This window comes from Alosa pseudoharengus, unplaced genomic scaffold, assembly GCF_046254945.1.
Source record: "Alosa pseudoharengus isolate Yale_2024_CS ecotype anadromous, Long Island Sound unplaced genomic scaffold, YU_APseudo_1.1 YU_APseudo_1.1_scf_20, whole genome shotgun sequence".
In the NCBI taxonomy this organism is placed as follows: Eukaryota; Metazoa; Chordata; class Actinopteri; order Clupeiformes; family Clupeidae; genus Alosa; species Alosa pseudoharengus.
Window position 1 is genome coordinate 22,186,309 of NW_027468664.1, and position 144,179 is coordinate 22,330,487.

The window sequence follows — 144,179 nt, forward strand, 5'->3', positions numbered from 1 at the left end:
TGAGAACCACTGTTTTAGACCAGGGCAGTGCTATAATGAGCAGTTCAAATTGCTCCAGCGTTAGGTGCTGTTACTACAGTTGAATGTTTGATTCAATGATATAACCATTTTAAGTCTAACTCGTTGGTATTTATGGTCACACTGTATTGGTGCTCTGTAGACCAAGGTTGAAGAGGGAAATGGAGAGGTGCACAAGGCCTACCTGGTGTCAAATATTGTGTGGCTTGCTGTGAGACCCTTTGAAGCACCCCCAATCTCTGAACTGCACAATGTTTTAAGTCTAGATTAAACATATTTCTACAGAGCCTGCTTTCCCTTACATGTAATGGAAGGCCATTCCACAAGTAGGAAAGGCAATTGCTCTCTGAACAACAGATTTTTCATGAAATGAATTGAATGTTTATAGACCAGCATCAAAAGAGTGTGGCAGTACAGCACCCTCAGTTCACATATTAAGTCAGCCCTTGCTTGTAGAGTGTGCACTATGCAGGGTTAAAAAAGTATTAAAATTAGCACCCACAACTGGCCAAATGCAGGTAAAAATCTGCATTGGCCAGTAAAATCAGATAGCCAACCTCAATGTAAACTTTGCGCACTTCAGATTTTGTCTACATTACATAGTTAGCCTCCTTTGTGCAATTCTTTTAAAGACCCTGTCCCAATGACGCTAAACATTGCATATTGCTCATTGCCAGAACTATTGTCCATTTGTGTCCTACTTAACACCCTTGTAGTCAATCCATATGAATTTGCCTGGGTATATGCCCATTTTAAACTACAATGGTACACCTACATGGGCCCATTGTGCTGACTACATGTATTGAGTAAGGGATAATGACATAATTCCGGTCATTATCCAAAAAATAAGTCCTGAAAGGGCGAACTGGACTCCAACACAAAACGGATTTCAGCCTTCATTATTTAAAGAATATTTCACCATAAAGGGCTGGAAAATCCTATTCAAGTCAATGGACCTTCATATAATTATTTCCTGTAAGGAGTCCAAATCACTCTGCCCATATACTCCATGCTTGGATTTCCAAAAAGAACATGTAACGTACTGACCCATTCAATGAAAGCCCCAATGTGCCCCACATATGACCTACGCATTTAGGCCAATTTTTTTTTCTATCTGAGGCTCAACCAAGCAGAAATGAATCAAAGTGTTTGCCCATGTCCGACTTGGGTGGTAAATTCAAATTGGCCTCATAAGTGTTGCCCATTCTGAGCCTATGCATTTCACATTAATTACCCGTTTAGGACCTATATGGATTGCCCACGTGGGTTTGTTCAGGTTTGCCCATATCCAACCCGAGTGGCTAACCCTAATGGGCCCCATATGTGTTGCCCAGTCTGAACCCAATTGTTGATTTCCCATTAATGACCCACATGGCACCAACATGGGAAGCCCACATGGGTTTATCCCAGTTTGCCAATGTCTAACCCAAACATTAAATAGAAATGGGCCCCATATGTGTTGCCCATTCTGAGCCCATATATTGGTTTCACATTAGTTACCCATTTGAGACCCATATGGATTGCCCACGTGGGTTTATCCAGGTTTGCCCATATCCAACCGAAGTGGTTAACCCAAATGGGATCGATCCATATGTGTTGCCCATTCTAAGACCATATATTGGTTTCACATTAATTACCCATGTAGGGCCCAAATGAACTGCCCACGTGATATTGTCTAGGTTTGCCCATATCCAACCTGAGTGGCTAACCCTAAAGGGCCCCATATGTGTTTCCCAGTCTGAACCCAATTGTTGATTTCCCATTAATGACCCACATGACACCAACATAGGGAGCCCACATGGGTTTATCCCAGTTTGCCCATGTCTAACCCAAACATTAAATACAACTGGGCCCCATTTGTGTTGCCCATTCTGAGACCATATATTAGGTTCACATGAATGACCCATCTAGGACCCATATTTATTGCCCACGTGGGTTTGTCCAGGTTTGCCAATATCCAACCCGAGTGGCTAACCCTAATGGGCCCCATATGTGTTGCCCAGCCTGAACGCAATTGTTGATTTCCCATTAATAATCCACACAGCACCGACGTGGGAAGCCCACAAGGGTTTATCCAGGTTTGCCCAATTCTAACCCAAACATTAAATACAACTGGGCCCCATTTGTGTTGCCCATTCTGAGACCATATATTAGGTTCACATGAATGACCCATCTAGGACCCATCTTTATTGCCCACGTGGGTTTGTCCAGGTTTGCCCATATCCAACCCCAGTGGCTAATCCTAATGGGCCCCATATGTGTTGCCCATTATAAGCCCATATATTGGTTTCACATTAATTACCCATGTAGGGCCCAAATGAACTGCCCAAGTGATATTGTCCAGGTTTGCCCATATCCAACCCGGGTGGCTAACCCTAATGGGCCCCATATGTGTTTCCCAGTCTGAACCCAATTGTTGATTTCCCATTAATGACCCACATGACACCAACATAGGGAGCCCACATGGGTTTATCCCAGTTTGCCCATGCCTAACCCAAACATTAAGTACAACTGGGCCCCATTTGTGTTGCCCATTCTGAGACCATATATTGGTTTCACATTAATGACCCATCTAGGACCCATATAGATTGCCCACGTGGGTTTCTCCAGGTTGGCCCATATCCAACCCGAGTGGTTTACCCAAATGGGATCCATATGTGTTGCCCATTCTAAGACCATATATTGGTTTCACATTAATTACCCATGTAGGGCCCAAATGAACTGCCCACGTGATATTGTCTAGGTTTGCCCATATCCAACCCGGGTGGCTAACCCTAATGGGCCCCATATGTGTTTCCCAGTCTGAACCCAATTGTTGATTTCCCATTAATGACCCACATAACACCAACATAGGGAGCCCACATGGGTTTATCCCAGTTTGCCCATGCCTAACCCAAACATTAAGTACAACTGGGCCCCATTTGTGTTGCCCATTCTGAGACCATATATTGGTTTCACATTAATTACCCATCTAGGACCCATATAAAATGCCCACGTGGGTTTCTCCAGGTTGGCCCATATCCAACCCGAGTGGTTTACCCTAATGGGCTTCATATGTGTTGCCCATTCTGATCCCATATATTGGTTTCACATTAATTACCCATTTGGGACCCAAATGGATTGCCCACATGGGTTTTTCCAGGTTTGCCCATATCCAACCCGAGTGGTTAACCCTAATGGGCTCCATATGTGTTGCCCAGCCTGAACCCAATTGTTGATTTCCCATTAAGGACCCACATGGCACCAACATGGGGAGCCCACATGGGTTTATCCCGGTTTGCCCATATTTAACCCAAACATTAAATACCAATGGGGCCCATATGTGTTGCCCATTCTGATCCCATATATTGGTTTCACATTAATTACCCATTTGGGACCCAAATGGATTGCCCACATGGGTTTTTCCAGGTTTGCCCATATCCAACCCGAGTGGTTAACCCTAATGGGCTCCATATGTGTTGCCCAGCCTGAACCCAATTGTTGATTTCCCATTAAGGACCCACATGGCACCAACATGGGGAGCCCACATGGGTTTATCACGGTTTGCCCATATTTAACCCAAACATTAAATACCAATGGGGCCCATATGTGTTGCCCATTCTGAGCCCATATATGGGATTCCCATTACAGACCATAGTAGGACTCATATTGGGAGCCCACATGGGTTAGACCAGGTTTGACAATGTCTAACCCAAGTGGTAATCCCTCCTGGGACCCAGTTGTGTTGCCTATGCCGAGCCCATATAAATGCTTTCCCACTATTTACCCAACCAGGACCTACATGGATAGCCCACATGGGTTAGCCCACATGGGCCCTTCTTGGCTAACCCATATGGGCCCCTTGAAAAATGCCCACCTCTAGCCCATGCCCACCTGGTACCCATGTAGCCCATGTAGAACCCATGTGGGCCCCAGATATACATGTTGGCTGGGGAGTGAGGGTGTGTTTGTGTGTGTGTGTGAATGTATAGAAGCACACATACAGTCCATCTGATCAATGATCAACATTTGTTCTGTGTGTTCAGATGCCTTATGTTAACAAAGTCAAGCCTCAGGATTGTCAGAATAAATTAACAATATTTTTGAGAGAAAAAGATTGTAAATCGGGCAAATTTGACCATCAAACCAAACACAACAATATCACACACAGTAAAGACCTATATGAGGGGTGTGGACTGTGCACTTACTTCTAGTGCCCACTTTTCGATGGTTAGTATTGTCCCAAAAGGAACTCGTATGTTAAAACATTTACTGGAAGTGAAGTAAATAAAGTGAAGTGAAGCAAGTAGTTAATTTGCAAAAATGCATTTTGGCCTCTAGCTGTTGATGTGTTTGGAATTGCTGTAAAACTTACTAGTGGTGTCTGGTAATACTGTGGGAGGACCTTAGGTATGGAAGAATATTAGACTCAAATGTTTTGTATGTGTGTGTCACGTTTTGTACACGATTATTTGTAACTGTAAAAATGATCTGTACAAGTAATTGTCAATATTACAAATATGCCCTACACTTACAAATCTATTCTACGGGTACGGATCGGTTTTACAGCTACAAATTATCCTACAGTTAAAAATATTTTACCATTACAAATATATTCTACAATTACAAATCAATATTGTACGCACAAAAAGCTGTCCTGCAGTTACAATTTTTTGCAGGTGCACAGACTTTTGCACCACCTTAGGGATGAGAAGCGTCTCATATGTATTGTGTGTGTTTGTATCAGGCTTTGTAACTGTAAAACCGATTTGTGATTTAACAAAAAAGTAACATGAACGATTTTAAGTATACTCATGTGTCCTATAAATATATTCCACAGGTACTAAACCTTCCACAGTTGCTGTCTTTCAATTACGAAGCTATTCTGCCATTACGAATCTCTGGAGTCTAATATTCTTCCATACTTAGGCCGACACAGGCCAACTTGTGACATCAACGTAATTGATTCGGCCCCCATATTGGATTTAATCAAAAACACTAAAGTTTTCACAGGTCACACATTTTATCAGATCTTCACCAAAATTGGCGCAGACCATCTTCAGACCAGGCCGTATCAGTGTATTACTTTCTGGAGCCATTGACAAAAGCATTCACCCGTAACAGCCAATCAAATTTGCCGGCAAATCCACCAAACAGGAAGTGACCTTATATCTTAGCCAATCTTGGGTTATTTGACATAAAAACTTGCTGTGACTGCTTACAGCTATATGTCTGATGTAACAACATGTAACACCACCCCCCCACCCCCCGAAACACACGTTTGGCCCCCTGAAAGCCAAAAAATGCAGTTTTTGCTAAATAACTATACCTATTGTGGTATGTTGGTCCAAAGGGCCTGCATGAATCAGCCCATAACCACACATTTGTTATGTTGCAGCCCCTAGTAACAAAATTAAATGAAAATACATGCTGCTTTAATCGCCATTATCTTTGGTTGAGATTTCATTTAATTTGTATGATTACCCTGACAGCCTCTAAGCACATGCCAAGTGGCCATATTTTGTACCGCTATGTGGTACGTCTAGTTTTCCATTTCCTTTCACCTCTGGTCTCTGATATCAAGTTATTTTCCTTTTTGACTCACTCGAGATTTTCAAACAGATAAGTAGCATGAGGGTTTTAACCTTTAAACACTGTTCGTTGCTACCCCCCTTAATTTACTGTTCGCGGTCAAATTTGACCGGACAGTTTTAACTGCTCTTAAATACCAATACCATGACAAAAAGTATTAATTAATAGAACATTTATTGTAAACAGAACCTTATTAGAACATTAACATCTACAACATGTGTGTTTGTGTGTGTGGGTGTGTGTGTTTCTGTATGTGTGTGAATGTGTGCGAACACTCACTGGTGGTTCACATGCACAAGTGGCAACATGACAACATGAACTGACCACATGAACTGTGTGTGTGTGTGTGTGTGTGTGTGTGGGTGTCTGTTTGTGTGTGTGTGGGGGGGATGTTTCCGTGTGTGTGTGCATGCATGTGTGTGTGAACATTGGTGACTCACATGCACATGGCAACATGAACTGACAACATGAACTGTGTGTGTGTGTGTGTGAGTGTCTGTCTGTGTGTGTGTGTGTGTGGGTGGGTGTGTTTCTGTATGTGCGTGAATGCATATGTGTGCGAACATTGGTGGTTCACACACACAAGTGGCAACATGACAACATGAACTGACAACATGTACTGAGTGTGTGACTGGGTGTACTGTACATGTGTGTTTGCTCTATGTGTGTCTGTGTGTGTGTGTGTGTGTGTGGGTGTGGATGTGTGTGCTTCTGTGTGTGCATGCATGCATGTGTGTGGGAACATTGGTGGTAAGTTGTACTGTAGGAGTGTTTGTAAGGAGATGTCTTTTATCTCCTGGATGAAAATGATACTCTTTCCTCTTTCAAAATTCAAAGAAAGTAGTCACAATAAATTATGTGTTCAAAAGCCTTTTGTGAAGGATATCATAAGATCTTGAGGCAATCTGATGAAAAATGCCATACAGTATTTATGGTACAGGGAATGTGTAAATCGTTCATTTTTGACCGGAACAGTGTTAGAAAGTTAAAAATCATTACAGCATGGTACATTCACTAGTACATTCATCAGGTTTTGAGAAAAACAAAACAGAAACTGTGTGCATTTTCATAAAATGTGTTAATGTGTAAGAAACGTAATCTATATGAGGGGGTTTTAAAATTTTCAACACAGTCCTTTGTCATTATTCTTCATTTAGGTGAGTTTAAAGCTTTTTAAATTTAAAGAAGACTGCCTTGGATCAATCTGTTTGCATCAAGTTGGCAATAATTCACCAAAGCACCTTCAGATTACAAAGTGGGTTCACCCTTTTGAGGAACGCCGAAGCCCTCCTGCTCTGTGTCCTAGCCATAGGCTATAGTACCATGAAAGCTATCGCTAGAACAGATGACTCTAAGAATATAAGTCACTCCACCTATATTACAAAAAGTAATAATATGCTTATTTTTGTATCAATAAAATATAAGTCTATTTATAACTCCTATTCCACATGTGTGTTCCTACACTGGCCCCTGGCCTTGTGACACAACTGTATTACATCACCTAAAACAGGCTTCCTGAGATGACAGTTGGCACATGTTAAACCAACCATATATGCACTCATACTATGAGAAATTTACAATAAATAAATGAATAAATAATTTATTATACATTTGTATTATTATTATTTAATTAGTAATACATATAATGTTTTTTATCTTTATCTAACCATTTACCAATCCATTTAAATTCTTAGTGTAACAAAAGATAGAGTTAAAGATAGGATAAGATAAAATAAAGTATACTTTATTGTCCCCCAGGGGGGAAAATTCATCTTGGGCTCCAGTCACTGCATCGCAAACTTGCAACATACCATATAAAATATACACAGATTAGTGGATACATGGATAAATTATCTTACCTGAACAAATTACTCCAGCATACCCATACCCAGGCTCGTTCTGTGTTTTTGTCCATGGACATTGCTTCAGTGTGGACTCTGATCCTTCACAGTGATAAACGGCATCCCATCTCCCCCTTGAACTTCCAAAGTGAAGACCCTGAAGAGCCTCTAAAGCATTGCCGCAGCCCAACTCTCGGCACACCACTGAAGCTTTATGCAAGTCCCACTCATTTGGATACAATCCATTCCACTCTGGAGTTCCTTCTCTATTCACATAATTAATCTCAACGTATCCAGAGCAGCGACGGCCAGCATTCACCAACCTCACATCTCAGAAAGAAACAAAAAAGAAAATTTCAAATCATGCTCATTTACTTATATTATATCTATAGTGACATTTCAAGTAACCATTTTCTTTGCTCTGTATTTCATTATGAGTAAACTTATGTGATGTACTATTGTGCAGGCTTTCTCAAAACTTTCTGTAAAAAAAACATATCCTACCTTGTTGGTTAGTCAGAGCCACAGAGGCCAAGAGAATGATCCACAGGCAGCCCTCCATCTTCATCTCCCCCAGCAAGTAGCTCTGAGTTTGGGGCTCAGCAGACAGCCCAACCCTCACCTCTGCTCTCCCAGACTCACTGACACAGCCGTGCTCTCCTCTCCTCACCTAGACCCTATGCCTATTCCTGAGCCGCCAATCACACTCGATGTGACCATATTAGCAGAGCGATAGGAAATCATCAAAAACATTTCGGTGGCAAATCAGAAGGCGCTGTTTAGACTGCGCTCCATATATGTCAAACTGGTAGTGAGCACACACAGAGAGAGAGAGAGAGAGAGAGAGAGAGAGAGAGAGAGAGCGTCTCTACAGTCAGCCCACCCCCTGTGCACGCTCATCATTGAAGTCACACAGACGCATCCTTGTGGTCAGGAAGTCACTGCACCTACCAAAGATTTGTGCTTGTTGGAGGGGGGGTGCAGGTGGCATACGGTGTGTAAACAGGAGCTGTTGCTCCTGTCAAAGCAAAACAGTCTCAGTCAATAACCGTAAACATGATCAACATAAGCTTGAGAATAGTTTTGAAAAAAATATAGATGTATATTTTACCATGGGGAATAATGTAAAAGAATGTGTGCATCCTCATTTACAGTAATCTTCTTTCCAAAGTGTGTTTGGTGATAATGATAGCAATAATAAACTCTTAAGACTCATATCAATCTTTAGTGGTTACTAAGGAGAGGTCACAATGTTTCCCTGCAAGTGGAGTTTGAGAGCCAAAGCCAAAAGCTTAATGTTGTGTGCAGTCTTTTTATGTAAAATAATTCTAAATAAGTCAGTGAAAAAAGAAGTCTCAAATCTCCACTCTTGCAATTGACCTAATCCATTTTAAATTCAATTAAAATAAATTCAAGTATCAGAATGTGTGGACTTTTAAAAATGCTGAATGCAATGCTGAATGAGGGACAGAGGCCTGTTATTTCCCTTGCAATGTCATGCATCATACACTAGAGGCACAAATTGATTACAGTAAAAAAGAGCCTATAGATGTATGCATGGAGATTACCAGCTGTGTGAAAATGTATACATATAAATAAGTCCATAGATGTGATTTTATCTCATATTTTGTATTACATTAATAACACTGATAACCTTGTTTGCAGAACACACAAGTTACTATTAGCAGTGATGATGTGCAGCTCTTCAGTAGCATGTTCATATAATTTGTATACATTCCTCAGACCTACACAGTCCAAACTTGTATCTCTTAATAGTGAAATAGATAGCAATATGTACTGCTAGAAATTCCATTTAATGCAAATTACTATCTGTTTACTATTTGCATAAATTATGCAATGTAAGACTGAGCTAAAGCTTGGACAACTTAATGACTTACAAGCTCACTGACTTCGTTTTTTAAATATACCAGCACTTTTGTTATCTTTCACTGAATACAAAATTAACCCCAATGTGATTGGGATACCCAAATAATTACAATAAGCAGCACAACTAACTGGACATGTGTGACAGATAGCCTAGCCTAATACCTGTTTCAAATCAGGGCTCTGAACAGGGAGGAGCCTGGGTTGATGCTTGATTTGAACAGGGTTAACCCGGGTTGTCTGTCTTTGGTCAAGGGTTGGGTCGGAAGAGGGTCAGATTCAGACCAGGGTCAATTCAGATGTGAATGGTACAATCGGGTTTGTTAACAACTGGGGCAGAATAATTAATCTCACTGGCTGCAAATGGTTAGCCTGGGTGTTCCATGCTGCCTTGCGCGCGATTTGATTCACGCTGCTAAGGCAGCCTGGACACTACCGCCCTAATTTTTGCCTGAGATAGGGAACCAATCACAGAACAGGGGGAAAGCAAGACGATGATGAGCTATGCACAGACGCATTTGATAGACATCCGTGGCACCCAATAAACGGATCTGGGCATTTTTTTCAAATATGAGAAAATGAACGTTTGGTTCCCAGACCACGTCTCATTGAGAAGTGGTGGCGCTAGCCAGGCTAACAAATGGTGCCCAGTCAGTTCTGATGCCTCTGTCACAGTCACGGGTAAACAATGTGCAATGGAAAGTTTCCTGATAGCCTAGATTGGTGATGAACTAGGATCATGAATATCTAACTAGGCCAGACCCAGCTCTAGGTGTTGCATGAGTACCGACTCAAACCACTAGGGGCTCTTACCCTCCCGTGTTGGAAACCCCAGCAAGACATCATGCTGTGAAATCCTATTAGAACCACCAGGGATAAAGGAGAAGGCATTTGACCCTGTCCAGACAGCTTGTGTGATTTAATATGTTGAGAAAAGTCAGAAGCACATTCTGCTTATTCTAATAATGTAAATGTAAAAAATGACATACAGTACATATCCAGTCAGCATGATGGAAGCCATTAGACACTTTGGCTGGACTCCTGGAGGATATTCAATTGAATTCATAACACTTTATTTCTCCGTGAGGGGCAATTTGCAAAGTCCCATAGAGTAGTATAAACATGACACACAGCTTTAAATATAAATATAAATATAATTATATGTAAATGTATAAATATACTGTAAAGTGCATCTGTGCCTGCAGTATTAAATACATACATATTCAGTGAGCATGATAAAAGTGAAATGAGACACAAAAAACACAGAAGGAATACTCATGAATATCAAAAACCATAGCAGTGAAATAAACCAAAATTATGATGCCATGGCAAACCAGTATGCTAGATAAGGTGGATATGATACCAGTTCAGTAGAGAGGCCAGTAACAGTCACTGGGTGCTGGGTAAGATGGTGGAACCAAAAGGAGTCTGAGTGTGTGAGAGAAGGTGCAGATAACAGTAGCAGGCAGATGGTCAGGGGTAGTTGAGAGGTGCGAAGTTGGACAGCCGTAGCAAAGGTTGCCTACCTCCCCTGTGTTTTGCAGCATGGGCTATAGAGCCGCCGTCCAGTGGGAAGCCACTCAAAAACAGAGAGCAGCACATGCGAGGGGTCATATAGAATCCTGCCAGCTAGCCTGATCATCTGCTGCTCACTGGAAGAAAGGGTTTAGGAAGGCCAATGATCATGGATCTGACTTTAACTGCATTGTGTAAACACTTTTAATTTGAAAGATGATGCTGATAAAATGGAAAGAGCAGGTAAAGGAGAATGTAATGGTGCCCTCAATAAAGGAAAAATAAAACATGTAAGTATGTTCCTACTGACCCCAAAGGGTACTAAGGCCCTAAGAGGTTCTGTCGCTGCTGATATTTCCTGAGGATTTCCTCAGTATTGGAAGCGAATTTCAGGAAGTTATTGAAGATTATGGCCAGATACTCTTCCACTATCTCTACAGCAGGGGAGCCTCATTTGGGGCCTGCACTCCATTTGTTTTGGCTAACCTTGTTAGTCATAAACTTATATCAGCCACTGGGAATTTCTGTCCCAACAGCTTTTTAATGCTTAGCTGCAGTTCATGATCGGACCACAGTTTTACATGTAGCATTAGGGGGGCGCTGTGGAGCTCCTGACAGCAGAGATCACAAGGCCCATGACACGAGTGAGTAGCCGGGGTCACCATGGTGCGTTGTCTGAGGCAGTGATATACTGACAAAAATATGATGCATTTCAATTTAATGTAAAGTAACATAACATGATTGCTTATTTATGGCCCAGTGTCTTACAGATTCATTTGTTGCCCCTGATCAATAGGCACCATGTTTCAGCACCACGGACAGCAACCACTGGCCTTGGCCTGTCCTAAGGTGGTCATTCAGAAACAGTGAATGGAATGGCTATGAATGGAAAACCGTTTACTTTTTCGCTTGACAGTTTATTTGTTTATGCATTCACCAGCATACATGACGTAACAATTGTGGTTACGCCAAAGCAGATGGAGGTGGAGTATTTGACCAATTCCTGGATGTTTACGAAATGATTGCATAGGCCTATTACATATTGGCTTAAATTTCTTTCTCTCATAGTGAACGTCCTCTTCATAGCTCCTCTCCCATAAAAAAAAAGAAAACTTGTCACCTGCCCTCCAGTGTGTGGTTTGTTTGAATGGACTGCAGCCTCTAAATGGCACCAGCCGCTCATCAATCATGACCTCTGGGCTTGAGTTGTACATTAGTGGAGGACGCTCCACCCAATTGTCCAAAACCTCTCTTTTTATGTGAATGTATCTTATTGTATTTAATTTGAACTGAGCCATACACTATTCCACCCAGTCAAAATGTTGCATCATGAGCATGGAAGGGTCTAGGCCTAGATGCCGCTAAACTCAATCTTTTGCCAGACTTGAGGGTTACACAGTACCTATACATGTGCAGCATGTGATTTTTGATTGTGAAAATGTTAGTGGCGTAAAATGTATCTAAAGATGTTGCCTCTAGACAAGCCCTCCTTGTATAAGTGTTCTGAAATTCCAGACATAATTAAATATAGAAAGACTCAGAAATAGAGTAAGTGTGTAAACTGCAGTTTAATTGATGGACACTGTTTATTTATCATCTATTCAGGCTTACATTACAGGTCAAGAAGAATTTTACATTTCTAGGTTTTTGACAACAATTACTCATTTATACAACCAACTAAGGAATGTGTTCAATCTAGTTACACAAAAAAACATATCGCCCATCCAGTGAAATGTTGGCATGGAGATGGGAGGCCATGAGCATTAGATATTTTCTATTATTATCTTGCCATTCTGCCATACCTTTGGAAGTACCAGCTGCCGAACACAAGGAATATTACAGTAAATAAATATAAACAATGTTTTTTTAAGGGTTAGCTGCAGTTCATGATCTGACCACAGTTTTACATGTGGCAATAAGGGGGGCGCTGTGGAGCTCCTGACAGCAGATTTCACCAGGCCCATGACAGGAGTGAGTAGCCAGGGTAACCATGATGCGCTGTCTGAGGCAGTGGTATTCTGACAAAAAAGTGATGCATTTCAATTTAATGTAAAGTGACATAACATGAACTCTTATTTATGGCCCGTGGCCCTCCACTCAGATTAACTTCTGGTCCTTTATAGGGAAGAATTTGGGCACTCCTGATCAATAGGCACCATGGTTCAGCACCGCGGACAGCAACAGCTGGCCTTGGCCTGTCCTAAGGTGGTCATTCAGAAACTGTGAATGGAATGGCTATGAATGGAAAACCAAGGCCTTGAACCGGTTCACGGAACGAAAACGAAAACCAGAAACTTTTGATGTTTTGCTAGGAACAGAAACGAAACCAGAAACATTTACTTTTTTTTATGTTCCGGAACAGAATCGTTTATCCAAAATAATGGTAACCGGTTAACACCGTTATTTTTTTTTTTTTTGACAAGATTTCTGTGCAATACGATTTGGTGAGGTTCACTTCCGGTCGTTTACTCATCAGGAGAAATGTAATAGAGAAGCTTGCCGCCAGCAAGTAGCCTAATAAAGATCGCATGCCAATAGGCTTTTGGATGGATGTAAGAACTACAGTGATGCTTCTGTAATGCTTTGTGGTTTTGTATTATTTGATGACATAGGAGAAACAAATGCACTGATTGGGCCCTGACCAGGTTTGGTCAATTGAAGTTCTCAATGACAGCTATGTAGCCTGCCCCATTTGTCATTTGCACCCATTGAGCTATGTAAGAAGTATAATGGATATGTGCTCAGTTGTTTGCCAATAAACGACATGGTAGACATTTTCCTTAATTCATGTATAATACTGAAACAAATGTAGGCATGTCAGAATTACAGTTATGCCGCTTACATAATGTAGCCTATAGTGCTTTTTTAATGTTTGATGATAGGATAGAGACTTAAGGAAAATTATGTAGACTAACAACAGAATTTTAAAGTCGTAAGTAATGATCAGCCTACTTATTTGTATGTCCCGCAGCTGACATGGAACGTTATTAACCGGTTCAGGATCTTTATTTTTTTGTTCTAACCGGTTCAGGAACATACATTTTAGGGTTGGTCCAAAAACCGGAAATGTTAAAATACTGTTTCTGTTCGGAACGAACCAATTGGGGAAAAACTCAAAGCCCTGTGGAAAACCATTTACTTTTTTACTTGACAGTTTATTCGTTCATGGATCCACCATACATGACGTAACAATTGTGGTTAGTCCAAAGCAAATGGCAGCTGGGAGGTGAAGTATTTGACGGTGCATGGTTGTTGAAATTATTGCATAGGCCGATTACATATTGGCTGAAATAAGTAAAATTATTTCAGGCAAATCAATATATAGCATTTTCTCTGTCACAAACACACATACACATGCACTGTCCCTCCCCACCATAGTGAACTTCCTCTTCATAGCACATCTCTAAGGGCACATGATGGAAACAAATCAAATAAAAAGTTGTCACAGCCTGTGTAGTGAATGTTTAGACGTGCCATCAGACAGGCCCGGAGTGGGTAATCGGGAGAATGGGCCGCTTCACTTTTGGGCCGGTCGAGGGAAAAATATTGACATTTGTCACGTTAATCTATATCTTCTCTTAAACTTGGCTACACACGTTCGCATTCTATGCCTAACACCGCAGCCTCTGCATGGGTTGTTCTCCCCTCCCAAGAAAAGTTATTTAGTTGGGTCCATATAGCCCGTCTTTCCTAAAAAGTTTTCTCAGATAGCCTACCAGCCGGGCCGGCCCTACCGTAGTGATAAGCGTCAGGGAGGATGGATGGTAGAAAGACGCCATGAGGGACTGAAAAGGCCAGGAAAGAAAAGACAAAAAGTATTGGAAGAAAATGCTGCCAAATGTGCCAAACTTCCATTTTTTTTGAAGAGGACAGACATAAGGCAACTGGTAAAGAGAGATAGCTCTACAGCACTATCAAAAAGCAAAAGAGCTTGATCAGCTGGAGACTTCGCTCACTGCCATGCACAACTGAAAGGCTGAGGAAGTCATTTGTTCCTAGGGCCATTGAACTGTTCAATGCCTCACTAAAGGGAAGAGGAGAGATAGACTTCTCTGCTTAGTCTGTCTGCCTCTCCACCCTCTCCATGTTTGAGTACTGACTGCCCACTACTGCTTTACTACTTTTTACTACTGTTTTACTTCTGTTTTACTAATGTACACAGCCTAATGTTTTTCACTACGTTTTTACTGCTACACTGTTTTTCATGCTATATTAGCACACATGATCAATGGCTGCGGTCAGGCTTCTGCTACAATACTGAATTAATGAATGGCTATAACCCTATTACCTCAACCTGTTCTTGCACTGAAATAGTTTTTTATTTTACCTTGTCTACATTATACTTTACTCTCCTATTTGTCCATATTATTTAAGCTGGTCTCTAAACCTTACTCTTGCACTGTTGCACTGTTGGACTAATGTTGGACTACTTTTTGCACCTTCACCATGACACTCACTCTCTTGAGCACCTAGCCATGCACACATAACTAAAGGACTATGGTTGGACTACTTTTGCACCTTCACCATGACACTCACTCCCTTTAGCACCTTACCCGGCCCTGTCACTACAAGCGTCTTATGCTTGATCACCCTCAAGCACATTGGACTTTCTTAATTTAATTTATATAGTGTATTTAGTATTTAGTTTTGTTAGTTTTCTTATCTTTCTTATCTTCTACTGTCTTTATTGTACAGTGGAGTTTAGTTATATGTTTATACTTATACTTATGTTTACCATTTCTACTGTAAGTGCATGTTGTGTGTGATGTCTGTATGCTACTGAGACCCTTGAATTTCCCCATGGGGATCAATAAAGTATCTATCTATCTATCTATCTATCTATCTATAGCCATGATTATAACGGCGTAATTGGGCTAATAACCTACTGGATGTTGTAGCGTTGTCAACCTATTCAAGTAACATATTAAATTAATTAAAATATTAGCCTTTTTGTATCATCCAATATGGCGATTCATAGACTTTGCAAATATTATGCAAATATTGATAACACAACTCAAGCTTGATCTGTGTATAGCCTAGGCATAAAAACAAAAGTAGCCTCTGAGCAGCAGATCAGCCAGTCCCCCGCTGAAAATGATGAGCCCGAAATTAGTTATGACTACAGGGACAAGTAGAAAGGATAATAGAGTTAACCATATGAATTAAAGTTATTTTATGTAAGAAAGAGCAGTAGGCTATATGACAGCAGTAGGCTACATGATCAACGTATATGCCTTGTTTTCTCAGAAGTGGGTGTAGTAAAGGAGCAAATCACCAAACAACAACATGATAGCTGACCCATGCAGAAAAAAACATGTACAGTAGTTCAATATGCCTCTTAGTGGAATTGTGGGATACATTTCAAATGCTTTATTTCTTCCTTCCTGTTTTTGTTAACTTATCAAGCTATCCTTGTGGAATAGTGGAATATTGGTAGCCTATAATAAAAACTACAGGATAAGAGCTGAAATGTTGCCTTATTTATCCAATTTCCACCACCACTAGAAAAGTGGGCCGGTCTTGGCCCTGAAACTCCCGAGCTGAAAAGTGGCCCCACTCCGGCCCTGCCATCAGATCAGCATGTTTTGTTATCCTGCACTCCGGCGTGTGTTTTGTTTGAATGGACAGCAGCCTCTAAATTGCATCAGGCGCTTTTACCATGACCTCTGGACTTTTGGCTGTCTCAGCTGCCGAACACAAGGAATATAAACAGTTCTTTAAGGGTTAGCTGCAGTTCATGATCTGACCACAGTTTTACATGTGGCAAGGGAGGGTGCTGTGGAGCTCCTGACAGCAGAGATCACCAGGCCCATGACAGGAATAAGTAGTCAGGGTCACCATGGTGCGCTGTCTGAGCCTGTTGGTTGTATTCTAACAAAAATTTGATACATTTGAATTTCTGTGTTTTGTCTGAATGGACAGCAGCATCTAAATGCCATTAGGCGCTCATTCACCATGACCTCTAGGCCTGGGTTGTACATTAGTGGAGGACACTCCACCCACCTGTCCAAAACCTCTCTTTTTATTTGAGTATATCTCATTCTATTGAGTATTGCACTAAGACATATAAAGTATACTGTACATGTCCATTCCTCCAGTAATGAAGGAACATTTTTTTATAACATTCAAATCTGTGTATAGTGAAAAGGTAATCCTTCATTTTAGCCTAATCCACATTTGGTGTTTGTAGTCCTGGATCTGTGTATGGGTAAGGAACAAAGTGCTTTGACTGAGCCATACACTATTCCACTCAGTCAACATGTTGCATCATAAACATGAGAGTCTATTTGCAGCAAGCTATTTTGATTGTGAAAAATGTTAGTGGTGTAAGATTTATCTGAAGATTCCCTGTGCACACTTTTTTTTTAAATCCCAGACATAATCAACTATAGAAAGTCTCAGAAATAGAGTAAGTGTGTACACTGCAGCATTATTGAGGAATACTGTTTATTTATCAGGTTTACATCACAGGACCAGAAGCATTTTAAATGTATTTGGCTTTCAAACAATTGCACATTTTGGCCTGTAGGGGGTTCATACAACCAACTAAGGAATTTGTCCAGTCAAGATACACACAGAAAACATGTCATCCAATCACATATTAGCATGGAGATGGGAAGCTTTGAGCATTAGATATTTTCTTGCTCATAAGAGCTTGTTACAACAGTGTTTTAGTAAGGGAAACGGCATTGGCTTACTTCTGCTCTGCTAATCTTGATTTACTTAGGGGTGTCTCAGCTGCCAAATTGACTCACAGTACAAAAACAGTGTAATGGTAGTTAGGAATTTGTTATACACTGATTAACATACAATATATGCATCGATGTTGGCCCCAGCTGTGGCGCAACTGGCTGGGGCACCTGCACCGTACGCCGGCGACCCGGGTTCGATTCCCGCCCCGTGGTCCTTTCCGGATCCCAGCCCTGCTCTCTCTCCCATTCACTTCCTGTCACTCTCCACTGTCCTATAATTAAAGGCATAAAAAGCCCAAAAAAATATACTAAAAAAAAAAAAAAAAATGCATCGATGTTAAATATCAAAGAAAATATCTACAAAGCAGAAAAATGATTCACTGATAATTGTATTCCTCATGCTATTGCTTGCTTACAAGTCTTTGTTATTGAAAGAAATGGTGAAATTATTACCGCTCACAGCAAACAATTTTGAGTTTTTTTAATGTTTTAAGTTTAACACTTTTTTAGCTAAATATAAATGCTATTTGCAAGAAAAAACACAAAAGTACATGGCCTAAAAATCACACAATAAAAAACATAAAAATCAATTTTTGGAATAAAAATGGCATTATAACACTTACAAAATATCCATTGTAAAAATAATCATTTCACATACTTTGTCATAAACTATCAAATATATTTGGCATCTCATCAATAAGCTCAGAACTCCAGTCCACCACAGCTGATGAGAGTCCTCTGCTCTGCTGATCTCTTCATGTGTCACTCCTCAGACTCCGCCCCGACATCACCATAATCAATCCCTAGCAACAACAACAGGCACTCACAACACTGACCAATTAAAACAAAAATGTATACTGATCAATACTGAAATCAAGGAATTTGTGTTCATTTATTTATAGTAATATCTAAGGCATTTAACAAGTATATTTGTCCAATAACATTAGATACAAATTGAGTGACAGAATCAGTTGAAATCTTAAAATGTTAAGTAAACCCAGCAACAACAACAACAACAACAACAACAACACATTTAACTGGACAATGGACTCACCAGTGATGACACCATCATACTCTTGATCTTGGTCTGCTGTCATCATCCCTGCGATACCTGATGGAAATCGAAGGTTGTCTTCATTGGTGATGTCATCATACTCCTGTTCTTTTTCATTGGCATGCTTTGTCTCCTCCACTGCTTAAATTAGACAAACATCCAACAGCCATGCTCATTAAGAAAGACTAGGACAAAATCAGTACATTTTTCATGTGTGTATTTAATCTGTGAATATGGTATGGCATTATAAACTCATAAAATGCTGATACATACGGTCATCTTTAGTCATTTTAGCGGCATTGTCATTAGTGGTGATGTCATCATAATCCTCTAGCCCCTCCCCTCTCAAAGACTCTGCTGACAGAAATCCTCTCATTAAATCATCCAACTCCACCAGCCACTGGCTTTATGTCTTCTCTCGTTTCAGCTGCATGTTATACATGGCATAGGCTAACAGAACAACACTGCCAGCCCCACTGATCCAGCTAAATTGAAGCCACCCTACTTTATTTACTCCATTTTCTCACTCAATAACGGTCAAATATGCCATTATGAAATCACTGCTCTCTCTTTTTGAATTAATGGAAAGTTCTGAGTGATTAGAAACAGTGAAAAGTCCAAGTGGAGCTGTCCAGGGATACCACCACTGTGTAATGCCTCTCATCCAATCAGAATTATTAAATAGTTTGACTGGAACTAATTGTTGTATAACCCTCATTTGAACATTGAATTCTACATAAGTTCTACATGGCATAATGGAATAACAGTAGTCTACCACTGATCCAGAGCCTGCTCTCATGACATGCCTACCTGATATGAGTCCCTCATCACTGTCTCCCACGTCATCATATCCTGTGTTTTCTATGTAGTCTGTGGAAGGATGGTTGTACAATCGTTTAGACTCCAATAAAAAAGTTGCTCAAACAAAGAAATTTAAGATACATGCAATATCCCGATTTTTAAAAATGCTTAGCACCTTTGCAAAAAAAACGCTACCGTGTGCAAATGCAACATGCAACGACATTTGACATTTGACAATGATTGTTATAAATATTTGTGCATTTTGTGTGAATTTGCTCCCCTTTTACTGACGAGCAAACTTACTGCCACGGTCTCTGTTTGATCTCACTCACCAGTCACCTCAGACGACTTCTCCACACTCGTGACGTCATCCACATCATCGTACTCCTCTGTCTTCGTCTCTTTTGAACCAAGCAAAACATATCTTACATGCATGCCAATATAATAGTATGAAATACAATATATGTAATGCAAAACTTCATCAGGGGTCAGCAAGTAACTTTGGCCGCGGGCCACATTCTATGTAAACGCGCTTCGGTGGATGGTCTACACGCACACGGCGAATGGATAAAAAGTTTCCTAACTCGGAAAAAAGCATATAAGTCCATTGATGGTCTACTTGAGTGATAAAATACTCTTAATAATGTTTTATCTTCCTTTTCAATATTGTGAATAGCGTTATGAATGTGTAGCCTACACTAGCCTAATTTGGGCAATGATGGACTGCTCAACACGGAAAAGAACTTATTCTAATTATTACTTTGGATATAGTAGCGTATATATTACTTGTATTCTTAAATACTTGTTTGACCCACCTCCTGACAGACAATGTTTATTATTTGCCTACAATAAATTTTGGTTATGGTTATGGGATTTAGCAGACGCTTTTGTCCAACGCGACATACAAATAGCCTACAAAATAATATAATACTTAAATTTAACAGGGAACAATTTAAAATGTAGGTCAGAATACATTAAGGAGAATAGCAATAATAAACAACAATGTCAATTTAATCAATAGCCTAATGAAATCATATAATATTACCGTGCAGAGTTGAATGTGTTTTAATGGCGCTATAGTTTAACGCATTGATATATTGTGGGTGCTAGGGGCTCGAGATGAGTTCAATAAGATATCAATACGCCTGGCAAGCTACAGCTTGATGAGTGTGATACCCTGGCATGTGTTCACGTAGCCTAACTTAACAGTTCATTAATAAATACGGTTATCCGAATAATTGTCCATAAACTAGCCTACTACATAATTCTATAAAATTAGCTTGGATTTAGCTGAGAGAAAATGCCTTTGTCAAAAAGTTCAAAGAGGACAGTTGACAGCGAAAATAGAGCCTATACAGAGGAAAGGAAAGGAAATGTTTCGTTCATCTTACCAGGTTTCATAAGACCGTGAGTCTGATCTGCAACGAAGTTGTCGCTATTTGCAAGGAATATAATATCAGACGGCACCGTCCACGAGAAGCGGCACCTTCGAGGTGGTCTATCCGCTCAAGATAGACGCACGGAAGCGCAAAAGTGAAGCGCTGGCAGACTGCACAGAGCAACAGAAGGTGTTCTGGTGTTCTGTCTCTTACCTAGTTAAGCACCTGCTGTATGAATCGGATATTTGTAAATAAAAATGAAATAAAATAAAACATATTTGAAAAATCGGACAGATCTAATCCGACGGGCGAAATTATTGGCCATTGCTGGAGGGCTGCTGGCTGCTCCTGTTGTCAACCCCTTTAGACTAGTTAGGGGTAATACATCAAAATAACAACATAGTAGTAGTAGAAGTAATAGCCCTATTACTAGCACTGATCAGAACAACAGTATATTTTTAAAGCCCATCAGAGCACAAACCTGTCAACATATCATCGAGGTTGGTCTCGTTGTCATCAGCAGTGACATCATCATAGTACTCCGTTGGCTCTCTCAGAGAAGCAACTATACAGAAGTAAAGAGAAATCAGTATCCGACATCGACAGGAGCTTGTCAAAAAGAGAGCAACCCCCCTCTCTCCCCCTACCTGAGATGGGTCGCCTTTCATCCTCCTGCACGTCTTCGTACCAGGAATTTTGAGCATCAGATAGGACGCGTGCTGTCAGATGGAAAAAGCTTTGTTATATTCATTGACCTAAACGAATATAGCCATACAGTGTACTGGTTTCCACATTTGTAGGGACATTATAAAACAAAGACCAACACATTAAGTCGTGCAGTCTATTACATTTTTTCATGTAGCCTAGCCTACTTGCAAACACCACGACTGCACACTGTGGTTTAGCAGTTATGATCCTCCCCTTTCCCATACGCTCCTCCGTGTTTTGATGCAGCTGTGTAGCCGTTGTGGTTTACTGCTTCTGATCTTACGACACGAAGCGCTAATGAGTTTCACTCCAACTCTCACTAATGATTCTTATCAGTAGGACAGTAGCACCTGCTCAAAACTCAAAACATTTTTTTTCACAGACCCGAGAACTAATTCAGGCATTCTGCAAATAGTGTGTTTGTTTCCTCAGCGTGTGATATGTTTTTTTTATTTTTTTTTTTTTTATAGTAAGCTACATGCTTGTCTGCATACTTAGCCTCGGTGGAATGAGCATCATAGCTTGTGTGTCTGAGGAGCACGTACACCCAGGCTGATGATCTCTCACCTCTATGACGACCTCTGGAGGAACCGGCTGTGGTCAGTCTGAGGTCCAGCTCCTCATAGACAGCTTCACTCAGTTCCACGTGTTGCCTTTTGTAGAGAGCTGCAGGATAGGAAGAGTAAAGTACCGACTACTCATATTTAATATACAGTCATGAATTAAAGCATTGACTAAAATTAATGTTGTGCATTTGATGGCATTAAGGCTTAATTTACACATGCATAACAAATGCATGCATTATCAAACCGATACAGAATTTGAAATTTATTTCTAGACAAACATATACGGCACAATAAAGCAGAAATCAATTGGAAAAACACTTATTGATGAAACAATGAAGTTGTTGCAGCACCTCTCCTGAGTGCCCTGTTCTGCCCCACCAGCACCGCCAGTGAGCCCAGTAGCAGCAGCAGCAGGAGCCCCAAAGTGGCTGCAGCCGCTGGAGAGACAGGAAGCCCTGCAGGCTCACATGGAGGCCCTGTGGTTCTCCCAGAGGTGACTGGAGGACGGGTGGTGGGAGGTGGAGGCCCTGGAGAGAGCAAAATAAACTCATCTGCATTAAAATGCATAAGGTATTTATATCATAAAGTATGTTATCTCTTATATCATCTGTTTTTAATGTCTTTTAGGAGTCAGTTACAATGTCAAAGTATAATCACTGAAAACGGTTCTGAGGTCATCTGAGGTCATCTTTTGCTCCCTCACTTGTTTTTCTCTGCACCTCATGTACAATATCTTTTGTCTTTGCTGAGGTAGTTACATCATCTGAGTGCTCCCTCACCTGTGCAGGTGACCCAGGCGTCCTCCTTATGGATGCAGTCACTCTGATTCAGAGGGGCGCGGCAGCACTCCCACAGGTGGTGCTCATGGCCGGTGCAGTTCACCTCGTCCAGCCAGATGGGGCCGCCTCCCCTTCCAAATGGGCCCTTCTCTCCACCTTCATCAACGGGCTCCCCACAGTCTAGCTGCCTGCAGACCACCTGGGCGTCCCTCTTGTCCCAGGAGTCGTCACACACCGTCCCCCACTCTCCCTGCAGGAGCACCTCCACCCTCCCTGAGCAGCGAGTGGGACCCCCCACCAGCCTCAGCTCTGGAGACACTGGAAGAGGAGAGAGATTATGAACACACAACACACACAAACACACACACACACTCAAACATGCACAAACACACACACACACACACACACACACACACACACACACTCAAACATGCACGTACACACACATGAGCGCACACACACACACACACACACACTCGTACACACACACAGCATTGATCTCACCTGGACATTCCTTAACTGACTCTTTGTGTATGATATGAACATTTGTTTCAGTTCCTGCGTCTGAAGTAAAAAATAAAATAAAAGTAGTACCCACATACTACACAACTGCTTACCATTTGAATAATAATAATAATATTACATCATAATTTTAGGGGTACCAATACGGACCTTTACACTCTAGATCAGCAACCTTCCTGCAGTCTGTTTTCCATTGAAAAGGTTTGCACTGCTCAAGGTGTGTATCGTGCTTCCTACACTGTGGAGGGCTCAGTTGCTTGGCTTTAGTTGGGGTGGCATCAATGGTCATCGTTAGTCCTCCACAGCCTAACTGACGGCAAATCACAGAGCCTGTGTTTGTGTCCATGCCATTGACACATATGTTTCCCCAGGTGCCATTGTAATAGACCTCTATTACACCTTTGCATGGCCCACGACTGTCTGTGGTTTGGTTCAGCTGAATGAACCCTGTGGACAACAGATATCTCATATGAAAGTAATTCTGTCTATGACAGTACCACAATTCTTACACCACACTGAAAGAGTCAAATGAGAATGGGTAAGGTGCAAGTGTGTGTGGGCACCCTGGGATGGGAGAAGTGCAGCTGGTGGATGTGTGAGGGGTGCTAGTGTGTGTGCAGCACATGGGCATGCTACCCGAAAGGTACACTGTGAACATGTGTAGCGCAGTGAGCAGCCTGAAGGTGTTTGTACCTGAGCACATGACCCGCACATCCTCTTTGTGTGAGCAGTCGTGCCGCCCCCACTCTGCTGGGGGACACTCCCACAGGCTCGTCTCGTCTCCTGTGCAGTTCACCTCGCTCAGCCAGATGGGCAGATCTCCTGGGGGAACGGATGCAGGGACCTCAGCACTGAGAGCTGTGCCACACTGCAGCTGTCTGCACACTACCTGGGCATCCTGCATGTCCCAGGAGTCATCACACACAGTCCCCCACGAGCCGTTGTGGAGAACCTCCAGCCTGCCAGCACAGTCTCCTCCAGATCCTGTCAACCTGACTGGCTGAGGGCCTGATATGGGGAATAGAGATGCATGAAAACACTAGAAAAAGAGTTTTATCTATAGATGTACTGTAGGAACGTAGATTAGATAGATTTTGCAATGTACACACCTGAACAGACGATGGTCCCCTGCTGGCTGGAAGTACAGTTTAGTATCTGTGGAGAGCTGCAGTTTCCCAGATGAGTCTCCCGTCCAGAACAATGGATCCCTGAGACACACCCATCACCATCTGTGGCAGTAGAACCAAAGAACCTAACAGCAGAACCGCAGGCCAGCTGTCTGCACACCACGGAGGCTACAGACTGACTCCAGGAGTCCAGCAGAACTCTCCTCCACCTCTGACTGACGTAAACCTCCACCGCTCCCTCACACCGCCTCTCTCCAGACAAGCGCACCGTCCCAATGTACTGGGAGAGGGAGGAACCTGCAAAACTTCTTCAGTTTAATATACAGTTTATATGCATAGACAGTTTTTATCAACTATAAAGTGCAATAATACATGAATACTTAAAGGCAATCAGTTATCAATCACCAATGCATTTATGCTGAGCAACCTAAACATTTGCCATTCCTAATGTTTTTTCCCCAGAGATGGTCTTCATGTGCTCATCTGAGCAGAATGTATGCTGTCTATGGGGGTCCAAACTTTTCTGTCAGCTAATCAATCATTAATCATACAAGTGCAATTAATTAATGAATAAACTAATTGTCTTTTAATGAGCTCACCTGAGCAGATCACTCCAGCATCCTGTCTATGGGAGCATGCAGCTCGACGCCACGAGGAGATTCCACATCTTAAGAGGCCAGTTTCATTCCCCTCACACACAAACACATCAGGCCAGATGCTTCCACTCCCCTCACCAAACCTCTCTGCTCCGACAACAGCCACAGCACTCCCACACTTCAACTGGTGGCAGAGCACGCTGGAGGCCCTCATATCCCAGGATGCATCACACACTGTGCCCCACTCTCTGAGGTACTTGAGCTCCACTCGGCCTGAACAGGAGTCACTGCCATTGGCCAGTCTGGCATCAGTGTATCCTGGAAAGGGCACAGTGACAAACCGCTTCAATTTATTTTTGTAAACAGAAAAGTCTGTAGCAGCAAAATGATGACAAGCCATGTTGTCCTCACACCACATAAGAAACTGTTGCAAGAGTTAAAATATTTGTAGGTAAATACATACATAATTCTAAAATAAGGGTAATAAGAATGAAACTAATGTCCAAGGACATGATCTCTTACCAGAACATACTAACCCCACATCCTTATCATGTGAGCAGTTGTAGCTGATAGGAGATGTTGGGCAGAGTTGAATCTGAGTCTCGTTGCCTCCACACTGGATCTCCTCTGACCACACCTGGCCCTCTCCCTCTCCAAATGCAGCTGCTCCCAGCACCTCTACAGGAGCCCCACAGCCCAGCTGTCGGCACACAACCTCTGCATCCTGCTGGTTAAATGTGGTACTGCACATTGTTTCCCAGGTGATCCCATGTTCCACCTCCACTCTCCCAGAGCACTTGTGGGAACCATTCACTAGCCTGGGAACTCTGTGTTCTGTGTGGAAATAATTAGAACTTTGTATTGTGAAACCAAAACCTCATGCATCATGCATAATGTGGTTCATTTAAATAATGGAACAGGTATTTACATAATTATACTGCAGCCACTTCTTCACCTTACCTGAACAGGTGACTGCAATATTGTCTTTAGGCTGGCATGTGTGCTCGCCCAATCCCTTATGAGAACAGGACTTCAGTTTGGTCTCCCATCCCACACAGCCAACCTCAGCCATCAAGACTCTCCCTGCTCCCTCTCCAAAGTGGGCATCTGACAGGGAATCTACAGCATCACCACAGCCCAACTCTTTACACACAACTGCTGTATCAAAGTGGTCCCAATAAGCATCACACACTGTGCCCCACTCTCCCTCATGATAAACCTCCACTCTCCCAGAGCAGTGACTGGGCCCATCCACCAACCTCACTGTATCTGTGGGAGTGAGAAAATAGAGATACATCTCAGCTCTTACTGACTCAGTGAAATATCAATAGAAGGAATATTGAACAATAATTGTTCCATTTTGTACCCTTAGATTACCGTTACAAACTAATCCAACATCGTGCTTGTGAGAGCAGTTGTGTGAGGGTGTAGATGTTGGGCAGAGTTGAATCTGAGTCTCGTTGCCTCCACACTGGATCTCCTCTGACCACACCTGGCCCTCTCCCTCTCCAAATGCAGCTGCTCCCAGCACCTCTACAGGAGCCCCACAGCCCAGCTGTCGACACACAACCTCTGCATCCTGCTGGTCAAATGTGGTACTGCATACAGTGTGTCTGGTCTCCTTATGAAGCAGCTCCACTCTCCCAGAGCAGTGAGAACGGCCCACCAGTTGGACTCCTGCAATTCGGCATTTTTTGATGATAAAAATTTAGTCATATTATGATAATGGACAGGTGTAATAAGGCCTGTGATTAACTAAATTATCAATGCTTTCAGTTAGCCCACCTGAGCAGATGACTCCTGCATCCTGGTGATGACTACAGTTTTCTGCACCCCATCTTTGTGCGTTGCAGTTCTTCACTGTTGACTCAGACCCCACACACTCCACATCACTCATCCAAATTCCTCCTGAGCCCTGTTCAAACTGAGCACCTTTGAGAGCTTCTACAGCCTCTCCACAGCCCAGCTCTCTACACACCACTGCAGCATCATGCAGGTCCCATCCGTTATCACACACTGTGCCCCACTGTCCTCTGTGTAGAACTTCAACTCTTCCAGAACAGCGACTGCTGCCATTCACCAACCTCATAGCAGCTAGGGTGGGAAAAAAGAGATGATAATGTATTTGGGAAATATGGCAGTTATCATGAATCCAATAACAATATATTTTATTTGTACCTCCGCAGATCAGTCCTATATCATTCTCATGTGAGCAGTTGTGGTTCATAGGGGATGTTGGGCAGAGGTGAATCTGAGTCTCGTTGCCTCCACACAGGATCTCCTCTGACCACACCTGGCCCTCTCCCTCTCCAAATGCAGCTGCTCCCAGCACCTCTACAGGAGCCCCACAGTCCAGCTGTCGACATACAACCTCTGCATCCTGCAGGTCAAATGTGGCGTTGCATACAGTATAGGTGGTCTCATTTTGGAGTAACTGAACTCTTCCCGAACAGTAACTGGTACCATCAGCCAGTCTAGGCACAAGGTGAGCTGAGTTTGACAGAAAAAAATAAACCATGTGTTATTTACATGAGGCTTCACAGTGGTTTCATACATTCTTTCACAATTGTCCAGTTTAGTTACTGAAAAGTCTGCCTTCAAAAAAATTTTGTCACGGCCCTGCCTGGCTCCTCCTCCTGTCTCTGTTTTGGACCTGTCTCCAACACGTGAGCTGGGCACAGGTGTTCAGAGTTGCACTAACTACTTCCTGGTTTGGGCCTTTAAAAAGTGCTTCAGTGCGACATGAAATGTGGTGTTCATAAGAGACATAATCCATCCAATGCTGTCCACCATTCATTTTCAGTTTTGCAATAGGTTGTTGATATTTGTACTTAACAGCCAATGAAATGCTGCCCCGCCCTTACATACTGTACACTTTGTTAATTGGTTGGAATTGTTAATGGCTTGTTGTAAGCCACTTGGCTTGTTCACCGTTTACAGAGCAGTGAGGACTGTCTACAAACATCAGAATGTTGTTGCTTTTTTGTGACACAAGGGTCACAAAGTGCTTTAGAAGAGCAGGTAGCACCAAACAAGAAAGAAAACTTACAAAATGACATATACAAAGTGAAACAAGATGTGCAAAAACACCAATCTGTTTTGGACTAACACTTTGGATATTCTGAAGGATAAATAAATAAATAATATGATGTTAAAAAATGACTTTGGGCCAAAGTGTTGACCCCAACCAAAATAACACCAATACCAAGTTTCAGTTAGCTTGAAAGTGTCTTTTTTTCAGAGGTGAACTCTTGGCTTACAGTAACTGAATAAGAAAAGGAACAGGCTTACCAATATACTGCATGTGTTTACACAAAAGTATAAATTACAGTTTTTTTCAACTGCTTACACACTAAATCTTTGCTTGTCACACAATTTTTTAAACATGTCCTCTAAACATCATAACCCGACACCAAATCTGCAAAACCATACACTAATTCTCAGTGTTTGACTCAGTTTTCAATTGACTAAAACACATTTTGCAAAACACCACACACAATTTTCTACCTAACACACAAAAATCTACTACAAAACTTGATTTCGTTCTTCAAACACAACCCATCAAAATGCCACACTAAATCACCAGTGCTTCACTCTTTCTCTTCACATGTGCAAACACTCTTTACTTTAATGAACACCATCCAATCATTGCCTTAGTATAGGTCTATGAATAGATATACTCTCTAGGTATAGACCCTTTCAATCTGCTCCTAGAGGATTTCCGGTTGAAATATTCAGAACCAATGCAGATACTTTACAGTTTTTTTCAACTGCTTACACACTAAATCTTTGCTTGTCACACAATTTTCTAAACATGTCCTCCAAACATCATAACCCGACACCAAATCTGCAAAACCATACACTAATTCTCAGTGACTCAGTTTTCAATTGACTAAAACACATTTTGCAAAACACCACACACAGATTTCTACCTAACACACAAAAATCTAACAGGAAGTAACTTGATTTCGTTCTTCAAACACAACCCATCAAAATGCCACACTAAATCACCAGTGCTTCACTCTTTCTCTTCACATGTGCAAACACTCTTTACTTTACTTTACTGAACACCATCCAATCATTGCCTTATAGGTAGTATAGGTCTATGAATAGATATACTCTCTATATAGGTATAGACCCTTTCAATCTGCTCCTAGAGGATTTCCGGTTGAAATATTCAGAACCAATGCAGATACTTTGAAAATTACAGTAATCGGACTTTAGCTTACAGTAATGTTCTACAAAAAGTTGACTTTATGTAAAATTTGTCTTTTTCTCTATTTTTGTCCCCATGTTACAGTACTATTAGCTCAATACATTTGTCTGTGCCTCCAGAAATGCCTTAGGAACGCTTACTGTAGAATTGTTTGTTTCTGCAGTTGAAAGGGTCTATAGGCCTATGAATACATACTGTACACAACCCCCCCCCCCCCCCACACACACACACACACACTTGTTTCAAAACTCCATGTACATCTGGTGGTCACTGTATTCTTCTTTGCTTTTTTTCTTGTTTGCTGTAAAATACTGTATTCACAACAGCAAATTATTTAGGAAAAATCACTATTTTTGGTTTCAATATTGCTTGCATTGTTACTGTGTATTTCAACTTCTCTTTGTTGATACCGTAACTTTCACTCTTGTATGGAAATTAGGGCTGTCAATCGATTAAAACAATTAATCTAATTAATTACATACTCTGTGATTAATTACAGTTTTTTACAATTGTTTACACACGTTTTCAAAACTCTGTGTCTATTTTTCAAAACTCCACACACAAAACCCACAATTGCTCACACAAAATGCAAAATGCCTCAAATCTCCAGCAAAATGACACACTACATTCAAAATGTCAAAAACACATGTTTAAATCAAACATTCGCCTCACATTACAAACACTTTTGTCATAATATGACATTTTGGATACATCATATACACACTGTTGCTCAAAACCTAACGCTCTTCTGTCTTTCATAGGCTTTATGTATTTCCATACAAGAGTGAAAGTTACGGTACAGAGAGAAGTTGAAATACACAGAATTATTGAAATATTTTGCTGTTGCAAATACAGTATTTTACAGCAACAAGAACAAAGCAAAGCAAAATACAATGACCACCAGATGTACATGGAGTTCTGAAAAAGCTGATCTTGCCTAAGACGGAAATGACTGACTACTATCAAATTACTTTGCTTTTTCCAAAGAAAAGTGTGTGTGTGTGTTTACTGTATGTGTGCGGGGGGGGGGGGGGGGGTAACTTGGGGAGACACAAAAATATAGTAAAGACAAGTTTTACTGTACATAAAGTCGACTTTTTGTAGAACATTCCTTTCAAAGTATCTGCATTGGTTCTGAACACTTCAACCGTATTGGATTTCAATCCATACCTAGAGAGTACAGTATGTCTACTCATAGGCCTATACTAAGGCAATGATTGGATGGTGTTCAGTAAAGTAATGAGTGTTTGCACATGTGAAGAGAAAGAGTGAAGCACTGGTGATTTAGTGTGGCATTTTGATGGGTTGTGTTTGAAGAACGAAATCAAGTTACTTCCTGTTAGATTTCTGTGTGTTAGGTAGAAAATTGTGTGTGGTGTTTTGCAAAATGTGTTTTAGTCAATTGAAAACTGAGTCAAACACTGAGAATTAGTGTATGGTTTTGCAGATTTGGTGTCAGGTTATGATGTTTGGAGGACATGTTTAGAAAATTGTGTGACAAGCAAAGATTTAGTGTGTAAGCAGTTGAAAAAAACTGTAATCTAAATTAATTGCATATATATTTTTTGCTGTGAAAGTATTTGAAATATTTAAATTCTAATGAATCATTGAATAATCAGCATTAGTGACATTAAAGTTCAAAAACTCTTTTATTATTATTTTCACTGTTCAAATAATTGCCATAATAATCTATGATATGACCTAATATGCTAAGGAAACAAATTCAAAAGTGCTTCGGGAAGAAGTTTTTTTTTCACATACAAGGCATTTCATTGCAGAGGACTTTATTTTCATCACTTTATTTTTTATCAACACCATCAGGCCATTTTTTAAAAGTAAATGTTCCAATCAATGATCCAGGCAGCACGTTTTCTTCTCTCTCCTTCATATTACAGTCTAAATTTTACTGACTAGAACGGCTCGGGGTCAAAGGTCATATGGAATCGATTAATCTGCACTAATTTTTTTAATCAGTTAATTTTTCTCAAATTAATTAATCGAAATTAATCAGTTATTTTGACAGCCCTAATGGAAATACAAATAGAAAGCCTAAGACAGAAGAGCTTTAGGTTTTGAGCAACAGTGTGTACATGATGTATCCAAAATGTCTTATTATGACAAAAGTGTTTGTAATGTGAGGCTAATGTTTGCTTTAAACATGTGTTTTTGACATTTTGAATGTTGTGTGTCATTTTGCTGGAGATTTGGGGCATTTTGCATTTTGTGTGAGCAGTTGTGGGTTTTGTGTGTGGAGTTTTGAAAAATAGACACAGAGTTTTGAAAACGTGTGTAAACAATTGTAAAAAACTGTATACAATATTAATCATGTTCATCTTCAGTTTGAGTTTGTGAGGTTATGAATATGTCCTCCGTTCCTTGAAGGAAAACACGAGACATTAAAAAATGGGAGGTCACTCTCAGATGATGTGACCATTCTGAACTAATTTCTACGGAGCCCAGGAGGTGTCATTGCAAGATATTTTTGTGTATCGAGAGAATGTGCGCTCATTTTACTAAATCGTGCACACACGTTTTACTAAATTGTGCACTCATTTTACGAAATTGTGCTCTCAATTTAGTAAATTGTGCTCTCAATTTAGTAAATCGTGCGCACTATTTAGTAAATTGTGCTCTCAATTTAGTAAATCGTGCGCACTATTTAGTAAAACATGCACAAAGCTAACTCTGGTGCAATGCATCAAATGTTTACATTTATGTTTTAATTGCACACTGTCCCTTACAAATAAATTGAAATTGAAATTGAAATAGAAAATTGTGCGCACGATTTGCTAAATTTTAGGAGTTTTTTTGGCGGGCTATAAATAGCCGCATCACAAACCAGTCCGACCTCATGTACTGTACATTCTGAAGCAATCAAATAAGTTTCCGACCTCTGACTCACACATTAAGTGACGTGAATGATGCGGAATGATGACTGTTGAATGATGATGTTTTCACTGGGAAAAAGTTTTTTCCGATGCCCATGAACGCTAGGTTCGACTCACCACCAGGATGCATCGAAAACATGATTGGCAGTCATGAACACAAGCCGACAACGGAAGTTGGATAATGACGTGTCCCTAATGTCGGGAGTGCTCATCAAGCCGATGCTACAGAATATAGGAATAGCCCTGATAATAGGACGTGCTAATTGCCATCAGGGTGCGAGATGAGTGTGAGTTGGGGAAAGGCATGAGAGGCGTTTGCAGTCAGGTGTGCTTATCCAGGCCCAGCGATGGGTTGTCATCGAGGATCGAGTACCACACTTATTATTAGGATTATTACTATGGAAACTGGTTGACCTGTCCAGCATTGAAGCGTGTTTGATGTCCAGGCATGTCTGTGTTTAGGCTCCACTTTGATGGTTGCGGGCAGCTTTTGGACTGCAAGACCATGCTGATTTTCTGTGCACCAGATAAATGAATAGCACATAGTGACCACAGATGCGTGCATGCCCACAACAGTCTCCTCACCAGGTGGCAGAGCTGTGGGGAGTGTAAGACACCCTGGTGGTTGATAAATGCCACCATCGCTGTGTTGTCTGCTTTGATTCAGACATGACAACCCAACAGTTGGGGTGCAGAGGTGTTTCAGAGCAAGAAACACTGCGTATATCTCTAGTGTGTTGATGTGGAGGCTCATTCACACACCACTGACACTCCTGTCCTCTTACACGGCCCTCCAGCTGTGGAGGGAGCTGTCTGGGGTCGCTCCTAATCAACAGTTCACCCTGTTCAGGTTCACACCAGTGCTAACTGTCTCTGGGCAATGTCAGGCAATGCCAGTAGGACAGTGCAATCCAACACTGTCTTTTCAATCTGAGCAGCTTGTGACGGCCAGTAAGCCTAGCAGTCTTTGGCATGAGCGCACACTGGCGATCTCTCCCAGGCTATGCAAGCATGAATATCTGCCTTTTGATTACTTGTCTGTTAGGAAGTCAAGGCCCAGCAACCAACTCGCAATTAGTGTAAGGAAACTGTGTTGTCCAGACCAGAGTCCATAACTTAGGTGTGTATGATAGTGTGGTAGTCAAAGTGTATGACCTAATGGTGGATGCAATGCAAGAAGACACCAGCTTACCTCCAAGTACCAGACCAGCACTCAGGATCCTTCCCATACCCATATGCTTCAGCTTCACTCACACTGGCGTCCCTCACACATCCACCAGCCATACTTCTCCCATCCCAGGGGCCCCACACACTAGTGCTACACCCATATCTGGGGCCACTCACACAGGGGCCAACCTATCCTAGGGGTCCCTCATACAGCTCACACATTGGGCACGCTTCCAATGGCCTTACGGCAACCCATCCCACTTCTGACACCATATGTAGCGAAGGGAGAGAACAGTGACCCCATCGGGCCTGGAACCCAGGTCTCCAGAGTACTAGATCTGCAGCTTAGCAGGCAGGCTTATTGGTGTGGCATTCAGAGCACATACTCAACCGTACTGACGCCACTCCATCACAGAGCCAAACACAAAGTAAATCCAAAACGGGGAGAGGTCAAATCCAACAAAGGGTCCAGGGCTGAAACAAAGAGAAACTGGTAGGCCTTCCCCACTATGCCAAACTACATCCTCCATTAAAGCTCCTTATGGCTTTAAATAGCTACCAGGTGAACAAAGCAAACTGGTGTCCCCTTGTGGATGAGGTGTGTTTGTGAAAGTGTACTGTCTACCTGAGTGCACAGACAGCATATCGTAACAGTGTCAGATTGGCTATCACATACTTGGGGTTGAAGTTGAGCCCAGGACCTTCCAGCCTCCGAGTGACCGAAAGAGAGCACTTTGATCATTTCACCCATAAGCCCAGCTGGCTGTGGTGACTGAGAGTGGCCGCCAAGTGGCGCTCTAGGAATGTATGTGAGCACTAGAAGAAGCTAGTTGCCCTGAGCTGGACACTAAGCAATCAATCTGAATGGCAATTGTTTCAAAAGACGCCGTAGTCACACATCTGGCCATCTCCCTCTCTAAATGCAGCTGCTCTCAGCACCTCTACAGGAGCCCCACAGTCCAGCTGTCGACACACAAGAGCCAGCTCAACTTTAAAGCAACCCCAAAGAGTTTTTTGTACCTTAAAATAATGTTTCCAAATTTTTTTGTAAAAAAAAAAGAATACAACTTAAAGTGACAGGAACATTTCCAGTTGTATTGAACACCATAAACAGGAGTCCTTCAGGAGTTCAACACTCCACAGACTCCAAGAGAGGCCGTCCAAGAGTGGGCAGAGGCATCATTGGCTTTGCGGCCCTCTATCAGCTATAACCGCACTTTGTAAGTTGCCAGATAGGGTAGCGGATCTGTAGTTCAGTAGTAATTAAAAAGGTAGATTGGGGGGTTTGGGGGTGATGAAATTGTGTGTATGTATGGGGGGGAGGGTGGTGTGTGTGTATGTGGTGTGTGAGTTTGGGGGGTATGGACATTCACAGTTTTATTTTATTTTGTTTGCGACGTTTCGAGCCGTGCGAACCACAGCACCTCATTTGCGACGATGGACAATGTGTCCTGCATAACAGTTGCCACAAAGGTGCATCGCACACATCATGGTTGGTTTTCATGAACACAAACCTACAACCTAGCACAAGCAGGATACTGACATGTCCCTAGTGTCTGGCTGTGGTGGGCGTGCTCATCTAGCTGATGCTACATAATAGAGCCCTGATAATATGACGTATTTCTATCAGGGTGGCCCACGCATGGTTAGCAGTCATGACCACAAGCTGACAGTCTAGCACAAGCAGCGTACTGACTCTGTGTCTGTCTACAGCAGAAAAAGCCTGACGGCTCGGCCTTAGCGTGCACAAGGCGGACTGCGGAAGCCACACTACCAGCTACACTGACCACTCGTCAGCACCATGCCATCACCTGCCTATCGGGTTACCACTACTCAAATAAAATGCGCCCAAGAGTAGCCTGGATGCTACGAGCCTGTCAGGACTCTGCCTGCTCCTTGTCGTTTGCTCCCATGAAGCATGCCATCTACAGCCAGGCTGTAGAGTTAGTCAGCTGAAGCTCTTGTGACACTGGTAAATCAGTCAGCAAATACCTGCCACTCAGTGGTGCAAGAAGTGGGTATGCGCTATATGCGGCGCATAAGGGCGCAGCACCGTGGGGGCGCCAAAGCGATGGTAAAATAAATAAATAAATAATAATAATAATATATTTGGTATATTCTATATGTAGCCACTGTTTTACGTTTCTACATAATTTCTGCATTTCCTCAATGTTAAATAACATTTTAGAGGACTAACAGGCTAGAGTAGGCGCCCTATCTCATAAGATTCCATCATAGAATTTTGACATAGAAAAGAGAGTGGGGGCGCCGTGAGCGCTGAGTGAGCAGGTAGCCTACGAGTAGTGAGTTTGGATGGATAATGCATGAAAGCTGTAGGGGGCTAAAAATAGAAAAAGAAAGGGAAAATGAGATGGCATGTCAATGGATGCGACAGTAGTTAAATAAGTGGATGGTAAAAAGCAACAGGTAGGATTTAAAGTGTGACATCTGTGCTTGGAGGCAAATGTTTCATGTTCATGTTATTCATGTTACCAGACTAACTAGCGTTTGCTAAGCATATGCCAATTGAAACATAACCAATTCCATTAAGATATCTAGGTGGCTATGCTCATACTGAACTTTTAATGGCAAACTGCAAACAGAAATGTCACGCTAGCAACAACTCATTACATGTTTCCATTTCCTAACAATCCTAATATTAATAGCTTAATATTGTGCTGTCAATGTGGCAAACAAAGGCTAGAGTTGGATCAGCCTTATCCTTTGTGAGCAACAGCTGGCAAAAGGACGTTATTAGAACCTTTTAGACTCTTAAAGTGACAATGCACAATGCACCACACCATTTAACAATACTTCGGTTAAGTTCAAATTGGTAGAATTTCTTAAAAAATAATGATTTACACTAATAGTGTAAATTATTGGCCTTTTGTTTGACTTTACTTGTTTGTGTTTTTTTTTTTTGGGGGGGGTGCAAATTTGTTGTTGCATACCCCTCAAAAAATGGGTAGCTGCGCCCCTGCTGCCACTTCATAGAGTAGAGAGACTTTGTAGACCGTTCTCTTGCAGTCTGAATAGTTTCAATGACTGAGGGCGGTATCCCAGTTCTCAGTGGTCTCGCCTACTCAGGGACCAGGCAGATAGACTGGCCGTGCAGCATTAACCTGAGGCCCATCCAGGTTTGGGTTGATCAGTGTGGGGTGAAAGGTATGATTGAGTGGCCCTCTGTCTTCACGCTGGGATGAGCTCGAGCTGGGATGAGCTCGAGTGGGGGAAAGGCATAGAGGAGCATTTTCGGTCAGTTGTGTGCTAACGTATCCAGGCCCAGTGATAGGTTGTCGTTGAGAATCGAGAACCACGCCTATTATTAGGCAGTCTCTCTCTATGTAAACAGGTTGACTTGTCCAGCACCAAAGTGTCACCTCTGTGTTCAGGTGCCACTCTGACAGTTGCGGGCAGCGTCTGGACCGCACGTCCACAACCAAGTTCTGTGCACTGGGCATGAATTGCACCAGGTGGCTCAGGTGACACGCACACACACGCACACACACACACGCACGTACACACACGCACACACACACACACACACACACACACACACAAACGCATACACAAACACACGTGTAGCACACACACGCACTCATGAATAAGCATACACACTTACAACATAAATAGTTTTGTGTGGCACTATAGTAAACTAACTTTCACCACCCACAGTATTCACTGTATGTAAGGACACATTCACCAAAAGTTCTGTCCACTCGTGTGCCTGTGTCTCAACACACAGATCCATTTCAGTACCATGCCTGTTCACACGTGTTATCCACCCATTATATCTGAAAACAGCCTCTAAATCCACTTTAACTACCTTGTAAATAAACATCACCTAAACTTCAAGTGTACTGAAATTATTTTATTAAAATTCAACACATGCAGTGCGCGCGCGCGCACACACACACACACACACACACACACACACACACACAGACAGAATCAAAGTAAATACAAAAACATGGAGCAGCTAGGCTACATTTATTTTCTGCAGACAGGTCATACAGAGCTGAACGGCGGTCATAGATCTAGTTCCATTTAATTGCATTTCATTCACACTGCAGTTATAATACCAGCCATGTAGTACCATTTCAATATAATAATAATAATGGAGTTAATATTATTTAATAATATTAATATTTAATTAATAGTTAATATTAATTCAATTTTTGTAATTTAATGATTTAATAATGAATATATGAATTAGATTAAATTAGGTGCATGGTTATGCTGCTTACCTGAACAGATGACTCCAGCATCTTCATCATGTCCACAGTTGCTGCTACCCCACCCCCTGTGGCCACAGCTCTTCAGTGTGGACTCTGATCCCTTACAGCTCACATCATCCATCCAGATGGTCCCTGATCCTGCTCCAAAGTGAGCTTCTATCAGAGCCTGTACAGCATCACCACAGTCCAGCTCTCTACACATCACCTCAGCATCAGTCATATCCCACTCATCATCACACACGGTGCCCCACTCTCCTGCATGATACACCTCCACTCTCCCAGAGCATCGACTGCCTCCATTCACCAACCTCACAGTACCTAAAGGAGAGACAGAGACAAAGAGATAAATATGATAAATCAACTCTTATAACGTTAGCGCTAGGGTGGCCAGACTTCAGGCTTTAGGGAGGACAGTCCTGATTTTCAATGCCCTGTCCTGCGTCCTGCGCAACATCAAGTATTTGTCCGTATTTGTCCTCCTTTTTGAGACAGGCTTGAAGAGCGGAGTTCTAGAATCTTTGCTGGGTCGCAGCACAATGTCCAATGCCGTAACATATAAAGTCTAACAAATGATTGGCTAAAAGCGGTGTCAGATAAATATCTGAGCAGATATCATTGGTTAAAGAACACACACAAGGGCGGACTGGCAATCTGTGTGTTCTGGAAAAGTCCAGAACGGCCGTCCATTCCACGGCCGTTGACTGCCTGGCTCAGTGCCTCATCGGCCAAGTAGGGATACGGTCTAGCTCTCCACATAAAATGTGCTGAACAAGAAGTTCACTGGAAACAAAAAACTCTTGGATACAGCCAGGAAAGAACTAGCCTGGCTTAATTGCCTTCCTACGTACTTCCGCTCGATTTTAATCTCCCTCCACCACTCCGTCTGGGATTCCGGCCATTGGCCGCGTTTGCAGCGGTAGATTCGACTCCGTGCCAATCAGCGAGCAGGAGGCGGGAGTTGTGAGAGACGACGTCGAGATTCTGCGCTGTGTTTGAATTGTAGTCCTCGAGGAGTTTGGCAATGGCATAAGTTAATGAAGCAATTCAGTCCGTGCTGGCTACGCTTCCAAATATTCAGGACCTGAACTCCGAACAAAAAGAGTGTTTAACACATTTTATTTCGGGCAAAGATGTCGTGGCCCTACTCTATGGGATTTGGGAAACGTTTGATTTGTATCGCGCAGTAGCCTCGATATTAAATTACAGCATGTGCGGCAGACCCGGTATGAATGAAGCGGCGTGTTTTCAATGATCACATCTAGCTTTGACAATTGTGATGATATTGTATCGCTGAGGCTATTTGCCCCAGTGTTGGGCTTTCTGTGTTCCCGGCGTGTGCGTGTGTGTGTGCGCGAGTGTTTGTGTCTCCCTCTCCCTCCTGTGTCATGGAATGTGTCAATGAGTGCTGATGTGTTTTGATTGGGGGGAGGTGTCCGGGAGGGAATATTTAGGTGTGTGGATAGGTTAGCGATTGCTAAGGGGAGGGAATAGAATAGGGGGTTCTAAGACATCTAAGTTTAGTCAGAGTAGAAGTGGATTACGTGCGACTGAGTTGTGTTGCGTTGTGTTGTTGGCCGATGAGTGTGAATGACGAGTGATTGAGACCGTGATTTATCAGCGATCATTTTGTTGTTTTGTAGTGGACACCTCCTGTTGCCCGTGCACTAGCCTGTACATCTATAGGAAATAAACTACCGGAGTTTTGGAACGATATATCAGCCTCCCCGTCTCCTAACTTCTCATCGGCGTTACAATATGTTATCTTCAACCTTACTGTTGAATAGTTATTTGCTATTCTTCCACTAACTCTTACATTTGTATCGCAAAGCTGGCATGGTCATTTACATCCATCTTGTTCGCTTTGGTGGGGAATGATAATTGTTGTGGGCAATTTCTGAGTGTTGTAGTGTAGCTTACTTCACGATCGAGCTGGCGCATAACATACGTCACGGCCAAACTTTAGCGATTGGGTGAAATCAGATCCAATCGTTTCAAACTTCTACAGAGTCCACGCATCCAGCTTGCAAACGTTCGTCAATAGCCGAGATCCCAGACCCTTGTAGAAGCGAAGCTTACCAAGGGGATGGCAAATTGCCAGGCTAGGAAAGAACAGAAGTATTGCAGATAGATAATCAACTATTTTGGTGAGTACACTAGTCTTATGATTTCACTGATGGGCTACATGAAATATTTATATTTATTGGCTTGAAAACAACAGTTGCTATGTTGTTATTTGTACCAGTCCCTGCAGGTTATACTGTAAACAGGCCCAGGGGCAGTGGGGGCTTGGAAGCCATGATAACAGAGGCGCTGTTGTCTCCTGAGCTGCTACAGAGGGTGAATGTGGAGTTTGCTTAGGTGGACTGCTGCACACTCACTCACTCACTCCAAAAAAAAACATTTTTTTATTATGTATGTTACCTGTTATTTGTTTTTACATTTAAGTCCACACATGTTATGCTTTGTGGCACTCTGCACTTTAAATGATTAATCTCAGTGGTAAGTTTTTGAACACCACAAGGTATTGAATAAATACAAATACTGTGAACAAACACTTTTTGACTTTTCATTAATATTTTTTCCTATTCAGCTACACAAACATCATCTTTAAACCACACAAAATTGTATTGTAAATGAGAGTATACCAGAGTCCTATGTACACCATAGTAATTTATTGATATGCCGCATATGTCCTGCTTTTTGGTGTTATGGAAATGGTCACTCATGGCAGCCATGGTCTACTGGTTAGCACTTCGGACTTGTAACCGGAGCGTTGCCAGTTCGAACCCCGACCAGTAGGAATGGCTGAAGTGCCCTTGAGCAAGGCACCTAACCCCTCACTGCTCCCCGAGCGCCGCTGTTGTTGCAGGCAGCTCACTGCGCCGGGATTAGTGTGTGCTTCACCTCACTGTGTGTTCACTGTGTGCTGAGTGTGTTTCACGGATTTGGATAAATGCAGAGAACAAATTTCCCTCACGGGATCAAAAAAGTATATATACTTATACTATACTTATACCCTAGTTAGCGCGTTAGTGCTAGGCAGTCATACTAACTTGATGTATCTATATCTCTATTCAGAATATGAGCCTGGAATTGGAGAACTGGGATGTGATTATGGGGCGTGTTTCAACCGATACAGGGAAAAATGCCTCTGCCTAAGCAGACCTAACCAATCAGAGCAACAAAATACTTATTGTGAATCCTGTAGGGACAACAGCCAAAACATTGACAAACGCCTTAATCCCTGTTTAGTGTTTTTAAAGTTATTGCGACCTCTTGGACTCTACCTTGTTTCTGATATTGTTTTGACTTTTGTTTGCTTGACAAGAACCTTTCATTAAACAAATCATTAAACACACACACACACACAACAGAAGCACACACACAGTAGCACAAATACTGTACACAGACACACAGGTACCCCCCCTCCCCCCAAACACACACATACACACACATTTAACATTTAGAAATTGACACACAAGCACAGGAATGAACACATACACACACACACACATACACACATACACACACACACACACAAACACACACACACACACACACACACACACACACACACACACACACACACACACACTCACCTAGATACACATACCATAAATTGCAAAGGTAGGGAATAGAGTAGGAGATGGAGACCAATTGACAAGCATGATTTATTATGACCGCCGCACAGTGAAGCAGCAGTCATATAGAGTTATATATAGAGTTTTTTCTACTGGATTTTTTAATTAATTTATTTATTTTCATATTTTTTTTCTTCCGTAATTTTGTGTCAACAATTCCCTGGACACTGAAAGACCGGGGTGCACGAAACTTGGTGGGCATGTAGCCCCACAAGGATGACACGTAACCATTGTTTTTTGATCCGTTTTTGACACCCACACTAGGGTGGTTCACAAAATTTATTTTCACCAAATTTTGCCAGATCACATTTTGTCTTGTTCCAATTGGCATTGTAAGCATCTGCACCAAAAATGGAGTCAATTGCTGCACATTTAGGGGTGGCACACTTTTTCACAATATTGACACACACACAATACATGATGTATTGGCATAAGTCTTCTGTATATGGATAAAAGAATTGCAGATGCTGCATTGAATAGCATTGGACGACATTTGTGGTATCTATCAGAAGAACTCCTCGCCCTGGCATTTCTTGATGCTTGCGTTGATGCTGAAAAAAAGAGACAATGCTGAGAAATCTTGAAAGACGCCCTGGGAAGATGCTCAAAGATTTGATGCCAAGTCTTTCTTCCACAAGAGCAGTACAGCTGCCATCTCTTGCCTCATCACTTGCTGCTCAATCCACTTCTTTGAGGTTCTTACTGAAGGCCAAATGGATGGCAAAAGTAACCCTGATGATGTGAGGTCCATTATCACAGATCAGAAACTGCGTCAAAAAGTTAATTCCTTGAAGGTCATCAACGACAGCGCAGAGAGAGGAGTCATCATACTGCGAATAGTGTTTGAACTGTTCTAATGTTCTTGCTCATTTAGTACTTATTAAGTACAGGGAGAGATTATTAATGACCATACTTATCTTTTATATCGTTCAAGTTTCTGGTTCCTGCAAAAGTTATGCATTCTTAGGTTGAGCAATTGTGAAAAAGTGTGCCACCCTTTACTGGCGTCCTATTGGCTCAATTTTTGGTACAGATGTTCAAAATGTCAATAGGAACAAGGCAAAATGCGATCTGGCAAAATTTGGAAAACTTTTACTTATACCATATTGTGAACCACCTTAACCCACACACACACATAAAGACACACAAACATAGTAGACATGCACAAACATGCATACACACAGGCGACCATGCAAATACTCACATGCACACACACAGGCATGCACACACACACACAAATCAACACAAACACGTATGCGCACCCAAGTCAAACACACCCACAAGCACGCACACATACACACATAAACACACAAACACGCACACATACACACACACACACATGTATAAAAACACACAAATGCAGGCACACGCACACACACACACACACATAAACACACACACACACAGACATACCCCATTACCCCCCCCCACACACACACACACACACACTCACAAGTGAACACGCACACACACACACACACTCACAAGCGAACACACACACATAGAGAGAAGCACACATACACAAAAGCAAACGCACACATGCACACACTCATTTACATACACAAAAGTTGCAAGAGTAGATGAAGGAGTAGGAGATAAAGACAAACTGACAAGAGTGATTCATTTTTTTGGAGAGAATATGTAGGACTGAGTGGCGGTCATATTTTGTACCGCTTTGCGGTACATCTAGTTACAGTAAGTATTTATATCTATAGATAGTGTATATAGTAGTTATATCTATAAATGATTTAAAAACGGAGGTAAATGTGAAGATGAGCACCCACACAAAAGAAAGAATGATACCAAGAGAGAAAAAGAAATCATGATACAGAGGAAAAGATGGTGACTTCAAGAGAGGGTAACAAGCCCATGTCACACAAGGGACCATATGAGCTGATCAAAGGAAACAAACCAATTTGATATCATTTAATTCAAACAGCAACAAAGTAACCAACACAAACAAGACCGAGGCACAACAGCCATGTACCAAAATAAGCGCCCAACTCACTGAATGGTACTGAAACACACCTAAAGCATCACTAATTGGCCACCTACCAAATGGCTATAAAATGGCCTCCTACCACCACGTGCTCCGCAATGGATATGAACAATTGCTGGAGCAACATTCAAATCCGACCCAAGCAAGGTACAACACACAACACAACAGTTCACTTATGGCCTAATACCACACAACACATAGCTGCTGAATTCACTTTACTTGTATAGCAACCACATGTTATTGGGAACAATGCAATTACTCAAATACTGTACACGTCCACACATAAAGCAGCAGAAATTAATATTCTTCATAAAAATAAGCAAGATATGGTATGCTTGCCTAAAATTCTACATCATTATTTAAAAGCTCAGTGTAAACTCCATACTGTAGAGGAACTGCCATTCTCAATAAAAACAACTAACATTCCTAAAGCATTGACATAACTACTGAAAGCTACAATCACAAGTCGCTCTACAAGTTGCTCTACAATATGTAGAATGGGCTGATATACATTAGTACTAAAATGTATGCACATAGGCAAGCACACCACTGTGACAGAATGCTGTTTAGATTTCAGACTTCAAACCTTTCAACATAACTAAGAGACTGACTACATAAATTAAGAAATCTGATCATATTTTGGTGAAAGTATCATTTGATTTTGTGGAATAAATCATATCCTACCTTGTTGGTTGGTTAGAGCCACAGAGGCCAAGAGAATGATCCACAGGCAGCCCTCCATCTTCATCTCCCCCAGCAGAAGCTCTGAGTTTGGGGCTCAGCAGACTGCACAACCCTCACCTCTGCTCTCCCAGACTCACTGACACAGCTGTGCTCTCCTCTCCTCACCTAGACCCTATGCGTATCCCTGAGCCGCCAATCACACTCGATGTGACCATATTAGCAGAGCGATAGGAAATCATCAAAAACATTTCGGTGGCAAATCAGAAGACGCTGTTTAGACTGCGCTCCATATATGTCAAACTGGTAGTGAGCACAGAGAGAGAGAGAGAGGGAGAGAGAGAGATAGAGAGAGCGCGTCTCTACAGTCAGCCCACCCCCTGTGCATGCTCATCATTGAAGTCACACAGACGCATCCTTGTGGTCAGGAAGTCACTGCACCTACCAAAGATTTGTGCTTGTTGGAGGGGGGGGGGGGGGTGCAGGTGGCATACAGTGTGTAAACAGGAGCTGTTGCTCCTGCCAAAGCAAAACAGTGTCAGTCAATAACCGTAAACATGATCAACATGAGCTTGAGAATAGTTTTGAAAAAAATATAGATGTATATTTTACCATGCGGAAGAATGTAAAAGAATGAAGAATGTGTGCATCCTTATTTACACTACTCTTCTTTCCAAAGTGTGTTTGGTAATAATGATAGCAATTCGAAATTTTTTTTAAGAAGTCTTTAGTGGCTGCTCAGGAGAGGTCACAGTTTCTCCCTGCAAGTGGAGAGCCAAAGCCAAAAGCTTCACGATATGTGCGGTCTTGTGTTGTGTAAAATAATTCTAAATGAATAAGTGAAAAAGGAATCAATTGGCCTAATCCATTTTAAATTCAGAATGGACATACACATTATGCAATGCTGAATGAGGAACAGAGGCCTGTTATTTCCCTTGCAATGTCACGTATCATCCACTAGGGGCGCAAATTGATCTAAAAAGAGTCTATACATGGAGCATCACCAGGGTTGTGGCTAGATGGGATACAGCTAACAACGGAAGTCACGTAACAGATAGTGAAATCTCCAGTGAAATCTCCATAGAAATAAACAGTATCAGGACAGGAAGTAACCTAACCCTAATCCTAACCCTAACCCTTAGCTGTATCCCTTCTAGACACCACCCATCACCAGCTGCGTGAAAATGTATACATATAATTAAGTCCATAAGCATACACAGATGTGATTTGATCACATATTTTGTATAACATTAATAACACTGATAACCTTGTTTGTCGAAAAGTTATTAGCAGTGATGATGTGCAGCTCTTCAGTGGCATGTTCTAATAATTTGTATACATTCCTCAGACCTACACTGTCCAAACCTGTATCTCTTAGTATTCTATTTAATGTAAATTACTATCTGTTCACTATTTGCATAAATAAGTGCTGCAATGTGAGACTGAGCTAAAGCTGGACAACTTAATGACTTACAAGCTCACTGACTTGGTCTTTAACTTTGTTATCTTTTACTGAATACAAAAAGAATTCCAATGTGATTGGGATACCCAAATAATTAGTATAAGCACAACTAATTGGACATATGTGACATATAGCCTAGCCTAATACCTGTTTAAATCAGGGCTCCGAACAGGGTGGAGCCTGGGTTGATGCTTGATTTGAAGGGATTAACCCGGGTTGTCTGTTTTGGGTCAAGGGTTGGGTTGGAAGAGGGTCAGCATCATTGGCTGCAAATGGTGCTCAGTCAGTTCTGATGCCTCTGTCACACTCACGGGTAAACAAAGATGCAATGGAATGTTTACGGATAGCCTATACTAGATTGGCGATGAACTAGGATCATGAATATACCATGTCTAACTAGACCAGACCCAGCTCTAGGTGTTGATACTGCTCTCCCATCAGTACCATCTCAAACCACTAGGGGCTCTCATCCTCCCATGTTGGAAACCCCAGCAAGACATCATGCTGTGAAATCCTACTAGAACAACCAAGGATAAAGGAGAAGGCATTTGACCCTGTCCAGACAGCTTGTGTGATTTAATATATTGAGAAAAGTCAGAAGCACATTTTGTTCATTCTAATAATACAAATGTAATGTTGGCATTACTGAGCATATGGAAAAAAGTTTGAAGCAGGTGTCTTGTGCAGTCTTGGGCTCCAAAAGTCAGAAAGCTAAAAGCTTTTCTTCAGTGGACATATACATTGTCATATTTTATATAACATATAAAACATAGCAAGTGCTCATATTTTTGGTCACGTGTTCAGGTTTCTCAGCTCTTGGTGCTCTCCCATCAGTACCCTATCAAACCACTAGGGGCTCTCACCCTCCAGTGTTTGAAACCCTGGCAGGACGTCATGTTGGAATGTGATGTCTTGTGAAATCAGCAAGGAAGAAGGAGAGAGGCATTTGACCCTGCCCAGACTGCTTGTGTGATTTAACATGTTGATAAAAGTCAGAAGCACATTCTGCTTATTCTAATAATGTAAATGTAAATAAATACATATCCAGTCAGCATGATGGAAGCCATTAGTCACTTTGGCTGGAGGATATTCAATTGAATTCATAACACTTTATGTGTCCGTGAGGGGCAATTTGCAAAGTCCCATAGAGTAGTATAAACATGGCACACAGATTTAAATATAAATATAATTATATGTAAATGTATATATATGCTGTAAAAATATAAATATGCTGTAAAGTGCATCCGTGCCTGCAGTATTAAATACATACATATTCAGTGAGCATGATAAAAGTGAAATGAGACACAAAAAACACAGAAGGAATACTCATGAATATCAAAAACCATAGCAGTGAAATATACCAAAATTATGATGCCATGGCAAACCAGTATGCTGAATAAGGTGGATATGATACCAGTTCAGTAGAGAGGCCAGTAACAGTCACTGGGTGCTGGGTAAGATGGTGCAACCAAAAGGAGAGTCTGAGTGTGTGAGAGAAGGTGCAGATAACAGTAGCAGGCAGATGGTCAGGGGTAGTTGAGAGTTGCGGAGTTGGACAGCCGTAACAAAGGTTGCCTACCTCCTCTGTGTTCTGCAGCATGGGCTATAGAGCCGTCGTCCAGTGGGAAGCCACTCAAAGACAGAGAGCAGCACATGCGAGGGGTCATGTAGAATCCTGCCAGCTAGCCTGATCATCTGCTGCTCACAGGAAGAAAGGGTTTAGGAAGGCCAATGATCTTGGAGCTGACCTTACCTGCATTTTGTAAGCACTTTTAATTTGAAAGGCTGATACTGATAGAATGGAAATAGCAGGTAAATGAGAATGTAATGGTGCCCTCAATAAAGGAATAATAAAAGATGTACAGTAAATATGTTCTTACTGACCCACAAAGGGTACTAAGGCCCTAAGAGGTTCTGTCGTTGCTGATATTTCCTGAGGATTTCCTCAGTATTGGAAGCGAATTTCAGAAAGTTATTGAAGATTATGCTCAGATACTCTTCCACTATCCCTACAGCAGGGGATCCTCATTTGGGGCCTGAGCTCCATTTGTTTTGGCCTTAGTCGTTAGTCCTAAACTCATGTCAGCCACTGGGAATTTCTGTCCAAAGCTTTTTAATGCTTAGCTGCAGTTCATGATGTGACCACAGTTTTACATGTAGCAATAGGGGGGCGCTGTGTAGCTGCTGACAGCAGAGATCACCAGGCCCATGACACGAGTGAGTATCTGGGGTCACCATGGTGCGTTGTCTGAGGCAGTGATATATTGACAAAAATATGCTGCATTTCAATTTAATGTAGTAACATAGCATGGTCTTATTTATGGCCCACTGTCCTACAGATTCATTTGTTGCCCCTGATCAAAAGGCACCATGTTTCAGCACCACGGACAGTGACCGATGGCCTTGGTCTGTAAATACGGACCGGGGAAACAAAAAGACGCAAGGATGGCAAAGAAAGAGGAAAGGTCCTGTCTGGAAGATGATTAGCAGATGGTTATTTAACGGATATTAACCACTGTAATTTGTGATAACAACTAAAGTGAGCCAGTGTATCCTAAAACACAGATTTATTTAATGGGAACGTTACAAGCTTTTGATAATATTCAACAATCAAACTCCAGCGAGAATGAGTAAGATAAACTAGTTGTAGGCATGCACAAATCAGTTGCTACCAGCTAGAGAAAAGCCACATTTACCATTGCGACTCTCGAACAGCATGGTGGTATGCTATTTCATCCAGACAGAAAATATCAGCGTGACACTTTCAAGCTCGTTGTAGCTGTTTTATAATGATGTTTGCATGCCATAGACTAGCGTTTCTCAACGGGGCCTGGGGAGCGTTTGTACAACCTAAGGGGGTGCTGGGAATGTTGTGGGAGAGAGTTCACCTTCTCTCACTTCCCATCTTGTCCCCACGTCCCATCTTGTCGAGCAGGGATTCAGCCAATGTGCACATGCAGTCAAAATATCGCAACCGCCTAAACCTGATCAGCTCTGGTGCTCTTAGATTGAAATTGACCTTTCAATGTCCAGACGTCAAGACGCTGGCAGCGAGCCATCAACCACAGGGCTCTCATTCATTTTTTTTTCATAGCCCGTTTTCTGCTCGCTGTTGTTCTGCAGCTGCTCTGAGCGTAGTGTAAGCGGGTGTGTTACGATAATAGTTGCTGTGGATGAGGGCGTGGCCCAGTCCTGTGAGCTGGGGTGTTGGGGTGGATGCAGCAGCACACCTGTGCTGCATTTGTTAATGAGGAATGGGATAAATGGCTAATGTCTTTGTTGAACAAGAGAGAGGGACAGCGGACTGCTGAGTTCAGAACCAACGGCTGCCGTGCTGGGACGTGGGCAATCTTGCCTGGTTGACTAATCATTCGGGGTAAGTGCCATCACTGGCGCCTTAATGCAGGGGCTTACCTGGGCTTCAGCTACAGGGGCCTCGACCAATGAGGGGCTTTCTAATAATAATAATGATAATCAATAATAATAAACGGCCGTGTCTGTATTCGCGGCGTCATTAGCCTACTCTGGAGCTAGCCTAAATAATTGAGCACATCGCACTGCTCTACAATGACATCCATGCAGAGGCCCCTTTGTCTTCTCCAATTATAAAGTGTAACAAAATGTAACAAAACTTAATAAATCCCAATGTTACAGAAGAACGAGCGACCCTTGTTACAGAAGAAGTACCAAGCCTGTTGAGTTACCGCCGGACCGCTGAGCTCATTCTGTGACTTAGGACAAAGGTAAGGGTTATGGTGGTATGGGGCAGCCGTGTCCTACTGGTTAGCGCTTCGAACCTGTAACCGGAGGGTTGCCGGTCCGAACCCCGACCAGTAGGATTAGTGCTTCACCTCACTATGTGTACACTGTGTGCTGTGTGTGTTTCATTAATTCACAGATTGGGATAAAAGAGTATATATACTTATACTTACTGTATACTGTATTCTTTCACACAAACATATGGGTATTTGTGGGCATTTAGGGCATTTGTTTTTGGGAGGTAACCAGGTACGCCATGCTGTTGGAGGTGCAAACAAACACTGTATCTCCATTTAGGTCACATAGGAGCTGGCTCAAGGGTTATACAAGTATTTTGTGTGTTTAGTTGTATAATGAAAGCACAGTTTTGTGTTCACTTCTGGCTCCTTGGCTATCATTTTGGTAACTATAACAGGCTATTTACGTCTTTATAACTAAACATATCAGAGGTGTCAAATGTTGAGATACTCTAGTCTAGATTTTTTAAATGTTAATCACTCCTATTGTAAGGCCTGACTCGCTGCGGCATTCGGGACAGCAACAGACACGCCCACTCCAGTCTTGCACGGCCTCCCCAGAGTTTTGTATTGTTTGTATGAACTCTACTAAGCCGTGTTTGTAGTTATTCATTGAGAGTTACCTGTTTATCTTTTCCAGTTTAAACCTTGCCTGTCTGTTTTGACCACGCCTTTTGGATTACGTTTTGGATTGTTTCGCCTGTCTTTGGATTTCCCTGTGTACTGACCTTGGCTTGCTGTCGGCTACTCTTTGGATTGTGGACTTGTACCTTCGCTAAGTAAACAGAACCAAACTGCACTTGAGTCTGAGACTTTATTTATCATCACAGAATACCTCACCGAAGAAATGACAGACTCAGCAGGAACTCAGCAGGAAGCATCAAGTGCGGACCGAATGTTACAGGAGCTTGTGGATCTGATGCGGGCTAATCTCCGACCACCTGGACCTCCTTCACCTGTAAGTCCAAGCCATCCATCACCCGCAGTGATTGCCTTGCCTGAGAAATATGACGGGAATCCAAATAAATGCAAGGGTTTTTTGATGCAATGTTCTCTGTATCTCACCCATTATCGGGTCCGATTCCCTTCGGAATCCGACAAGATTCATTTTGTAATTTCGCTTTTTTCTGGGAAAGCACTTGAATGGGCCACTGCATTGTGGCACCAGGATCATGACGCTTTGACATCCGAGAGTGGGTTTCATGCCCTCATCAAGGAGGTATTTGATCGCCCCGCAGCTGGCAGAGACGTTGGCAATTTATTATGTGAGCTTCGTCAAGGAGGACGTTCCGCCGCGGATTATGCTGTAGAGTTCAGGACGCTGGCTGCAAGCAGCGGATGGGATGAAGTAGCATTACTGACCATATATCGTCGGGGGTCTGCTTGCAACCCAGAGTTGCAAGCAGAATTAGCCTGTCGTGCTGATGTGCGTAATCTGGATCGCTACATACGAATGTCCATCTCCATTGACAATTTGCTGCGCGAACGAAGGCCTTTTGGAGCATCTGTATTTTCTGCTCTGTCCACTCCTGAGCCTGAGCCTCTCCCTCCTCCGGAGCCGATGCAACTGGGCCGAACACCGTTATCCCGGGAGGAGCGACAACGACGCTTACAGCAGCGTTTATGTTTTGTGATGTCACGAGAGGCTGCGTTCTGGAGGGCCGCTACGTTCCCCTGAGATGGCTGCAGTCACGGACAGCTTTGGCTCCATCTGCTGGGGGAGTTGGAAACTCCACCCCTCAAACACACGATATCCCAACACACCTGAGACCGATCAGGGCCTGATGAGCTGAAGGGGGGAGGGATTTGAGAGACAAGCTCAAGTTGTGCTCTCAGAGGAGCTACAGACGGTCGAAGTGGCACTTTCTACCTGAAGACTGGAATACTTACCTGAAGACTGGAATACTTACCTGAAGACTGGAATACTTACCTGAAGACTGGAATACTTACCACCGGATTGGCCACGGGCTGCAGTGCTGTCTAAAGTAAGGCTGAAGACTAGTTTTCACAAAGAGATTTACCTGAGGGAATCGGGACTATGACTTTTCGTTTGAAGAGACCTTGTTTAAGTTTTGACGGTTGAACGATCAACCTTATCCTTAGTTACCTTTTTGTTAATTCCCCAGAACTTGATTAAAAACCTTCGTTATACCCTAAATTTGTGTCCTTGCACTGCTGAACTGTCCCGCCAAGAGCCGTGTAGCCTCTCATGATATCACATATGGTGGAGAATGCGGGCACAGTTCAAACGTGAATAGTGCATGTCAGAGGAGGACACTGAACATCTGATATCCCAATTTTCTAAATTGGCCGTAGACCTCCCGCCAAACAAAATGGAGGCCATTTTGAAAGCCCTGGTGGCTGGCCAGCAAGCCCAGACGCAAGCGAACGTGGCTCTCTTGGAGGAGCAAAAGAGAGCCAACCTCCTGAAGTCAGAGGAACTGCAATTGCAGAGACAGTTGGCCGTTCGTAATGTCCGCCCAATAAGGGCGAGTGATTTTATAACCAAAATGGGGGCCACAGATGACGTTGAGGCGTACCTGCACGCCTTTGAAGCTACAGCCACGAGGGAAGCGTGGCCCAAGGTACAGTGGGTTGGACTGTTAGCCCCCTTTCTGTCGGGGGAATCGCTGAATGCCGTCCGGGACCTGGCCTCTGACAGGGCGACTGACTACGATGCACTGAAGGCGGAGATCCTCAGCAGAGGTGGACTCACCAAGTTTGGCATGGCCCAGCGGTTCCACAGCTGGACCTTCCAACCAGACCAGCCCCCTCGTGCACAGATGCATGAACTTGTCCGGATCACGAGGAAATGGCTGGACCCGGAGAAGAGTACGACAGCTGCAGTAGTGGAGGCCGTGGTGGTGGACAAATACTTACGGGCCCTGCCTTATGAGGCGAAACGGCTCATTAGTCAACAGGCCTTGACGACAGCGGACCTAACCGTGGAAGCCGTGGAAAGGTACCAAGCCACAGCAGAGATGCTTCTGGCTTCCAGGAAGGAGCCCCAGAGTGCGTCCCCGCCACAGACGGGAGGAGCCCGTCCAAAGAACCCCAAGGGATCCAATCCAGCCACTTCAGGAGCTGTCCAGGCTCCAGGGGGAGCCCGAAACCAGCCGGCACCAGGAAGAAGACACCGGGAGAGTGAAACCCGCCAGTGTTACCGGTGTGGGGAGATGGGACACATCTCCTGGCAGTGTGGGAAACCAGCGGATGAGCCTATGCCCACTGCTGAGTCCTCCAGCTCACCACCCGCCCACCTTTTTGCTTCGCTCGTGGGAGTCGTAGATGGCGCCCAAGAACGACCCCCCACCTGCCCGATGACGGTGAATCACCAGGATGTGGAGGCTCTGCTAGATTCCGGTAGCCGGGTCACCCTGGTGCATAAGGATCTGGTGGATTCATCGTATCTGACCCCAGGGAAAATCCTCCCGGTCTCCTGTGTCCATGGAGACACCAGAGACTACCCCACCACTGAACTCGCGATGACCACCACCAGGGGAACCATCCTCACGACAGCGGGTGTGGTTGATTCCCTACCCGTTCCTGTCCTAATTGGGCGAGACTGCCCAGCCTTTCACCAACTGTGGAGGGAGACTCAGGAGAGGCTGACCCGAGTACCTCGGAAGCGGAGAGGTAAGACGTATCCGGAGAACACGCAAATACAACCCTCAGAACCATTAACTCCAGCCTGTGCTCTTGCAGGGATGGCAGGTGCCCAGGCTGACTCAGAGACTGGTCCAGACACGGAGGAAGAGAACATGGTCCCAGGAAGTGCTCCAATCTCCAGCGAGGAAGACGTCCATGGCACCAAAGAGCTTCCCCCTCTCACAGGCCAGTATGGTACAGCCCAGTTACAGGATCCCACTCTTACAAATGCTTTGAAGAATGTGCAGGTGATAGAGGGAGTGGTGCTAGGGGATAGGACAAGCCCTACCTACCCCCATTTTGCAGTAAACCGGGGGTTAGTGTATCAGGTGGTACAGAAAGATGGTGAGGTGCATGAACAGCTCCTTGTACCACAGCCCCACCGGGCCACCGTACTCAACCTAGCACACACCCACCCGCTAGGGGCCCACCTAGGGGTGGAGAAAACGAAAGAAAGGATCTTGCGACGCTTCTTTTGGCCAGGGGTGCACAAAGAGATAGAGAACTATTGTCGTGGTTGCCCTGAGTGTCAGCGGGTGGCGCCAAAGCCCACATATAGAAACCCGCTCATTCCCTTGCCCATTATCGAGACCCCGTTTGAGAGAATTGGACTGGACATCGTTGGGCCCTTACCGAAGAGTTCCAGGGGACATCAGTACATTCTGGTCATCCTGGACTATGCAACCCGATATCCGGAGGCCATCCCGCTGAGGAAGGCTACGTCCAAACAGATCGCCAAGGAGTTGTTCCTTCTGTCAACTAGTCTGGGGCTCCCGAAGGAGATATTGACAGACCAAGGGAGTCCATTCATGTCCAAAGTTATGAAAGAACTCTGTACTCTGCTGAAAATCAAACAGCTGAGAACGTCGGTCTACCACCCCCAGACAGACGGGCTCGTCGAACGTTTTAACAAAACCCTAAAATCCATGCTGTGGAAGGCGATCGGGGAAGATGGGCGCAACTGGGATCAGCTGCTAACGTACCTACTGTTTGCGGTGAGAGAGGTACCTCAATCGTCTACTGGTTTTTCACCCTTTGAGCTCTTGCTGTCTTACAGACCCCGAGGACTGCTGGACATCGCCAAGGAGGCCTGGGAGGAGCAACTGTGCCGACAGCGGACCCTGATCGAGCATGTCGGGGCCATGAGAGAGAGAATGAAGGCTGTCTATCCCATGATGCGTGAACACATGGAGACTGCACAACGGCAACAACAAGCCTCCTACAATAGATCTGCTCAACCCAGAGAGTTTAAGCCCGGGGACCGAGTGCTGGTCCTGGTGCCAACCGTGGAGTGCAAATTCCTGGCAACCTGGCAGGGGCCATATGAGGTCATTGAACGGGTGGGAGAGGTAAACTACAAGGTGAGGCAACCGGATAAAAGAAAGCCTGAGCAGATTTACCATGTTAACCTGTTGAAGAAGTGGCACGCCAGGGAGGCGTTGTTCAGTTGTCTACCCCCCACAGGGACCAAGGAACCAGGGAGAGAAGAGGTTCAGGTGGGTCCAAGCCCAGGAAGTAAGGAAGATGCTGGAGCTGGGGGTGATCGAAGAGTCCCAAAGTGCCTGGGCAAGTCCCATTGTACTGGTTCCCAAACCAGACGGGTCGGTACGATTTTGCAATGACTATCGGAAATTAAATGAAGTGTCCGAGTTTGATGCATACCCCATGCCTCGGGTGGATGACTTGATAGACTCCTTGGGGCATGCTCGCTTCATAACCACCCTTGACCTCACCAAAGGCTACTGGCAGGTGGCCCTGACCACGGCGTCGAAGGTGAAGACGGCCTTTGCCACACCAGGGGGGCTCTACCAGTATACCCGGCTCCCGTTTGGTCTCCACGGAGCGCCTGCCACGTTCCAGCGTTTGCTGGACCGCGTCCTCACACCCCACGTACGCTGCAGCATACTTGGACGATGTAGTCATCCAAAGTCCCGATTGGGCCAGCCACTTGCCCCGGGTACAGGCTGTGATTGATTCACTCGGGGAAGCAGGGCTCACGGCAAACCCAAAAAAGTGTAGGCTGGCCTTCAGCGAGACGAACTACCTGGGGTACACCATTGGGCGGGGGTTGGTCAAGCCTCAGGAAGCCAAGTTGCGGGCCATACAGGACTGGCCACGGCCCATCACCAAAAAACAGGTGAGGTCATTTTTGGGCCTAGCCGGCTACTACAGACGGTTTATTACGGATTTTGCTACCATTGCTGCACCTCTAACAGAGCTGACAACCAAACGCCACTCACAAATGGTGAGGAGGACTCCCGAGGCGGAGGCGGCCTTCGTCGACCTGAAGCAAGTCCTGTGTTCCAGTCCGATCCTGGTGGCGCCGGACTTCAAGAAGGACTTCATTGTCCAGGCGGACGCTTCGGAGGTGGGTCTGGGTGCTGTACTCGCCCAGGCACATGACGGTGAGGAACATCCCGTTCTCTACCTCAGCAGGAAGCTACTTCCAAGGGAGAAGAACTATTCCACTGTGGAAAAGGAATGCCTCGCTGTGACCTGGGCCCTGGAATCCCTGCGGTTCTACCTCCTGGGACGACGGTTCACGGTGGTGTCAGATCATGCCCCTCTACAGTGGATGGCCAGGAACCGGGAGACTAACAGTAGGATTACCAGATGGTTTTTAAGCTTGCAAGCATTTAACTTTTCTGTTGTTCACAGGGCGGGCAAGCGCCACGGCAATGCGGATGCCCTGTCCCGGCGCGACGCCTTCTTCGCCTCCTTCACCCCGACGAGGACGTCGGTCTCGAGGGGGGGATGTGTGATGTCACGAGAGGCTGCGTTCTGGAGGGCCGCTACGTTCCCCTGAGATGGCTGCAGTCACGGACAGCTTTGGCTCCATCTGCTGGGGGAGTTGGAAACTCCACCCCTCAAACACACGATATCCCAACACACCTGAGACCGATCAGGGCCTGATGAGCTGAAGGGCTTTTTAAGGCCCAGAGACACAGTTGGTGTTAGAGTGGGATTTGAGAGACAAGCTCAAGTTGTGCTCTCAGAGGAGCTACAGAAGGTCGAAGTGGCACTTTCTACCTGAAGACTGGAATACTTACCTGAAGACTGGAATACTTACCTGAAGACTGGAATACTTACCTGAAGACTGGAATACTTACCACCGGATTGGCCACGGGCTGCAGTGCTTGTACTGTGGAGAGGCAGGACATCAACTTCGAAACTGCCCTACACGTCCCAAGAACCCCTCAGCTGTCAGCACAGGGGTAAGAGTGACTGTTTTGCATAATGTATCACATCAGCAGTTAACTCTACCTACTCAACTGTTTTACCTTAACAATGTTGTGTCTGTTCCAGCGTTGATTGATTCAGGGGCAGCTGGTAATTTCATCGATGCCACACTGGCTGCTAATTTAAGAATTCCGTTGCAGTGTGTCAATCCACCGCTTACGGTAAATGCGCTGGATGGACGGCCTATGGGCACTGGACGAGTCACGCACCAGACTGTACCTCTGACGTTGCAGGTTGGTGCTTTTCACCAAGAACAATTGCAACTCCTGGTTATTAATTCTCCCCATGACCAGTTAGTGCTGGGGTATCCCTGGCTACAGCTCCATGACCCTGTTATATCTTGGAGGGATGGTGAATTAAAATCTTGGAGTCCACTATGTTTTGCCTCTTGTCTCGTTATTCCCAGCCGATCTACATCTATTGAAAGTCCTTCTGAGGCTGTGCCTATCGCTGCAACGGTACCATCTGAGTATCACACTTTCTCTGATGTTTTTTCTAAATCTAAAGCAACTGAATTACCACCACATAGGCTATGGGATTGTGCTATCAATTTGTTACCTGGGGCTCCACTACCTCGTAGCCGTGTATACCCTTTGTCTCTTCCAGAAACTGAGGCCATGGAGAAGTATGTGGATGAGGCCTTGAGTCAAGGTTTCATCAGACCGTCTACTTCTCCTGCCGCATCCGGATTCTTCTTTGTTAAGAAGAAAGATGGAGGCCTCCGTCCTTGTATCGACTACAGGGCACTCAACGACGGCACAGTAAAATTCCGCTATCCTCTGCCTTTGATCCCTGCTGCTTTAGAACAAATGCGCAAGGCCACAATTTTTTCTAAACTCTATCTTCGCAGTGCTTATAATCTAATCAGAATTCGTGAGGGCGACGAATGGAAAACGGCTTTTGTTACCACCAGGGGGCACTATGAATACACAGTAATGCCCTATGGGCTTACTAACGCTCCCGCCGTTTTTCAGTCCTTCATGAATGACATTTTTAGAGAGTTTTTGGGACAGTTTTTAGTCGTGTTTATTGATGATTTGTTGATTTATTCCTCTGATCCAGTAGAGCACGTTCAACATGTCCAAAAGGTTCTCCAGCGCCTCAGAGAGCATCAACTGTTTGCGAAGGCCGAGAAATGTGAGTTTCACCAGAGGACCATTGCTTTTCTTGGGTATGTCCTTGGACCAGAAGGGGTGATGATGGATGACCACAAGGTGGCGGCAGTACAGACGTGGTCTGTACCGAGAACGGTGAGGGATCTCCAGAGCTTTCTTGGATTTGCCAATTTTTATAGGCGGTTCATTAGGGGTTTCAGCTCGTTAGCAGCCCCTCTCACGGCTCTCGTCAGGAAAGGAAAGGGGGTTTTGACGTGGAATGAGGGAGCTCAGAGGGCGTTTGACAAATTAAAAACACTGTTTTGTTCGGCTCCCATACTGAAACAACCTGATCCCTCACTCCCATTTACGGTTGAGGTTGATGCTTCTGAGGTTGGGGTGGGCGCTATCCTATCTCAAAGGCATGGCAATCCTGCAAAGCTGTTCCCTTGTGCTTACTTTTCCCATAAGTTGTCTCCCACAGAAAGGAACTATGATGTCGGTGATCGGGAACTACTTGCAGTGAAATTGGCTCTGGAGGAGTGGCAACACTGGCTGGAGGGGGCAGTGCACCCTTTTGTGGTGTTGACGGATCATCGGAACCTGGAATACATCCGTGAGGCTAAGAGACTCAACTCCAGACAAGCAAGATGGGCTTTGTTTTTTACCCGGTTTGATTTTTCTATCACCTTTCGCCCAGGTTCAAAGAACGGGAAGGCGGACGCCCTGTCCAGGCAGTTCAGTCCACCTGTACGCTCGACCCCAGAGCCGATCGTAAAACCATCCTGCATTGTGGCTCCTGTGCGATGGGAGATCGAGGACCAAATACGAGAGGCCCTTCGAAGGGAACCAGCACCACCCGAGACCCCGACTCAAAAGGTATTTGTGCCTGCTACTATGAGACCGCAATTAATACAATGGGTACACTCCTCCCTCAGCTCAGGTCATCCAGGAATCACCCGGACAACTGAGCTGATTTCACGACGATACTGGTGGCGTTCTCTAAAGGATGATGTCCGGGACTATATATTGTCCAGTCCTGTCTGTGCTCAATCTAAAGCTTCACGAGACCTCCGTAAAGGTATGTTGGAGCCTCTCCTGGTATCACATCGTCCTTGGTCTCATATCGGTGTGGACTTTGTAACTGACCTCCATCTGTCCAATGGTTTTACCACCGTCCTGGTGATTGTTGATCGCTTCTCTAAAATGTGCCGGTTAATCCCTTTGCCTGGTTTACCCAGCGCCATGGAAATGGCGGAGTGTCTGTTTAATCATGTTTTCAGGTTTTTGGGGATTCCGGAGGATATTGTCTCCGATCGGGGGCCCCAATTTACTTCCCGAGTATGGAGGGCTTTTTGCCAGCGTCTACAAATCTCCGTCAGTTTGTCGTCGGGTTACCACCCACAATCTAATGGTCAGACGGAAAGACTGAATCAGGAACTGGGGAGGTATCTAAGACAATACAGTCAAAACAATCAGAAGGACTGGTGGCGCTATCTGGGTTGGGCTGAGTATGCTCAAAATTCATTGTGTCATACATCCCTACGTTTAACACCATTTCAGTGCATCTTAGGATACCAGCCGCCACTGTTTCCTTGGGAGGTGTCTTCTTCTGATGTTCCGGCAGTAGGGGACTGGTTCAATCGCTGTGGGAGAGTCTGGGAGTATGCGCATGTGCATCTTCAGAGAGCTATCCAGTCCCAGAAGCGGTTTGCAGACAGACGACGTCGCCCTCATCAGGAGTTCCGGGCTGGACAACGAGTGTGGCTGTCCACGCGAGATATCAGACTCCGTCTCCCCTGTCACAAGCTAAGTCCCAGATATATTGGTCCTTTTAAAATCATTAAACGTATTAACCCGGTCTCTTATCGTCTCCAGCTCCCCAAGAGATATCGGATATCTCCGACCTTCCATGTCTCTCTCCTCAAGCCCGTCCATTACAGTCCCATGAATCCACCGGCAGTGACCCCTGTGAACGCTCCGGCACCTTTGGACATAGGTGGTGAACCGGCGTATGCGGTGAAGACCCTTCTGGATTCTCGGCGGCGGAGGGGCCGTTTACAGTACCTTGTGGACTGGGAGGGGTATGGCCCGGAGGAGCAGTCCTGGATCCCGGCACGGGACGTTCTGTGCCCATCTCTCATTGGAGAGTTCCATCGCACCCATCCAGATTGCCCCGCACCTCGTCAACGTGGTCGTCCGTCAACTAGAGGGTCGTCTGGAGCCGCCCGTAGAGGGGGGGATACTGTAAGGCCTGACTCGCTGCGGCATTCGGGACAGCAACAGACACGCCCACTCCAGTCTTGCACGGCCTCCTTAGAGTTTTGACACCTGTGACTGATATCCAATTAGTAGACTTGCTCTATAAAAGGACTTTGTATCTGTTGCCTCGATGTGAGGTATTGTTTGTATGAACTCTACTAAGCCGTGTTTGTAGTTATTCATTGAGAGTTACCTGTTTAGCCTTTTCCAGTTTAGACCTTGCCTGTCTGTTTTGACAACGCCTTTTGGATTACGTTTTGGATTGTTTCGCCTGTCTTTGGATTTCCCTGTGTACTGACCTTGGCTTGCTGTCGGCTACTCTTTGGATTGTGGACTTGTACCTTCACTAAGTAAACAGAACCAAACTGCACTTGAGTCTGAGACTTTATTTATCATCACACCTATGATGTATTGCTATTGTCTATCCAAAGTAAAGTGCCTGTTTGGAAGTTAACTGATGGTCACATCAACCAAAAGTCCGATATTGTTTGTACCTCCAAGTGGTCTGTGACAAAAGTTTGTGTGAAAGAATAAGTAGAACATCATCTAATGTAAATTCAACATGTATGTTGCTTAAACACAATGCACACTCACTTAAGACCGCTGCTGCTAGCAAAACATAATCATATATCTTTGTTTATTTATTCTTTTTTGTTTCCTATATCATACTGAGACATCATGAATCCATTACACACTGAATGTGCTGCTGTTCCCTTTGAAACCCTTCAAAAAAATAGTTTAAAAATAACATTTTGTCTTTATGGCTCTTTGTCGGCTATTATTTTATGGTGATTTTGCCCAATTCCATTTACTTCTTCAGCATGCACATTCAGGGGAATCTGGGCCGCTTTATGATGCTGAATTGCAAAGCCTTATATGGGATTTCCTGACCAAAGTAGATGGACTCTGGCAAGCACCTGATTTAGAGCAGGTTGGTATTTGCAGAATATAGCTAAAATGAAATATCACCAGAATTCCCCTTTCATTTCTTTTATTCCATCATGAAGTAGTATGGTTGGACCATATATGACTGGACCATACATCTCTGCTTTTTTTTTAACTGATGGACAAACAGCATCTTGGCTAGGTGCTGTCCCTTCTGCTGTGGACATCTGCAGCCTCTTGATAATCCAGAAGGTTTGAGGAATCTGCTTCAGTGTAATAACCAGTGTAAGCCTAGCACTAGTAGTATGCATGGTAAGTCTGTGTCTGATGACATCGATCTACACACACAAACAAACTGGTAATTGAAAGTCATAGAACAGGTTTATACCTTTACCTTGACCCATGTTATTTTATATTTTATAGATTCTTTAGATGGCCCTCCATCAGAAACACCAATTCCCAATGAAACAGCCTTCCTTGACCAAGAACAAGACACGCCGTCTGTCCATAGTCATACTAGAAGTTCTCATACCGTGTATTTGGAAGCTGTAGCTGCCATATCAACCCCTCCTTTGGCTGAAGATAGTCATGAAAATTATAATGATGACAATTATGACAACAATGACGGTGACAGTGACACACACAGTAATCCAACCATAGCACAAATTCAGTGTTCTGTGGGACCTGCACGTGTTACAAATGGAGAGAAGGCTTCAATGGATGAGGACAGGCAGACGATGGAGAGGGAGACGTCTAGCCCCGACAGCCCATGTGAAGAAGCAGGCAGAGTGCAGCAGACAGACCTCTTCTTGCGTCATCTGGCTGATTGCACGAGGGTCTGAGAACAAGTGTCTAAGCATGAGGAAGTATTGCAGAGAAATGCTGTAAATAACGACACAAAGATCCTGTGCTACTTCCGGGTTCCGCCATTGTCCACTCCTCCCCTTGTGTAATGCAAGGTCACTCCGCTAAAACTGTTCGCAAGAAGGCGAGTACAGTTAACATTGTGGAATGGGTCTCCCAAATAATGGACAAGGGCGTCTCTCTTCCGGTTCTGCCCCCTCTGCCTCCTGGTTCCAGTGTTAAGAAGGTTAAGCTCAATCGTACAGGCCACCAAGCGCACAAAAGTAATTCCAAAACAGCGCGTGCACTTAGTGCTGAAGAGAGACAAGAAAGAGGTGAAGGTTACCCGGCACACTAAGAAGATTACAGAACCGTACATGTGCTCAGAGAGCGCAGTCACAAGAATGTGTGTCCAATTGAGTGCTCAGCGTCCTGCCATTCCCCATTCCCCTTATGAAAGGAACCTGATGTCTTTTGTCGAAGACATTTTTTTTTAATGTTTGAAACGCAGACTGTGGAGCTATATTTTCAGATATGTATATTAAAGTATTTGACTTGAAGCAAATATTACCATTGATTAGTGCCATCAATTAGCCTCCCCTACTAATGCATTCACACCTGCTCTGCAGTATGTACTTGCTAAATTCATATTTCTCCTCATTCTTTCTCAAGCATATCTCTGAATTTTATATCATTCATAATAAATCTGTCGTTTTGTCTCTATATTCTGATTGGGGAAAAACAAAAACAACTTATCCATACCAGAACTGTCCCGTTTTGCTCCCATAGAAACTAACTGCGTTGCTCTATCTTGTTAGCAATCAAAGATCTTTGTTAAAGGTGTGGGCAGAGCCTCTCTCTAGGGCTCTGGGTGTGGGTTTTTGAACATTCTAACATAAGATTCCATTCTGCTACAATTGAGTCCCGAAGTGTGACGTAGCGTTTCCATGACGGCAGAATCACTGGATCTAAACAAACTTTCGAAGTGGCATAAATAGCATTGAATGTAGACATGTGGCATCATTTCTAGCTAATAAAAATAAATATATCCATTTAAACGTGGTTTACCTGCTAGGCAGCAGCTTAGCCACATAACACGGATTCCCTGGCAGGTGTAATAGAAAGAAACAAAATTCCAGTGGATATTTCACGTCTTCTCAAAGACTGGCGGCTGTTAAGAGCGACGTTTTTTGCCAAAAAAATAAAGCCAAAACACGTCCGTGAATTTAAGGATTTTAACCGCATGCTGTGAAGTTACATACAAGGATACAAGGATACAAGGAAGTTTATTGTCACATGCATATAGTTACTGGAAGTAAGAAATGCAGTGAAATTAAGTATGGTGTCAGCCTATTTGTGCATTTATGGGGGGGAAAAAAGTGCAGTAGAAGAGGGGTTTAGTAGATTAAGTGGCAAGGGCTGCATAAGAAAGGTGGGGGAGGATTGCGATTGGGGGGGGAGGGGCACCAACAAGGAGCACCCAAGAGCAACAGGGGCAAGGAAAAACTCCCTTACCGAGGAAGAAACCTTGGGCATATCCACGGCTCAAGGGGCTAACCCAACTGCCAAGGGTCTTGGTGTGTGTGTTGGGGGGATGACAAGGGAGATGGGATAGTGTGCTGTGTATGTGGGGAGAGGGCAGTGTGCAATATGTGTGTTGGAGAAGCTTCCTCATGAGACAATGTGCTGTGTATTGGGGGGCGGGGGCAGTGTGCTGTAAGTATGTTGGGGATGTGTGTTGGAGAAGCTTCCTGATGAAATAATGTGCTGTGTATATAGGGGAGAGGGGGGGGGGGGGCAGTGTACTGCAAGTATGATGTATGTGAGTGATGACAGTGAAGATGTGTGTGTGGGCGGGAGGGGAGTGGAGCAGTGACTGTGTGTGTGTGTGTGTAGTGTGTGTGTGGGTAGGTGGGGGCAGTATGCTGTAAGTATGTAGAGGATGTGTGTTGGAGAAGATCCTGAAGACAATGTGCTGTGTATGTGGGGGGGGGGGGGGGTCTCTTTTACGGAGGAAACCCATGCTAAAATAAAACTCTGTAGTCAGGAATTTGATCGTGTTGGTATGAATATATGTTGTAGTATGTGATTCCTAAAGTGTACAAAAAATATACTAACGTCTTAGAAACGTTGTAAAACTATTGAAATAGATTAAGAAAGCCACCGCTATGGTGATTTCTAATGGTAGATTGATTTGTTTAGATCCAGTGAAATTGCTGCCTTGGCAACGCTGCGTCATGGCTTCGGGACTCTATTCAAGGTTCTAAAATTCTATGATTCCTTATATTAGAATTTTATTTCCCAACAGTCCACACCCTTATTATATACAGTATTTATATATATATATATATATATATATATGGGAGCTTCTCCTGGCCTCTGATGATACCAGTAAAGTCAGTCTCCACTACATCCCTGTACACAGAACTACTGACTTCACCCACAACTGCCACGACTGTAGTCTCAGTCACAGGGTACCCATTTCCAGATCCAGGGGATTAGATACATTTGACTATTACACATTGTCCCTGCAGACCAAACTGTTTTTACCTCATTATGACAAATCCGGGACAAAAACAGTTCAAAGTTTTTGAATATTTTTTTTTTTATTATGATTATGTTCTATAAAAATAGAAATGAATGCTGTCCTCATGCCCCCAAAAGCAAGCCGTAGGCGACGGTGGCAAGGAAAAACTCCCAGCTGGAAGAAACCTTGGGAGGACCCAGGCTTTTGGGGGAACCCATCCTCCTTGGGCTGGTGCTGGGACAGCAGATGGATGGAGCGATGTTCGAGAGGAGCTGAAACAGGAAAAGTCAGGTTCTTAACTAGCTTTACAGCACCAATAATGTCATAATAAACGCTCATCGCATTCACTTCATCTTTACACTTGCTACCTTTTAGTTGAGAGAGTTCCCGCTGGGGCTGAAGGATCTGTCTCCACTGCAATCTCTCCCTGGCTGCCATGCCATGTTGTATGATACTCATGGTTGTGTGGTCGGGATACATATCGAGTGAACCTACATGGAGAGAATGCAAGGTACCTTTAAAAGTCTACTTTGTGTAGTGTTTTGTTTTTCAGACAGAAGCCAATCCAATGATTAGCATAGCCATCATGTTAGTCACAGTCTGGCTTCTGGATGGCATTATAGGAACGTAATCTTATCGGTAATGATGTTGCCCCAGGTGATACAAATGTTATATTATTCCCTGTTCAGATGGCTGCTTCAGATGAAACATAAAATGTAGTATAGGCCCTGCATCTTGCTTACCTTGGTTACACTGTACCGACACTTCTCATACAAACCACATTAAAGGAGCTTCGATGACAGCTGTTCTTGTCTCTTTGATGGCAGCCATTACTGTGAAGATGCCCTCCCCTCTCTCCCCCCTTTTTTTTTTCTTTTGTGGTAGTCTTTAGGACCTGCTGCTTGTGCAGCACCTCAACTTTGCGCGGCTTCTTCTCCTTCCTCTATTTCCTTTCCAAAGAGTCCCTCCTTTCCTTTTCCCACTGCTACCAGTACAGGTCTACCCTCATTTGCCGCTTCGTCCCTGCGTCTGCCTTCTAGGGCGAAGACAGTCACAGCGGATTATGTCTTCTTATCCAGGAGCACATTCTGTCATATCTGCTCATTCTATCTGTCATTCTCCTGTTATTTTTGTGCATACTCTCTTCAAATTCACGCTGTCTCTTTAACTTCTTCTCTTCCTCCTTCTGCAGTTGTTCCTTCCTTTTCTCTTCCATACGTGCTCTCGCAATCTCTGCTTTTTTCTCTTCTTTCTCCTGCGCGAGCCTCTTCTGACGCTTTTTCTCCTCTTCCTTTTGTAACTTTTTCTGCTGGAGTTTTTCTTCCTTTGCTTTTTCCCGGAGTTTTTTCTCCAGAGCCCTCTGCCTCTGTTCTTCCTTCTTTTCTTCCTCTTTCAGGTCCTTTTTGTACATGTACAAGCGTTCTCTCAGATCAGCTTTCTCTTCTTTCAGCTGTTGTTTTAGCCTCTTCCAGTCCTTACACATGACATTGTATTGCCCTCTCAGCTCTTCCTTTATCAATCTTTTCAGGTCTGGCGCTAGGAACTTCTTTCTTTGTTGGTAGACTCTCCACCTCACTCCCAGCTGGTCTGTGTTTTTTTTGTAAGATGCCTTTGCATCTTTCTTATGTTCTCTCACCAGTTCCAGTTTCCTCTCTGTGGTCAGTACCATATTCTGTAAATACGTGAGGCGCTGGTCGTCCATGTTCCCAGTGATGTGGGATGGTTTGTGAGCAGTGTGACTGTTGGTGTCACTTTGAGGTAGTTTGGCTGTATCTTCCTCATCATCACTGCTGCTGTCCTCACTGTCACTCTCCTCCCCTTCACTCTCCACATTATTATCCATCGCTGCCTGAAAAACAAACAAAAACATTTAAAAACATGATTGGGTCTTAAATAATAACTTGTCATGACTATGGTTTGGGGGTCAAAGCTACATATACAGATTACACAGGATTCTATGGCTAAACGTAGAGTGGACCATTCTGCCCTCAAACTTTCACTACCTTTCATTTATTGTTGGCTCTTCTGGTAGAAGACAGAACATCTTAATAAGTTGTTCATGCATCTATTTTTTAATATAGCTTATCCTGGTTGGTAGCTTATTGCTTTAAAAATACATTTCATAAACTGAGTAGTCCAGCCAAAGTTGTCACTAGTTAAAATGTAACAAAATCAAAACTCATCAACTTGAACTCACTCTGACTGGTGGTGACTGTGATCCATTCCTGCTGGCCGCAGGTTTAAGAGTGGACGCACAAATCAAGGTGGTGGGTGGTTCATCCGATGGGTCTCTGAAACGTATGTCTGCAACAGACATGAACTTGTGGGGGCATGCACACTTGCCTTGGATAGAGGAGCAGTTTAAGTTAAGAGAGTCAGAGCCTGACTGGCCTCCATGGGACAATGGTGAGCCTTTTGCCAGAGTTTTTTTGGAGGGGGGCAGCTTCTCCTGTCTGCTTTGTGGTGATAACTGGCAGGATGGGACAGTGTTGTTCGACGTGTGACATGTGACCTGTTCACTTGACTGAGTGACATGGTTATGAGGAAGAGGAGCCTTTGATGTGCGCTTCAAACCACTGGACAGAGGTTGAGCAGCAACATCTTTTCCTTTGCTCATCTTGGAATTCTTTTTAGATTTTTGTGCCGAGGAACAGCTGTGTGACGTGCGCTCTGAGCCTCGTTGTAACAGGCGAGCAGCAGCATCGGCCGTCTCCTTGTCCCTCTCCTTCACTCCTGCTTGGCTCTCTTTCTTGTGTTTGTTCTCTTTGTCCTCCATTTCTCCCACCATTCCAGCGCGGGATGCCCTGTGATGACATGGCACAACTGGGAACGGGATGATCACCGGGCATGGATTTGAGCAGTGGGCTGACGGTCCAGGGAATATCTGTGCAAGCTGTAGCTGGACTACTGCTTGGTATCCACATGTCACATTTTGTGTGTTGGTGCCAGCAGCCTCCACGGCAAAAGCCAACCTGGGCTGTGTAGGTGGAGCACGCTGCGTAGGTGGAGCGGGTCGAGGTAGAGCTCTCGTTGTAGGGCACAGCTCCCACACTGGCTCAAGAATAGAACTAGGGGAAGATGAGGATGTACTACCGTTATGTGTTCTAATCTGTTCAGGGAGACAAAAATGAAAATCAGATTTATGTGTGACACTGTTGTCAATAAGTGTTTACTGGCAAAGCCCAAATCCCAAATGCCGCCCCCCCCATCATACTGCAAGACATCATGTCCCTCTGCACACAGAGGCCTCTCTACGTACTTGTTGTTCACTCCTCCGATGCGTTCCCATTGCTCCAAGAAAGCTGGTTTTGAAGATACCGAGAAGACGGTTGTCCGATTGGGTTCTCTCCACCTGCCATGCCACAAACACTTTTAAAACCAGATTCCGCAATGCAATACCCTGGGCCTCTTTTCCATTCGGTTGAATTGTGTTTCATAGGATCAAATTTAGTTCTATTTAATCCATTAATTTTAATGCAGTTTATGTGTATTCTTTATATACACTACTGATCAACCAAAGCATCTACATATCATGTACATCACCCAACACTTTCTACATTGACGTTTTACATACCACAGGTGTCCATCTTGGTTCAGGGCCGCTTCCTTCATCAGGCTGCAAAAATGCATCAGACTGCATTAATTTTCATGTAGCAATAGCAGTAACTTAGTTCTAGAATATTCAGTAGGAATCAACAACGCCATAGACACTTACGGGCTCAGGATGGACTCGTGTGCGAGTCATCTTAAGGTCTGAGGAGGAGAAGAAGTTAAATTCCAGAAATATTCAGAGAGAGAGGAAGATTTCTGTGTCCTCTTCTCACATTTACTTTGGTAAAATGAGCTTATAAAGTAGTTTCAAATGCAAGCTTCTGACATGACATATTGTTGCCTTATGACATCATAATGACACTATGGTAACCTGTGTTAAAATGATCCAGACCACCTGCAAGCAGCTTTTAGTAGTATTAGTGAACTTAGTTAGTACTTAGTAACAACTTTCAAGGTGTAACACAAGGGTCATCAATGTCAGTTTGATGGGTCCTAGAAACATTTCAGGCTTTCTGACTATAAAGTAGTAAAATTCTTCATATCAGGATGTTTCTTTCTGTTGTACAGAAATGAATTTAACATTAATTAGCACCAAGATAGATCTTTGTTTACTGGTATTGTGTGGTGATCTGGTATATTACGGGGGATGATTATGACATGGATATAACACACTGGGCCCTAATTTAAGGCAGAAAGTCCAATGGCTATCAAACAGCAAAGTTGTCATGCATGAGCTATAAAAATCAAATGGTAAATGGGAGTATTGAACTTACTCATGAGTGTTTGGTCTTAAATTTGAACTTGGGAGTATTGAACTTACTCATGAGTGTTTGGTCTTAAATTTGGTGTTTAATTAGCGAATTGATTTTGCCAGTTATTGAATTAGCAATAGCAATAAACAAATAGGCCTAGCCCAAATAATGCCACTGTCAAACTTACCAAATATCACTGTACTTTATCACCCGGAGAGAAGAAATACTCTTTTCTGATTGGCTGGCGGGTGGCCTTTAATTCTGAATAACAGGACACCGTTCCATATCAATGCTTATGAATGGTAACTATAACAACCATAGTAGGACGACGGTTGCAGCGCTCTAGAATCTTTTGGTTGCAGGCTTCCCAACAATGGAATCAACTGTAAACAAGCTAACTGTCCATGCTAAAGTTGTACAACAAGCTGAACTAGTGAGCTGCTTTTTAAACAGAACCGCGTGTTTCCAGTGTTTACAGTGGCAACCGGGTGATAAGCGGGATAACGGCCTTCGAGGTGTGTCCAGTTAATACGGAATTAATGGACTTGGGCGTCGGGGAGTTTTTGCCCCTCGCCCTCGTCCATTAATTCCGTATAACAGGACACCTCGGCGGCCGTTATCCCTTACATATCCTATTCAGTGGTTGTTTTGGTCAGAGACGGTTGATAAAGCGAGACGATTCACAGAAGGGTTCTTCCTGTTCCCCTATGACGTAGGGTTCACTAGCGCCACGCCTTTTTAGGAGACTAGCGAGAGATTCTTTACACTGTGGCCCTATGGAAGAAATCATTTTTTCTCGGATTATGCCCCAGCCCTTAATTATACAGCTCGAGATTGGGCATTTTAATGCATTTTCTGTAATTCACATGTGTTCCTTACATTCTGACATCGACATGGCGTTTTTCAGATGAACAGTTAATGAGATATATTAAGGATCTTTGTTTTGGTGAAGTGAGCAAGGTTCTGCTCCATCACACAGTGCTGGATGATTATGACATCATAATGACATAATGTGTGATAGTGTGTTCAAGTGAAATGGCTGTCTAATAGCATTCATTGCTCTATGCATTTATAATAGGTTGCCAAATGGTAACCTATTCTACATCCATCATGAAGGCCTTCTACACTTTGAGAGTGTTCGCGGTTGAGAGTGTTCATCACCTGGTATGGGAACTCCACAGTAAGAGATTGTAGTACTCTGCAGAGAGTAGTGCGCTCAGCTGAACGTACTATAAGAACTCAACTCCCTGCTCTACAAGATATCTATTCCAGAAGAGTACTCCTAAGAGCCCAAAATATTCTGAAGGACTCTTCTCATCCTAACAATGGATTATTCCTACCGCTGAAATCAAGAAGACGCCTATGTAGTCACAAAGCCAGAACTGAGAGACTCAGAAGAAGTTTTTATCCCCAGGCCATCCGAACTCTGAACTCACACTATACTGACTTTGCACACATTCACTCCTCAGCACTCTCAAACATTTCCCAACCCTGAACTCACACTATACTGACTTTGCACTCATTCACTCCTCAGCACTCATGACCCCCCCCCCCCCCCCCACACACACACACCTACATGACTTTTAGCACTTTTACATCCCTCTCCCTATGCTACAGACCTTTTATTTATTTTCTTATTTCATCACACGTCAAAACACACACACACACACACACACACACACATACACACACACACACACATATCTGACTTTCTCCAACCTTTGCACATCTCCATAGAACTTTTTATTTATTATTTTTTATTTCTCCTCCATCTATCTACCCATGTCCTTGATTGCCTAGCCTTTCTGCCCCACCCCCAACACACACACAAAAAACACACACACTTACATCATCACTGTCATCACCTCACATACATACAGCACACTGCTTGCTACAGTAAGCCTCCTCTACATACTTGCTGCACACTGCCCCCCCCCCCCCCCTAAATACACAGCACATTGTCTTCAGGATCTTCTCCAACACACATCCTCTACATACTTATAGCACACTGCCCCCACCTACCCATACACACACTACACACACAGTCACTGCTCCACTCCCCTCCTGCCCACACACACATTTTAAGTAAGTCCCTTCACCATACTTGCAGTACACTGCCCCCCCCCCCCCCCCTACATACACAGCACATTTTCTCATGACATATTGCACACTGCCCTCTCCCCACATACACAGCACACTATCCCATCTCCCTTGTCATCCCCCCAACACATACAGTACACCAAGACCCCTGGCAGTTGGGTTAGCCCCTTGAGCCGTGGATCTGCCCAAGGTTTCTTTCTTAGTAAGGGAGTTTTTCCTTGCTCCTGTTGCTCTTGGGTGCTCCTTGTTGGTCCCCCCCCCCCCCCCCAATCCCAATCCTCCCCCACCTTTCTTATGCAGCCCTTGCCACTTAATCTACTAAACACCTCTTCTACTGCACTTTTTACCCCCCCCCCCCCATAAATGCACAAATAGGCTGACACCAGACATAATTTCACTGCATTTCTTACATCCAGTAACTATATGCATGTACAAGGATACAAGGAAGTTTATTGTCACATGCATATAGTTACTGGAAGTAAGAAATGCAGTCAATATGCATGTGACAATAAACTTCCTTGTATCCTTGTAAATGGGTCCTATTCTTTATTTGAACTGCCAGAATTACTATACAATCCACTGAATCAGCACACTCCTATCGGAGCACTACGATTTAGCTCTCCATTGGTCCAAAACGATGATTTATATAGTTTTTTTTTTATATGACCTGTTTGCTTTTTTCTGTCAAACTGCTGTAAGTTGATTTGAATGAGACCATCTGCTATAAATAACCATGCAATAATCATTATTTAGTTTAGTTTAGTAAAAATGTGCCTGTTTGGTGACTTGTATCCCAACCAGTGTAAAACATAATCTGAGAATTCAATAATCAGGCATTAAAGACAAAAAAAGCAATGGCTACCCCTAGGCACTGATATCGAGATGGGTGGGTTTCTCTGAGTTGAGTGGCAAAGTATAAAACTACAAGACTTACCAAATATCACTGATGCTCTTGTAGTCTACTTGTGAATAATTATTTTGCTCTGCAATTCTACTGTATCCTATTCAGTGTTTGTTCTGGTGAAGTTAGCTTTCAATGTTGCATGCAAGTTCCTGCTACATCACAACATGATCAATGATTATGACATCATAATGTCAAGGGGTACTTTCCAGCACAACAACCCAGGGAAAGCATTAGGAGCTTGTCCTGTCCTGTGATAACAGTAAAATAGTCTCCATGAACATCCTTGTGCTCATCACTACTGACTTTACAGATCAGAATGGCCGTAACCCCCCCCAGGTGCAGATTTTGCCTGAGTCTCTATATACTGACTTCTGGATCCTGTGAAAATACATTCAAATTAGTTTACTGTACACCTCTAATCTTTATGACACTTTTAGATAAAATAGCTTTGTTATGTAAATAAGTTTAAAAGTTTAAGTTTAAAAAACATAATTCAGGAAAACATAGATGATTTAGAAGATACCTACCTTACACAGAGACAGCGTCGCCCCCCCCCCCCCCCCACACCCGTTGCTATCTGGCACCGACCCTGCACAGAGAAGACAATTGTTCTTATTGTTGCAGACTTACTAATAGAAATATTGAACTTTTAGGCATCTATACTCTTATTTCACAAAGTAAAATTGGTAAATGACACTGTGGTGTCAATATAATCATTTTGTGTTTTTGTGGAAAATGAATCACAGTGAAGTAATGCATCATAAATGCATTTGGAGAAAAAAAACAAACAATGCAAGTTGATGTTTTGTAACCTTGTAAATGTCTTGGTAATGTACTACTTTATGTATTACCTACTAGTGCAAATGTACTACAAATGTACTACACTATGTTTACATAGTATTTTTAATAGTGCAAACTATTACAAATGTACTACTCTAGTACACACCTGCTGATCGTCTCTGCTGCAGCACTGCAGTCATGTGTATTCTCACAGAGGGAGGTTTTTGTATGGCTCTGTATCACTGTGTGAACACAAGATTGCTTGGGATATGTACACTCTGACAGTAGTAATCTCCTGCATCTTCAGTCTGGACTCCACTGATGGTCAGAGTGAAGTCTGTGTATGATCCACTCCCTTGAAATCTAGATGGAGTTCCAGAATGTGGTTTGCTTGCAAATTTAGTCAAAAGTAGGAGCTCCTCCAGGCTTCTGTTGATACCACTGAAGGTAGTCTCTATTTAAACTATACCTGTACACAGCACCACTGACTTTACAGGTCAGAATGGACGTGTCCCCCAGATGCAACTTTCACCACTGGAGTCTATGTGCACTGACCTCTGGACCCTGTGGATTTAATTCAAACTTGGTTCTTATCTTATGACACGCCTGCTTAGATAAAATAGTTTTCTTATCTGAATGAATGATCTTTAAAGAAAATATTTTAAGAAACACAAGATTTGATACATACCATGTAGACAGAGGGGTGTTAGTAAGACAAGAGAACAAATCAGTGTTAGTGGGGAAAATGAACATTCCCTTTTAGTGTTTTTGGATATCCATTCATCTTACTTTGTGCTTTGTTGCTGTGGCCGCATGAGATCCAGTCAGCAACGATTTGTCACTGGATGTGTGGCTGTTTCAAGACACTGTTTTGTGGATTGAGGTTTGGTCCGTGACATTTTACTTTGTTGCTGTGGCCGCTTAAGATGGGAGGGGAGGATAAAATTGGGATGATATGGTGTGTGTGTGGGGGGTGATGAAATGGTGTGTCTGTGTGTGTGTGTCAGGGGTAATGGGGTGTGTGGGGTTGAGGGGTGTACCTGTGTGCGTGTGTGGGGAGGGGGTATATTGTGTGTTTGGCTGGGGCGTGGTGTGTGGTTATGGTGTTTGTTTGGGAGGCTATGGTGTAATGGTAAGTGAGTGTGTGTGTGTGTGGGGGGGGGGTGTAATGGTTTGTGTGTGTTGGTTGAAGGAAGGAGGGGGTAATGCATATGTTATTTATGAGGGGATTCATGGGATGTGTGAGGGAGGGTAGTGTGCCTGTGTGTGTGGGGGGGGGGGGTTTGAGAAATGCAGTGTGTAGGAGGGGGATGTTGAAATGGTGTGTGCGTGCGGGTGAGGTGTTGGTGTGTGTTTGTGGGGGAGGTAAAAAGTCAAAGTCTGCTTTATTGTCAATTTCTTCACATGCCAAGACATACAAAGAGATTGAAATTACGTTTCCCACTATCCCACGGTGGAGACAAGACATATTTTACCAATTAAGTCCACAGACAAACATAACATTCAGTAAACAATAAAAAGTAAATAAGAAAGCACATACAATGAAGAAATAAGAGCAGCAAAATTGAAATTGTGCAATTGTGCATAGACAGTCAATATAATAGTGCAAAAGTCAGGCCAATAAATGGCTGAGGTAGTTCTGTTTGACCTAAGTAAGCAAGTGGCATAGTGGTGCAAGTTATGTAAGAGCAGCAGAAGTGTGTTGTGTTTTCAGGACAACAACAACAAGTTGCAAAGTGTGCAAGTGTACAAGTGGAGTAGTGCAAGTGGAGTAGTGCAAGGCAGCCATTGTGAGTCCAAAGTCCAGGATGTTATGTAGCTGAGGGTGGAGGGGGGAGGGGGGGGGAGAGTTCAGCATCCTAACAGCTTGGTGTATGAAGCTGTTGGTGAGTCTGGTGGTGCGGGAGCGCAGGCTTCTGTACTTCTTCCCAGAGGGCAGTAGATCAAACAAATTGTGAGCGGGGTGACTTGCATCACTCACAATTGTGGTCGCCTTGCGGGTGAGGTGGGAGGTGTAAATGTCCTACAGGGAGGGGAGTGAAGCACCAATAATCCTTCCAGCTGTGTTCACTATGCGCTGCAGGGCTTTCCTGTTGTATTCAGTGCAGGAAATGTGAGTGCACCTTCCAACACAGCACTTCCCCCAACAAAAAGTATCCAAGGGCTACCAAGTTAATAATAAACATTGACAATCCTAGTAGAACGCTCCATTGACAATGTCTAGAATATGGTCAGAAAAATGTACCATGGCCCCAGCCGTGGTGCAACTGGCTGGGGCACCTGCACCGTACGCCGGCGACCCGGGTTCGATTCCCGCCCCGTGGTCCTTTCCGGATCCCATCCTGATTCTCTCTCCCACTCACTTCCTGTCACTCTCCTCTATCCTGTCGCATTAAAGGCATAAAAGCCCAAAAATATATACTTAAAAAAAAAAAAATTACCAAGAAGTTTGAAAATTTGAGTATGGAAAAAGTATGGAATTTTGAAATGGAAAATGTGTAGAAACCCTGTGTTTTACACCATTTACGAGGCTCAATGTATCTCCACACTTCATTGGTAGACTACCGTAGGCCCTGACATTTAAAACGAGACATTGAGAACTTTGAAAAAGCACTGGTAGTTTACTTACAAGACGATTTATACAGACAGTATCTCCACGAAGTTTAGCGTTTGCAGCCATCTTGAATTTAGTCACGATAAGTCGAGCGACGAGTAAGAATGAACAGGTATGATAAGGGATCAGATTCCAAAAATAATTCAGTGGAAATGCATGGATTCCAGTTTCTTCCAGTAGCAGCAGCAAGTAGCAGCAATAGCAGCAATAGCAGGCCTATAGTAGAATGCTATCGATACATAACATAATGTTTGACGACATAAATGAGTCAAATACCAAAAATCGGACCACTTACCTTGTCTGTAGTTAGAGAAATGTGCCTCTGGAGGAGAGTTTTACGAGCAAGTAAAGTATCACGCAGGCCAAAACGTTCAGAAGATTCACAGCTCCAGTGATAGAAATGTTCCCTGGTAGCGGGGAACATAGGACCCGGGGAACATAGGGATGACCCCTCAAGTATCTGTTCAAGTAGCATTGATGAGACAGTCACGTTTTTTCCTACACGGTATTATATGGAGAGAAAACATTGTAATTTTTGAGTATTTGAGTATTTTAATAGTCAGTTGTAAGCAAAGAACTATTCTCAAGTAACTCTTTTGTAAATGGACTAAAGTTCGCTGTAAATATCTACGTTTACCGATTATGCTAACGTTAGCATCTCTATGGGATTTCTCATATATACATTAGCCATAAGCTAACGCATTCGTTTCTATTCTGTAACTTGGAATGGTAGCCTCTTGGAAGGCTAGTGCTCTTAAACAAAACATAGAAGGAAATAACTGATATGTACTCTGTTGGTCTGCTTAATTTTACAGTGAACCCTATGTAAAGGTAACCTGATTCCGCCAGATGGATTTGCTCCGCATATCCATCTGGGAACTTTTCATTGAAGAACTTTTGGGAAGGGGCGGACATACTGGTTAGCTGATTGGATAAACCATCTGTCTATCACCACCTTTGTTGGTTATCGACGGGCCAAATCAACCAATTAGATGAACAAAGTATTCTTCTAATGCCGTTTAACATACAATTAAGTTAGGTAACGTGACAAACGTTAAGATGTTTTAACTTACCATTTATGAACCTAATCAACGACAATTCCCATCAAGTTTTCACGGTAGGCCCTACACTTCTGAAGATAGTATATTCCTCCATTATGAACTGGAATCAGCCGTGGAGGATGTCTGTGTCGTTCATTCCTCCCAGCTGCATGGCTGAGACTCATAGCTTCACAGTTTACCCAGGAAACCTTTCTAATTTGAATAAAACTTGCGCGATAGCTATGCTCATCTCTGTTGATGCCGTCATGTTGTTCGTTGCGTCACACCTCAACCCGCCTCAAAGCCAACGCTGATTGGACGTTCGTTTGGTGAACTGCTCCAAATTTTCTTTAACGGAAAGTATCCAGACTGATCTGCGAGTGAAACCCTGAAGCTCGCGAGATCAGGATGGTCTCACGAGGCTAATGTAAAGGTTTGAAAGGATCTATTTATCTTCTCTAATGTAGCTGGCTAGACCATGTCATTGCCACACACCCAAGTGGGGGCAGAATTGGAAATGTGTCATAGAGTGACAATGCATATTGGTTGATTTGGTTAAAAAGTCACAGGTTAGGTTATTGGTTATTATTGTAATGATGCTATTCATAAATAATTAGCGGTAAAGTAACAACATTTTTTTAAAAAGGATATCGACTAATTATCGTTATCGTCAAAATCACAAAAAATATCTAGATATTATTTTTTGTCCATATCGCCCACCCCTATTGCACAGGTAGTCCAACTCCTCCAGAATAGCACACCAATACGTTCCAATGCCTTCTGTGTCTCCCAGCGCAGTCTCAAAAGGAGATTCCTGGAGACAGGCAGTTGCTCTAAGAGAGCTGGGTAGTGTGGTAGAAGATCCTTTACCCAGCAGCAGGACCAGTATCTGCTCCTTTGTGCAAGGAGAAACAGTAGGAGCCCTGCCAGAGCCCTACAAAATGACCTCCAGCAGGCCGCTGGTGTGAATATCTCTGACCACACTGTCAGAAACAGACTTCATGAGGGTGGCCTGAGGACCCGATGGCCTCTAGAGGGACCTCTGCTCACTGCCCAGCACTGTGTAGCTCAATTGGCATTTGCCATAGAATTCACAATTAACAGGTCCGACTGGCGCCCTGTGCTTTTCACAGATGACAGCAGGTTCACTCTTAGCACATGTAACAGACGTGAAAGGGTCTGGAGATGTTGTGGAGAATGTTCTAATGCCTGCAACATCATTCAGCATGACCAATTTGGTGGTGGGTCAGTGATGGTCTGGGGAGGCATACCCTTGGAGGGACGCACAGACCTCTATGGGCAAGACAACGGCACCCTCACTGCTCTTAGGCATCGGGATGAATCTTCAGACCCATTGTCTGACCCTGTACTGGTGCAGAGGCCCCTGGGTTTCCCCTGGTGCACAACAATGGCCGGCCACATGTGGCGATGTGCAGGCAGTTCCTGGAGGATGAAGGAATTGATACCATTGACTGTCCCCCACACTCCCCTGACTTAAATCCAGTAGAACACCTCTTGGACATTGTGTTTTGGTCCATCCAACACCGGCAGGTTGCACCACAGACTGTCAAGGAGCTCAATGATGGCCGTGTCCACATCTGGGAGCAGACCCCGAGGACCCCATCCGCCGTCTCATTGTCAAGCATGTGGGGTCCATACGAACTACTGAGTACCATTTTGAGTTTGCTGCAATGAAATTTAGGCAAAATGGACTAGCTTGTCGCATCATTTTTTCACTTTTTTCATTGATTTTCGTGGGGGTCTTTGAATTCAGCCCTCTGTAGGTTGATCCATTTTCATTACCAAAAAATAATGTGGCATCCTTTACCCAGTACACATTACCCAGTGCATATCCAGATATAGATATCCAGCATGAGTTTTTTCCCATTGAGATCTGATGTGTTTTCAAAGTGTTCCTTTATTTTTTTTGAGCAGTGTGTATAGCTGCAACTTCATGATTATGTGTACTTTTAGACAAAGCAGCAGTATGTGTTCATTCACCTTGACATTAAATTGATGTATTGAAGGTAAATAGAGTAGACTACGGCTAGATCAGCTAATTTCTTTTTTTAAAATGTGTTCATTCATAAAGGAACAAAGACCGAGTAGGCAATGCCAAGAAACATGTTTAAAGGCTTGGCAGAAAGATTATATTGATGAAAAGGTTTCAAGTCCCCATTTTGCCAGTGTTGCCACAGTTACCTTGAAAAAGTAATCTGATTACTGATTACTGATTACTCCTTTAAAAAGTAACTTAGTTACTTTACTGATTACTTGATTTTAAAAGTAACTAAGTTAGATTACAAGTTACTTTATTAGTTACTTTCAGCAGCTGCCGACAACACCCCCAATAAAAATGATAACGGTTTTGTCAATACTCAATATAGGAAGTGGCAAGTGCATTTTAACAGCAATGTATAGTAGACATCCCAACCTAACCTACTTAGATACTGAAATTCAGATGTTTGTTCAATAATGTCTAAGTACACCAAATAAGGAAGGCCTATTGATAGAAACTGTTATAGTAAAATATGTAGATTTTTTTTCATGTAGCCTTGGCAACTAGCCATCTTGTAGCCTATAGGCCTGAATAATATGCAAATGAAATTACACTTGTTAAACTAACCTCAACAAGTCTTTTGCAATCATTTAACCCGCCGTGAGCAATGCTAAAGTTGCTGTTACAAACAGTGCAGTGTGCAAGATTATCATTATGTTTTAATCTTTTGAGACAATTGGGTACACTTTTGTGTAGTCTGATGTGAAATGGGTCTTAAATCTTCCTTTTTGAGGGGCACTGACGCTGCCATGACGCTTCTGTTCCTAGATACACTGAACTGATTAATTATGTTTGGGAGAAAAGAGATATAAGCACTTACACTGAAAATGGATTGGTTGATTTAGCAAAACAGACCAGGATGCTCTCTGTCTTGGATGCGCTTCAGGCACAAACGCACCCCTCCTCTCTCTCTCCCTCTCCGTTGTGTGCGCATTAAGCTATGCACACGCGATTTGAAGCAAAGATTCTAGAATATTTGATTTGAAGTCCGGTCTGGCTTGCGTGCTCTTGTTCGCTCTAGGTTCCGGGAGATTTTATGTAATTTGCGGGCGTCAGGAAGCCGCTATCAATATGTGGGAGACTCCCAAAACTTCGGGAGACTTGGGATGTCTAGCTAGACAGCACTTTGTCGCCAGCACAGAATGTACAATGTACCTTAATGTTGTCATGTTTAACTGACACAAACTCAAAGTAATCACTGATGAAATGTGCATCTCTCTCTCTCCCTCCATTGTTGTTTACGTTTGTGTCGCTGTGTCGTGAATTGTCCTCATGCTGAAAACGTGAGCATAGCCTCTACATGACATTAATACCCAAGACAAGAAGAAAGCAAAGAATATATCTTTTTATTAAGGAACATGACAAAAATAGTAACGCACAGTAACTTAGATAAGTAACTTTAATCTGATTACTGGTTTGTAAATAGTAGCGCGTTAGATTACTCGTTACTGAAAAAAGTGGTAAAAATATTACTAAGTAACGCGTTACTGGCATCACTGCATTTTGCCTATGCTACAGAGCCATACTCACTCTGCTTCTAGCCAAGAATGAGTGCGACAGAGCTGAACGAGAACGACAGACCAAAGTGAAACAGGTGGGGGGTCTTGGCATGAGAATGAACGAACGAGACAGACTGAAGAGATATTTATTAACCTGGCATGACAGAAAATACAAAGATGGCATGCATTTACCATTAGACAGATATTTAAATGTAAATGCCAATATTGAAATGTAAAATGGAATTGTTAATATAAACCATTATTGTTATTTTTTATCATATCCTCTCCCACTAGTCTCACTAGCCCATTTTTTTTTTTTTTCCATAGAAACAGTTGCTATGCTTTCATGCCCCTCATTGGTGAATTCGATGAGAAAGTTTTAGAAACAATACAGATAACAGCATATGATTGGTTTGGCTCTCGCCTTAGGAAGCTGGGCCATAGGCATTCACAGCAGCACTAGGTCAGTGTGATTCAGCGACGAACGAAAGAACAAACAAGAACTGGAAAGGAGAACCCCAATAGGCTTGGCATCCAGTCTGATTTGGGGGGTGAAAGGCAATTGAGAGAGCTCAGTGTCCTGTCTACTGGGTATTGATAAGACACGCCCCCCCCCCCCCCCCATCTGGAGGACGTGCCCAATGTCCCTGAGGCTCAGCAGACACTCTGACAGGAACTCCTACACAAACACACAGAGAAAACCACATACTAACATATAGGCACATACCCATAAATAAACAGAAAACACCCAGAATGACATGTCAGTGTACGTCATATGCCATGAACTGTTTTTCCATTGCAGTATGCATGACATTGTTTTAAGCAAATTGTCTTATTTCATGTGTGTTTTCTAACGTTCTGTGAGTCTCCCTGGAACTCGTGGTTGCGCAGGGCGATGCAGCGTTTCAGCTCCATCAGCACTTCCACCTTCTGGTCCCTCTTGCTGAAAGGCACTGGATACCCACAATCAGGGCCTGAAGTTAACTTTTTTGGCCACCAGCCACTGTGGCAGGTGAATTTTGAAATCCACCTGCCACAGTGTTTTTTTACCAGCCAAAATTATTTTGTGCCCAAAATAAAGGTGAACGACTCAGAAAATGCATAAGAATGGTTCTTGAACTTGTACAGAATACACATTACAGTACTCAAGTAAAAGTAAAAAAGTACTTTGTTAATAAATTACTCAAGTAGGCCTAACAAGTTACTTTTTTGTAGGCCTTCATTTTTATATTTTTGATGGACCTTTAAAGGGATACAAAAGTATCCTTTATGCCTATTTGCTTTTCTCCTCCTCTGTAGGCTAATCATATAGTCAAACATATTTTAAAAGCCCAATTCAAATATATTTTATTTAATATACTTTGTCATAGCCAGAATAAGCATTACGTGGCTATGGATTGAAAAGCAGTCTTCCAATACATTGCAGCTGATTCTTCTGCTTTGCATTGCTAGAAGTCTGTTTATAACTTAACCATACAGACAATGTAACCTAAAAACAATGGCTATATTATGGGTAGACCTATATTTAGGCTATAATAGCCTAGGCATATCCACTCGGGCAGAGCGACAGAGCAGGCTATCTGTTTTCTTATCCGACCGTCTCATGTCATGTCCTGCAACATTGAGGCTACATAAATGAATGCTAGGCTTTTTCTAACTTGTATGCTCGATTTCCAGTGCATTTGCTTTGCTTGTAAATTAAGTTGTAGGCCTACTTTCCTTGTCCAATGTGCTTGTTGAACGATGCTGGCCAGAAATGAATATAGGTGGAAGTTTCCTTGTCATGTCATACCTCTAGTCTCGTTGGCACTCTGGCAGCCTCACCAGAAGATGCAGCAACTGGCAGGACGTCATTGCGTTAACTGAGTTGTTAGCTATATAGAACATCTACTTCTGTGTAGTAAGCATAGGCCAGCCATTACTTTTATAATCACGGGGAAACGTAGCAATGCTTTCTGAAGCCCTGTTTCTTTTCTACCACGCCGTTGTGTACCGGCGAGAGGTGCTCTTTTCTCCCTTGAGATACTTTCTCCAATAATAAACTTGTTTTCGTAACGAAAGGCAATTCAAAATGTAGCGGAGTAAAGAGTACATTTCCTACGGCAATCCCGACAGTGCATCTCCTTGCTCAGTGTTGTGTTGTCTTATTGGCTACCCGCCAACGTGGCAGGTAGATTGACAGTTTCACCCGCCAATCACAAAAGTTACCCGCATTTGGCGTGTGGGCAGGTGCCAATTTCATGCCCTGCCCACAATGCTCCTGGGGAGGAGAGGGACAGAGGGCTTATGTGTGTGCTTCAGCTCCATCAGCACTGCCACCTTCAGGTCCCTGTCTCTGGAGTTCCTAAGGCTCAGGAGACCCACAAAGGACCTTTTGAGGGAGAGTGTGTGTACTTACCTGAGGAGCAGTGCCGAGGGCTCCTGCCTCCATGTCTCCTCCTGCAGGAGCAGCTGGGTGCAGAAGGGCCACAGTGCAAACAGACTCTGCAGGATGGCGTTAATGTAGCATGTCTGTTCTAGGTTGGACAGCCTGAGAGGAAGGAGATTACACTGTATATGAGACCAGTTAGTGGAGAATGATTGGCGTTAGTTCCATGGTAGCTGGTGTGCTAGTGGAGAATGATTAGCGTTAATTCCATGGTAGCTGGAGTGCTAGTGGAGAATAATTAGTTAACATTATCTTACACTGTACACCCTGAGAAATGCACCAAAGTAACTGAATTTCTTTTTAAAAACAGTCCATCTGGTCATTTAGAGGGTTTTATTTACTGTGTGTTTGCACACACATACAGACCAATCCAAACTTTTTCAAATTTTGCAGGAGCGCAAGCGTGAGCCTCAAATGTGGCAGAGGTTTCTCAGACGCAAGTCTCAACTGTAGGCATGCGATTTTTGGCCGTGCCTATAGAAAAACCAGGCAGGTCCATCAGCTCAGTCAACATTATCTTACACACTCTGTACATATATCCATACTGTAATACTGTAGTTTACATAACATTCACCCATTCAAGTCCTATATTGCATACAGTATTTAGGCACATGCACACACAGCATAAATATCAGCAGTTTAGACTTAATCGTGGTGCTGTCTTCCACAGCAGAGTGCCTGGTGTTGGCTGAAACTCTCTCGATGACCTCTGTTGGTACGATGTTGGTGGCCATGTCCTTTCCGTGACCTTCAGAGGCATCAGCAGCTTGCCCTGAAAAGGGAGGAGGATCCCCAGCAACAGTAGAAAGAGATACTCCACAATCCTTTCTGCTAAGGCATAATGGAGCTCTAAGTTGCCCTCCACAACTAGTCCACTCCCCTCCGTCTCAGAAAGACGGGGTTCCGATTACAGCCTGCTGGGGCCGCTGCAGGCTGGTGAGCTGCTGTTGATGCTTGTGTGGTCCATCACCTGAACCACCATAGGTTTAACTAGTGGGCCAAGGACTCTGTCTGACATCAGGACATTGAGCTTGTCTGCTGTTGTGCCTTCTTCCTCCAGACGAAGACGGACTATCGCCATCTGCTTCCTCAAGGCAGCTGTTCTGCCAGAAGGTATGCTCTCATCCTGCTGTGCAGTTTGTGAAGATGAGATGGGTTTTTCTACAGGTGTCTCAGATGCTTGTAAGGCAGTATCAGTACCACTTATGCTGTCTTCAAATCCTGGACTGCTGATGTAATCTGCTGTCTGCTCGGAGGAAAATGGCTTCCCTGTGGCGTCATCAAGCTCTTTAGGCCTATCAGCAGAGAGATGAGGTTTAATCTAGGGCTGGGACGGTAACCGCATTACCACGGTCACATGACCCCTACCGCGGGTCTGAGCTCGTCACAGTCATCACCATGACGTTTCAACCATGACATATGCACAATTCCGGTTTGAAAACGTAGCAGAATTTCATTATATGATATTCATTGTGATGCTTTATGGGCCTCATGCACATGAAAGATTAATGTTATGTCATGTTGTTCTTTCACATTACAACTTTGTTGATAACATTTCAAATAAGTGCCAGTTAGCGCATTAGCATGGTTATTGTGTAAAGCAGTGTTACTCATTGCGCGGCTCATCAAGCTATAATTGGCGGCTCGCATGGTAAATTTGCTTTTACTCATTTTGAGTAGGCCTAAACTGTTCGCCAAAGGCCATGATCTCTGGCCCCAGCTTGATAAAAACAAAAGTAGGCTCTGATTTAGCCCAGTCTATTGTATGACTTCAACGAGATTTAGTTTCGTTCTGCTTACAGTATCTCACTGTTTGCAATGCCTTTGAATGCAATCCACTGCCCTGCTACCGGCAATGCTACAGCGGACTTTAACTGCCACCTCGTGGCGATGCGTTGTAATACATTTCACGCAGCTGCATTAATCACAGAAAGCGCGAATGAAGTGGACTCTTCTAAATGAGACCCACTGTATGTGGTAACACAGCCAATACATTTGTTTAAATGTGCTTCAAAAACATACAATACTGCACAACAAAAACGCAAACATCTGAATTATACTTCTTTTTTTTTGTCAAACTTGGCAACACAGCGCGCATGCCATGTGGCATTGTTTACAAAACTTGACCGCAGCGCACGTTTGCAGGCAGGCGACGTTAGTTCCACGTGAAACTCAAGATGGACCGGTTTTTAATTAAAAAAAGGGACAGAAACGAGCTCAGAAACCAGACGGACAGACACACAGTGTTGTAACGAACAGTGGAGTGGATGAGGAAAATGAATCTGAGGAAGCAGCAAACAAAAATCAGCACGAAGACACCGGAGAGGGGACGAGTAGACAAACGGCAGGTGTAACGGTACCCAGTAAGAAACGGAAAATACGAAGTAGCGGTCTGCACTCCCGCGGGTCCCGACGCAAAAAGAGTGCGGCGTGGGACAACTTTTGAAAGCTCTTTGCGGGAGCGGGCAGGATGAGAGAGGTGCGTTTGCGGGTGTCAGGGCACATAGACTCAGGAAACAAGGTTAGGATCAATCAAGTCGTTTTAATTTATAAAACAGCAACCAAGGCAGGAGAATTTAAACAAGGTCTTGAAGTGAAGTTAACGCTCAGAAGATCTTGACTTGACAAACAAGGCAGTCCTACATAAAGGCTCCACTCTTGCAAGAGTAAATCGTCCAACAGAAAGAGTCCAATAGAAAATGTCCAACATAAAAGTTCTACAACCTGGGACGTAACAGGAAATTCCAGAAACGAGGAGCTGGGCTTGGAAACAAGGAGCAGTCCGTGCGCTGGAGTAAGTGTCTCCGTTGAAGAGGCCAGACAAAGAGAGCAGAGTGACAGGGGTTTATATGGGCAGTAGGAGATTGGCTACAGGTGCTGGGGAGTGGCAAACGGGAGATTGGATGATTGGGTAATCAGTAGACAGGGGAATTAGATTGGGAGATCGTTGGAGCAGAGTGACGAGGAGGAGAGACTGGTGGAGAACCTGGTGGTGTCGTGACAGCGGGTGCGGGACAAACCGATGATTCACTGCACTCCCGCAAATTAAATATGTGCGTAAAATTAAATATGGAAATGATTAAAGTACTTTAATCAGCTGGATGTTCTGTTAGGCTTTTCATTGTCAAAAATCGAAAGCATGACAGAGGAAGAGGGCACCAGACTAGGCCTACTTCAGTTGTTAGCCTACATTCAGAACCAAGAAACTGACATCTGGAGTCTTTCTCAGGTGTGTGTGCTCCTTTCGTGAGACAGAAAGAAAAACTGAATAGGCTATCCCTCCTGCATGCGGACTTTAGCGGGCGGGAGCGGGACATCATGTTACAGATGCGGGCGGGAGTGGGACTAAAAATGACACATTAATGCGGGAGCAGGACAGAATATTGCGCGCAGACCTCTAATACGAAGCATACCAGATGAGCACAGAAAATTTCAAGACAAGTGGACAGACGAATTCTTATTTGTTCTGCATGGCATGAACCCTCTGTGCTTAATATGCAAACAAACCCGTGCCGGTTTCAAACGAAGCAACTTGGAGCGCCATTTCAAAACGGCGCATCCAAATTTCAATGAAAGTTACCCGTCTGGCAGTGAATTAAGAAAGAAGAAAATAGCACAACTCACTGCTTCACTTTGTGAGCAGCAAAATCTTATCCACCGGACAACCTCCACTGCAGATCGTTTAACAGAGGCGTCTTATGAAATAGCATGGATTTTGGCGTGGGCTAAAAAACCCTTCTCAGACTCAGAAATAGTGAAAGAATGTTTTTTGGCCTCAGCAGAAATACTGTTCACCAACTTTGACAACAAGGACGCCATCATTAAACAAATAAAAGGGTTACAGCTGTCTGATTCAACAATAATGAGGCGAATGGAAGACATCGGAAAGGACATACGTGACCAGTTGTTGGCTGATCTGCGCGCTGCACCTTGTTTTAGCATCGCAGTGGACGAAAGCACAGACGTCACTGACGTTGCTCAGCTGTGCACTTGGGTGAGATTCCCAAAAGAAAACTCTTTTCAAGAGGAAATGTTGTGCTTACTACCACTCCATGTCCAAACAAGAGGTGAGGATATTCTGAATGCACTTTGAGGAAAATCATCTCAGCTGGTCCAAACTTGCAAGTGTGTGTACTGATGGTGCTCCAAACATGCGAGGCAAAGAGAAGGGTCTTGTTGGCCTCATGAAAAAAAGAGAAAATTTCATCAGCTTCCACTGCATCATCCATCAGGAGGCACTGGTATCAAAGCTCAGAAACAGTGAATTCCAAAATGTGATGCAAAGGGTTGTGCATGTGGTCAATTACATTGTTTAAAGAGCACTAAACAGACAGTTTAGACTGTTAATCCAGGACTATGACACAGAGTACAGCGATTTAGTGTTGTCCTGTAGAAGGGTGCTGGAGCGGTTCCTGAGCCTCCTTCCTGAAATCAACAGCTTCTTGGACAGCAAGGGGAAACACCAGTCAGAGCTGAAAGACCCAAACTGGATCATACAGCTGGCCCTCCTTACTGACATTACCTGTCACCTGAACACTCTCAACTTGCAGCTCCAAGGGAGAGACAAGCTTCCAAGTGACATGCTGAGGGCAGTCAGAGCATTCCAAAACAAAATAACTGCTCTGTGGACACCTGACAGAGAACTCATCCACTTCCCTAAACTCAGAGCAACAAGTTTTGGAGGAGCTGAAGGGTGAGTTTGAATCCAGATTCAGTGATGTGACGGAACATAAGGAGATTTTCAATTTTATTGAAAACCCCTTCCATGTGGATGTGTCCTCCCTCACGCCAACCATCACACAGCTCTGCACTGGTGTAAAGTATACTGTTGATGTTATTTCATAGCATTTTTCTCGTGTGCAGTTAGGCGGCCTACTGCTAGATTTTGACAGGAGCTTGTGATATTGCTTTAAAGCAACACTATGGAGTTTTTCAACCTCCAAGACCATTGTGATGGTACATCGACTTACAATAGGTTGAATGACATGTATGCCTTAGCCTGATGGAGTCTGTATTGCTTTTACTGCCACTACGGAACTTCTGGGTGCGGGTAGTAACCCGAGCACAAAAAGAACTACAAAATTCGACTGCTTTACGGCATACCTCACTCCCACCCCACCCCCATTTCCTCAAATTCGGAGGTGAGAGAACTAGCGTTTGTTTGCCGGCAGTCACGCGTGTATGTTGTCATGGCCGAAGCAGTAACAAAACCGAAGAAGACATAGGCTTTGTCGGAGGAGACTAGGAAGAGAAAGGGAGAGTGCCAGAATCAAAGGCCGGACGAGGATCAATATCAGCGTTCGCTCGCTGGCATGAGCTAAAGGAGGAGGGGTGCCCAACTGATGCTGACTTAGTCGTCATGCTGTTGGACTAATAAGTGTAGGCCTATTGATCTCTAGTTTTCATAGTGGATGGAATCCACTATATTGAAATCTCCTGGCTTCTTCTTATAACATTTTCTTTTTACCTTTTCAAGAGTGAATGCGACTCTAACCGCTTAACGTACAGACATGTTGAAATAACCGTTCTGAAGGTCTGGAGTGGGGCAAGATAGTTATTATTTCAGTTTTTTTTTTTAAGTTTATACTTTTTGAAAAATAGGGGATTAAAAATGTTAAAAAGCTCATTTCCCCATAGACTTGAATGGCTGTGATGTCATAATGGCCTAAAGCCAGCTGCGCTTGTTAAGCTCCCAGAGTAGTTCCCGGGCTAATCAGAACACTGGCACAGGTGTCACCTGTGAATCCAACTCACCTATTTCACGCCGCCATTTTGAATATCGATAAGCCGTATACTCACTTCCGGTTAACAATGTCTTATAGAGAAACTAACGTTATCGGACCTATCTACAAGTTTACAAGGAATTTGCGGATATTGATCTATCACAGGTGGCAGATATTGTGGAACATCACACGAAAACTAAGCGATCTAAACTGGATCAGAGATATAAATTGTTCCATGAACAATTTATATATAAATATTAAGGTAAAGTTAGTCAGCTAGCTAGATGGCTAATACCAGATAGCTAGATAGATAATACTAGATAAGACAGCTTGTAAATGCACTTCAATAAAGCAGTGTAACAAAATTATCCTGTAGCCTACTTCTACTAAACCATCAGAATTGGATTGTAGATATGGATTGTTCCATGAACAGTTTATGTTTTGTGAAGGTAATGTTGATGTCAGTTAGCTAGGTGGCTAACGTCAGATCCAAACACAGCTTGTAAATGCACTTCAATAAAGCGGTTTAACGGAATGATCCAGTATTTTATTTTGTAATTATTACGTGCATGTTGTTTTTGTATAGTCTCCAACGTAGTAGGCCTAGATGGTAGTGTTGTTGTGAGATCACTGTGCTACCAATCTCTTGGAAAAAATGAGGAGCCGCACAAACGACGTGTAGTGAACATTGAATCTGTCTGGGGCAAGACACAAGTACACCGAAATAGCTATTGTTTACAACAGTCTTTTTGAAGGGGATGCGTTGTCCAAATAATATTAAAAAGATGCACAACAAATGGCTATGGTTTGTCAACATTTTTAATCCCCTATTTCTCAAAAAGTATAAACTTTTTAAAGAATCTGAAATAATAACTATCTTGCCCCACTCCAGACCTTCAGAACGGTTATTTCAACATGTGTGTAAGTTAAAGGAGAATTCCGGTGTGATATTGACCTAAAGTGTGTTGAAACATGATACAGAGTGTGAACGTTTGCCTCATAGCTCATCTCGGCTTGTCCCCTGCACTCAGAAATCTGGCGCTATAGTTAGCCGATGCTACAAACAGTTTTTCGATGGGGGTGCCTCGGGCATTGGCCTAGCCATGCAAATAAATCACTGTTTTACACCATTTACATGTAGGCTAGCATTCCAAGTTACAGAATAGAAATTAATGTGTTATCTTATGGCTAATGTATATGAGAAATCCCATAGAGATGCTAACTGTTAGCATAATCGGTAACCATAGATATTTAGCGAACTTCAGTCTATTTACAAAAGAGTTACATGAGAATAGTTCTTTGTTTACAACTGACTATTGAAATACTCAAAGGCTAATGTTTTCTCTCCATATAATACCGTGTAGGAAAAAAACCTGACTGTTTCATCAATGCTATTTGAACAGAAGTAGCCGCATAAAATCCCAAGTTGACTACTCTCGCTGCACAAAATAAACATTAGGCGTGCGTGTGACAACGTTGTGACCCACTAGTGATCACGTGACACTTGCTCTGCTGCAGCCAGGGGCTTCTACCGCATACACCTCCTGGGAATGTATGAGTCTTCAATGCATGATTTTGAGTGTTTTTCCCCCATAAGTAATTTAAATACTCGATAATGTCAATTTGCATTGTTAAAACAACAATCACGATATTATCTCAGACGATATATATCGCCAACCCCTACTCAGGGCCCCTGTGCACATGCACACTTGGCACAAGCCCTCTGATATCAAAGGATCAGTTAAAGTTCATTCATTTAATGTATGTAAATGTAATTTCATGGTCTTGTGTCTTAATTATTTGTATGGTCTTGGCCTCTGTTGTCATTGTTACCTTCAGTTTTTTTCCGCCTTTCCATTGTGCTATTTGAAGCACACAACACAATGCATCAGTAATTGTATTAATTGTATTATTTATTGTATTATTTTTATTTAAATTGTCATTTCCTTCCAAATGCACAACTCACTTTTACAAGGAAGCATTCCTCAAAATGCGTTTCACATACAACATATCCCCCCTGCATTAAGTCCTTGTGTGACATGGAGTGTCTGGGGTCACTTCGTCTCATGTTAATGAGCCTTTTCTTACTCCTGAAAATTGAAACCTGGATCAGAATCATAATTTCCCTTATCCACATATTGGTTCTTCACTAGCAGTTTGTTCCTTTTTATTGTTGAACCACCTTTGTGTTACAGACTTCATGGAGTTTATTTACATTATCACACACATACATCCTGAATTCTTTAATTGTAGTTAGTCTAGTTGTAGTATAGTAACCTATCCTATAATTTTTGTTTATTTACTGTTGGCTGTGTCTAAGGAACTAAGAAGAATAGATTCCACCAACAAAAAAAATAACTGGTGGCAAAACACCTAGTTTCAGCAGGCTACTTTTTATTTGAAAATTAATTGTGTGTTGCACTACCTCAGTGCAGTCCTGACTCAATTTTGAGGTGCATAGATACTTCATTCCAGCAGCCTGCCACCCAACTGATGCATTCTCTCAGGAAGTTCTCCTTCACCTGGTTTCCTGCACCGAGTCGTTGCCAGGGGTTTGAATATTCAGTATTGTTGTAGTATAGTATCCTATCATTTCTCATGTTTGTTAATTTACTATTGGTTATTATGTTTTTATTGTTACCCCACCCCTTTTTTTTTTACAGTTCTGATGTTTGTACTGTAGATGTAGTATAAGAGTTTATATGCCCATGTACTTTTTACAATACATATATTAGGATATGAAAATAAAAGTGCCCGCAGGAAAATATAAATAGGCTACAGTAGGCCTACACAGAACTTAACTTTGACAGAAAGTCCTCCTTAAGTTAATGTTTCTGATTCTGCTTTAGCTTCAGGTGCCATCAAACGGGGTCTCTGGTCGTAATCGGTCGCAAGCATGGAGGTATTATATATAACTGGAGAGTGACTAAGTCCCGCCCTCCATACAAATGAATGGTGGCGGCTAGGCTAGTAAATCCGGCCAATTCATAGTCAACGCCATATTGAACACTGGGGTTCGGATCCAGCGCCAGTCGGCTCTGACCATGCGCCAAGTTCCAAAGCTGGAAATGAAGCATGGACCAACGTCGATTTTTATTGGATATTCTGTAAAAAGAGAGTCGTCCTCCAGTAAGAGGGTGGCGACAATGCACATACATTGCTTGCCACGTAACAAGAAGAAGAAAAAGTTGCTCGGGAACGCGCATGGAGTCCGAGTGGAGTCGCTGTCGTGGAAATTATCCACTTCCCGAAACCTCCAATCCAACTAGCACTCTGATGTCAAAGACCCGAAGGAGAACACCAAGACGAGAAATGCTGAAGACTGTTTATCCTTTATTCACCGTATTGCAGTGAGAATACAATCCAAACAGCGTCAGGACTGAACCGTCAGGCAATAGAGTGATGAGTCACAGCTGCCACCCCGATGAGATCTGATCTGAATGTGCCTGAGCTCTTTCTTTTATGCTCTCAGGGGCCTGAGAGGCGTTCCTATCACCAGGAACGTCACCAGGCCCCTTTTAGCCAATCAGAACGTTTTGGGACTTGAGATATTGGTGGAAAACCCTTCCCACTTAAACATTAAAAAATGTGTGTTACTAGGCAGAATACATGTGACCAGGTCCTATGTGTAATCTGTTGCCAGGCAGAGTATGTGTTTGTTTTGGTTCTATGTGTACTTTCACTTTTGGTTCTGCCTCCTTTTCTTGTAAACCCCTCCATTTCTCCTAAGCCCTGTTTGGTTCTACTTTCACTGCCAGTTTCACTCTTAGTCCCCGACAGCTCAGTCTCATGACTTCCAGTAAATGTTGCATAACAGTTGCACAAACAATATCCTTATATAAGATGGAATGTTTCTAATAAACCAGCATGCACACACACACAAGTTATCATGTCTAGATAAAATCACCACATAATCCCCCCTTTGAGGCTAAATCAGCCTCACTATGCAGCATAAGCAATATAACCCTGTATATTGTCATGACACCTCAGGCTATATGCACATGAGCGAGTTACACAGGGGAATAGTATCTACTACTACTACAAACCTTATAGCGTACGCAAAATCTTAAACCTAATATCAGAACTAAAATATATTGCGGCATTAAAAGTGAGTAATATGACATCAGTAAGCAAACCCGGGGCGCCCAGATCAAGTGACAGACAGACCAATTACTCGTTAAGAGCGAGTTGTGAAATCTCCCCATTTATTGAGTAAAACAAATGGCTGGGACCCGAAACGGACATGTCCCCAAAGTGGCCTGAAACCTCATATATTTCAACCAGTCACCTTTTGCACACGAGGTTAAGTAAAACCCCATGCTTCATGGCACTTAATGCATTAGGTGTAGTATTAGGCATTGGTGCGGTCTAATCCGTTACTCATCTATACCCCACTCGGGCGCACAGTTCTTCTGCAAACCTGACATATAAGAGTAAATGATAAGTCAGGAGCCCTGGACGCCCAGGTCACGTGACAGAACGATCAATTCCTTGTTATTAACACATGGCTAGGACCCGAGACGGACTTGTCCCCAAAGCGGCTAATGTGCTAGTCACTTTGAGCATAAAAGAAATTTCATGCAACGGCCATTGGTGCCAAATCGGAGTTACATAACAACTTCGTGATCCTATTCGTCACTCACCCATCCTCCTTCCAGGTATATGGCTCCTTAAGCAAACCCTTATATGGAGTATATAAATGGTGTGTATACGGCCTCTTTCTGGCCTTTATGCATCACCCCCCTCTGTTACTCGCAACGTCATCCCCCTACTCCTCCGGATTCCTCTGGGCATTCACACTAGCGTGAGAACGGGTGAGCGCACCGGCCGCAGGTGTGCTACACCGAGGGGACGGGCCGCCATGCTCTGCCTTAGGTTGCCTCTGCTGGCCAATGGGGTCGTACCCGTCCTTGAGCACTGACCGCGCCACACACCTGCCACACCACTAGGCGGGCCAGGTCCGACGTACGGTAAGTTGGGGCGAAGTGAGCACTTCTAGTAGCAAGCTTTGGTTACATCTATCCAGGTTTGGATGGTCTTGCAGTTGAGGGCTAAACCTCCACAAATCTTAAGTTACCGTCTATGAGTAGCGAAGCACTAACATTAAAGATATAAAATTGAATTAAGATTACTTAAGGCAACTTATTCGTATCAGGTCACAGCCCATAACCCTACTTTCTGACTCTGTCACCTGGGCGTGCAGGCATGTGTCTTGTGAATTACCTGTCAGTGTTGTGTATGTGAGTGTAAGTCAGTGTGTGTGTAGAGATGGGCGACTCGCAGGACCCCACCTCTACTCGTATATGACCGGGGGAGGAAACTCCAGCTCCTGCTCCCGCTCCTGCTCCAGCATTTGAGCGAGGAAGTCGTCTTCCATTATTCGCCCCTCGTTGAACTCGTCTTCCATTATTCGTCCCACACTAGTTTGTACTAAAAGAATCCTCTCACTTTCATCCTCCTCGCCCCAGGACATCATTACATTTTGGACCACCAGTTGTCTAGCAACCACCTTGGAGCAAACCTTTCCACAACATTGATGTTCTCATCTGCACCTGGGACATACGTGCAGCGTATGAGTCTGTCCCAACGATAGCGCACACTCCTCCTTCTTTTGCCAATATCCAGTCCACTGCTATCCTAGTTTCTATTGCCATTTTTGTGGTAGCGTTCAGTCTTCTATCAAACGCGTCGAATGCGGCTATGGTGTCATTCATAAACCGCAGGGCGTTATAATGGATGTAGTTGATCCATCGAACATTCTTGGAGACGCCTGTGCCTGCGGCACTTCGTCCCGTACCTTGAACTGTTCCGGGATGTTGTGGGGCTGGCCAAAGTCGTCTATGTATATCCTGTCGTTCTCGTCAGTGCCTCTTCGGTTTCTCTTCAAGTTCCCTTTTGTGGGTGTCTGCTGGCCACTCCCTGGGCTCGTTGAGTTCGCTGTTGAGTTGCGTTCTGACCAGGGGACTATGTAGGTCTGCTGAGCCAGGATCACCCTGGCACATTTTACTCTCCAGTACTTCGGAAGGGTATTTCGCAGTCCCCACCTCCTTCCGCATGCCCACCATAGGTCTGCTATGGGAATGTCCTGTCCATACGCCCAACTTGTGTCCATTATCGTGGTGTTTAGTTCAACCCCCATTCGTTTCCCATTCTCGCTCCTTTCTTTCAGGCTAAACAGGAAGCCACTAAGTTCATGAACCCACTTCACTGCGCAGCGTCCTTTGAATGCTCCAACGTCCTGCGCACTTCCCGGGACTGTTTTCTCAGTAGGGAGTACCTCGAAGCACTCAAACTCTACATCTTCTGGAATCTCGTAGATCCGGTGGGTTTTCTTTGCTACTCTCCTTCCCATACCTGGATAGTTCTTTCCACATCTCGCCTTATTCTGTTGCGAGGCGTGTGCCGTTTCCTTTTGTTTCGCAGAGTAGGGGCCTATACTGGTCCACCCTCTTCTCGGTGTATCACCTCCTAGTTTCATAAAGCACGAAAAGGGGGAGAACTTGTCTTCTTGGTATTGCTTTCCTGACTCTTGATACGCTGCATCTTTTTCTCCTGTCCCGGGTGCAGGCAGTATTGTCAGTTTTGGCCTTACTGCTGAGCACACATAACAGCCTCCTTCCGGGTTTACTGTCTTTGCTGTGTATTTGGCCCATTGCATCCATGAATTGTCCTCCCAGGCGCTCAGCACGCCGGTTGATCTCTTTCTTCCTTTCTTGGCCTGGGCCTCGCTAGTCTGGTTCTTTGACAGGGTTGCGGGGAGCATGTTCGTACTATTTACATTTTTACTCTCATTTCTGCTTTGAGTCACTGCATTGTCCAGCACCGGGATGTACTCGTTACTCCTCGATGCTTCTGGTTCTGGTGTGTATATCTCATCTCCTGATCCTCCTATGTACAGAATATTGTCCGTGTCTAGGGCACTGTTGTCGAGCAACTCCTCTCCATCTTCTCGCAGAACGTCGTTGGGGGTGATGGTCTGTACTCCTTCAGTCGCTTTCGTCGTCTTCTGGGATGCCCTGGATAGGCCAGTCAAGGGCCTCTTCGAAGCCTCCAATCCAGTGGGCACCGGGGGAACCGTCCCAGTCGTTGAAAACTGCCCTGTGAACCTGTGAACATTGTCGCTGCTGATTATTTCTGGGATCCCAAACCTGGGTATCACTTCCCTTGCTAGGAATCGAATCACCGTTTTCTCGTCCTGCCCTCGGCTCGGACAGGCTTCTACCCATCGTGAGTAGCGACATATTACCACCAGTACGTGTTTGTATGTGTTCACCGTTCGACCCATGTCGATGTAGTCCATTACCAGGTGTTTGAACGGTCCCTCTGGGAGTGGCACGTGTCCCAGGGGCCGTGGTCCTATGCCTATTGTTATGTTGTTTCTGTAATTGTGTGTGGCACAGGTGTGGCAATTTCTTAGCACGTAATTGATGCGATCTTGAAGGTATGGGGCCCAGAACCCTTTGTCAAGTATCTGCCGCCTGACCTCCCCCCTTGCGCAATGATCTACATCATGCGCATCATGGATGAGGAGATCAAGGAGCCAACTTGCAGCATGCGGTGCTGTATTTTGCGCGTCTTTGATAGCGCTAACTGTGAGCATAGGATCCACAATTCTAAGTGTTCGTCCGTCAGGCAAGGTTCGGACCACTGGGGCTTGTATCACTGTGTCGGTTGCAGTGAAATAGCGGTCAATTACGCTCGGCGAGTACCTGGCTTCACAGGGCTTGTCCCAACACGCCCTCTGGCATAGCGCACAACAAACGGGATCTATCTGGTGCTCGTGGCCGTCATCACACCATTGGGAGCACCACATACATGTATTGTAGGGATAGGGGCATTTTGTAGGGCAAGGCATGCTGTGCACCGCCCTGTTGAGCAGTATTTTGTGTGGCTCGTTATCCTGTGGGGATTTAGGGGCTGTATTCGACTTCCTAGCCTCTAACGCCGTTTCCTTTGCTGCCTCATCTGCCTGTGCATTCCCTAGGGCAATGTAGTCCTGTCCCTTACAGTGCGCTTTGCATTTGCATATTGCCAGTGTCTTTGGACGCATCATGGCCGCTAACAACAACTGAATCTGCTCTAGGTGCTGGATCGGGCTCCCATCTGATTTCTTGAACCCTCTCTGTTTCCATTGAGCGCCATGCACATGGCAGACGTTGTGGGCATAGGCGCTGTCTGTGTGTACGGTTGCGTCCTGTCCTTCCGCTAAAGAGCATGCTGCTGTCAGCGCCTTTAATTCAGCTAGTTGCGCTGAACATGGTTGTGTGCAGGGTTCACTCATAACTGTCACAAAGGTTTCTGGACCTTTCATTTGCACTACGCTAAACCCTGCATGCGTCCACAAAGTAAGTGATCCCTTGTCCTAATGGCTCACTCTGCAGGTCTTCCCTCAGCTTGGAGAAGGCGATTGAGTCCGCCACACAGTCATGTGGCTCGCCCTCATAGTCAAGTGGGATGAGATCCGCTGGGTTTCCTGCTGTGTCACATGCCTTTATAGTGACATCTGGGCAGAGTGACAGACTGTAGTACCTCAACTGCCTCTGAGGCGTCACGCAGAATTTCCCTTGTTCCACCAACTGTGCGATTGCGTGACAGGTGTGTATCACTACTGGCCATCCCATGGTGATGTTGGAAGTTTTGACGTATGCCGAATATACTGCTTCAAGACCCTGGAAGCATGGTGGGTAGCCTTGGGCTACCGCGTCCAGCTTTGAGCTGTAGTAGGCAATTGCCTGTTTGCCGCGTCCATGGCACTGTGTCTGTGCCACAATTGCGGTCATGTACGCGTCTTTTCCTGTCTCTTTCCTGACCGACACGTACAGATAGAAGGGTGCTTGCTGCACTTCTCCTTTGATGCGTTCAAATGCCTCATTTCCATCCACTGTCCATGTGAGACGGTTCCTCAGGTGGCTGGTTCCAGCTTGCATGATCATGGCTCGTAGTGGGGCTATCTTTTGTTCATAGCATTCCACCCAGTCGCTGCTGAAACCTATGAGTCCAATGAACTGCCTTGGCCTTGGTGCCTTGGTGATTGCCTCAATGTGTTCAGGGGCGATGCCCTTGTGCCCATGCGAAATTCGGCGACCCAAATAGATCACCTGGGGCTGTGCAAATTGTAGCTTCTTCCTTGATGCTTTGTACCCCCCTTCGGCCAGAACGGTCAGCACGTGGACTGTGTCCTTCTCACACGTTTCCTGGTCCGTTGAGCATACCAAGACATCGTCAACATACTGCAGAATCGTGCTCCGGCACACGATGTGTTTTAAGTCCTCCTTGAGCGCCTGGTTGAAAATGTGCGGTGAGTGCTTGAACCCTTGTGGGAGCCTTGTGTACTGGAACGTTTTGCCTTGATATTTGAATGCAAAGAACTCCCTACTTGCAGGGGCCACTCGTATTGTAAAAAAAGCTTGAACCAGATCGATGGCGGAGAACGTTGTTGCACTCGCCGGGATGTTAGTCATCAGCACGTTAGCATGTGGGACGTCCGCGGGATAGTCCTCAATGCGTTCATTAACAGGTCTGAGGTCCTGGACCATTCTCCATCGCACTTCGTCTGCCTTCAGTACAGGAAATATGGGTGTGTTGCATCTCGCGCTTGGGACTTCCTCTAAGACTCCTGCTCCCAGGAGATCTTCAATCGTCCCTCTTATTCCTTCAGCTGCTTCTGCTGAAATGGGGTACTGTGGTTGGAAAGGCAGCGTCGCTCCTGGTTTCAGTCTGAACTCCACAGGGCTTGCTGACTTGACCAATCCTATGTCGCCATCTCCTTGTCCATACCACAGGTGGCACCTGTCTCAATATTCTCTCTGTTCGTTCGGCGTCTGTCTCTGTCACCTCCTGTAGCATCATCATTTTCCAGGGGGTCGGTCCCGGCCTCCCTGTCTTCTTGTCCGTTTCGCTGTCTTTGTAGTACCTCTTGTATTCTTCCCACTCTGGGTCAGACTTGTTTAGGGGCACATGGTTCTCCTTATCCCAGCATCGATATCCTATCCCTCCCAATAGGCCATGCATGCAGTATGGGTTGCCATAGGGGCATCCCTTAACATAGGTTATGTCATGGACCTCCTTCAAGGCCATTTGTCCGCTCTGATGCCCTTCCGGGGGATGTATTGCTGGTTGTGTTGCCCTCTTCTTGGGGCACCATGACAGATGTTGCATGTATGTGCTCCATTCCGCATCTTCTTTGCTGAATGGCACATGTCCCAAAAACCCACTGTCTTCATAAACTTTCCTGAAGACCTGGGGAGGTGTTGGGCATCTTTTGGGTGAAGACAAGTATACGTTGCCCCTGTATCCACTAAACATTTAACTTCCATGCCCTCGATTAGAACCTGCAGCATTGGTTCTGCGTCAGCTCCCCTTGTCAGTGCGGGGAACTGACCCTCCCCTGGGTTTTCTGGGCCTCGTCAATTCCAGTTTCCCCCGTAAGGGGAGACTGGGCCAGAGGGTGCCTGCATTTGCTGGGGGGCTCCCCCTTGTGGGGGAGCATAATTTCCCCTTTGCATTTGTCCTTGATTTGCCTGTCCTCCTTGGTTGTTCTGGCCTCTGGCTTTTGTTGGGCAATTCCTGGAGATGTGCCCTGTTCCTCCGCACACCCAACATTCAATGTTGTTTCCTTGATTTTGCTGGCCTTGGTATTGTCCTCTTCCATAGCCTCCTCTGCCTTGTCCTCCTCTTCCCTGGCGGAATCCTCCTCTGCCTCTTGGCTGGTACCATTGTTGTCCCTGTTGCTGTTGTTGTGGGGGTCCATATGGCGCTTGCTGCCATGCCTGCACCATGGGCTGCACCGGCTGTGGTTGCATCATTACTGGCTGCTGCACCATGGGTTGTTGTACCGCCGGTTGTTGCGGCTGTGGGACAGGGGCTGTAGTGGGCATCACTGGAGCTTGGGTGGCTGCCTTCTTTGCCCCCTTTGCCTCCTGGAGCTGCACATGGGTCAGCTTCCTTATGGTCTCTTTTTCTTGTTGCTCCTCCCTGTCTTTCCCTTGTCTGTACAAAGTTACATGGTGCACTACTGCCAGCCTGAATTTCTCTTTGGGCATGGCTGCCACGCGCCAGTCATTTTCCAACTGTGTTCTTACTTCCTTGGGTAGAGCGTCCATGACCGCTCTCCTGAACTGCATGGTGAGGGGTCCTGAATCTTCTGGCCTTTGTTCCATCCTTATCGTCCATTCCTGCGCTGCCTTTTCCACGAAGGCTGCGGGATTATCACTATCTTTGAGTTTCTCTATCCAGACGGCTGAGGGGCTGTACTGGTTGGGGTATGCTGCCCTTAAGGCTTTCCATACATCATTCCGGACGCTGTCGAAACACAGGGCATCCCTGTTGGCATTCATCAACCGCCCTAGGTTCTCTCTCTCCAGTACAGCCTCTGTGTCCGCCTTTCCCAATATCAGGCCGAGTAGATACTTTATGTCTCCCACGGCTAGATTTCGGCCTTGAGTCTCCGATTCTAGCCGACTTATCCATCGGCCCGCACCCTCATGCAGGACAGGGAGTCGTGAAATGAGGCCATTCACATCTGAGTGGGTCCACGGCTGGTAGTGGGCCGTTTGTTTTTTTGTTATCAATGGTGCCATCACAACCGTTTCTTCTTCATCCGATTCTTCTGGGATGGCTTCCTTTCTTTCTTTTTCTTTTCGTGCCTTCTCTCTTTCTTTCTTTCCCTCCTTTTCCAGTTTTTCCAGCTCCTTCTTGTTCTCCTTTAGGCCTTTCTTGACTCCTCCTTCAATCTCGTTGAGTCCCTTTCGCACTCCTTTTCTGATCTCGTCCAGGCCTTTCTCCACTCCTTTTTTTACTCTGCTGATTCCAAACAGTCCTGTGGCGAGCACACTGGGTGGGATCATCAATGGGAGCATTCCGGCCCGTCCTTTACATGCCTCTACTTGTCGCTGGTGGGTCTTCACACCCTGTTTTCCTTTGAACGTTCTTCCGCAGCCGAGACACACTGCGGGGTCCGCTTCTTTCGGGACCTGTGGTAGTTCTCTCTGAACTTGCTCTGCGAGGAGCTGTTCTAAGACACCCAGTCCTTCCTCCTCGTCTTCTGCTGACTCATAGTCCTCTCCTGAGCCAACCTGGCTGTCTGCCCCGTCCGTGTCTTCCTCCTCGTCTTCCGCTATCATGCTTGGACCGCAGGTCAGTTCGAAGGTTAGTCGGCGGGCCCCCCTTTTGTCGGAGGACTCTCGTCTGAGTCCTTGACGGTTTTCCTGTTTTCTTCTCAGTTCCTCGCTCTTTTTCATCTCTTCCTCTCTGAGCTTTCCTTCTCTTTCTTCTTGCGCTACCATGGCATCCATTCTTTTCAGGACTTCTGTCATTTCCCTTCTCAGGCTCTCGCCGCAGTCCCTGCAGGCCTTTTTATACCTGACATGCTCCGGCGTGCTCCCTGGGCCTGCCCCCTTGTCTCCCCACTTCTCCACCTCTGTTATTTTCTCCATAATCTCCTCGGCCAGCTTTCCCTCTTCTGATCCGATTTTCCTGGCGGCTTTCAACTTTTTCAGACCTTCTTCCATTCTCATCATTTTTTTCTCATACGATTCTTCAATCCCTTGTTCCTCTCTTCTTTTGTTTCGGTATCTTTCCTCCGCTTGCCTAATGGCCTCTTCCACTTCCTTCCAGCATACCTGGATGTATTCCTCGAGCTCCCGCCAAAGCTCCCTGCACCCCTCCATCACAGGTTCCTTGTCCACCTGTGACCTCACCCAGGCCAGGGTTTTCAGGGCCTCTCTATCTTGGGCCTCTTTCTCCTCCTCCCTTGTGGCCTTGATCCATTTTTTCATGACTGCGTCCAGGTGGTCCCACAGATTTGCATACCACTGTCTCTGTTCCTTTTGTCCCCCCCCAGGGGCCTGCTCTCTCCTTTGGCCTGGGAGGCGTGGGGGTTCACTTCTTCCAGCTTCTGGGTCACCCGCACCCGTCTTCTGGCTCTCCCAATAGGGCTTTTGGGGGCCGGTTACTGGAGGTCCATTCGTCTCCCAATGTCCTTTTGTGCTTGCGTGGAAGTCACTTACCACCTGCTCTTCTGTAGCCTCTTCTCCTTCAGTCCATTCCTTCCTTCCATCCGGCACTGTGCTCTCCAGGAGGTATTCTGGGATCGTCGTCCCGGTGGGGGATGATGGTGGAGATGGTCGTGCAGACGCCGGCTGAGGTGTTGGTGGTCTCGGCTGGGGATGAGCCTGCTCTCTTCTTATCCTCTTTATTTCCTTCAGCACCTCCGCGCAGGTTCCTTCCAGTGTGACTCCCTTCACCATCAGTGGGGCCTGCACTGCCAAGTGCACTGTTGGGGCCTGTGGTCCATACACTGGTGCTTGTATCGCCAGGGCCCGCGGGTCTCTTTCTTCCAAGCGTCGGAATATCTCCCGCACGTTATCTTCCTCTCGTGGCACATCCGGGTATAGTTTGTCCTTTTCCCTGTATGGGGGAGGACGTAGCTCCTCCATGGGTGGAGCCCCGGGTTCTGATGTTTGGGTCCAGCTCTCTTCTTGCGGGCTGTAACTGGGGGCATTTTTCTGTAGTGGGCGTTGTGGGCGGCGTGTCATTCTGGTCAGCCCTCTGCCTTCTCTTCCTCTCAGATATTTTAGCGAAGGCCTCCAGAGTGTTCAATTCCCTCTCTTTTTTCCTGCCTCCGTGTGCTTTTGTCATAGCCCTTGTAATTCATGATTTTTTCCCCTCATTTGAGCAATTATTGTCGGGTTGAGTGACCCTTCCTTTGGCCATGCTGTGTGGTCTCCCTTGTATCTCAAGAACCATTTTCTTTCCCTATCAGGTATTCTACTTTCTCTAGTAGTTCCATATAACTATGGCACTTATATGCTCCGCTCACAAGGCCCTCTCGGTTTCTTGTAAATATGCACCACTTATTATCTTTCTGTCGAATGAAAGTGATATGCCACTTACTTTCTAAGTTCATTCGCCATTTGTGGGCGTCACTCTGCCTATTCTCTCTAAATTCTTACTTTTATTTTATTATTATAACTATCCTCCTTATTTTACCAATGTTATTTTATCAGTGGGGACTTTGAGTCCTTACCTTTCTTTTCAATAATATTTCTTCACTCAAAATTACCTTTTAACCTTTTATTTTGTTTTTTCACAAAGTACATTTATTGGATTTATTTTCTCTTTTTATTTTATTGAAGCAAGTACAAAACTTCACTTTAAGCAAGGTTAGCAGATTACAGGTTTTAGCTAAGCAGTTATTGTGAAGTTTATTCAGCTAAGCAGTCGTTATAGAGGCCTTGCAGCAGTACCTCCCCCTCTTACTTTTCCCTAGTTCTCTATCTATAATCTCTATTTGTCCTTCTTCTTCTTGCAGCTGGGGAATCTCTCTCAAACTTGCACTTTCTGCCCTCAGGTGGGGCAAAGAGCTGGTCAACCACCGGCCTTGTGTTCACCCCCACAAACTTTCCTACCTGCTCTATCACTGTCTGCAGGGCCAATGGCGCTATGCGGGTGCCTAGCCTCGAGTGGGTTCCTCCGTATTTGTCAAAATGGTCGGTGTGAACTGAATATTTATCCCTACTGTTCCCTTCCTTGTTCCAGAATACTGACACTGACAAAGACCCTTTCATAAAACTGGCCAGCCTACCTCTGTCTCGGCCAACTATTTCTCTTAGCTCCTGTTGTATGTCCCGCACTGGCTGGGGCTCAACCGGGCCGTGAACCTCCTCCTGCTGAGGCACAGTTGAACTGTAGCTTGAGCTATCCTGGGGGCTGGTTGGGCTGTAGCTTGTAGAGGGTGGTGGGCTATATCGGGGGGTGGTTGGGCTATTAACTACACGGAATGGGTTGTGGATTAGCCGGTGGGATACGGTGTTACCTGGATAGGGAGTTGGAGCTCTCACTGGACCCCACTGACCTGACTCCTGGCGTCCCTCTTCTTCAGACCCTAAGCTGCTGTAGCTTGTCTCTGGTGGGGCACTGACTTCCCCCTGTCCAATGTCTGTCTCTACCTCCCTCACGCTACTGTTTGGAGTGAACTCTTCTGTGGAGTCTGTGTCGGGCTCTCCCTCACCTGAATCGTCAGAAACTTCAAGGCGGTAGAGGACTTCTCCTTGGGACCCTGGCTCGTCTCTCACAATCCTAAGCTTGGGCACCGCTGCTCTAACAGGGGGCTCGGGGGGGGCATCAGCATAAACCTCCAACAACTGCAACAATCTTCTTATGTTCAGACTATGGTTGTTGTGCAACCTTCTTATGAATATCGCAGCCGCGACTTCGATAATATGAGTTCTTTTCTCTGAAACACACATACATTTTTTAGGGCAGCCCGTGCTCCCTTTACACAAAATACTATTTTAGTTTTCTCCTTGAAAACTAGATTTCCTCCTTGGAAATTAAAACACTATTACTAGCTTTCTCCTTGAAAACTAGATTTCCTCCTTGGAAATTATCACATGGCCATTTAACTCAGTTTTCTCCTTGAAAACTACTTTTAACCGGTCTTCAAAATCACAACACGCTTTTTAAGATCAACAGTACCCAACCTCTGTCTTGTGTCTCCACTATTCTTTTGAGGATTCAGGTTAACACCCCTTCCTGGCCTACCCACCGACTCCCACAGTACAGTTCTCCCTAATAATAAGCAAAAATGCCTACCTGTTTTAGGCCCGGAGAACTGCACTGGAGAAGTCTGCTTCACCCGGGACGGAACTGCTTCCCTTGTTGAATCCTTTCAAATCTCGGTAGGACCTCCAGATCTGTCGTGGAAATGATCCACTTCCCGAAACCTCCAATCCAACTAGCACTCTGATGTAACCCTAGGAGAACACCAAGACGAGAAATGCTGAAGACTGTTGATCCTTTATTCACCGTATTGTAGTGAGAATACAATCCAAACAGCGTCAGGACTGAACCGTCAGGCAATAGAGTGATGAGTCGCAGCTGCCACCCCGATGAGATCTGATCTGAATGTGCCTGAGCTCTTTCTTTTATGCTCTCAGGGGCCTGAGAGGCGTTCCTATCACCAGGAACGTCACCAGGCCCCTTTTAGCCAATCAGAACGTTTTAGGACTTGAGATATTGGTGGAAAACCCTTCCCACTTAAACATTAAAAAATGTGTGTTACTAGGCAGAATACATGTGACCAGGTCCTACACTGCAAAAAATGAATTCTAACCAAGTGTTATTAATCTTATATTAAGATTAAAAAATCTATTTGGTATTGTTTTTAGTATGAAAAGACTTACCTAGCACCCTCTCAAAAGAACATTTTGACTTAATTTAAGAAGACTTTGACTTATTTTAAGGAGTCTTATCAAGACAAATTTGCTCAACGCACTGGCAGACAAATTTGCTTGTTTTTAGGACAAATTTGCTTAACGCACTGGCAGACAAATTTGCTTGTTTTCAGGATGAGATGTCTTAAAATAAGTCAATCTTTTTTTAAATTAAGTCAAATGTTTTCACAAGAAAGCGCTAGGTAAGTCTCTTTATACTGAAAACAATACCAACTAGTCTTTTTTATCTTGATATAAGATTAATAACACTTGGTTAAATTTTGTTAGATAAGCAGTTTTTGCAGTGTATGTGTAATCTGTTGCCAGGCAGAGTATGTGTTTGTTTTGGTTCTATGTGTACTTTCACTTTTGGTTCTGCCTCCTTTTCTTGTAAACCCCTCCATTTCTCCTAAGCCCTGTTTGGTTCTACTTTCACTGCCAGTTTCACTCTTAGTCCCCGACAGCTCAGTCTCATGACTTCCAGTAAATGTTGCATAACAGTTGCACAAACAATATCCTTATATAAGATGGAATGTTTCTAATAAACCAGCATGCACACACACACAAGTTATCATGTCTAGATAAAATCACCACATCGCCCTGAAGCGCAACTTAATTTCATTGGATAATAGCGGCTCTAACGAAGAGCAGTCTGCCTACCGTCCTAGCCGAAGTCGAACTATAAATAAACTATTCGGTTTTTAGTGCCATGTGTAGCGCATTTTTAGTCTATGATTAGTTTGTTTTTTATTTTATTGTTTGCCATCTCATAGCGGGTGCTCTAAACATATTCTAGCCAGAGCCCTCAATAGCCACCCTGTTTCGAAAATGGAAGATAACCACCAGCCTGAGCGGACAATTTCGTCACCAACTCATCTAAAATGTGGTGTCTGGAAATACTTTGGGTTGTACACCGCAGATGGTAAAGTAACCCTTAAAGAGAATGTAGTCTGCGGACTCTGCAAAAAAGAGTTTACTTACGCATCCACAACATCCCATTTTTGCGCTCACGTGTCGAGTTACCATCCAAATGAGGCAGCAGAGTCAGGCACAGACGGCCAGAGCATCGCCAGGCGTCCATGTATGATTGCACACTTTCCGTAAATCCTCAAATTATGTCCGGGGTCTGCTATTTACTTAGGCTTAGGCTGGTATGTTTGGGGCAGGATTGTATGCGAGGCAGAGCTTTATTTCTTACATTGTGCGTTGTATTGTGAGACGTGTGTTTCGTTTGGAGTGGCATACCAGGCTATCAAAAGCAGACGATTTTTGGTTTGGTTTGGGATTTAATTTACTTTAGGACTGTTTTATTATATATCTAAATGTTGAGACTGATAGGCACTTAAATATAGGGGGTGTTTGATGGCTCACTGTGAGGCTCAAAAGTGTCGGAATTTCCAGCTGTTTATTGCGAGACAAGGCAGCCGCTTTCACTCATTCATTGAATGTGCGCTGTGCTGTAATGGAAACCTTATTGTGTAGCCTAAGTTGAGTTATTTTTTAATTATGCATGGTGTAGGCCTACTTGTTATTAAATTCGTAGGCTGGAATGCCTCTCGGCTAGCCTAGAAATCTAGACGCACCCTAGCGGCGGCAAATTAATTTGCTCAAACCATAGGGATTTTTTATTGGCTGACGCCGTGGACGTCATCCAATCACAGCGCTCTATTTTGTTAGAGAGTCTTAAGGCGGGCTTAACAGGATAACGACAGTCCTGCGACGGTGAACAACAAGGAAGGTGGCTATGGCGAACGAAGAGCGGTTGTTTGAATCGGCGTTGGCATCAACTTTGGAGGAGTTGGACTTGTGCTTTACTTTGAAAGTTGAGCAACACAATGCACTTAAGTCATTCCTTTCGAAGAAGGATGTATTTGCCGTTTTGCCGACCGGATACGGATATGGTCGTAGCGCTGGCCTATTGCATGTCTAGGCAGTTTAAAAGACAATTCTCTGCCCGCCCCTTGGATTAAGCGAGGTGAATGGTTCGATTCCAGACTATACATTTCAATGATATAGGATGGCCCGCCAGGCTACCTCTCGGCAACAATTGTGTTTAAATGTAGTAGCATAGGCCTACTGCTCCTACTGGAGCTGGTTCTAAATGATCCATACAGCGCCATATTTGAAAATTGCGTATGCTAACATGCTGAAGCTAATCTGCACGCTCTTGACCCCCTGGTCGCAAGTCCGTCACTGACCAATCAGCATTCATTAGCTGAATGCTAGCGTGTTCCGGCCAACAACGGCCCAACCTGTAAGAAATCGAAAGGACATAAGTACTCATTAATTCGACTTTTGGACTATAATCTATATTGAACTTGCGGAATCAACAATAAAATCAATGTTGATTCAACGACAAGCAGGAGAAAGAGATACATTTAGCCATCTAGCTCCATAGACTCCCATTCAATCTGCGCTTGTCCGCGATCACCTCCAGTGGAATTCTAATGGAACTTCAACCAAGATCGATACAATGGGCCTAATAGGAAGTGCCAAGGCTCTCCATAGATGGGCTCTGCAGAGAGCCCATCTAGCCACTTTTAGGCACTGTGACCAAAGTCAGATCAGCGTTGTTCCCTTCCTTATGGTGATGGCGCCCCCTTGTGCACCTTGGTATATGACAAAGAATGCACCAGGTGTATATTACTGTACTGTGGTTCCATTGCAGGGTAATATATTGGTTTCACTGTATTTTGGGGTGAATTATCATTCTCAATAGCTTTTTCCAATTTTACTGACCTTTTTCAGACCTTTTGAGCACTTCACACTCAAATCAGACTCTATGATGGATTACAAATCAGACTGTGAGGTACAACCCCAAAACAGAATAAGTTTGGACGTTGTGTAAAATGCAAATAAAAACAGAATGTCATACAAGTCTCATAAACCCATATTTAGAAGCATAAAGGACATAGACAACATATCAAATGTTGAAAATTAAAATTTGGACTATTTCATGGAAAGTTTATGTTAATTTTGAATTTGATGCCAGCAACATGTTTCAAAAAAAGTTGGGACGGGAGCATGTTTACCACTGTGCTGCTTCACCTCTTTATTTAACACAATTCTGTAAATGTTTAGGAACTAAGGAGACCATTTGCTACAGTTTTGAGAATGTTGTCCCATTACTCCACAATATAGGATTTCAGTTGCTCAACAGTATGGGGTATTCTTAGTCATACTTTTCATTTCATCATGCACCTAATTTGACAAATCAGGACTGCAGACAGGCCATCTTAGCACCTGGACTCTTCCTCTATGGAGAAATACTATTTAAATATATGCAGAATTCATTTTGGCATTGTTTTCCAGAAATATTCAATGTCGTCTCTGGAAAAGACATTGCCTGGATGGCAGTATATGTTGCTCAAAACCTGTATACATCATTCAGAATTGTTTGTGCTGTGCCAAATGTGCAAGATGCCCATGCTGTTGGCACTAATGCTCCTCCACACTCATAGATGTTGGGTTTCGAAGTGAAACAAGTTGGATAGGTTTGGATGCTTGGATAGGCCCTCTCCTCTTTAGCCCAGATGAGTCCTTGATTTCCAAAAAGAATGGCAAACTTTGATTGGTCTAACCACAGGACCTTTTTCCACGTTACCTCAGTCCATTTTAAACAAGTTCAGGCCCAGATAAGAGGGTGGTATTTTCTGTATCATGTCTCAATAAAAATTTTAGCTGTTACAATGTTGGCTGCAGTTTTTGAATTGATATTAAACTGTGCACATAGACAAAGGTTATCAGAGATTTTCCTGAGCCCATACAATGACAGGTCTGTTAACAGGTCTGGTATTGATGCAGTGCCATCTGAGGTCCAAAAGACCACTGCCATCCAATGTGTTTTTCAGCTCTTTCCCTTGTTCGCAAAGATTTCTCTGGATTCTCTGAATGTTTTAATAATATTATGTCCTGTAGATGATTAACTCCCCAAACACTTCACAATTTCATGTTATTTGTGCACGCAGGTTTACACATAGTGATGAATACCCCCTTTACTTCTAAGAGTCCCTGCCTCTCTAGGATGCTCTTTTTCATACCCAATTGTGATGCCACTTACCCTAATTAGTTGTGAAACATTCTTCCTTTTGTTTTCTTTATCATTACACAACTTTTCCAGCATTTTATTACCCCGTCCCAACTTTTTTTGAAACATGTTGCTGGTGGTATATTCAGTGAGCCTGCCGCTCCGTGATTGGCCGGCCCAAAGATGCCAGACCGTCCAGTCCGTCACTGCTGGTATATTTTCCACAAAATAGTAAAATTTGTCATTTTCAACATTTGATATGTTGTCTGTGTTGTTTTTGCAACTAAATATGAGTTTAAGAGATTTGCAGATTATTAGATTCTGTTTTTATTCATATTTTACACAACGTCCCACCTTTTTCTGTTTTGGGGTTGTATTACAAATCAGACTATGTGATGGAATACAAATCAGACTCAACCAAAATCATTTGCAAATATCACCCTGAAGAATAAATGGCCTTGTGAGGTAACTCTGGTAAAGGTTTCCACTTAATAAAAGGCAAAAGAGGCAAAAACTGCAAAAGCTGTTTTTAAAATCCTGCTGTGGTCTTTGCATAATCAACAGCAGTCATGTTGGTTTAGGTTATTTACATTTACATGTGTTCATTTAGCAGACTCTTTTATCCAAAGTGACTTACAGAGAGAGAATAATATTCAAGCTACAGCGTAGAAGAGACCTTAGCTAAGAATTACTATGCATCTGTCATAATATTATTGTGTTTTCTATTTAGCAGACACTTTTATTCTTATTTCTTAACAACTTGCACGTTGTTTTAGGGGGGTGAAGTGAAGTCAGAGCTGAGATTGATGCTCTCCCTGTAAGTCTAATACATGTGCGTATTTCACATGTTAGTCAATAGATGGCAGTAGTCTACCAACTATAATGCATCAGGAATAGAGAGGGAGAGTGAAAGGGCTGCTCGATTATGGCAAAAATCATTATAATTTTGTTCAATATTGAAATCACGATTATTAAACATGATTACTCAGTGATTTTGGAACTATCAATCATTTTCAATTTTTTTTAAACTGAATTTTAAATGTGATCCAACAGAAAAAATACATGCAAAATGGCTCAAGACAAAAGGAAAGCATTGTTATAAAACTGATTATTTCATTATATTTTGATTACATTGTTTTCATAATTGTTGGAAGTCATAATCACGATTAATCGATTCATTTGATTGCACAGCACTAGTGTATTTTAAAGCCTTTGAGTGGCGATGAAGGGCAACATTGTCACTGGAAAACTGAACATTCCAGAACATTTCCAAGGAAATATTTTTTTATTTCAGATACACACGACAGGGTGTTAAAGTCCGTGCGCTGTAGAGGATTTCCCTCAGTGGCCAATCAACAACCAAGCCTATTCAATATAAGGCTACACATTCTATTCTTATTCTTTCCAATATTCTTTCTATACACACACACACAGACACACACGCTCGCACATTCTTAGCCTATGTTAACCTGTGTGCTGTCACATATACCTTCCTCGCCGATGGAGTGTTAACGACTGAAGGAGTTTCGCCAAAATTATTCTCTCCCAGCTAGGTGATTTAAACAGTAGTCACTGCAGTGGCAAAGGAACCAGTGCATGCGGAAGTTACAGCTTCTCTCTGCGAAATTGGGGAACTAAAAAACGGTATACTCCTGTACGCCTTTGAGAAGACGCAAGTGACCGCGAGTCATGGGCATCACGCTCAAACAGACACTAGGCCTACGCTCAGACAGATGTAGCCAAAGTTTGGCACAAAATGGAATTTACTTTGCTCGCAGTTGTTTTAGCTGTTTGCAGGTGCGCTCTCTGTATAGAGGCACACATATTTGATGGGGATGTCGTTAATTTCGCTGTTGGGGTCGATAAACTGTACGTCCTTACGGATACTCAGCTTCACCAGATGAGGCTCGACCTCAACCCAGAGACGCGGAAAGAGATATCAAATGCAACAACTTCAAACAAAGTAGAGATTCTACTGCCTTTCATCAGTAATGGCTCAGTGATAACATGTGGATCATACGAATGCGGATACTGTGAAGTTCTTGACATCAACAATATTTCCAACACGATACACAAGGAAGACATCGGCATTGGAACATACCCAAACATAGCGGTTATTATTGGCCACGGAGATAACAAATACTTACTGGTGGGGAAAAACATAAATAAGTCTGAATGTGACATCAGTGGTTGGGTAACATTGCGGGACACAAGAGATGGACAATTTGGGGGGATATTCTCTAAACCAGATATCCGAGGTACGCCAACCTCAAGCATTCAACATATTGGTGACAGAAAAGTCGAGTTTGTAGATGGCTTCCAGCATACTGCATCCTCACATGTTTGTCTACTTTTGAATGAAAAGAGGGGTTCCAAGTCGACAGTGAAGCTTTTGAGCCTCGACAGTAAATACACCAAGGACGGAACATATACCAAAGCGGGCACATTTACAACCCTCCGAGGTGCGGTCCTGCAGTGCTGTGAAAGCGACGTAGTCACACCGTGGAAGCTTCAGTCCTCCGCTGTTATTCCAGGAGAGTCGCCCATCCTTTGGGCAGGTGTCTTTCAGGTCGAGACGAATGCCGGAGATACCGTGGTGGCGATTTTCGACATCAGCCGATCACGCACAGGACCCGTATCAGGTGTCTGTATCAACACAGACGCGTGTGCACAGAAAGAAAAGGAAGAGGTAAGAAAATAACTTGTAATTAGTTATGTGATAGGCTATGAAATGTTCAGTGGATAAACTGTGACCCGCATGTATTGTGCATATTTTTTTATTACAGTCCAGTAAAATCACGGATAAAGTTCTCAGGCCAGCTGCTGTGATGTTCAGGAACAGCTTCATCACATCTGTCGCAGCCTTGAGGAGCAACTCCTGGATTGTTCTTTTCTTTGGCACTGGAACTGGACTGCTGATCAAGGTTGGTAATAATTTCACAAGTAGGGGAGAGCGGGGTTAGATGTCACACTTTTTACTTAAAATTAGTTTCCACAAAAACCGTGTCCTGCACAAATTCCCTTTCAGGACACAAAGGAAGCCTCATGTGTTAGGTACAAATGGAGGGACCTTGATCTGCTTGAATCCAGTCAGTTAGAAGGATGTGGGCTGTCAAATGCACCTTGCGCAAATGTGACAACCATCCCCATCACGGGGTAGGTTGTCACACGCTATGGGGTTAGTTGTCCCAATGTTATTCCAATGGGATAAAAATGAAAAATGGATACATTCTTAAAAATAATGTAAAAAGTTTAATTTCATTGAAATGCAAAACTACATACATCTTATGCGTTGAGAACATGAACAGGAAACATCAGGTATGTTCTTTTCATTAGTATTTTATGTTTTAAGTTGTTTTTTAGACTATTTAGATTAAATCCCTATTGAAACCAAGGTAATATGATGATATAATGAAATACTGAAGAGTCCATAGGCCAACATGTGACAACTAACCCCACAAAAAATGTGACAACCAACCCCAACTGACATTGCTAGCTCTTTTGATGGCCAGCAGCCACATGTTTTAGCGTAGCTATGATGAAAGGTAACTGAATTGTAGCTCTCTCTTTATACTTCTAAATGGTACTAATTATTTTATTGTCAACCCATTGTGTAATGAGTTAGAAGAAAAAGACTGAATGTCTCAAAATTTACTTTTTGACATGAAAAACAGTTAAAGTTGTCTCACATCAAGGTAATAAATCTTTCATTTTAAATTCCAACGTAGATGACCTCTGACACTAATTCTGATCATTTCTGTATTAACAGTTTTGACCAGTGCCCTTGAGTGGCTGAGATCTAACACGTGACAACTTACCCGTGTGACATCTAACCCCGCTCTCCCCTACATTGTGTTGATATCTTATATAGGCTACTTCACATCACAACACCTTCCTACTATTTGAACGTTCATCTGGTTTGTTCATTAAAGATAAATTGTGGAGATCACCACCATGTGGTTTTGTTAATGAAGCTGTTCCTCTATGAATTCAAATTGGTTGCAGATTTATTTGGACTGGAGAAATGGCCTCCATCATTTGGTTATTTACATTCCAGGTTGCTTTAGACGAGTCTCTCAAACCTGGCTGCCCTAGTGTGTTGTACAGTTTAGATGAGGATCGGACATTTTTACCCAAGATGCACTTTGTTCCAGTGAATCCCACAGATGTTTACGTGGCTCAGGGAAACCAGGTGAGTCAGCTAAATAGTAATACAGTTTGTGAAGTGTGTGTGTTGTGATCAAATATGGCAGTATATGGCATGATGTTAGCCTTTTAATGACATGAGTAACCACAACACTGTGTGTGTGTGTGTGTGTGTGTATAGATGATAAAGGTACCTGTGGCCCGGTGTGGTGAGTATCCTCAGACTCTGGGGGACTGCTGGTCGGCCCTGGACCCCTTCTGTGGCTGGTGTGTGTCTCAGAGCCGGTGAGAACACTTGAAGCTGCACGGCTGTGGTCTTGCGTTAATGACCTAAAATTACTCACTTGCACACTTGAACACGCTCTCACATATCACACATCTGTCATTCACATTGCACTTTAACACTTTAACACTTAACACTAACAATCAAAGTGTTATTGTCACCACTATAGACCGGTTTCAGGTCCCTAACAACCGTAGTCAAGAACGAACTTGGAGGACAAGCATTAGTTGTTTACACTGACAGCGCATAGAAAACAAGCTGGCTGAACTTGATATAAGATGAAGAATAAAAACATATTGCCAAAATATTTCGGTGTAGCCGAGTCTGGATTGTTTTCATCTAGAGGTGTAGCGGATTTACCTATGAAAAAGCAACGGATTTTACGGAAGGTAGGATAAACATGTGGCCAGTCACTGTAAAGTTAGGTTAGGCTTAAGCTAATGTTAACGTTAGGGCTTCGACTGCAGAAACAATTAGTTTAGATTTAGTGAGAACATTACCTACTCAAAGGGTACATAATGACAGGGGTGGACAATCATTTCCCCCTGAGGTCAGAGGATAATTACTTTGATAAAGTAGCCTATGCTGGCCACACATTGAACGATTGACTGAAATAACGTTACAATGCACAAAATGCATTGTGCTGGATGTTAACTGACTGGACAGGAGCCTATGACGGATTAGCTATAAACTAGGCTACCTTATAGTAGGCCTATGCAATAACGTTACTTGCAAGCCCATGTCTTCTTTCTTAAAACAAACAACTCAAATGGAGTGTCAACTTTAACTTTAGGGACTGTACGATATTTAGCGGGGGGGGGGGGGGGCGGTCGCCAGACGATCGGGTTAAAAATGTTCTGCCTGGCCCTCCCCCCTGGTCAAATTTTTTTTCCCAGGGGCCTCCCCCCGGCTCAAAAAATGTCTCCTAGGCCCTCCCCCCTACGTGAATCAAATAAAACTGGTCGAAAAATTACGTTTACAAGGTTAAAACGGCCAGAATATGTCATAAGCACACATACACACACACGGGGCTACAAACCAGTGTTGCGCGGGTTTGGTCACAAGCGGCCCGCGGTCGCCCGATATTTTAATCAACCCGACCGCAACTCGGACCGCGAATATTAATTAGGACAAAATTATACCCGACCCGCGATCCGACCCGCTTATTTACAAAATGTGTGCTTTTGGTTATAGCCTGCATGCAGTAGTCCCTTTCTGTAAAACAAACTAATTTATTTGCAAAACTTTATGCAGTAGAACTACACGCAGGCATGCAGGACATAATGTTTGCACAGGAGAGAGAATGAGAATAAGAGCGCAAGCACGCACGCAACCACCAAGGATTAGAACACTAGGATAAGATTTGGCCATGGACATACTTCTTTCGAAAATAGAAATGGGGAGGCAAGGCAAGAGAGATACATTGCTGGTCAAAACGTTAGCGTAAGAACTGGTTTAAAATGCTGAATGAAGCACAAAGCTTTACTAAAGCACATCCACTGTTTAAAGTCACAAACACAACGAACTAAGGTAACTTTTATGCATGCGCGAACCTATACATACCGGTAGATATGGCTGTGTAGTCTGTGCCATAAGATTTATTCCTGCAGGCTGCCCATTTTGGCTAAATGGCTTCGCAAGAAGTAGGCCTACATAGACCATAACTTGTACTGTCATCTTCTTTAAGAACTTTTCCCAATATTTCCCATAGCCTATATCGCTTTTCCTGAAGGGGTGTCTTTATTATTTTAACTCGCGTCTTCAGCTTCTTTACTGTTGACTTATTGATGCTTTACTGTATTGATGCTAGCCTTCTCGTGATATTTTAAGTAGGCCTATTTGTAGAATATATATATTTAATTAATTTTAACTGACCCGCCCGCAAATGACCCGAATATCATTAAAATATTTGGTTTATAACTCATAACCGCGGGCATAGGCGTGCATACATAGACACTAGGTGGTGCTAAAGCACTAGGAAGTTTGCCCTTTATCAACGAAAATGCCCTTTTGAAACTTGTTTTTTTTTTTTTAATTATTAATATTATTAAGATTTTACTGAGAAACGACTGAAACAATGCCCCGAAATGAGCCACCTCCTTGCGCACACCCGACCAGCCTATCTCTCTTCCTTTGTCGCGTGAACTCGCGCGAACTCGCGCGCAGGGCACGCCAGATGCGCAGCACCGTAGCAGTTCAGTTAGCGTCTTCAGATAGCAGGCATCGCAGGCATGGTCGCTGACAGGCTGCTCTCCCGTGCCCCATCAGCCAGGTAACATACAGATCAAGCAAAATCTTACAGTTTTCCCTCTAAGCCCAACATGTAATAATTTTGTTGTGCAGTAAAATCTCTCATTCAGCACCAAACAAGCATTTTTGCCAACTGGCCACCTGATAAACTAGTTAGATAAAGCTAGATAAAGGTTTACGCTATAGCCCAAATCAATGACAGATAACGTGACGGCCACATATAAATAATTTCGGTAGATTTTGCAAATGTATGTGTTAAGAAGAACGTTTTCTGTTGTATATGTTTTGTTAGGCAACATGTATTAACACATTCATTTGTGACAGAAGAAACGGGAAGTTCCCCATTACCTGTGAAAAATGCCCATCTGCATTCATGTAATGACAACAATCAGTAGCCCACTATAACTCCTTCTCCTACTGTTTGGTCTCTTTATTGTCTTACAGATCAAGTAAAGTCGTACCGTTTGTCCTCTAAGCCCAACGTGTAATAATTTTGTTGTGCAGTAAAATGCTCATACAGCATCAAACAACTAAGCATTTTTAGCCGACTGGTCACCTGATAAAGTTTTACGCTGTAGCCCAGGTCAATGACAGATAACGTGCCGACGACCACATAGGCTACAAATAATTTCGGTAGAGTTTGCCATTGCAAATCTATGTGTTAAGACGAACGTTTTCTGTTGTATAGGTTTTGTTAGGCAACATAAATTAACACATTTTGGTGTCTTTATTGTCTAGATTGTATATTGATTTACTAATTGCAGCACAAGTCAAATTTAATTCAACATGTGCGTGTAATTTTTTTTTATAAGGGACCGTTCGTTATTTATAAACGGGATCACCGGAGTGCTTCGATCAAAAGTTGCATGACCCTCCCCTGCCTGCAATATAATTTTCAACGACCCTCCAGCAGCATTTTCAAAAATGACATGACCCTCCCGGGCCAATTGTCGATGTCGTCCGCCCACGCTCTTACGCGCTATGATAACACATCAACATATGCTACCGTCCTAAAATCAACCTCTGCTTTCTGATCTTACACTTCACACTTCACCAAGATGGTGGCCATTTCAGTAGATTTACTCCCTAACATTGTTGTGGAAACACAATAAGCATGGAAACTAAATACACACTTCCTGCAACTGCATTAGCCTACTTGAAAAGTTACTCCTCTAGTAAGTATTCACATGAAATAAAACAATAAAGCATTGAGACCATTCAACAAAGCACACTGGGTAATAACAAATTCAACACATGAACTTGTTGCTATGGACTCGTCTCTAGGCTTCCTCAGTCATTGTAAAGCTGCCGAAGCTGAACATTATCCAAAACTCAATTTCTCAGACAAGCGTCAATTTGGGAGCTTGCTACACTCCTTCCTTCTCAAATGACTTGAAAAGGCCGTTTGCACAATTTCACAAATAATCACAGGGACCGAAAAATACCTAACATGCCAACTTTTTCCCGGTTTATCATTTTAACGTTTCCCTGCTGTCTTGCCGTTTTAATATTTTCCCGTAGAATATCCCATGTTACTGTAATACTCATAACATTAGTCCTGCATTCTGCACTGTCTCTGTGTTGTCCTGTCGTTACCCCTTGCCCTTCCAGTGAAACAGATGTATTCAAATCATCGTTTTGCTTGCTTGAATGCGAACTCAGAGTGATGTTAACCTAGGCCTAGTTAACGACGTGGTTGTCGTGAGAGCCAGATTCATTAGCGCTTGCGGTGTTCGGCCGTAGGCTATGCCTACGTGCGCACCTGCCAGGCTACTCAGCTAGACAAAGAATTTCCCTTGTATATTCACTCCAAGTTGGCCTACCATAACTTACCAACTACACTGTAGACCATAAACTGGCTATTTATATGACCAAATGTATTTGTTCAACTTTATGAAGCAGAATTACGCACTGCTACTTGGAACGTAGGCCTAACACATTTTTGTTGGCAGGAGAGAGAATGACAGCGATTAAGAAATTGCACTTGTTGCTGGTTACCAATAAATACTATATATATTTTTGCAAACAACAAAAACAGAAAGGATGGAGACAGCAAAGCTTGAGATGGGCAGGAACAAGGTCAATTGGTAGAAATGCTTGTCAAAACGTTAGGAGCTGGATGTGTGGATGAATGAAGCACAAGTATGCTTTGTGTTAAGCATGCACACTGTTTAAAGTTAGGCTACACGGTAAACTACAAGTAAACCAAAGTTAAATTTAGCTTTTTTAGGTCTGGATAAAGTTGACCAAATGGATATAGGCTGTTAGGCGTGAATAAAGTAGGCTACTTTGTTGCTCCAACCCTTCCAACGTTAATGGGGACGGATGTTGACATTTTCCGTACTTTGCGTGAGAAACCCGGGAAATCTCCCTCATTTTCATTGTTCAATGTTGACAGAGCTATGGAACGAAAGAGAACGTTATATGGCGACAGAAATCAACAATCAAGCAAGCCACTTTGATTTTTTGCTGTTTTCATTAATACAAAAGATGGGTGACCCTCCCTCCTAGACAAAAAAAAGTTAGGTGACCCTCCCCTCAACAAAGAATAAAAAGACATGACCCTCCCCTATTTTCCTCCGGTGACCCCGTTTATAACTAGATGTACCGCAGAGCGGTACAAAATATGACCGCCGCCCAGTCCAGCACATTTTTTCCACAAAAAGAAATCACGCTGAAAGGCCTATATGATTCTAACTGTCTCACTAAATTGCATTATCCACACTCAATTCTCACTGGTATCTGCTAGACAACAAGTCCCAAAACATGATTAGTTCATAGATTTCACATGTAAAATTCATTTTATACAACCCCACCTCCATCTTGCCTGTTCATAATTCTGAGAAATTCTTGATTGTTTGTGTTATGTTTATGTTATGTGTGTGGGTGTGTGTGTGTGTGAGTGTGTGTGTGTGTGTGTGTGTGCGTGCTTGTGTGTGTGCCTGCGTATGTGCCTGTGCATGGAAGCGTACATATGTCTACTGTGTGAGTATATGTCATACGTATGATTACTGTGAATGTGTGTGTGTGCGTGTGTATCTGTTTGTGCACATGTGTGCACATGAAATGGGTTAACATGACCCCTGGAGGCAAATATACGGAAAAAAAATGGTCATCCTAGGCCCTACAGTTCTCAAGATATTCACAGAGAACTGTGTCTGGCCTACCCTCCTTTCGGGGGGTCCAGTCCAGCGGGGGGGCTACAGATCAAAACGAAAAATGACGGTTCCATGCTATCCATGTGGGGGTACATGCCCACCAAGTTTTGTGTACCCCGGTCTTTCAGTGTCCCGGGAATCCTTGTTGGTGTACGTCACTAAATGTACACATAAATTATTTTATTGTAAGGCCCCCCATGAACGAAAGTACACAAAACTTGGCATGCATTCGGAGGGTGTCATAATGATCCTACACTTTCAATTTCGTGCAGTTTTGACCATGTCAGCCAGAGATGTGATGTGATGAAAACACCTACATTTTTGCTTTTTAATTTTTAACTAGGTGGCGCTATACATGAAATAAGTGGTAATGGGATGGGTTGACATGGCCCCTTGAGATCAACATACAAAAAAAAGGTGGACCTCCTAGGCCCTACGGTTCTCGAGATATTCACAGAAAACTGTCTCCGGCCACCTACAGGCCAGTTGGTGTATAGTAACATAAATTAATTTATTGTGTGGCCCCCCATGAACGGAATTCCACGAAACTTGGCGTGCATTCAGAGGGTGTCATAATGATCCTACACTTCCAATTTCGTGCAGTTTTGACTATGTTAGGTCACAGATACCTGCGATTACAGATCAAAACGAAAAACGATGGTTCCATGCTATCCATGTGCGGTTACATGCCCACCAAGTTTCGTCTACCCCGGTCTTTCAGTGTCCCGGGACTCATTGACAGAAATTTGGGCATGCGAAAAAGAAAAAAAAAAAAAAAAAAAAAAAAAAGAATCTGACTAAACCTATATGACCGCCGCTTCGCTGCGCGGCGGTCATAAATAACGAACGGTCCCTAATTAAGTGTTCCACGTGCGCTAAAAGGTGCCCCCCCCCCCCCCCCCCCTTCTGAGCACCTGCCCCCCAAAATGTCTGTGCACGCCACTGACCGCGGGTGACCTGCAAGCTTACGAGGGGAGTTGTGGGAGATTCAGGTAGGGTTGCGACTTTTTGGACTCGCCCACTCTGTCAAAGAGACGTGAATCATGTTTTGCCCTACAAACCTTTTAAAATATCGAAAACGGATCATTGATCAGGGGAAAAAAATATCATGGATCAGGAAAAAATAATTTTCCTCGGCCCTCCCCCCAGGCCAAAACATTTCTCCTGGGCCTTCCCCTAAGGCTTAAAAAAATATCTTAGGCCCTCCCCCCCCCCTTATGCCTCCCGTCTTCCATAGTTAAAGAATAAATGGGTGTATGTACTGCACGACTCATGCCTGCGCAGTCGACTCCGACACGATTCCGCGAAGCCCTTCAGGACCATGGCCAGAGACCTCGGCAAACATGCTCTTCTATTATGCTTTTATGTATTATGCTTTTATGTCTTTATGCAAATTCAAGAATGTGAACTAGTGAAATCACCTTTACTGTGTATATCAGCCCTCTTGTCACTTTTTGTCCTCTTCACACTCACTGGTTGGCAGTACACGGTCACTATAGCTCTGGTGGTTAGTACCATAGATATAGAAACCTATAGAATAGAAATAGAAACCTCTAGAAACCTATATCTATGGTTAGCACCATATGCTGTATAGAAACCTATATCTATGGTTAGCACCATGTCTTTCCTCACCCTTGGGCCTCAGTGTTCTCTGTTCTGTACCAGGTGTATGTTCCAGCATGACTGTTCCAACTCGGACTGGGTCTCGGTTCCTGGGACGTCCCAGCAGAGGGACATTATGTCTGTCCACATGATCAGAAACAGCACTGGACAGGTACAGAGGTTTACATTTCGTTGTTATTTGCGTTGTTGTTGTTGTTGTTGTTGTTGTTGTTGTTGTTGTTGTTCATTTCCTATCAGATCCTGGTGTGAGTCTGTGTTTCTCTCCCCTGCTAGGACATCACAGTGACAGCTGCACCCAACCTGAACAGAGGCATACGTTTCTCATGTGCTTTAGAGAAGTGTGACAGTCCGGGCCCCTCCAACTGTTCCTGCACCTTCTCTACTGAGAGCTTCCCTGCTAAAGGTCTGTGAATGGGCACATGTCTCCTTATTACTGCTCCAGTAAACCACAGTGGACAGTTGTCGTGTGTCTGACCCAGAGAGCCTCTGTGTGTGTTCATGTGTGCAGGACTCAGCCTCAGAGTTACGATCACAGTCCAGATGGAGACACTCACTAAAGATGTGCTTTTGAAAAACTGCTCCAGCATCAGAGGAAGGCCGACTTCTGCTTTGTGAGAGCTGTGGTGTTGCTTGCTCTTGTTACCTTCATACAGACATTGTTTTTAACACACTTATCAAGAGATGAATCACATTCCACTGTGTAAGATAATGAACATTGACTCAAGATGTTCACAGTATAGCACAAATTTGTTATAGAAAATATTGATTTACTTAACTTAATTTAAGTTTTTGTTTAAGGTGTTGCTTGTGTGTGTGTGTGTGTGTGTTTGTTCCACAGGTGTACGGAGTGCATGTCTGCAGGATGTGTGTGGTCTCTCTCAGGTGAGGCTTGTACCTGGAAAACAGCATCCACAAAGGGTTTAGAAACCTCACAGGTAAGACAACCTTCAGGTACATTAATAACAACAACAACAACAGCAACAACAACAAATATTGCTCACAGCCTTTAATGGTTAAATGATAACTCTGGCATGTTATACTTAAAGCCCTGTAGTTAGACTTTGCATACTGTCGGTAGGAAAGAAATAGGTGCAAGATTGAAGTAGCTATAATGTTAGCAGCGAGAATGGCTAAGTAGCTACAATGCGATGAGAACTCATGAATGCTAAGGGTCCAATACTCTAGGCCCAATTTCACTAACGTAAACGTCTAGCCAGCTAAGATTGCCAAATCAGGCCTGGTATTATTATTATTGATTAATGGGCAGCCGTAGCCTACTAGTTAGCGCTTCGAACTTGTAACCGGAGGGTTGCCGGTTCGAACCCCGACCAGTAGGCACGGCTGAAGTGCCCTTGAGCAAGGCACCTAACCCCTCACTGCTCCCCGAGCGCGGCTGTTGTTGCAGACAGCTCACTGCACCGGGATTAGTGTGTGCTTCACCTCACTGTGTGTTCACTGTGTGCTGACTGTCTTTCACTAATTCACGGATTGGGATAAATGCAGAGACCAAATTTCCCTCACGGGATCAAAAGAGTATTTATACTTATACTTAATTTAACTGACACTTTTATTCAAAACGACTTTCAATTCTATTATTGCAAGGGCCAGTCTCCCCAGAGCAACTCGGGGTTAAGTGGCTTGCTCAAGGGCACAGCGATGGCAGCCGGGAATCGCAACGATGGCCAACAACTATTACTGGCTACTGCATGCTAGCCCAGCTCCTTAACGACTACACTCAGTCCTAATTGTTACAATTAATACATTTAAACAAGAAAGGTTGAATCTAATCAGCACCCCAGGAAGTAGCCTGTGTACCTTATTTTCCTCAAATTTACCACTAGAACTTTTTATAGGGGTTTTTAATAGAACTAGTCTACAAGTGATATCTGACTTTTTTTACTTGCTTTGTCCTCTCTCATCTCTCTCTCTCTCTCTCTGCCTCTCTCTCTCCCTTTAGGATGTATGTAAAAACATAACACTGGGACAGAACTACACAGTAAGTTGCAGATTTCTCTTTGTTATTCAGACCAGTGAAGATGTGTTCCAAACACAAAGGAAGTACCCAGTGTTGCGGGATGTGGTTGCTTAATAGTGTTGTATTAATAACCTGCCCGTAAACTGCTCACCATTGAGAAATGTCCCTTGTCTTTTTTAGCTCTCAGCTCTTTGTATGTGTTCATGTCCTGTAAGTTACACAATGTAAGAATTCCCTTTTTTGTACTGGGTACTCGTTTAGCGCTAAGGGGGTTTGTGTAAAACTGAGAAAAAGGATCATGGTCCTTCTATCAACAACAACGTTACATAGTGCAATACTACAGTAGGGCTCCAGGCGCACATTGGTAATGTCAGAGACCTCATTGTCTGTATTGTAAATCAGTGTAGCATCAAATTGAATTTGATGCTGTTACTACGAGATAAAGGAGCAACGTTGTGTTGGTTTAAAATGCATTTTGATGACATTAAAAAATAAATAAATAAATAAACAGTACCATATCATTAACTTCTGAAGATGTATAACAGTTAGTTCATAGCATTGCTTTTTACTGTTTTATTTTCTTTGAATCGTTCCGTCCATTTAATAGTACAGCATAATGATGTTGTGCTGTGATATTAATCTTTAGGATAATCAGACAGATGTGTTTACATGCTTAACAGGCAGGCTACAGTAGGCACGTATACTGTAGTGTTCCGTTCACGGAGCGTATGCCGCAACAATTAGCTTCCTCCATAAACAGTGGAACTGGCTACACCAGACGTGATTGCGGCTTGTACATTTGAAAAAGTCTTCTAAAACTATTTTTACACTCCACAAACAGAAGTCTTCAATTAAGCACCCGGTGGAGCCCAGCTGTGAGAGTGAAACCATCTTAAGAGTTTAGGTTATTTTTGCCAGACCTGTATTTCCACCAGACATGCACAGTCTTTGTATAGCTCTCCCTGCATATACAGACAGCAGTTGCTAGACCAAGCAAAAATAAAAGGAACGGCGTAGCATAACAGTATAGCAAAATAAATGTGGTCAGTGTTCATTTTTGAATTCATTTTGAGTTCATTTTTTGGGGCTTTTTTATGCCTTTAATGTGACAGGATAGTGGAGAGTGACAGGAAGTGAGTGGGAGAGAGAGTCGGGGTGGGAACCGGAAAGGACCACGGGGCGGGAATCGAACCCGGGTCGCCAGCGTATGGTGCAGGTGCATCAGCCAGTTGCGCCACGGCTGGGGCCGATCAGTGTTAATTTTTTACGTGCTGATTCAGACATTGCTAAGTCTGGAGTCTGGACATATTTTTTTGTGTTGAATTAAGGATTCCCTGCTCTCCTTCAAGACACTCATTGTTTCTTAGACATTTGACCTGTAGACAAATATGTTGACCTGTTGACAATGTTGCTGTTAACTGCATCAATCTGTTCGCACACTGTGTATCTGTATATTTCTATCTCTTGTTATCTCTTCTTCACTCTCTCTCTCTCTCTCTCTCTCCCCCTCTCTCTCACTCCCTCTTGTTTTTCTTCTGTTTTGCTCGTAATCTAAGAAGCCAGACATTCTATCCATGACACCTGATGAGGTTTCCATACATGGCCGAAACCGTGCAGTCATTAAAGGAAGGAACCTGGAATCAGTCATGAAGGTCCGTTTCCAAGGAAACATGGACTGCAATCCAAAAGAGTAGGTACCTTTCCTTGCCATGAGAAAACATTTAAACTGAGTGTGTGAAATGTGTGATCTAATTTCCTGTTTTGTCACATGACCAGGTCCCCAGTGTTGTCCCACTCTAGAAACTCCAGTTCCCATGAGTCTCTGACATTCCACATTCCGAGCAGAACCGTGAAAGGAACCGTGAGAGTCTGTTTACTGACGATGGATGGCCAGTGTCATGGCAACACCAAACTCACCTACGACTCCCCACCGATCTGCAGCCGTCTGAACCCAAAGACCACATGGGCCAGGTACAGTCTCATACATCTATCCTGAAAACCAAAGACCACATGGGCCAGGTACAGTCTCATGCATCTATCCTGAAAAGCATCTCCACAGTACAGCATATACAGAGTCCTTAAAATGGCATATGATATAGGCTATTCAGCTCCGTTCTCCCTAAGGAAACACACCATCCCATCGTGTGATAGAGAACCAACCTGTTCATGTGTAACCTGCGTTGTGCTGAACCTGCGGAGTTCAGCCCTGCACAGGCCTGGACTCGAACCTGCGAATATGAGCACCTCGAAACGTAAGTCGAGCGTACTGACAATTGAGATAAAAGCCCAGGCTGCTAGCTTTCATGCCAGCACTACTCTTAAGGCGTCGGGGAGTGAGGTTTACCAACATTCCACACACACAGCTGTGCTAGCTGCCATCCGTTACATATGCTGTACTGTATGTGCAAATCTACATCTTACTTACATGTAATAAGTTCTCCTGCAGCTGTCTGTCTGTCAGTCTGTCTGTCTAGATATCTGTCTTTCTGTCTGTCTGTGTACATATTTGTCTTTCTGTCTGTCTGTCTGCCTCCCTGCCTGTCTGTCTGTCTACATATCTGTCTGCCTGTGTGTGTGTCGGCCTGCCTGTATGTCTGTCTTTCTGTCATTGCACTCCATGTGTCCCCATTTCACACCGTAGCACAATCATGCCTGTGTCTACCATCACTTCACTGTTTTTCACCAGGCTCTGTTGAAAGCAGCCATCTCACCACAGCTGTCAGCCTATTTGCCAGCAGCACAACCATTTCACTTCTCTCTTCCTTGCTCTGTCTGTGTAGCTCTAGGTTTGGGTTAGGCTGTCTCCGTCACAAACTTTGCTTCTGGTTTTGGGACTGTGCGTGATTTGGGTTCGAGTTAGGCTGTCTCCATTACAAACTATGCTTCTCCGTCACAACTTTGCCTCTCGTATCTGATTGTATAGGATGCCGGTCACTGATAAGGGGGATTCACATTAGCGTCACTTCACTGTTTCTTACCAGGCTGTTTTAAAAACAGCTATCTCAGCATATTTAGTTTACTGTGAGCATCAGCATCTTAAAATTTCCCTCATTGTGCTTACTGAACTTCACTGAACTTTCACATGTATTCGCATGAATGAGTATACAGTATATGTTTTCATCACATATACTACATACTAATACTACTAATGATGGTAATAACAACAACATGTATGATGATTGTTATTATTATTTTAATCGTTGTTGTTGTTGTAGTTGTAGTTTGTCCTACTCAGGAGCCCAACCCTTGTGTTGGTTTTGTGAGCTAGAGGAAATATTTTTTGCCTATATTAATGTTATTTATTTATTAGTTTATTGTTTTATTCTATGTTATTCTGTACCATGTGATTGGTGTGTTGACTACTGTCAGGCACCTGTTGGGATAAGAGGAAGATCACACTAGTTTCCTCAGGTGTTCCCACACATGTGACCTGATGCTGGGTTCTGTTGGGACAAGAGGAAGATCATACTAGTTTCCTCAGGTGCTCCCACACACGTGACCTGACGTTGGGTTCTATGTTCTGTGGTCTGCAGTGGAGGCAGAGAGATTGTGTTAGAGGGCTCTAACATGAAGTTTGTGGAAAAGGTGAAGCACAAAGAACAGCCTGAGGACATCACCCTCAAGAGAAAGAATGAGGTAAGAATGAGACATCTGTTTCACGGAAGTATCGCAGTGGTTTTACGGCAGAAGTTTTCTGTGGCTCTTGCCTCCCCAACCGACTTGGCTTGGTTATCCACTTCTGTCTCACTCTGCTGCTAAGCCCCCAGCCCTTCCACAACTCTCCACCCACCTGCTTAGTGTACTGTGAGAACTGGACTCAGTTCAATCTCAAGACTTTGAGATTTGTATTTCCAGACATTTGTCTATTCCATCCTTCCTGGTGTTGATAGACATACATGCTGTAGGTGCGTGTGTGTGTGTGTGTGTGTGTATTTATCATGGTCATCTGCACCTCCAGACGACTGTCTACTCCACCCCTGCTGGTGTACTGGACTCCTCTGGGTCCAGACAGGTGTCTGTGGAGCTGGTGGTGGGGAACACCTCAGTGACCTGCAGAGAGGAGCTCACCTACCACCCGGACCCACAATTCACCAGCTTCACCACCACACGCACCGGCAACGACATGTCCGTCATCATACAGGTAGCCCCCTTACTTTACACAGCACATACACTGTAAGGGCCGACTCATAGTCAACGCAAGGTACAACTGCGCACATGTAGCCTGTAGACATTTAACGGTACCCAAAAATCCCGATTCCAACATCAGTTTTGAAATTTGGTTAATTTTCGGTTCAGTAAGCCTGTACTCTAACATTCACTGACAATATTGCTGATGCTCAATAGGAGGAATAGTATTTTGGAAAGGTGTCAAATGTTTTTCTTGTTAATTAACTAATCTGAGACAAAAGGTCCGCCACTTAATATGTTTGTGTGGGAACTCAAATTTGAAACATGGTTACTGCTTAAGATTGCATTCGGTACATTTGGTACACATCTGTATCGAACTTAACATTCTGTACCTAAACGGTTTGGTACAAATATTTGTAGCCTACCTTTACACCCCTAGTATCTTTCCCTCTGTCCAGAAAACTGCAGACTCCCTGAATCTGAAGGATTCAGAGATCCAGGTCCAGGCCATGCAGGGGGAGGTGTCATATGTCTGTGTGATAGACCGAATCGAGAACAGCAATGACACCACCTCAGTTCTCTGTGATATCAAAAATCAGCCTGGCATCCACATAAACTCACTGAAGGTGAGCAACTTTTTACTTTACATTTAAAAGTATCAATGCAAGGTCTTATAGGATAGCTCCATCATCAATGCACGATCTTACTTAACATAGCTTTATGTTAATCGTTAATTATAGGATAGCTCCATCATCATCAATGCAAGATCTTACTGAACATAGCTTAATGTTAGTCGTTAATTATAGGATAGCTCCATCATCATCATCAGTATCATGACTTGTTACCTTTTTGTTCTAGATCACTGTTGGAAAGTTTTCATTCAACCTTCAAAAGAGCCGCAACCTGCTCTACGTCACTGCCATCTCTACCAGCACCACTATAGTCATCTGTGGTAAGGACCGTTATGGGGGGCATCATATAATTTACATTGCATTTACATGGATTCATTTGGCAGATACTTTTATCTATCATACTGTATGTATCTGCATTTTGTCACAGAACTTATGTTTATAAATCACCTTGGACAAAATAGACATATACTGTATAGCAACCATGAAAAGTAAATTATTTAGTTAAAATCATTATGAGCAACAGGTTTCTGGATGTAAATGGCAGTTTAAGTTCATACTAGCTGCAGCGTTGCCATGGTAATTCAGCTGAGTTCAGTCACATGATGTCTTATTCTCTGATATGGATCACAATTTTGGTGGTGTGTGTGTGTGTGGTGTGTGTGTGTGTGTGTGTGTGGTTAAGTAAGTAAGCCACTAATGCGCTTTTTGTGGAGTGCTTTTCTCAGACCAAAGTCACCAAAATAAGTGTTTAGCAAGAGCATTATGCTCTATTAATTATTTCGTTCTTTGTGTGCATTTGTTTTTGTGTGCATTTCTGTTTGTGTGTGTGTGTGTTAGCGGTGATGGTGGTGGTGGGTCTGTACTTCCATCGTAAGAAGCAGAGAATGCTAAGAGATCAGATGCAAAGGCGGATTGAAACGATCGAATGCGAGATCCGCAATGACATCCGCCAAGGTCAGTCTCCTCAGGAAAACACCCACTACACACAACCCTCACACACACACACCACGTATCTTTACCCCTCCTACCCTTCTTTCCACATCCATACCTCTCTACACACAACCCTCACACTCACACTCATACACATCACACACACACACACACCTACACCCCTCTATACACACTCATCTATACTCACACTCACACACGCCTCACATCCATACCCCTCTACACACACCCCTCACACAACTCACGTCTAGCTCTGATCTGCCATGGTCACTTCCCTCAAGACACACACATCTCACACAACCAATCAAATCATCTCTGCTGGAGTCTTCTGGAGTGTGCTACTAATTAACATCAGAATAGATGCTTGATTGGATTATTGGATTATTGGATGGTGTGTGTGTGTGTGTGTGTGTGTGTGTGTGTGTGTGTGTGTGTGTGTGAGTGAGTGTGAGTGTGAAAGTCTGCAGGTCCTTAATCTTTCTGAATTAACTATTTTCACACATAAAGTGAGAAAAAGTACATGCCTCTTTTTTTAAAAGAAATATATTTTGGGTTTTTTTTTTGTGGGGAGAGCGTGACGGGGTTTGGGTCGAGAAATTACTTATGGATGCTGTCTCGCTGCCTTGTGACTTTGTTTGTTACATACCCCTCACACACACACATCACAACACCCACCCAACACACACATTCACAACACCCCACCCCCCTCCCCCAACACACACATTCACACATCTCTCTTGTTGCTTGTAGGTTTTGTGGATATGCAGACTGAAAGATTGGAGCTGATATCCAGCACAGGAGCCATTCCGTTTCTGGACTACAAGCATTTTGCTTCTAGAATCTTCTTTCCCGAGGTAGCTAAACTACACCACTAGCATTTTGCTTCAAGAATCTTCTTTCCCGAGGTAGCTAAACTACACCACTAGCATTTTGCTTCTAGAATCTTCTTTCCCGAGGTAGCTAAACTACACCACTAGCATTTTGCTTCTAGAATCTTCTTTCCCGAGGTAGCTAAACTACACCATTAGCAGATTGCTTCTAGAATCTTCTTTCCCGAGGTAGCTAAACTACACCACTAGCAGATTACTTCTAGAATCTTATTTCCTGAGGTAGCTAAACTACACCATTAGCAGATTGCTTCTAGAATCTTCTTTCCTGAAGTAGCTAAACTACACCACTAGCAGATTAATGCATATATAATGCATGCAATACAATATAGAGATATAGTATGTTGATGGCAAAACCTTTTTTTTTTTGGACTTGTGTATTTTAGGGAGGACCCTTGGCAACATCTATAATGAAAGACATAACTCAGGTGAGCGATTGTAGATGATATGCAAGAGGAAACAGCAAAATAGTTGCACACATACACACACACACAGACAGACACATGTCTTGTAAATATAAATTCCAACACATACATGCGCAGGCCCATATGAGTGGGTACCCACCCCAGCCCTGCCACACACACTCTCTCTCACAACCCCCCATACACACGCACACACACACACACACCTAAATAACTTAAATTGCATCAATGCACAATCACCAGTCGTTCAAACATTGCAAATCTAGAAAGAAAGGTCTGAAGAGTGTTGTTGCCAACACACAACTTGCCCATTTCTCATTTTTGTCTTCCACCCCAACCTCTATTACTGGCCATGTTTGGTGTTCAGTAAATTGAATTCTAACCCGACTTCACCTCACTGACCTTTTTCATGGTCACTAATGTTAACAGATGTTATTTTTCTGGCACTGTTAGTTTCATTCGGAAAGAGCAAACACACACCGTGAATACTTCTCAGTGAGGTGCTGGTCACTAAGTGATTCTAAAATAAAAAAAGAAGAAACCGCATTCTCTGTTTCTAGATGCAGTGGTCATTTTTAATTGCCCAACGTTTTGGCAGGACTTGACAAATGCTGCACAGCCGAGACTAGCGCAATAATAACATCCAGTGCATCTAGAAATGTGGTGTGGTGTGGTTTCTTCCGTTTTTGGTTATATTTTGACCAATTCTTCCTGCACGTCTATCACGCTAACCCATGTTCCTCTTGCAGTTCCATCTCTTACTGTAAGTTCCTTTAAAGAGGCCTTCCTGGCCCTGGTTCTGTGTCTCATTAGGTTCTCCCTTACGAGAAAGAACTATAACAATACTATATTATTTCTATAGTAGTTCTGTGGTATGTTTATGTTTTGTTTATGTTTATGTGTGTGTATTTATGTTTATGTAATTTAGCAGATGTTTTGTCCAAAGCAAAGTGGTAGTGTACAGTCTTATAGTGCTACTATAGTAAGTCCCAAAATGCTTTAAGATTCCTATAATATATACGGTATTCCTTTAAGATTACTATAATATTTCCTCCTATAAGATTACTACCGTATAAGATTCCTGTAGGTCTTTTTCATAAGGGAGGTTCTATTTCCTTAATCTTTCTGACTCTATGAGTTTGATCCGGTTCTGTTTCTCTCCTGGAGTTTCGCTCAGTGTAGATTTTTGTTCCTTTTTTTTTGCTGTGTATTCAACGTTAACTGTAAGCCACTTTGTATTAAAGTGTCAGCAAAATGAATAAGGGTGTTTCCATACCTATTTTGTTTCGGATTCATGGGCCTAATCAATATAAATTTTGTCTTTCACATAGACTTTGGCTTCGACTTTGACAGATATTTTAGACATAACATGCCGCTTTACAGTTCGATTGGAAATGAGCCAAGGCCACCTCCTCTCGGCGGGCTTGGTCCATTTGTTTTGTTCTGAAACGAAGTGTGATTGCTGTATTCATATATACCCAACCGGGCCGATCTTTGGAGGGAACGCTCCAAGTTCCTATTCAATGGCTCCAAATGAGCCAGCTGTGAAAGAGGCCTAAAGGGCCGTTCACACCACGACTATAAACATAACTATAACAATCTCCTGTCTCTCCTTTTACGAGACACAACAAAAAGGTTTTGACCCTATATATGTATTTATATATTACTCTATGTAGATAAACCATTATTGACATAAGTTAAAAATAATTGTTTAAAATAAAGTTGCATAGCTTTATTTAATATTTCCACGTGTCACACTAGTTCAACCGCACGTAGTCAGAAGCAAGAGAGCAATGCCGCCTAATGAGGGTATCGAACCTATAACGTCCTCCTAATATCAAGTCACCTGCTTTACCCATTGTGTCATTGATCGTGATTTTTGGTTAGGCTCCTGTCCTATCCTTTGACACTGACAACATCACCAACCAGAACTACCAAGGAACGAGACAAGTGCGACTGTTCAGGGGCATTAGTTCCAACCAACAAACTTTTTGTGCTTGAATGTTCGATCCACCCTTTCTAAAAACACCAAATCCAAGAACCACGGTTCTAACTACAAAGATTGTGACGGAAGTTAGCCAACTGCGCTTTCTAGAAGCGCACCCCTGAAAGTGATCCCCAACTATAATTCTTCATGTTGTTATTGAAATAGTTGACAGTTTTTCTCGATTGCTTTGAGTCATCTCTTGCGTTGTGTTGCATTGGGTTCAAACATTTCTCACACAAGTTGTAGTTGTTCTAATATCAGACAAAAAATTTAAGAAATGGCACATACATAGCAAAAATGAGAGTTCCTCATTTTGAGTACTGTATTTTGCATTTTGTTGTCCAGTGTGTAATGATTGATTGAAATCACACAGTGATTTGACTACAAGATAATTTGTTTTTGGTGCATGTTTTAAATGTTTTGTAAGAGCCTTTTGCAAGCAAAATATGTCATTTTGTCCAGAGTGCTTTTATTTAGACCGGAGTGTTAATTGTTTTGAAAACATAATGTCAGAGTTGACACAGGCATTAAAGCGATCGAGAAAAACTGTATATTTGGACGTTGTCATTCATATAAGCTAAAGTGATACTTTTTTGCCCTTATCGTCAGAGTTATAGTTGTTGGTGTGAATGTACCCTGAAAGTGAACATAACTTCTGTGTCCTGTAGTTATTGTTGTTGGTGTGAATATACCCTGAAAGTGAACGTGACTGTTCTGTGTCCTGTTGTTGTTGGTGTGAATGTACCCTGAAAGTGAACGTGGCTGTTCTGTGTCCTGTTATTGTTGGTGTGAATGTACCCTAAAAGTGAACGTGACTGTTCTGTGTCCTGTAGTTGTCAGTGAAGGAGCATCAGGACCAGAGATGCAGGGCCCTCTCCCGTCTGATCAGAGATCAGCTCTTCCTCACCTCGTTCGTCCACACGCTGGAAGAGCAGAAGAACTTCCTCGTCAAGGACAAGTCAGTGTGTGTGTGTGTGTGTGTGTGTGCACTGCGAAAAATGATATCTTCCCAAAAAATGTTTTTAGTATAAAGATACTTACTTTGAGCTTTCTTGTAAGATTATCTTCCTAAATTCAGACATAAAAACAAGTAAATTTATATGCCAGTGGAGTAAGTAATTTTATCTTAATTGAAGATAAGATTGAAGATTTAAGACAATTCAAGGTAAATTTACTTACTGCACTGGCAGATAAATGTACTTGTTTTATTCAGCATGATGCTTTCAGCATTTATTAGAAATGATGACCATTCCGTTTAAGGCAGGAATCTACTGTATTGGTCATTTATTAGAAATGATGACCATTCCGTTTAAGGCAAGAATCTACTGTATTGGTAATTTATTAGAAATGATGACCATTCCGTTTAAGGCAGGAATCTACTGTATTGCAAAGGGAAAAAATATATATTAGTCAGCCAAGTTTGATAGCCCAGAAAACAAAAAGATAATGTGCATGTTTAGTGGTATAGCAAAAGTTTTTGAAAGTACCAGCATAGCACCACAGTGTGTGTGTGTGTGTGTGTTTTACACTACATTACATTACATTTGGCTGACACATTTTTAACCAAAGCAACTAACAACATGGTTAACAGTTTAACCTTAAGCTTTTGGCTTCAGAGAACTGAAAACAGCAGCACAGATCACAGTTTCTTATCTGTATGTGTTTCCAGGAAGTGGTCTTGGCAAAGAGAGAACTGTGAAAAGTGTGTATGTGTGTGTGTGTGTGAGTGTGAATGTGAGTGTTAATTTTGAGTGTGAGTGGCTATTTAATCTCCCCGCATCCAAACACTCACATGATCAGGTTGCAAGCATGCTGATGTTCTCACTGATAACGGAACTTTCTATACAGAGAAAATCTGTAGCGTGAAGTTCAAGTTCAGTGTGTTTAGAAGAGTTTTCTGCCGTAACTTCACTTCACACTAGGTGCACGGAGGAACCGTTGTTTTTGCCAAAGAAACTCATTTTAATGGCAAAGTGTGTGCCTTTCTTAAGCAACATGTTAAATACAGTAGGTTTGTGTTTTTCTCCCCACACGAGTGTCGCAGCTGACTAACCCCTGTAATAGGGTCCTAAGAGGGTTAAGTTTGACTCTGGGACTGTGTTCCAATCCGCATACTTATAGATAGATAGATAGATAGATAGATAGATAGATAGATAATTTATTGATCCCCAAAGGGAAATTCAAGGTCTCAGTAGCATACAGACATCACACACAACATGCACTTACAGCAGAAAATTATATGCATCTAAAAAAAACTCCACTGTACAATAGAGACAGTAGAAAATAAGAAAATACTAAATATACTATATAAACTAAATCAAATATCCAAATAGTGTGCTTTCAATATTATGTACTTACAATACCTAATATAACTGCACAAGTCCACTCATAATAGGTATTGTAAGTACAGAAGTATGCTAATTAGAACACAGCCTGGAGCTAGTCAGAGAGGGTCTTATGCAGAGGCAGACATCATTTGATAACAACCATAAACCAGCTGATCCTAATTAGCGGCCAGGTAAGCTAGCTAATTACCGGCCAGGTAGGTTAGCTAATTAGCGGCCAGATAGGTAATTTAATTAGCAGTGTGACCTGTGCAGAAGGAATACATGGCAGGACTTTTACTTTCTGAAACTGTGAAATGGGCTTATTGTGCCTCTAACTGTAGGATCCAATATGACACTACTGAGAAATCTGCACCATGTAAATAGTCTGAGAAGGTCGAACATGTGCCTCTGTCCCTGCTGAAGGCAGTGGTGGTGAGTGAGGTGACACCGTGTCAAAAAGTCGAGAGAGAAGGGCGGTGTAGTGGCGAAATATCGGGAGAGAAGGGCGATGTGGTGGCGAAATGTCAGACTTTCCAGTCGCCAGCCTAATCACAGCAATGCGTTTCTTCTTGATTGAATCATCACCACTGTTGCGACAGTAATGGCAAAGATGTCCGCCCCGCCTGCAGCTCAGGATGTAGTCACACACACGAGTGTTTGGATCTGGCACTGGGCTCTATAGGGTATCTTGAGGCAATGCCAGTTGTACCTGTTACCTACGGTCTCTGCAACGCAGCTTTAATGTTATTCCTCATTGTTGTAAGTATGATTAGATATAAAATGTAAATATTCAAACAAAGGATAAAAAGGGAATTAAATTTAGTTCTGTAGTTATTCCCCCACATATGTCACCTGACCCCATGACACCAGTGAGGTCTGATACTCAATTTCACATCTTGTTCCGACTCTTTGGACGAAGAGCGAAATTGCTGGCAAAGCTAGACACACAGACTGCATAACACGCGCACACACACACACACACACACATACACACACACACACACACACACACACACACATGCGCACACACACACACACACACACACACACACACGGTGTCTAGTCAAAGGGAGAGTTTGCTGCTCATGTTGTTTGATTCTCAGAACTGTTTGGCTCTTGCCCCATCTGACGCACTCGTCCTCCTTCCCTTTTCTGTTTCTTCATTTCCCCTCTCTCCCCAACTCAACCTCTCACTTCCTCTTACACTCTGCTCTCTCTCTCTCTCTCCCCCTCTTTCTCCCCATTTCATGCCTCCTCTCATATTTCAACTCCGCCTCTCTCTCTTTCTCTCTCTCTCTCTACCCCCCCTCTCTCCTCCTATCTTTTGTTCTCTTTGCCTCTTTACCGTCTTATCCTTCCTCATTTCTACCTATGGATCTCTCTCTGCCTCTCTCTCTCGCTCTTTCTTCCCATCTCAACCCCCCCCCCTCTCTCCCTTTGCTCTTACTTCTGCATCTCTCCCTCCTCTATCTTCCTCCCATCTATCTTCCTCCCAACCTCCCATTCTCTCTCTCTCTCCTTAACCTCTTCCATTTCTACATATCCCTCTCTCTCTATCTCTCATACCAAACTCCTCCCTTCTCCATCTCTCTCTGTTTTTCTTTACATCTTATCTTTTCTTTACTCTCTAATCCTTCTCTCACTCCCTTCCTCTCTCTTTCTCTTCGTCCTCCTCCTTCTTCCCTCTATCCATGATTCTTTAACCCCCCCCCCCCCCCCAGGGTAATGGTGGCGTCTCTGTTGACGCTGGCGCTGCATGACGACCTGCCGTACCTGACGCAGGTGATGGAGCAGCTGCTGGTGTCCCTGATGGACCAGCCCAGTAACGCCCAGCCCAAGCTGCTCCTGCGGCGCACCGAGTCCATCGTGGAGAAGCTGCTCACCAACTGGATGTCCATCTGCCTCTACGGCTTTCTCAGGGTCAGTCAGGAATTGTGTTTTTTTTATATTAATTCAGACTTATGTCTGTTAAAATGACCATATCAACTTTTTGGGGAAATCAGCTTTTTTCCTTATTTCCTAGAGTTAATATAAGAGGAAAGATCTCTTCTGTGTGTGTGCAATAACCCAGTCTGACATTAGCCTAGCGTAGCTTAATCCACTGTAAGAGGGTTACACCAGTTAGCTTATTCCTAGCCTATAGCTAAAAGTTAGGATATCCCTTTAACATGTATAGTCATGACCACTTTTACAACTAGTGGTTAAGAGGCACTTGGTCAGTTATGTTGGTGGGTTTTCTGATAAAGCCTTCTGTGTTTGTCTCTGTGTGAGTGTGTGTGTGTGTGTGTGTGTGTATCTTGTGTTTGTGTGTGTGTGTGTATCGTGTGTGTGTGTGTGTCTTGTGTGTGTGTGTGTGCATCTTGTGTGTGTGTGTGTGTGTGTGTATCTTGTATTTGTGTGTGTGTGTGTGTGTGTGGTGTGTGTGTGCATCGTGTGTGTGTGTGTGTGTGTCTTGTGTGTGTGGTGTGTGTGTGTCTTGTGTGTGTGGTGTGTGTGTGTGTGTGCATCTTGTGTGTGTGTGTGTGTGTGTATGTGTGTGTGTGTGTGAGCATCTTGTGTGTGTGTGTGTGTGTATCTTGTGTGTGTGTATCTTGTGTGTGTGTGTGTGTGCATCTTGTGTGTGTGTGTGTGTGTATCTTGTGTGTGTGTATCTTGTGTGTGTGTGTGTGTGCATCTTGTGTGTGTGTGTGTGTGTGTATCTTGTGTGTGTGTATCTTTTGTGTGTGTGTGTGTGCATCTTGTGTGTGTGTGTGTGTGTATCTTGTGTGTGTGTATCTTGTGTGTGTGTGTGTGTGCATCTTGTGTGTGTGTGTGTGTGTGTATCTTGTGTGTGTGCATCTTGTGTGTGTGTGTGTGTGTATCTTGTGTGTGTGTATCTTGTGTGTGTGTGTCCATCAGGAGTGTGTGGGGCAGCCTCTGTACCTGCTGGTGTGTGCATTGATGGAGCAGATCAGTAAAGGGCCGGTGGACTCGGTCACAGGGAAGGCCCTCTACACCCTCAACGAAGACTGGCTGCTGTGGCAGGCCCAAGCCTTCAGCCCCCTGGTAACACACCACTAGCTCTGTGTGTGTGTGTGTGTGTGTGTGTGTGTAGACTTCAGGCCTCTGGTAACACACCACTAGCTCTGTGTCTGTGTGTGTGTGTGTGTGTGTGTAGACTTCAGCTCCCTGGTAACACACCACTAGCTCTGTGTGTGTGTGTTTGTGTGTGTGTGTGTGTGTGTGTGTGTGTGTGTGTGTGTGTGTGTGTGTGTGTAGACTTCAGGCCCCTGGTAACACACCACTAGCTCTGTGTCTGTGTGTGTGTGCGTGTATAGACCCTGAGCCCCCTGGTAACACACCACTAGCTCTGTGTGTGTGTGTGTGTGTGTGTGTGTGTGTGTGTGTGTGTGTGTGTGTGTGTATCTGTGTCTCCCCTGGTAACACACCACTTACACCGTGTCCAGCAACGATACCCTCACCACCACAAACACCATCCAAACAAACCACTGACATCCAAACACACCACTGACAACCACACACACCACTGACAACCAAACAAACCACTGACATCCAAACACACCACTGACAACCAAACGCACCACGTACAACCACACACCACTGACAACCAAACACACCACTGATCCACAAACACACCACTGACACCCAAACGCACCACGTACAACCACAGACACCACTGTCATCCAAACTCACAACTGACATCCAAACACACAACTGACAACACACACAGCACTGACATCCAAACTATCGAGGACCACAGGTGTCACAGTATAAGTACATTTACTCTTTTGATCCCGTGAGGGAAATTTGGTCTCTGCATTTATCCCAATCCGTGAATTAGTGAAACACACTCAGCACTCAGTGAACACACAGTGAGGTGAAGCACACACTAATCCCAGTGCAGTGAGCTGTCTGCAACAACAGCTCGGGGAGCAGTGAGGGGTTAGGTGCAATGCTCAAGGGCCTACTGGTCGGGGTTCGAACCGGCAACCCCTCCGGTTACAAGTCCGAAGCACTAACCAGTAGGCCACGGCTGCTCCACCTGAAAAAGTAATAAAAGATTTAATTAATTTGCGTGTGAGTCCTTGAGCTATGGGTTCACACATAGCCTCCCAAAAACATGTGTCAAAATTCAAATGTGGTGGTGCTGGGGTGGGGGTGATAACCTTGTGATGTTGCAACTTTTGTATGTTCAATATCATAGTGCTATGCTGTGACATTTGTGTTTGCCAAACGCTGCTCTGTCTTTTTTTCCTTCTTCTAATCTACCACAATCTCCACTGTCTAATCTACCACTATCCACACGCCACCTGGGTGGGGTTTGACAGGAAAAGAGACATCTGTGTGTGTATGTGTATATGTGTTTGTGTGTGTGTGTGTGTGTGTGTGTGTGTGTGTGTGTGTGTGTGTGTGTGTGTGTGTGTGTGTGTGTGTATGTGTGTGTGCGTGGTGTTGAATCAGATTGTTCTCTAGACAACACATCACACAAAATCAATAACATAAAATGGCTGCCCACAATGATACAGCTAGTACAACACACACACAGTACATAACACAAACAAATAAACATATAAAACGAAAAAAGTGTTGCCCTGGCTTCAGACCTCAGATCTGCTTCACAACAGAGGAAGGAAGTCGAGACTTCAGAGCTACGGTTAAAGCATATCCTTCTCTTTCAGTTAGCTGGCTGACACGTTGGCAGAGTTGTTAGGCGCGCACACACACACACACACACACACACACACACACACACACACACACACACACATACACACACACACACACACACACACACACACACAAAAACACTCATACTCTCTCTCTCACTCTCTCTCTCTCACACACACACACACACACACCAGACACACACACACACAAAAACACTCATACTCTCTCTCTCTCTCTCTCCTCTCAAATCAAATCAAATCAAATGGTGCTTTATTGGCATGAATGAGTAAAGTCACTGTTGTCAAAGCTACAAGTATAACATGTTAATAATCAACTTTACATAAGTATTGATATAGAGATAAAATGAAATAATGAAAGGAAAGAGAAAAAATATATAATAATAATAATAATAAAAGGATAAATGGTAAATGGTATTAAAAGGACAGTAATAGCTTCAGCAATAGTGCTATACTGTAGAAAAACAAATAGAATCCCTCTTTGAAGTTGTTTCATGCAACATTGAGAAACAACACATAAAAACGTTATAATATATTAATATTCATAGCTGAAGTCATAGACACACACACATACCAGGTGTTAACAACATATTGGGCCTTTGGCCAGTAGGAACTTGTTATATATCTAATAGAACGGAGGACACTTGTGTATCAGTGTGTGCGTCTGTGTGTGTGTGTGCACGTGCATGCGCGTGTGTGTGTGTGTGTGATTGGTGTGGTTTCTGCAGGGATTCTCAGTGCAAATTATTGTTCTGCAAGTCAAAGTGAAAGAGATTTTCAACAGCAGTGACGTCTTTCCTCTGTGTGTGTGTGTGTGTGTGTGTGTGTCTGAGGCCTTAAAGCTGTGTGTGTGTGTGTGTGTGTGTGTGTGTCCGAGGCCTTAAAGCTCTGTGTGTGTGTGTGTGTGTCTGAGGTCTTAAAGCTCTGTGTGTGTGTGTGTGTGTGTGTGTGTGTGTGTGTGTGTGTGTGTCTGAGGCCTTAAAGCTCTGTGTGTGTGTATGTGTGTGTGTGTGTGTCCGAGGCCTTAAAGCTCTGTGTGTGTGTGTGTGTGTGTCTGAGGTCTTAAAGCTCTGTGTGTGTGCGTGTGTGCCGGCATGAGGTCGCTGTCAGTCGTAAAAGAGTGACACCACGCTTATGTTGGTGCCGATGTGCATCAGCCTGTGCATCTACCTGCTGTTTTATAATTTAAATTGAATTTCAGTCAGTCATAAGAGTCGTTGGACTTCATTAATCAGTCCCTGAAGTTATCATAAGACTGTGTATCAATGTAGAGTAAAACTTCACCCCTCTATGTTTCAGTGCAGCTGTATTGGTAATAGTATAGGATTGTATGTGTGTGTGTGTGTGTGTGTGTCTGTGTGTATATCTTGTGTGTGTGTGTGTAGAAGCTGACAGTGCTGTTTGCAGTGATGGTTCAAGTTTGTGTGTGTGTAAAGGCTGATGGTGCTGTTTGCGGTTATGATGTTGAAGTGTGTGTGTGTGTGTGTTTGTGTGTGTGTGTGTGTGTGTGTAGAAGCTGATGGTGCTGTCTGCGGTAATGATGTTTAAGTGTGTGTGTGTGTAGAAGCTGATGGTGTTGTTTGCGATGATGATGTTGAAGTGTGTGTGTGTGTGTGTGTGTGTGTGTAGAAGCTGACGGTGCTGTTTGCGGTGATGATGTTGAAGTGTGTGTGTGTGTGTGTGTGTGTGTAGAAGCTGACGGTGCTGTTTGCGGTGATGTTGAAGTGTGTGTGTGTGTGTGTAGAAGCTGACAGTGCTGTTTGCGGTGGGCACGGAGGGCGAGGTGAGTGAGCCGCTGGACATCTCTGCGCTGGACTGTGACACTGTGGAGCAGGTGAAGGAGAAGATCCTGCTCACCTTCCACCGCAAGTTCGGCTTCCACTTCACCCAGCAGCTCCGCAACATCGACATCGGTGAGTACCGCAGGCTAACGACAGGAAGAGAGCACAGTCCTGTACCACCTCTACGGGCTCAGTGTCCAAGGGGACACAGGTTCGAGTCCAGCCTGCAGCATTGAGCGAGTTCACACTCCACAAGAGCTAGCTGACAGCTCTGTTCGTTCAGATTAAAATTAATAGGTTTGTGTTATATGATGTTTTCTAAACAAAGTTCGGGAGGAGCTTAGGGATCAGGGCCGTAGTCACCATAGACATTGAGGGGGACGTGTCCCCCCCAATATTCAAATATGACCAAAATGTCCCCCCCAATATTCGGACATAGAAAAAGAAAGAAAGAATAAAGCGCTATACTAGGCCTACAGGAAACCAACACGTATCTGAAATGTAATCAAACGTAAATAACGCACAAATTAGTGACCTATGGTTCCAGAGTAGCCGACACCCCTGAGTGGTTTGTCCTGGTGATTTTCCGTTTTTCGTTAGTGGCGTGCGCTATCAAAATCTTTCATTTACTGCACCCTACTGTGGTGAGGTAGGGCTGTCAACAATATCGCAAAAGCTACCGGTACAATTTTCACAAAACCTCTTGGAAAGGTGTAGCACAGGCTAAGGAAATCCCATACATGTTTGGAGCCGATCAGACTGAAAGGGAACATTTTCCATATTGTAGCCTATTCTCGCAATGATAGCGAAAGTGAAACGTTTTATTTTAAATGATGAATTTGTGCAAGCCTGTGTCATTTCTTTCACGTCTTTCAACATAAATAATGCATTCATATGCTAGTAGTAATGCCAGAAATTACCGTGTATAGGCCTCTTAGAAATGATTGTTGCATCTTGCATATTATTTAGATGCGCACTCAATCGCGCATCCATGCAGGCAAAACGTGATCAAATGTGGCGACGTTTACAATACGTGATAGCCTACAGTTAATGTGAATCGCGGACAATAACCAAAGAAAGGAATTTGCACCTCCATTCACCAATTAAAGGCTGTAGTAGGCCTAGTGTTTCTACATGTTGGCACAAAACGTAATTTCTGTCAGAAGCCAGTCTATAATACATACAGGGGTAACACGAGGTGAGTCAGACAGAAGAGGGGCCTGTCTTAGTAGCCTATTCCTGAATCCTGTCCCTTTCAAACTATGTTAAAATTGTGTGATTAGTTGTGTGATTAGCCGCCAGCATAATAAAATCTAAATTAAAAGACAAAATCTTATTAGGCTCCAAACCTATGAGTCTAAGCCTTAGTTTAAAAAAATCTTCAGGTGTAAGTAATATGTCAAAGAACCACATAGAGTCACAGGTCCAGGGATGGACCAGTGAAGTTGCTTCTTCTCCACCCTTCTCTTTTCACCAAACTCACGGGGGGGGGGGGGGGGGGGGGGGTCATCTGTGTCCGTCAAAAGTTTGGAATAACCTAATTGACTGACCTAACTAACCCCTTGTTTGTGATTTTTAATAATATTTTTGCATGGTAGGAAATGTATTGAAATTCTGTTTGGGGGTCCCTCAGACCACACCACAGATTTGGTCCCCCCCAATGTTGACATCATGACTACGGCCTTGTTAGGGATGATTGACAGCAATTAACCCACCTGCCTACCGCTGCCAGGGTATTTAAGACGGCCTCCTTTCCTTACGTCACACGCTCCAGCATTTGTGAAATTATCCCTCCTCCTCCCCCTACTCCTCTATTTCACTGATAGCCCAGTTACTCATCCTCCTTACACAGGGGGTGCAAGCGGCCATCACTCTATCGCAATCTCTGCTTCAGGCATTCCAAGACCACGGCCTGCTACCTTGCCAAACAGGTGCTTAACTTACACTCAAAGCATAGCAATCATACGGACGGCGAACTAGTGAATTTCCATTTGGAAATACTTCAAGTTCCAGTTCATTTCTTCCTTATTAAAATAAGCCTTAACTTCAGAACGTTGACGTTTTTGTTTGGTTCTAATTAGGGAGTGCACACGGATTCAGAATCTCACACAGGCTAAAATAGATTACTAGCTCAAATTCACTTTCTTTAATTGCAACTATTATTACGCTATAAGTTTGCCGTCCACAGACAAATTAAAGTTCTTTTAAATGAGCTTGTTCAAAAAACACACTCTTTTTAACACATTCATGCTTAATATAATACCTGTATTAACATTTTGATATTAAAGTTTGGGACACAGAAATACATTCTAATGAATGCTACACAGTACACGTACACAGTGGAGTTTTTTATGATTTTTAATGCTATTTGCACTTCGCCTGAATTACAGGGGTTGGACAATTTAACATGTCTTAATCTGAGCCTGAGGCAGACTTCAATAGTGCTTGGGACAGATACATGTCTTAATCTGAGGTATACAGTATATGGGACTAGATACATGTCTGAACCTGAGGTATATTTCAATAGTGCTTTGGAACAGATATATTATTAGTAGTATTACATTACTAAAGCACCCCAGTGTGTGTGTGTGTGTGTTTGTGAAATTTCTGATTCTCTCTCACTTTCACTCCCTTCCTCTATTTTCTCTTTTTTTCTCTGTACTCCCCTCTCTTTCTTACTTTTTCTCTTCTCCTTTTTTGCAATGCCCTCTCTCCCTCTCTCCCCCCTCCTCTTTTCTTGTTCTTCTTCTGCAGAATATGAGCGGGATGGGCGGTATGAGGCGCTACAGGAAGTGGACAGCAGCTCAGAGGTGATGGGGGAAGTCACCATGCTTAACACCCTCAAACATTACAAGGTACACAGACACTGTGTGTGTGTGTGTGTGTGTGTGTGTGTGTGTGTGTGTGTGTGTGTGTGTGTTGTGTGGTTAGGGTAGTCACCATGCTCAACACCCTCAAACATTACAAGGTACGCAGACACTGTGTGTGTGTGAATGTGATTGTGTGTGTAAAGAAAGTCCTTTTTGCAAACACCGCGCTCACCCGTTTGTTCTTGTGGGTGCGTGATCCAGGGAACTTATAGAAAATCAAAAATTGGTCGCACTCCAAAATCTTTTCTTTTCGCTGATTTATTTTCACATTGCAGCAGGGGTAACAGTTACAAAACTATCGGCCTTGCGGCCTTCATCAGTGTGTATGTTACAAGGTCAAAATATTTGTCTGTGTGTGTAAAGAAGTCACCATGCTCAACACCCTCAAACATGACAAGGTATACAGACTGTGTGTGTGTGTGTGTGTGTGTGTGTGTGTGTGTGTGTGTGTGTGTGTGTGTGTGTGTGTGTGTGTGTGTGTGTGTGTGTGTGTGTGTGTGTGTGTGTGTGTGTGTGTGTGTGTGTGTGTGTGTAGAAAAGTAACTGTGGTCAAAAATATCCAGGCAACACTCAGGTGTGAGGAACCACTGCAGGTTTATTCACGATACCGGGAGCAATGTCACTGGCAACAGCATGTTCCAGTAACACTACTCAAAGTTCTCTAGGGCGAGGCCCCATCTTATGCATGTTAGTTACATTGGTAATACAAATCTCATGAGTACAGTGGTATTTTCCAAAAATCCCCATACATGCAGAAAAACAATACATGGACACTTCTTGGACATAGCATGCGATCCATGCGCCATACGCAAGTCATGTGGCTACTCCAAGTAAGTACATAATTGGTCAATACAATACATATACATCCTTCAGCATTTTCTTGCCATAGTCTAGTTCCTGTCGGGATATTCCTAATATTACTGCCTCAGGCCGAATACCTTTAACTCGTGACAAAGGGGGTCGCATGACCTTTATTAGAAAGTCGTGACATGGAGAGAGCAAATGACAGACAAAGCAAAGTTGATGCACAGTATTGAATGTATAGAAAGCATACACAGAATATATAAAAATGAAATGTTAATCACTTCTATGTAATAAATGTAGATTAGTATTCACTTCTAATACATATGCAATTATTAATAATCACTTCTATTTCATAAAAATGTTAGTAATCCAAAATGTCTCCTTCATCACCATGCTCAACACCCTCAAACATGACAAGGTATACAGACTGTGTGTGTGTGTGTGTGTGTGTGTGTGTGTGTGTGTGTGTGTGTGTGTGTGTGTGTGTGTGTGTGTGTGTGTGTGTGTGTGTGTGTGTGTAGAAAAGCCATCATGCTCAACATCCTAAAACAGGCGCAGGACAAGCGTACGCTCATTTCCACACAAAGCATGGCATTTATCAGTTTGAACATGAGTGGTGGCTACGCTGGAATCTCACGTCAAGTCTCAACTCACGTACGCAAGATTTTGAGGTGGCATAGCACGGCGAAGCAGTAACTCGGCAGAGGATTGTGAAGTTGAAGAGTTGAATTCATGGAATATCTTGGACCTAAGACTTTTCCTGCACATTTGTAGCCTACTTTCCTTAATGAAACCTGTTATGTTGACATATTTGATAGGTTAGGATAGCCATATTTGGAGTGCATTACTATCGCTTTGGAAAGTGCAACAGTCATGAAAAAAGTATGTTAGGCCTACCCTTTATAGATAGAATAGAATAGTTTATTTGTCATTGCTTTACAAAGCAGTTAAGCAGCTCCACATTGACAGCATAACGCATCATTAAAAACAACAGTCATGCCAGGATAAAATCAATAAATAGATTTTAAAAAGTTGCATAAGGGATTAGGGTACAGTTAGGGGTGTCACGATTCTCCAAATCCTCGATTCAATGTAATTTTCGATTTTAAAGTCACAATTCGATTCGATTTTCGATCTAATTTAAATATTACTATTAATGCATTCCTTATGTTATTTACTCTTTTTGGCCTTTTCCTTTTTTTTTTCGGGGGGCTTTTATTTTGAAACCGCTTTGAAACCGTTCCAACCGCGAGGTTGTAATGTAAACAGAACTAATTTTAGGCTAAAACAGAGACGTGAACATAGTAAAATGAAACAACACAGAATAGTCTAGGTCAATTTTGAAAATAAATTAACCCTGAAGGCAAATCATGTTAATTTTTGGCATACAACATTTTTAGGGGTTTTGAAGGGTGCTGAATTCAAATCTTCTGTATGCCAGGCTCAAAAATGTCCCATAATGCCTCAAAACGGAGAAATCCAATATGGCCGCCTCCGCCAGGTCAAAATCTAATTAATCACTTATCTTTAGGACTGTACAAGGTAAAAACCTGAATGTAATGTGCTTTTATAGGTTTTCACATATAGGGAATTCAATGCCATGCTCAGATTTAAGATCAAGACTAGAGAAAATGCTTGAAATGAATGTACATGGTTAAAATTGTTGTCTCGGATAATTAATAATTCATGAAAAAAGAGGACCATGAAACAGGTTGATGGCTTTCTGAAGAATTTACTTGAAACATGTTTTTTATTTTTATATTTTTATATTTTAACTATCTATTTATATTATTTATCTGTATTTTAACTATTTATTTAGTATTTGAAGAAAATGCTTGAAACTCTTAAGCTATTACTACTAGATTTGCCTACTATTGAAATATTGTACCTGAGCCTATTGTTTTGATGTCAGTGTGCTATGATGACATGTTTGCCCATCCCACCCCTGCCCGTACCCCTAC

At 43.6% G+C, this 144,179-nt stretch overlaps 2 protein-coding genes and 1 long non-coding RNA gene across 9 annotated transcripts in view; 2 read left to right on the forward strand and 1 right to left on the reverse strand.

Moving 5' to 3' along the window:
- Positions 1-17,781: 17,781 nt before the first annotated feature.
- LOC143136259 (scavenger receptor cysteine-rich type 1 protein M130-like) lies at positions 17,782-64,447 on the reverse strand. 7 transcript variants are annotated; one of them, XM_076296864.1, is made up of 23 exons: positions 64,364-64,447; positions 63,989-64,111; positions 37,572-37,880; positions 27,232-27,543; positions 26,839-27,147; positions 26,431-26,730; positions 26,014-26,322; positions 25,576-25,887; positions 25,057-25,371; positions 24,440-24,754; positions 24,024-24,338; positions 23,481-23,777; positions 23,313-23,372; positions 22,809-23,126; positions 22,380-22,556; positions 22,031-22,129; positions 21,403-21,474; positions 21,237-21,320; positions 19,709-19,777; positions 19,386-19,445; positions 18,849-18,929; positions 18,576-18,713; positions 17,782-18,324 (listed from the first exon to the last, which is right to left on the reverse strand). In XM_076296864.1, the coding sequence occupies exons 2-23, from the start codon at positions 64,098-64,100 to the stop codon at positions 18,284-18,286; spliced, it is 4,404 nt and encodes a 1,467-aa protein (XP_076152979.1). In that variant the 5' UTR covers positions 64,101-64,111; positions 64,364-64,447; the 3' UTR covers positions 17,782-18,283. The 7 variants fall into 7 exon arrangements, 6 of the variants coding, with proteins under 6 accessions (XP_076152979.1, XP_076152977.1, XP_076152978.1 ...); XM_076296862.1 differs by having other exon boundaries at positions 18,576-18,716; XM_076296863.1 differs by having other exon boundaries at positions 18,849-18,932.
- A 44,485-nt stretch (positions 64,448-108,932) lies between these two features.
- The window catches only part of plxnc1 (plexin C1), a 61,665-nt gene continuing 26,418 nt past the window's right edge, over positions 108,933-144,179 (forward strand). Inside the window, exons 1-23 of the mRNA XM_076296860.1 lie at positions 108,933-110,001; positions 110,099-110,236; positions 111,370-111,504; positions 111,640-111,743; positions 118,815-118,923; positions 119,046-119,175; positions 119,281-119,383; positions 119,611-119,707; positions 120,730-120,768; positions 122,304-122,437; positions 122,524-122,718; positions 124,281-124,383; positions 124,706-124,888; positions 125,334-125,501; positions 125,734-125,827; positions 126,345-126,461; positions 127,206-127,309; positions 127,729-127,770; positions 130,585-130,709; positions 133,800-133,998; positions 134,977-135,123; positions 138,508-138,676; positions 141,299-141,399. Of these exons, the coding sequence (XP_076152975.1) occupies positions 109,069-110,001; positions 110,099-110,236; positions 111,370-111,504; positions 111,640-111,743; positions 118,815-118,923; positions 119,046-119,175; positions 119,281-119,383; positions 119,611-119,707; positions 120,730-120,768; positions 122,304-122,437; positions 122,524-122,718; positions 124,281-124,383; positions 124,706-124,888; positions 125,334-125,501; positions 125,734-125,827; positions 126,345-126,461; positions 127,206-127,309; positions 127,729-127,770; positions 130,585-130,709; positions 133,800-133,998; positions 134,977-135,123; positions 138,508-138,676; positions 141,299-141,399 (3,669 nt within the window). The 5' untranslated portion in view covers positions 108,933-109,068. The remainder of the gene's footprint in view (positions 110,002-110,098; positions 110,237-111,369; positions 111,505-111,639; positions 111,744-118,814; positions 118,924-119,045; positions 119,176-119,280; positions 119,384-119,610; positions 119,708-120,729; positions 120,769-122,303; positions 122,438-122,523; positions 122,719-124,280; positions 124,384-124,705; positions 124,889-125,333; positions 125,502-125,733; positions 125,828-126,344; positions 126,462-127,205; positions 127,310-127,728; positions 127,771-130,584; positions 130,710-133,799; positions 133,999-134,976; positions 135,124-138,507; positions 138,677-141,298; positions 141,400-144,179) is intronic.
- LOC143136677 (uncharacterized) overlaps positions 142,005-144,179 on the forward strand; it is a 4,356-nt gene continuing 2,181 nt past the window's right edge. Inside the window, exons 1-2 of the long non-coding RNA XR_012989396.1 lie at positions 142,005-142,665; positions 142,740-143,267. This is a non-coding gene — a long non-coding RNA (uncharacterized LOC143136677). The remainder of the gene's footprint in view (positions 142,666-142,739; positions 143,268-144,179) is intronic.

Coding starts and splice junctions, on each gene's coding strand:
- LOC143136259 (XM_076296861.1), bottom strand. CDS start 64,100: ATGTATCCCGACCACACAACCATGAGTATCATACAACATGGCATGGCA. Junction 26,323..26,430: donor TGTTGGATTAGTTTGTAACG/GTAATCTAAGGG, acceptor TCACTCCCACAG/ATACAGTGAGGTTGGTGGAT. Junction 21,321..21,402: donor TGAAAGGCGACCCATCTCAG/GTAGGGGGAGAG, acceptor ACTTCTGTATAG/TTGCTTCTCTGAGAGAGCCA.